The following is a 144,179-nucleotide window of genomic DNA, read 5'->3' on the forward strand; positions in this document are numbered from 1 at the left end:
GAATTTATACTTAAAAACTGTAATCCCTACTGCTAATGAAAACGAATGTGTGTCTGTACGTTGGCATTCTACAGTACAAATTTTAGAGCTTAGAGCTATCAAATTTTCCAGTTTTAGAAGGAAAAAAAATAGGCTCCTAGGTACAGTATTTTTTTTAAATTTTAGGTAACAAAAAACCATGCAATATTTTGGTTTTATCCATTATACTCCAGAAATTTCCACAATATGATTTTAACACAAACTTAAAATTGAAACAAGCACCTTTTTGGTGATGTCAAACAAGTTAGTTTGCACTCTTCCTAAAATTTGAAAAGCATTTAAAGATAAAGATTTTCTATTACAACCACTCGAGCATTTTTCATTGTTATAGTGAAATTTATACTCATTGCTTCCGCAAATATTTGAAATTATATAAACTAAGGGGGAAACTAAGGAATGTAAATTCTGCTCATTTATTTTCATATTCTTTGGCAACCTATTAACTCAGTTTTAATGCAATTATAATATATTTCTTATAATGTACTAAAAAATTCCTTTATTAAGTAATATATTTTATATGCTGAAAAATTGTATTGTTTATTTTTAAATTTTCTAATAAGATTGTTGTGCCTATTATGTTTCTAGGTGTACTCATATAATACAAGTAAATGTGTCGCTTATTTTAACATTGGGATTACTTGTGCATTTCAATAGAGGAATATAAAAATGAAATCGTTATGTTAAATTTTCTGAGACATCTACATGTTAGAAGTCACAGACAGTCACATTTGTATGCAAACGGTCTCGTCTGATCTAATAAGGAAGTTCATATACACAATAAACAAAACAGTTATAAGGTTGCTAAAAAAGGCAGCTTAAATGCCTATTACAATTTGATATTAAACGACATTTTATTAAAGGAATTGTAACTATAAGCTTAAGCCTAAGGAATTGATAAATATACAGCTTATATTACTGATTAAGCTAGTCGTCAAAGAGGGTTTCTAGATATTTGCATATTCATTTTTTCAGCTTGAGAAATGAATATAATATTTAAAGTGATGATAAGTCAACCATCTGACTCTCCGACCGGGAACGAAGACACACGGATTTAAACCATAAAATTGAATGGCCGGACCGCCGCAACAGTAACACTGGCGGGAACTGTGGTTGCGTTCTAAGGCCATCACCGGCCGCGGTACAACCCTCCCCGAAGGAAGTATGTCCCGCCATCGATGGGAGGAGTCAGATCCCTCACCTATCTGTGTACCCTCCAGGGTGACGAGATCCAACCACCATGCCGGAAGTATCGCATCCTCATTTCGAGGTGCCCCCTAGGGGGTTTGAAGTGATGATAAATAATTTCTGGTCGTAGAAGACAATACATAGAGCATTTCAAGGTAAAAAAAATAAAGATTTTATTTAATCTTAATCCAAAATTGCAATAAATTCACAATAATACAACATTTATTATTTATCTTTGTGTGTTTGTAAAGATTGTTTCACTGAACACTTCAACAAACAAACTTCCAGCTAATTTTGAAAATGCTTGGTAACCGTATCCTCGGAATAATATAACACTCCTTCAACGCAGTGAAAAACATCACTCATTTTTCTCATTTTGTTTGATGAATTTAACAACCGTTTCCACGAACAGATCCGGATAGGCCTTGTGAACGAAGTGCTTGGATCCTTCGAATGGTATGAAAATAGCTTTCGGGAAATGTTTCAGTATGTGATGCTTCTCCTTGCCCCTGAAAAAAGAAAGAAATCATTCAAAATTATGAATTTTATAATGTATGCATTTATCTAAAGATTTATTCTTGGATTTTTATTGAAAATGCAAACAAAGCAAATGTCATATTTTTGAAGCCTGAGTTCATTTAACTAATTTGCATTTACCTAAAGTTTTATTCGTGAATTTTATTGAAAATGCAAACAAAGCAAATGCCATATTTTTGAAGCTTTATTTCATATAACTCCGTATTTAATGAATTATTTATTGTGTGCTGTGGTCGTTGTTACTACCGAAGTACTACTTGTGGGCTACTTTCTGTTGTAGTGTGCTGCTGTGTGTTCGTCTAGGCAGTACATATTTGTCGTCTTCGCATCAGTGTCTTCGTGTTAAATAAACGTCGTTGTTGTTTTCTACTGAGGCCTGCTGATTGTGTTTTCACACCATACACCTACTAAAAGCGAACCCGATGACTTTACGGACTTAGTAGTTAGAAGTGGAATCCGTAACAGAATCGTCAAGGAAACTGCGCAGTAATAAATAGATTTTTTTTTCTTCTTTTTATTTCAACAGTAGATGAAAATCACATGATAAATATTTGACGAAACAATAAAAACTGTATAAATTTCATTGCAGCAATGATCTGCATTGTTAAAAATTATGCAAAAAAAAAAAAAATATTTTCAATGATTGTTTAAAAATTTTTTGAATTTTAAAAATTGTTTCAGAAGCTGTTGTGAAAGCAGCTGCTAAAATCTAGTTTAATTTTTTTATAAATTAAAATTTTTAAAAAATCGACCGAAATGCAGGTTTTTATCCTTTATAGTATCTTCAAGCCCAATTTTATCAAACACGTTGGTCTAGAAAACGCCAACAGACAAACACATTGTGTTACATTTTGTTAGTTTGAATAGTTTTTGTTACATTTGAATAGTTTTCTTTGCATATCATTAATTGGATCTTCCTTCTTGACGATTAATTGTGACTAATTGTGTTTATTTGAGTATATGACAAGGATTCGTTTTGCTTCGCATTCAACCCGTGTCTGCCAAGGAAGAATGGAACTTCAAGCTCAGACAAGATAGAGGATCTTTTCAATACTGCCTCGACGTGGGTGGTCTGTCTTGATGGAATTCTGATGAACAAATGATTAGGAGGAGGTGAAAGACAAGGAATGCAGTGTTCATACCGTAAGGACAAATGTAATAAATGAGATGAAAGCATCCGAAGAAGGATGATGCTTCCAAGTATCTAATGGCATGCTTCCATTTAATAGTCCGGAGTGAAAACTCAAATTTTGTTGAATAGAATTAAAAGAATAGATGTGTTTTTTTAAAATTTGTGGAATTTTTAATAAAAAGCTTTTTTGTGTAAAAAATCGTTTTTTAGATTCAGAAAAAAATGTAATTTTATTTCTTCACCTAAATACAGTAATTTAAATAAAACGAATAAGGTATTTCAGAGTCTCCTAATATTTAATGTTAGGATTAAATTTGGAGCTCATCGATCAAAATATTCAATCGCGTGCTTTTGCCAGTGTTAAAACTCTGATTTTAAAAATTGCTTTCTTTGGTATTAACTTCGAAATAGAAATTTCCCTTCTGATTTTATTTCGTAGGATATACATTTTTAATTTGATCTTATACTAATATATAACATATAGATTCAATTAAATTCATGTTTTACTGTCGTACCAAATAACAAGATGACATGTTTTTTTAAAAAAAATCCCTCCATATTAATCATAAAACAGCAAAAAAGGTAAATCATCTGGGCGAACAAGCTGGTCGCCAAAAGCGGCTAGAATCTAGAAAACTTTAACGTTTAATTTAAATTTAAAGAGTTTTGTATTATTTTTTTTTCTGATCCTTTTCTATATTTAAATCTGAAAAAATTTCTAGATATGATAAGCTTTTATTACTTGTCAAATTTGAGAAATGCAAATTACAGGAAGCAGCATTTAATCAAATATTTTCAGTTTCCTGGGCCAAAATATTTATTTCACTTAAAATTGGCTCCTTTAATGAAGTGTTAAAAGAAAAATATTTTTTCATCCTACTCTTTTGTAGAAACATTTGGTGAGAACGAGAAAAGGTTCACAAATATAAGCTGTGGCTTCTCAAATTCACCAAATTTGCATAAAAGCAAATTTACATTTACAGAGTGGTATAACTTACAAACAAAATCTCACAATTTCATCATTATTTGCTTTGATTAACAAAAATTATAGCAGGATACATTATTATTTGAGAAATTGTTGCTTGACAGTTTTTACAGTTCCATCGATTGGTTTTGTTATCAATAGCAATAACCCGTCAATAGCAATCGATAATCCTGTATAATAAAAGGCGTGGATGCAAATCATTCTATGACAGATGCTGTCATCTTTACCAACGGCAAATAAACATTGACATTATAATGAAAAGTCAGCCATCTGACTCTCCGACCGTCCACGAAGGCACACGGATTTAAACCATAAAACTGAATGACCGGACCGCCGCAACAGCAATCAATACTGGCGGGAACTGTGTTTGAGTCCTAAGGGCCATCACTGGCCACGGTACAACCCTCCCCGAAGGGAGTACGTCCCGTCATCGATGGGAGGAGTCATATCCCCTATCTATTTGTGTACCCTCCAGGGTGGCGAGATCCAACCACCATGCCGGAAGAATCTCATCCTCATTTCGAGGGGCCCCCCCCGGAGGTTTACATTATAATGAAAAACAAAATTTTGTCTTTATGCAATCCAATAGTTTTAAGCGAGAAAAATAACCTGTTTAATTAAATATTAGTGAGTATGTGCAGTAGGCAATATATATGCATGAAAGCAATGTAACTGCAAGAATGGAAAAGTAAATTTTTGTAGAGAATAATTACGAATGTTTCTTTTCTCAGTAACAAACATAAATATATTATAAACACGAAAAACTTTATTCCAAAAAGGAAATATTTCTCATTTACCGAAAATGAATATAAACAGTTATTCCTGGATAAAGAGAGATAAAGTTATTACGATTTTCAAAGACAATGTAACTTGAATTTTAAACGTGAAAGAAACTAGATAGCATCTTGTATATCGACAGTTCTGTTATCTTATATAGCTTTTTCATAATTCGTTGTTCTGTATTTTAAATAATTTGAGTTACAATTAGTTATTTTCATCGGGTTTTTTTTTTTTGTCTTCATTATAGAACCAAATCATTATCAAACATCGAATTTCTTCATTCAAGCCTCAAAATGACATCTCAATGAACTATGGACTATGCACACTTAATGATAAGAAAGGTGTTTGAATTGCATCAGTTATCGGAAACTGTTTCAAGTTTTGTATTACTTTCCGAGAATTTGATACTTCTCTTTTCGGTATTATTCGCAATACTCTTATCTTGTGCTAGATAATATTCAATATTCTTATCACACGCTTTTTAAACAAAGAAATATTTAAATCAATAATTTCCCTTTCATAAAAAAATGAGGCAAATATTCTTGGCATTGGTATATTAAACAAATATTTCTATCATATTATTTATCTTTCTTGTTAAATAATTGAGATATATCCCTTATAATACAAAAATGCCTACATACTTTCTCTTGTACCAAACTTTGACTGCTTCACTATTGGCACATAGTTTGGTGGCGTTGGAATTATTAGACCCTTATCACCCTTCCAAATTCAAACCACATTCATTCCATGCATTCAATGAACTCTCAGGCTATGTCAAACTTTCTATAATAAGCGTACTTACTGATACTTTTTCATCCAGCAGAAGTGCACTGAGACGGCGTGCACATTTTATATAAAGCTATCCACCTTTGGTGACGTTCTAAATCGTGGAGATTCGTAAAAAACTTCGAATCGAGTTCGAATTTTTTTACGATTACAATACTTTCTCAATATTACGTACACGAGAAAGTAAAAAGTCTCCAAAGGACCTTTGGGATAAAATTGAATTTATTTAGGCTCGTATTTTATTAAGCTGCAATACTTACATTCTTTGAAACTGCTACACATTTTTATATAAAAATATATGGAATATGCAAATAAAATGAATAATTAGATTAATTAATGTAAACCATGGGGCTGAAAAGAGATGAAGCCATTGTAAAACTGGCTAAATGAAAGTTGTTTTTAAATCAATTAATAGACAGATGATTTCAGATAGTATATTCATCTAAACAAGAAAACAGACAGATGAAGACATTACATGCTATCAGTAAAATTTGTGATCAATCGTTACTTCTTTATATTTCGATCATGACATCCATGATTGGGAAAACTGGATAACATATTGCGATCTTAAAATTACTGTTGAGCTTGAGTTACGTAATTTATTGTTCATTTATGTAATAATTATTTAAACATGCATGCATTTTTGAAAAACCATATATATATGTGTGTAAGCAATTTTTATATGAAGCAGAATGCAGTTTGAAGACAATGAAGATACTTTTAATTTCGTGACGTCGTTTTATTTCATTTTGAAGAAGCAAGCATATGTACAAGCGATGAGCATACAGAGCGACACAGAAAAGGAATGAGGAAAAAGCTCTTGGACATTTTATCCCTGGTCTTATATAACCTATGATTTTCATAGGGAAAATATTTCTTTACAGTGCTACTATATTATGAGATTTCGATAGGGATTTTCGTTACACGTGCGGAGAAGGTAGGGGAAACACAGGGAGATTTTAAAAAAGAATTTGCCTGATCAGCGGTATTTTATCTAGTCACGCGCAGTGTGGGAAAGTTAGATTTTTAGCTGATTCATCAATTTAACAAAGCTTCTCTTGAATTAATTAAGTAGAGACAGTGGAATTGAATCACGAAATAAGAGAATATTTTAGAATGGAGTTACTATGGGCTAAATTAAGATAAAATCTTGAAAATTAATTAAATTGAAATTAGAGTTAAAATATCATTACACACATATATATATCACCAACTTAGTAAAAATAAAAAGGAATAAAAAGTCCAAAGTACAAAAAAATAAAAATAAAAAAGAACCCGGCCTGAAGACGTTCTCAAGGGTCACCCTCAGGCAGGGATTCAAAGCAAGGGATTTTTTCTGTGAGGAAATACAGACATTGTCTAATAATGATTCCTCGTGACCCGAAAATCCCCTGAAGTTGAGGCCTAAGAGATACACCATTTTTTAAAGAAATAAAACCGTAAAGAATGACAAATGACAAAGGAGGATAAATGACAGATGAATTAGACATACTACTTGAGCACAACCTTCAAATGAACATAAACTCATAACAAGTGCTATTTTTATTTAGAAATAATAAGTATTCTGCATATTTAAAAAAAATTAAGCAGCATAAGTCTGAATTGAAGCGAAGAACAGCAAGAGATCAATGTGTTCCAAATAACCACTTTTCATACGGTAATGTAATGGCACATAGAGAGCACGCATTCTCCAATCTAGAATAGCATGAATGAATAAATTTTTTTCAATGAATAAATACGATACTCAATGAGTAACACAAATTAACATTAAGTTCCAAGTTAGGAGCTATCATTTCACTGATAAATGAAGTAATTCATATTTCTATATGCCTTGAGTTTATAAGCAAATCTCCATAATCTTCCTTTTTTAATATACAGATATTTTTTAACATAAAATGATAACTATAAATGTCTATTTCTATTGAAATTCATCATTTAATTGTAAATATTTTATAATCATTTTAATATATTATCATCCCATTTATTCATGATTTCAGCTTAAGGGTTCTTTCAATTTAATTTGTTACTGACATACAATTTTACATCTCCTTTCCTCTTACTTCTTAAATTTGATTTTTTTTTTAATTCGATAAAATCTATTCATCTTAAGACCAATCGATACTGAAAATCTTAATTTTCTTATTTAGAAACTTATTTAAAATAAAATTTTAAAACTGAAAATATATTTGGCATAATTAAAATTAAAGCTCCAGTCCATATTCTCAGAGGCATTGGAGTGAAAATTTCCTAAATTGGCTTGAACTATTTCGGAAATATAAACATGTCACACTTTCATATAAATTCAATTATTGCATGAATTTCACCTACTTATTTCCTGTTTATACACCAAAACAAGTCATGCACGATTGATTTATAGAAAATGTTTGTCCGAACAGCCGATCGTCCTTGAAAGGTTATCGCGTCCGTTTTGACTTACACATATGTACCTGTTTTTATATCATTCGTGCAAAAGAAAAAAAGTGAAACGTTTGTTTACTTTCAAAAACCAGCAGGAGTGGTCCTCTCAATATTTCCTTGCATACTCTCTAGTAAAGATGTTATTCCAGAAAACACTTTGCATGGAAATGGCATAAAAAAATTACGAAATATTAATATTTGGCATAAATTTAATATTTTTATTGAACGTTGCGTGGCATCCTTGCCAAATTTTTTGCCGATTAATTACCGACATTCGAAATATGTTTTAAACGCATTTTTCACAATCGATTGAAACAAAAAATTTGACACAAAACTGCACTTCTATTCACAAAATCGCATGCCAAATTTCATCAATTTAAACCATCGCGTTTACATGTTTCTGATGTTACAAGCCTACAGATATTTTTAGTGCAGACATCTTGGATTTGGTTCAAGATTTGATAAGTGCCTACACAATTGATGCTAAACCTGTGTACCAAATTTTATCCATCTAGCTCTTTTAGTTTTTCTTTCTTTTTCCTTCGTATTAACAGTTGGGCAGATTTTCTCTGAATGGAATTTCTCAAAATTTGATAGAAATCTAAAATTTGGTGTAATGACCGTGCACCAAATTTTATTCGTCTTGCTCAAAGCGTTTTTGAGTTATTTTTGTCACAGACAGACAGACGGATATTTTCCAAATATGTTTTTTTTTTTTTTTTTGAACTCAGGGAGATCTAAAACGTAAAGATCGTCAAAATCTCGAGTTCGAATTTTTTGATCATCACATTACTTTCTCTATAATTTGTATAATAATATATCTTGGTACGTGATTAACCAAGGTAAAATCATACACTATTCGAAAATCAAATCAAAAATAAAGAATAGTCGAACTTCTAATTAGAAATATGGTAGCATGGTAAGTCAACCATCTTACTCTCCGACCCGCCACGAAGGCACACGGATTTAAACCATAAAACTGAATGACCGGACCGCCGCAACAGCAACATTGGCGGGAACTGTGGTTGAGTCCTAAGGGCCGTCACCGGCCACGGTACAACCCTCCCCGAAGGAAGTACGTCCCGTCATCGATGGGAGGAGTCATATCCCCTATCTATTTGTGTACTCCCAGGGTGGCGAGATCCAATCACCATGCCGGAAGTATCTCATCCTCATTTCGAGGTGCCCCCCCGGGGGTCATGGTAGCATGGTAATGTTTTTCGGCTTGATTCATACATCTTCTCTTCATGTCCTCATTGTATCAAGCGTTGTATTCTGTACATAAATATTTTTAATCCCGCAATTTACAGAAACAATGCCAGCCAAGAAACACATCCAATGTTTGGATATATGCTAACAAATTATTTAGTTTCAAATATGTTAAAGAATTTTTTTTTTTTTTTTACCAAAATCACAGAATTAGTAATTATAGAAAGGAAAAATATTGTTTTAAATTGTATTTAAAATTTTTCGAAGACTGGCAAAGAAAGTGCAGTAAATGCTATTAAAACACCCCGCACCTCCCTCAAAACGCTGTCATTAACAAGTTTTTTGATCAGGGAAACGATGTAGGTATCAACTCTCTGTCGAGCCTGGCTTCGACAGATTTAGTTAGTGGCGTAAGTACAGTGTTGCAAAAAAGTAGTAGGAATATGATTACATTCAGGGTCATTAGTTCGTGGTTTAGCTTGATATTATGCATTCAATGCCCAATAAAGTGAATCTTGAAATAGTTATATTGCACAACAAGACATGAAAGGATGGATCACATGAATTGAAAAAATTGAAAATATGTATAAAATGATAAAGTCAGCCATCTAACTCTCCGACCAGCCACGAAAGCACACGGATTTAAACCATAAAAACTGAATGACCGGACCGCTGCAACAGCAACATTGGCGGGAACTGTGGTTGAGTCCTAAGGGCCGTCACCGGCCACGGTACAACCCTCCCCGAAGGAAGTACGTCCCGTCATCGATGGGAGGAGTCAGATCCCCCACCTATTAGTGTACCCTTCAGGGTGGCGAGATCCAACCACCATGCCGGAAGCATCTCATCCTCATTTCGAGGTGCCCCCTGGGGTATATAAAATGATAAAAAGGGAACACGGAGTATCACTTCTTGTTAAATGCGGTAAATACAAAAACTGGCTTTAAACTTTTTTTTTCTCTCTTGCAAAATTCGCAATTTGATATTTACGAGGTTTTTGACTACCAGGTTTTCATTTTCAAACAAAATAACTGATGTTAAATTTGTGCACCTAATATTACCCATCTGTCTCTCTTGAAATTGTAGTTATGGTGTTAACTTATATTCGAACAATAGGACAGACTGACTTCCTCTGAATAGATTTTGCTTCAAATTTGATAGACATTTACAAATTTGATGTGAAGACAGAATATTTGTTTCCATTCGTCTAACTCAAAGAGTTTTTGAGTTACCTTTGTCACAGACAGACATTTTTAAAAATGTTTTGTTTTTTTTTTCCGATCTTAGGGAGATCTGAAATGTAGAGACTCTTCAAAATAATGAGATCGAATTTTTCGATGATTATAATATTTTTTCTATACTTCATATACGAAAAAGTAAATAAAAAGTATAAGCCAGGAGTAGAAGAATGACGCAAAATTCGTCACCTATCAAATATCTCTTAATAGGAAATAAAATTTACTTTTGTAATAGAACAAACTTTAACCCTTCTTTTTTCGTTTAAAAAAAAAGCTACCAGTGTTTACATTCCTCTTCTATCTTATCGTTACTTATGACACGTGAAGGCTCTTTAAAGAAGTCGATGCCCACGGGAGTTTTCAAACCGCTGACGTGCGGTAAAGGAAATTTCTTAAAAGACTTCTGGGAGATGCTATGTGCCCTCGACCGAGCAGATTCCAGAGTAATGCCTTTCTTTAAAACTTTTAAAAGCGTCTTTTGATGTTTCTAAAAGAATTTTTTTCCTCGGCTTTTTGAACTTTCTATTTTCTGAATAGAATGATTTTTTAAAATCTCATTGATTCTGTAACAAGATGTGTTCAAAAGTCTTACCAATTCTTTTTTGAAATAGAAAGAACAGGTAAAAATTGAAATCTTATTTTCTACAAGTTGTTGTTTAATTCTATTATTTTGATTATAGTAAAACTTTAAACGATCACTTCTACAACAAATTTTTGTTTTGTACAGAATTGTTTAGTCCGTACATATAACGTTAAAATAAACCAAGAAAATGGCCACTCGAATTCCACCGACCGGCATGGGTGGTCTTAGTTAATCAATAGTTCAAGAAAATCGTAGTTCAGTAAAATCTATTGCCTTTGATGATTTTATAGCTTTTTATTCAAACGAGAAGGAAAAAAGAGGAACAAAAAATATACACATACATTCATGAACAACAGAGAAAAATCGAAATGAAATAGTTCTTTTCCAGTGAAAGATTGAAATTGAATTTCACATTCTTCCGAAAAAAAGGATTCCAAAGAAAATTATAACCATTTCCGCTATGAACCTATTTCTGAATGGTGTTTCAGATGTTTATATCTAAATTTAGGCCAGCGTATAAGAGCATAGCATCAGTACTAAATGAAATATCCATAAGAAAATTAATCAAATATTTCAATTTCGCAATGCTTATATAAAAGTCATTAAATCTTTAATTACTACTTATCATATTTCTCGTAAAAAGGATGAAATTTTTGCCGATTTCTTTCAACTGCCGATAATTCAGGGATCAAAGATTTCAAATTATAAAATCAAACTGAGAAAATAAAGTTTTTATTGGTAGAACTGAAAATTCAATTAAGTACCAATTATATCTTTTTTTAAAAAAAATATTCATGCATTTTTTTCAAAAGTTCTCTGTTAATAATGAAATAGACCTTGATTCAATAAGTATTTTTTGTTTCGAAAATGAAAACTCTTTAAAGTGGCCAACCTTTCTAAGTGGTTGATTTTGTCTAGAACAGAGAATCGCTTCTGTAGTGAGTTTCATAGTGTAAGTGAAAGAGTGCCACTGATATATAAGCCATGGAATTAAAATAATAAAATTCAACTGTTTTATTTCCATTGATAAAACAGGATCTATGGCATATACTAGATATATTTGGTGAGTTATAGTGATGAGTAATCAATAAAATTTTAAGCATTTTGCTGGGTCACGCTCATGGAGGTATTTTTCTTTCCTCTCCACAACTTGACTAACCTCTTCGAGAATTTGATTTTTGGATAATTTGTTAAAAAGTTATGCCGATAAAACTCAATAATTACATAACTCAACACTTTTTTTTAAACCTTGTATAATATCTGACGCATTTTAAACAATTTCCATTTGACACCCCCCCCCCCCCTTCTGGCCTTTCTCATACTTGCAAGTATTCTAAATGAAAAAAGTACAAATATTTGTTTCGAAGATCTCTGTTATTCAAATAAGAAAATTCTTCAGAGCGAATAAGATCTTATAGGAGAAAAATTAAATCAAACAAAGTGAACAGATTATTCAAATAACGTTTTATACGTTTTATTTGCAGTTCAAGTACTTATTTTTTTATAATATGGAAATGCTTGTAGATTGTATATAATCTGTAAATTGCTTCGTGAGAAATGTCATATGTACAAATAGCTCAAAATTGCATAGGGTAGATTGTTGAAACTAAGGTTTTAAAATTTATTTTGTACCTAGTTAATTTATAAATAATAAATAGATGCTGTCTAAAACATGTTTTTAAAATATTTATTATTATTATTATTATTTTGCTAAAAATGAATCTAAAGGCTTAATGGTTTTCCAAAATAATATTTGAGCATATCGGTGTACAAAAAAAAAAAAATGATTTTACACTGCTTTAAGAATGAAAGTGATTAAATTAGCTTTTAGTATAATACCAGATTTATTTCAATGTAACTTTCCCCAATTTTAATAATATTACTACATAATAGAAAATGCATCAAGGAATTGGGCGTATAACATAATTTCAAGGCGAATATATCAATTCGCAAAGAGAAAAATAGTCAAATACTTCAGGTGGTAATCATTTGACTATTAAGATTCCGATTAACGTTTCCCCATAACGTTAATATATAACCATTCATTTTTATTTCTTACCAAGAATTGTTTAGGTTTAAGCACATTTTGCATATATTTTCTGTAATTGTGAGGTAGGCTCAAACATTTTTAGTCCATATTTTTTTTTTCATGGAAAAATCACTCTATCAAAATAATAAAAAAATATTTATTTAGTGGAGAATAATTGCATATTTGTTCACAGAAGTGCAAAATCCAAAGAATAACGTTGATTAGAAGCATTAAGAGAAAAACTCAAGAAATTGAATAGAAAAAAATGATGGAATAGTTCAGATGTTATATCTTTCTCATAAGTCACATTTTCAAGTATCCTCTAAAAATAATAAATAAAAAGCCATACAAAACATTTAAAAAGCATAAACTTTTTTAAAGCTCTAAAGTTTTTCTTCAAAAACGTTTAATTTTTATTTCTAATAATTCAATATTTACTCGCAACCTGTTATTATAAACACAGAAAATAAGCAGGGCCTGTATTTTTTAGAAGTAAATAGCCTTATGCTATGATTATATATGTAATTCGCCGGAGAGATAATGTTTGAAGATTATCGTGTTATTTAGGAACTTAAAATTGTACAGGAAGTAATTTTATATAATGTACAATCGAAAGATACAGACCGATTCTAATAAAATTAATTTTATTACTATGAAAGAGGTAAATACTTAACAGCTAATGCTATTTAATAAATAGAAATATCAAAAATTTAAAAACATTAGAAAGCAGCCGATTTTCGCCATTTTTTACAACTTTAAATACATGTGAAAGTGGAAGAGTTAAATACATTTTATAAATTTTTTATTATCTTTTTCACCATTTCTGAACTTTTCCACGATGTAGGAACATAAAAAAAATATTTTTCAGTTCACTCTAATATAATCTTATTTTCTGAATCAGAAACCATATAAGGCAATAATTTTTTTCTTCTAATCAAAATGACCTGCTTTTGGTGCATTTGGTTAGGTTACACATTTTTAATGTAAATCAAATTAATAATGAAAAAATATTTATGTATACTTAATATAAAAAGTCATAAGATAAAGTGCTGTAAAACGATAATATTAATGCGAATCTTTTAATATCTTTAACCAGCCATTTTGACAAATCATACTGCATTTAATGACAAAACTGATAGTAAAAAGTAATTAATAAAATCTTTAATGCTCTTACACTTGATACTGAGATTTCGTTGCATATATAAAATAGGCAGGGCCTTCATAGATTCCTTCATTCTCAACCATCATTGCATCTGCATTTTTCATCTTCTCGAGGACGACTTCCAAATTAGCTTTGAAGAAGTAATGACCAGAATAATCCTTTTCCAAAGGATAAGAAAGGTCTTGTCGACTTTGACGGCTATCTTGAGGTTTCTGTAAATCGAAAATTGAATACAAATAGTTTTAAAGAATTTGATGAGATCTATAAAATAAATATATTGCAAATTTAAAGAAAAGACAAAAGATTTCAGTGAATATGGTGAGATTTAAGCATATTGTCGGGATTAGTTTCCTTTTCTAACCCCATATGGCAGCGCATTCCCATTGGAAGTTATGCAGAAAAGATTTCTTGTTTGCTTGGCAGTCAAGAAATGTAGATGTTCACGTAGAGTGTGAGCGATCAGTAGCTCGCCAGGAAAAGCAGAGCAAATTTATTTAAACGATCACGAGGAAACCCAGTGGATGCCTTGTGAAATTTCAATAGTAGTGTGAGTTTCATTTAATGAAGAAAATATTTATTGTCTTGAAGAAATATGCGTAATCGTGATATGGGATTGCTTATTGGAAATTGCATAAAAATGAGGAGTGGTTCGATGTGAAAAATGGATGTCTAATCAAGAAAACTGTTTCCTGGTTTTTCTTGCGTAGAATCTTCTCTCTCTGTTTTTTTTGTTTTGTTTTGTTTTACAAACAGAACCACAAGGTATGTGATTACGAATAGTGCAAAAATACTTCGTTAGGGAAATGTCCCCTATATTCGACAAATATATATACTGTATATTGACAGAGAAGACAAAAGGTTTTAGAAAATATGATGAAATTTAAAAATAAATATATTGCAAATTTACAGAGAAGACATAAGATTTAAACGAATATAATGAGATTAAAAAATATATATATACTGTATACTGATAGGGAAGACAAAAGGTTTAAGCGAATATGATGAGATCTAAAAATAAATATAAGGTTTTATACAAAACAAAATAAATAAAAAAAAATAAGGTTAAGAATAGCAAGGTGTTATTTTAACTTTAAAATAAAACATTGAATCCATATAATGAACGTTTATTTACTCTCTGTTTGCCCAAACTGCCTAATTTCGATATATTCACGATATTAGCCGGGATTCAGAATATAAAACAATATCGTGGAGATATCGTACAATATCTTGTATTAATAAGACTAGCTTGTCTAGACTATGCAGCACTCATTCCCTATACTCGTTTCATTTCCGCTTGCTTTTACGTAACTTTTTTTTTTGCTTTTAATGTTGAAATTTTTAAATCTGGATGATAATGTGTTATATTAATATTCCCAGAAAGCAATCATTTAATTAATATTTTAACTAAGTTAAGCATTTGATTATTTATTTTGCCTAATTTCTAATAGTAGATAACATTATTGCCATAGAATTTTTCTCATTGTTGCCCTAGAACTTTTCTCATTATTTCTTGAAATATTTAATAGCTTTATTTCCTTCCATTACTTAAAGATAAAAAGAGAAAAAGATTCTGTTTAATATTTGAGTACTTTAATGATGATTAATACTTCCCAAGGGATGGGTTGTACAGCAGCCGGTGATGGCCCTTAGGACTCAACCATAGTTCCCTCCAGTGTTGCTGTTGTGGCGGTCCAGTCATTCAGATTTTTCCGTGAGCCTTCCAGCGGGGCGGTGTAGTCAATTTAAGGTTAAGGTCACATGACGATTAAAGACGTGAAGTTAGAATACCACGAAATTTAGAAAACAGATTAACCCCATATTTCTGTTTTTCATATAGCTATGATCTCGACAGACTGGCTTACGCTAGAAAAATTCATGTACACGATGAATCGAACATATATAAGACAATTAAAATAACATGACTTTAACATCTGAGACAGGTTGTTATTTAAAAATAATTTGTCGATTCAATCATTTATGTGAAGATATATTTAAGATATTTGATTGAAATTGCTTAAACTCATTTTGCCCATCGAACCAGATGGTAGCCAAAGACAGCTATCAAAAAATATCAACTCACATTTTGCGGGTGTAATTTCCGCATCACGTACTCTGTGATGAAAGCGTCAGCTTCCTCTTTATTCAAACCTGGAGGAATGAACTTTTCTGCTTCTTTCCATATGTTCATGTATCTGAGAGCATCGTCCATGAAGGCTTGGGGAACTTTCTTGGTGAATTTTTCCTCAACAAACAACATTTCGATCCTCTCTGGCTATAAAAAGCAATTTTATACACTTTTAATTAAATTGTTTCATAATTTTAAAAATGAGACTTGTTAATTTTTTCATTCTAAACTTGATGTCCTAGAGTTTTCAAATTTTGTACACTCACGTATTCGATGATAATAAATTATTTTAATATTTTCAGTATTTACTATTGTTTTATTGTTGTGAGTTTGAGAAAAAAGTTTATTACAGGATTACACATCATAAAGTTATTCCGTTAATATAACAATAAACTCAGAAAGATGTAGTTAAAATTATCTTATGGCCACCCTGCATGTTAATTTCCTTTAAGGCTATTTAGAGTTATTTAATTGAGTGTAATGATATACTAAACAGCTACTGTCGAGTTTAGTTGTAAATGACTGCATAACTCATTCGGCAGAAATAATCGAAAATTGTGTGCAGCATGAATAAATAATAATATACGTTTTTCAGGCACACTGTGTTACCTCTTTCAGTGCCGCTTTAATGCCAGTGAGTCCACCCATACTGTGGCCGATAATCACTACCTTTCGAAAATTCTTCTTATCGATGAAATGCAAAAGATCTTCGGCATTTAAATCAAAATCAAACTCATCGCTCCATTCACTGTCCCCATGATTCCTTGCATCCAAGTTGTAAGCCTACAGAACAACAATACATAATTTTTTAGTCAAAGAAATGCTTACAGTAATAAAAATTAACAAATTGTATACGCAAATTACTACTGGATTATAACATATGTGAATTTCCTAAATCTTAAATTATATAAATCGGCACTATGAGTAACAATATGTTAGCAATAAATCGAGGAGACATAAATTCGAAAAGCAAAAGTGAAAATTATGTAAAACGATATGTAATGATATTTCTAGACATTCCCATATTATAAAAAGATATGAACACAAGATCTTGTGTAAAAATATTTGAGTGTCTATGAGTAAAGTCGGCACTTATAAGTTTCTCGTTTTTTTATGATCATGTAATGACTATTAAGACAATTATGACAATTTTATGTTTATCATTTAAAGGCGAGAAACATATTCGCAGTTAAAAGTTTTAATGAGTCGCGTCGATAGTATGTGACTTCAGAACCTGAAACTTTAATTTCGTCAATATATTCAATTTTTGAGGTAAAAAGAAGAAAAAATTAATTAAGATGTGGCCTCAGGTTCGTCTTCATTATGTGATCACTATTCGAACACAACGAAATCCCTCTAAGCTAATTCTTGTGTTACTTGAAATCAGAGCATTATCGTAATTAAGCTAAGTTAAACTAATCTTGGTCTTTTATAAAACTGGAATTAGTATCTTAACAAGAGGAGCAGTGGATCCTGTAAATTCGTCAAAAATTAGAAATATAGGAATGTGATGCATGAATACACCCTCAAGGAAAATCTTTTTAATGAGTTCTTATCAAAAAAATAATCTTATTTAATTAATATTTGAAAGTGAGTAAGTTCGAATTCTTGAAATGGCATTTATGTTAACAAATTCAGAAAGTAGCAGAAATCGAATTTCAATGAAAATTTTATAAAACAGTATAGGATTCTTAATATCTATCTATTCAACCTTAAAGACGTGAAATGAAAAAAATTTTGAGATTCTTTTAATAATTACTTGATGTGAGAATTCACAAAATTGCCTTTTAATCTTAAGGGGAGGAAATCGGTTCTTCTCCTTTTTCTATTATTGCAAAATAAGATTTGTTTTTTTGATTTTCAAGTAGAATAATACAGTATAACAAGGAAATAAAAATATTAATTAGGTCATAAATATATAGATTGAATAACTTGATTTGGGAAACGAAATTCTAATGGTTATAATGCTTCATCTTGTGCGTCAACTCTACCATTGAGAAATACTATTCTATTCGTACAGTCTTCTATTAGAGATAAAAGGTAAATATGCACATTTTGAATCTTTATTTTTATTACTATACCATTTATTTTGATTTATTATTTGCCGCTAAAGCATCAAATTGTATTATTTCATTGCATTTATTGTTATTTCAAACATTGGATTTCCAATATAAAATAACCAATAACAAAAGCAGACGTGAAGTCTTCGCTGCTATTTAAGTTTTTCATTTGTGTTTATGAAAAGGAGAATTAAAAATGGATGAAAATATCCTACAACAAACAGCACGTATACTCTTTAATGTTGCGATATGCGATTATCAATTTTAATGCAGGTATGCACAGCGGCTGACAATCTTTTAAAAATGTATAAAAGGCTGAAATATCCATTTCAAACGAGTAGACTCGGTACACATTAGATATTATATAATTAATATTTATGGAAAATGGTATATTACAATATTCTATCTCATTCATGACTTATCATTTCAGTTCTTTTATCATTATTTAGAAAGTCTTTGTATCCCATTACAAAGTCGTTTTAAATAAGGCGTCAGTTATATAAAAATACACTTTTGTTTCTGTGAAGATTGATAATATAAAGTTAAAAAAATAAATTTCATATGTCCTCTCATAATGAAAAAGTATTAATCTGTTAAATATTTTTGTTGCATTATCTACAACAGAAAATCTTACGATTATGTCTACAAAATTTGAAAAAAGAATTAAAAGGCAAACGTATTGAACCTAGATCGCTTTTTCTTACTTCAGGCTGATGTTTGAACGAGACTTTCTTTGCACATTTCAAGTAAAATAGATATTATCCTTGAATTAAATGAGATAATACACATTTTCTTTGTCGAAATTGCAACTAATAACAAATCAAAGCGTAAGCATGATTAGCAAATTTTTTTTTTCAAGTCGAGATATCTAAATGATATTTTTTCTGAATTTATTAAATTTGCATTCTTATAATAAATATTTTTGTTTTCAATTCATCATTCTTAATTTAAAATTAAACATATATATGCAACATTTTAGATATAAGTGAGAAAATCTGTATACGCATAGATAAATGTAAAAGAAACTTTTTATTAATTGGCATTTTTACATATAGAGACCGTATAAAAATTTAATAATTTTTAACTTTTTACTATCAAATATTACAAAAATCAAAGTATTTTCATACAATTGCGCACTTTATTTAATGAAATTTTGTAACTGGAAGTGTACGTCCAAATGCAATTTTAGCGAAATAAACCCCTTGGACACCCTGTATACACCGAAAACAATTATCAACCAACTACTATAATGGTTTGGTTCAAATTTTAAATCATTTACAACTTAAGCATTTCCAGATCCTAAATATTATTCATTTGTCCCTATGAATTTGCTGAAATTCATGTTTAACTATCTTTGACACATAAAATCCCAAAATTTGCGTTCTCTGTTATCAGATTGAAATTTAAACTAATCAATTTTTTTTTATTTAAATATGTCATTTAAATTTTTGGTAGATAAATGTGTTATAAATCCTTAAAAAGTTTTCAGAAATATTCAGTAATAAGTTTTAATAAGTTATACTCACTTTTCTTTTTGTTTGATCTGCTATCACTTGTGGAAGGTCACCCCACGTTTCTTCCTTAGAAGAAGTAATTCCGTGTAGGAAAATTAAAGGTGATAGACGATCATTTGAACCACCTTTTGGCTCGAAAATCTCATAAGCTAACCTCACAGGCCTGTACCTATAAAAAAAGGGGAATATTACGCAAATATGATCAATTTGAGTACAGTTGTTTCTACAAAATGTAGAGCTTAGGAATAGTTTCAAAGACTTTTACTGGAAGTAGAGGATATCACAAGGCTTTCTAAGCTGGTTGAAAACCCATCTATCTCTTTTTAGGTAAAGGTGTATCTAATATTTTCTCTATATATCTATGAGTGAAAAATCCATGCTAAAGGAGAGGTATGACATTTTCTGAGAATCAAAGTGATATGAAAGTATTTCGGCAATACCTGAGGTAGCAGTCTTACTTTGTTCGATATGGAATAAGTTGTCTCTCAAGAGGAAATGAGCGGCTCTAAGAGAAACCTCCAATGCCTCCATTTATATATTGTTTGGAAAAAAAAGGGAAAACCATCGGGAACTACAACAAGCGTTTCATCACTACTATATACATCGGCGTACCAGTTTTTAAATAATGTTAGTTTCGAGTGTAGGCGTCACTATCAATATGCAAGTAAAGGGACTGTATTCCTTACAAACTGCTATGAAGAGATAAAAAAGATTAGTAATTTTGCTAGAATCACGAGTTCATTCATACTATAAAAGACATTTTTTTGTATTAAGTCCTCTATAAATTATAACACACTAATGCATTCAAGAAAACCAATTGATCAAATCACAGGACTTGACGTGATTGGATCAACTGGTTTTACTGAATGCATTAGGTGAACAGGTTTTTCTACACATAATAGTGGAGTTAAACTGATAAAGCGACAATACAAAATGTTTTAAAGAAATATTCATTTACATTATTATTTAATTTTGTGATGCAGAAAAAGAAGTAATTAATATGAATTTCTCTTATTATATATAGTTCTTTGGATGTATGCAAATATTTGAGAAGTAAAATTTGAAATGGAAATAGAACTTGCATAATTTTATTTATACAATCTTTTAAAAGATATTATTTCCCTGATCAGGATTTCGTTTGTTGTTTAGACGAAGAACTAAGGCCGATTTCTTCGATTTCGATAAATTTTAGTATTATCTTTAAAATGAAAAATAATCTTGAATCAGAAATAGCTCTGATTTACCGAATTGTCTGACATTGTCAATAAAATAAAATCATCTTTTTATCCTCACATTTAAGCGATTATCTGATTTCAGAGAGATTTTCTCAAATATATATTTACAATTCAGATTACTAGTGTCAACTTTGAATCATGACATGGACTGAATAAAACAAACTTAAGGATATGAAGAAATGTTCTCAAACAGGAAAATCATTATTCAGATTGATTAAAAATTTAATGACAGCAATTTTCTGGGCAGTTTTCTTATCTTAACGAAGAAAATTGTATTATAATCCTTTCCTCAAATTTACACTATTTTTTTTATTTGTTTCAACATTATTATCACTTATTTAATACATAAATATATTTTTCATTTCACATGTTCTCAAACTGCATAGCCTTTCATTGAATACTTTCTCTTTACAATTAAAATAAATTTTATAAAGTAATTACATTTTAAAACCGTTTGTATTCTTTTTTAATTCAAATATTTGTTAATTATCAGCTCATAATTTAATCAGAAATCGGCTGAAATTCAAAATATATAAATGAAGATTTTATTTAATAGTCATAAAAGAAAAATTAATGATTACATGGATTGACGACTAAACCTACTTGCTTTTTCTTGAGGAATGTCGAAGGTATACTTTCGAAAAAAATTCAACATTGCAACTGCTACATTTGGAAAGTTTAAAGGCTTTTTGCTGTAAATCCCAACTAAATTTCTGCATAAATCTGCAAAAAATAACAATCAATCATAAAAAAAAGGGCTAGCTCCAGGAAATTGGTTTCCACTAATATGTCACCAGTTAATATAAGAAACCATATAAAACATATCATGATAAGATTATAGTATCCAGACAGTAATTAATGCTAATTACTTATTGGTATTAATTTGTTAGCAAATTATAGTAAAATGCTCTATACTAGGTACACAACATGAAAAATACCAAGTGAATTCAAAAATAACTTTTAACTCAAACAAAATTATTTTGTAACATCTATTAAACATAATTTAGGTTAAAATGAATTTGGAAAATCAAGCAAATGTTTACTTTATCCGTTTATTTCTCCCCCTTCAAATTCATCAGTTACTCTGTTTCGATTTCAAATCCATATAATATGATTCTAGATAGTTTAAAAAATCTTTTTGAAAAAATATCATCATTCGGAGGTTATAAAAATCTATTTTGTGCATTACGTATCACAAACTAAAACTCATGTCACTAATTAAAGTTAATAAATTATATTAATTATTTTAGCGCAATATTAGGATATCGAAATTAAAATATTCAAAATAACTCTCATGGAAACGAAAATAGTGTAAAACACTTACAAAATATTATAAAAATGAAAATAGTGCAAAATACCTACAAATATTGACTTCTAATTTGAAAGTTTTTCTTCCTAAACCCTTTTATATTATTCACAATTAGAAAATTATTTTGAACAGCGCACTACCAGTTCAAATGTAATATTCGTTATGTAACCAAAATTTAAAATTATAAAGCCGTCCCAAAATAGCTTTCATGATGCTTCTAATTAGGATCTAAATTTTTAAATTAATAAAAATCGATTGTTTCATTTTTAATAATATGAATGTCAGTATCAAACATGTTTATGTCCTCTTGTCTCTAAATACGCATTATAAAATCAGAGAAATAATTAAAAAAAGGGATTATTTACAAGATACATTTACAATAGAAAGTAAACAATATCGAATTTCTTCTATCCGAATCATAGAGCTGAGATACTGAGATACTTTATATATCAGCTCTATGATCCGAATGTTCTTTCTGAGCGGGAAATAACGTTGCCTTAAACAATATTGTTCGAAGGCGTTGCCATTAGGGATTGCAATACCGGTATACAGGGATACCGAATACCGGTATTCACAAGTTTAAATACCGGTTTTTCGGTATTTACTAGAAATTTTAAAATGGTCTCCACTATATGTTAGGTATCGCGAACATAGTAATATAGTATACGTTTTTGTTTTTATGTCTCCCTAACGGGCGAAATTAATTAGCTAATTAATGGCTTAATTAACTGCATAAATCTAAATTAGCGATGCATGGATTATCCCTGAAAGAAAATATTGTATCCATAACGATTGATGGAGCAACAATTATGAAAAAGTTGGAAAGTTGATTGGGGCAAATCAGCAATTGTACTATGCACATGGAATTCAATTCGGAGTAATAGATGTATTATACCAAAAATATAAAGAACAGAAGAATCCAAATACTGTGGATATAGAAACTTCGGATTCCATCTTTGAAAAGAGTAAGAGTGAGAGTGATATTGACAATGAAGATAATGACAATGTAATTGTGGAAGAAGATATTAATAATGAGGATGAAATATTATCCTATCAAGAATTGCGTCCTATAATTTATACAGTTCGAAAAATTGTTAAAATATTTAAACGTTCCCCTATAAAAAGGATATATTACTAAAATATATACTAACTGAAAATAAAACAAAATATATGTTAATATTAGATTCTAAAACACGTTCGAACAGTTTACTCCTAATGATGGAACGATTTTTGAAACTGAGAAATCCAATCCAAAAAGCAATAATCGATTTAAACCTGTAAATTAATTCTTCAGATAGTGAATTTGACTGTTTGAAATGTCTTATGGTATTTACATAATTCTAATGATTTTAAAAATGAAAATGAAAAGAAGAAAAGAAAATAACCAATTCAAATCGATAGTGAAAAGGAATTGTCTCTTGAACAAAAATTAGAATTAGTGATAAATCAAAAAATTTCAACGAACCAAAATACATTGCAGAAATCAGCTATATCCAAAAGCAACCGACAAGAAATCGATTTATTTGAAAATGAGGGATTTAGAGGTAAGTACTTGGAAAAAGTATATCGCGCATTGCTAACAGTACCACCAACTAACGTAGATGCCGAAAGAGCGTTTTCGACAGCTGGTCATTTTTACACAAAATTACTTTTCAGGCTTAATGACAGTACAATTGATGCATTATGTTTTTTTAGATCACATTTCAAAAATTTGTAATTGTACTACAAACTGAATAGTGATATTTACACTTTTTTTGTGATTTAAATAAATAAGACGTTTCTTTACTTTTTTGTGATTATATACTGTTATAATTTATAAGTTACAAATTATTTTTTGTGATATTTACACTCTCTAACAAAACTGGCAAATAAAAAAAACATCTGTGTTTTCTTTCTTTTTCCAAAATTTCTAATACCGGTATCCCGGTATTAAGATTTAAAAAAAAATACCGAATACCGGTATTGAAATTTTGGTCCGGTATTGCAATCCCTAGTTGCCATTTCATTCTATGAAAATTTGGCGTATCTTGTTTTTCCACATTAGGCATCTGAATACTTCTGTGATCATAAAAGCTCTCTTTCAGAGAGTATTTATTTTGCTTCCATAAATATAAAATTCTTCGTCTATTTTCAAGTTTATTTTATCAAAAAATCCTTATAAAGAAAATAATATATGAATGGTTCTATTCAACTGATCGAAAATTTATCAAGAATAATTTGAAATATCGTCCATAAATCGTTGACATTGATAATTTCTACAATTTCAAGAAAGTATTCGTGAAATTGTAGGGCAGACTTTAAAGCAACTTGTATTATCACTTTTTCTGTTATACAATTAAAAACTAACAACTTACGATTTTATTTTAATTATGGATATCAGATTCTATGTGATACCTATCCAACATTAGTTTCACTATTTATAAAGAGTAATAAAGAAGGTTAATCAAAAAATTATAATTGCATGCAAAATGATCCATGGTACAAAACGATATGATATCCTGGATCATACGGTTGTCTATACTGTTCTTAGTCATATATCGTCTTGATAACCAAATGCATTGAGGAGGAAATAGATCTTATCTCAGTTTTCTAGGATTTTGATCTAATATTAGTAGGGCTGTTGCTCTGATATTAATAGGGAAAGCTCTAATATCAGCAGGGAAAACTGTTGCCCTTGGCAAAAGGCTTTTTCTGGCTTTCTATAAGAAAATTTTGCAGCTTGCTTTCTCATAAATGATTTCGTTAACTATTGAAAAAAGGATTAGTCACAGAATACAAAATAATAAAAATAATAATTTTTATAGTTATAGATAATTAATATATATATATATATTTTTTTTTGAAAAATGTCTGCTTACTTTCTAAAATTTTTTCCACATTTTTGATTAAAAGGTATAATTGCACTTCTTAAAAAAAAACTCATCTCAAATATGATCCTTCTTTTCTTACCTTCTTAGTAACCGTATGATTTCATTGAAGTAAACATACTCAAATGTGACTAAAAATATAATAAATCTGTACTGAACTGCTAAAAGGCGAAGAAAATGTTCAGTTTTTATTCATTTCTGCAAACTTAGATTCATGCAATGGAATGTTTTCAAAACTTGTTTACGTAAAGCAAAATTTTCAAAAATTATTTATTTTTAATGATTTTATGGAAATATGAAAATTGCCATAATTGTAGGAAGTTTTAAACGTTTGTATGTATATTCATGAGAAGCAATAAATATGACGTTTAACATTACGTTTCACTTCTTTTCTGTGAAAATTTGGTCATGAAAGTGGGTGACAATAAAGATTTTTTTCTCATTCTTTGATACATCTTTCCCTAAAGATTATTGCATAAAAAAGATTTTTTTTAGTCCTTAGGTGACTAAGAAAAGAAAGGTATGAGAATTCTTCTAAAAATCTTTATAACACTTAATTTTCTTAATTTCTTTTCTGTTCTTTTAATGTTCTTAATTTTCGAAGTTAATTCTTATAGCTACGATTATAAATAATTGGAATTATGGCCAATGTGGATAAAATAATTGTTCTGTCATAAATAAGTAGAAAGAAGTGAAATGCAATAGAAAGCTTTGGTGCATGACTTTAAACATTTCTCTTTCAACCAGAGCTACCAGTATCAAAAAAGCAAAGTAAAGAAACGTTTGATATAAAATCAATATTTAACAATAACAGATGTTTTATTATTTTCTCAGAATTATTTAGTTTCGTTTGTGAATAATGGCACTTACTGCAAATAGAAAAACAATGAAAAATTTACTCCTATTCTTTAATAATTACTAATTTACTCCTGTCTCCATATAAAAGAGTTCGTTAAGTACACATGTTTTTTGTAATAAGCCATGTGTTTATTTTCATTAGTCAATTTTAAAAAAATTGGGCTTGTTCAAAATTTTGGTCTTATTTGTTTAAATTAAAACTAGCGATTCAAATGCTCTCTACTGTTTTTTTCCACTTGCATTTTCTTCATTCCACTTGAAAAAATTTTTATTAACAAACAAACCATAACAAAATATACAAGCCTTTTTCCAGTTTTCTTTGACAATACATAGTTCTTTTTTGAAACTTCACAATCATACTCTTATTTGCACTTTCTTAAAAAGAAAATACTTTTTAAATTTTGTACCGAACATTATATTTCAATTTCTCTTTCCTAAACTTCTTAAAACCCATTAAATGCCGAATTTATGTTATAAATACTACATTAAACATTTTAGATGACTGTATGGTTTTTTGTGATTTCAGTTACATGTAATTCCGGATCACAATTTACCGTTCAAAATGTAGTAATGCTTATAGGTTATGTTTGAAATTACAAACAGCATAAAGACTAATTTACAAAATTGAGAAAATAAACTAGAATGTATTGGAAATTCTACATTTTCTAAATAAAGAAATATAATTCGTCAAAACTTTTAATTTTTAAGTAGAAAAAAAAACTGATTTTATAGCTTCATTTATAAGCAAGATATGAAGATAAACTAGTCTGTAGTAAAAACTAGTCAGTATTAAATGAAATTGTTAGACTGATTTTTACAAGATGACAGACCATGCCAAGTAAAAGAAAGTAATCCAAATTTAAACAATGTCCAAGGTGTAACAATCTTTTCCATATATTGTAGAAATTTTTTTTAAAAAAATTGGATTGAGTTTACACATATAATATTCTACATAATTATACCGATTAGGATTGTTTTAAATTATTATTTTTTTATTTTCAGATTTTTTAAAAAAAATTTTACTTTTATATTTCATTATGAAAAATGTATATTATAATTTCATGAAGTTAAATTTAATAATGCAGTTTTAGAAATTTTTCCTCTTAAAATCTTAGATAGGCTAATCAAAAAAGTTTAAAAACTCAAAAATAGAAATTTGTGTTTCTATTCAAGAAAATGTTTAATAATTGTAAGAATTTCTTTGTCTTTTATAAGGAAAAAAAACTCTAAAACATTTTTTTTATCTTCTTTATAGATTTAAAACGTAAATTCATTTACAATTTTTTTCGTAAATTTTGAGAAACTATTGACTAACAATCCTTGAAACGTCAGAAAATTAAACATTTGAATTTTCTATGTTTTATTTATTCGGGTACTTTTCGCGCCAAAAAAACATAAAAACTATTTGGAGTTTTTCAATCTTTAATATCAAAAACAAGCATGAATAAAATATTTATGTGAGATTTTGAAGTGCAAAATTTAGTTTTTATTTTGCTAATATACGAATCATAATAGGCACTTGCCGTTTTGCGTGTCGAAGATGGTTTATAGTAAAGACTCTGCTTTGAGATAGGAGGAATACGGGTTGGGGACCAAATTTCACCACATATATGACGTGCGTCTAGAATTTGTGATATAATCTGTTAACCTGAGTCAAATATTTTCGCGTTGTTGATGATGATCAGTTTCACAATAGTCGTCTTCTGCATCTGATCAGTATTATATCCATTTTTGATGTAATTCATGATTCGCTTGCTTAATGGCATGACATAACAAATACAAATCAAATCACTATAAATATCACAAACAGGATATAAATTTCTGTTGAAACACGTAGCAGTAGATTTTACACCAAATAGAAAAAAAATTTCCATTCCTCCTGGTTTTATGCGTTATGCTAAACTATATATACTTAGGTTATATTAAAATTATATTTGTATTTCAGAATTAAAATTATGATGATTCTAAAGCTATTACACTTTTGAGTCAAGTCTTCATAACAGTGTATGTCTGATAAAAGATTACAGCATTTATAATTTGCTAGAGTTATACGAGCTTAAATTCTAACAGGCAATGAGTTCTTTATTTCTTATTTTTATGCTCTTCTGAAAGGTTGACAGAATGTAATTTACGTCCATCTGTCTTAGAAGTACAAATTTGGCTTCTGAAAACAAGGTCTTTAATCTTAGTTTTTTTTCAAGAAATTCAAGAACAACTTATTTCTACATATATTTATTAAATATTCTATTTTTAAAAATATACATACGAATTAATCAGTATCACAAACAGTTATTATAAATTTCAACATTATCATTATGCAGAAAAGTAACAATTAAAAAAGGATAATTTTTATACCTGTAATTGCTACTTTTTCAATAATTTTTCATAAAACTAAACGTAAGTGTTAGGTTATATACCTTTTTTTTTAAAAAAAAAATCAAAATAAGGTCTTCCACTTACCTTGCCATTGCTATTTTTTCTTTAAATCTGTAAAATTGTAATAACAGGATAGATCAAACCTATTAAGATATAACAGGTCTAGACTTTTTCCAAATCAAAAACGTCAGCAAATTTCACAGAACTATGAAATCTTATGAACTTGTTAAAAAGCAATGTCAATGAACAGAAAATTTTGTAATCGTATAATGAAGCAAAACATCAACGTAATTAAACCATACTATCATTTAAATCCAATTAAACAAGGCAAACGATTTTTACCACATTTTTTTGTCATGAAAAACCACGCGGCAGAATATTTATCGAGAATCGTTTTCAGCTTCTACAATGAGTCATAAATATTTTATGGTAGTTGGAAGAAATGAAAACACATTAAACTTTATTTCATTCTGCTCATAATCCCTTTTCATATAATATCAATTGCTATTTTAATAAGTTTTTATTGACTGACATTTTTTTTCTATCTGTTTTTCTGTTCGGTACGAATTTTACAATTGATTTTAAACTGACCTCCCGGTGAGCTAAAGAATGTGAAAATTTAAACGCATTTCAGAATTGAATGATAATGCAATATTAACTCGCTTTCTTATCTGTTTGGTACAAATTTTACCACATTTAGAACAAATTTTGTCCATTGGGAAGTTAGTTTAAAATAGATTGCAAAATTTTGCATTAACAAGAGTTATAAAAAGAAAATAATTATTTAAACAACATTTACCATGTTTTTAAAACTGATTAAAAGTATAAAGTAATTTCTTTTAGTTATATGCAGATTGTAATCACAAGTTTTCAGGAAATCTGTTTAGGTTCATGAATTTGTACGGGAATAGGAGAAATTATTTTGTATATTTTAGTTCGTTTAAAAATATTAATTTTTTTTTAAATAACTTTTTGAATAATGCTGTAAAATCATGCCAAAAGAAGTAATGTATTTAAAAATACAATCCAAAGAAGATAATTCATTTATTTGCATCTTATTAAAAATTTTATCCAAATCATCAAGAACAAATAATATTTATAATTAAAAAAAACTCTCTTGCTTTAGTTGTTTTGAACTAAGAAGTAAGCTTTGACGAACCTGTAAATTTGAAATGGAATAGTTTTTCAGAACTTCACTAGATGTCGCTACGAATGCTTATAATGAGAAAGAATGTAAAAAGTAACTATTTAATATTACTCTTTTTTTTTTAAATTTTTTCCTGCATTAATTGTATTAAAGTCTCCTTTGGATGCAAACAGGGATGAACTCGGTCAAAAATGATTAAACCATAGTATTTTCTCAAAATTCTGTTAAAAATTGATACTTAAGTAATGCAACTCTGTTTCTATGGTATTAGTTTTCTCACTTTCAAAAATCAACCTGCGATATTAAAAATGAGCTTAATTATCTCTTGTCAATACCCGGATGTATTATATTGACCATCTCATTGACGAGATAACAATCCCAAGGATTTGTCTTTCGGAATAGATATAAAGCACTTGATTTACAAGAAGAAGCCGAAAGAACTTTATTAGCCTTCGAAAGTGTCATAAATGAATCATCACCAGGCATTAAAAAAAAGGAGCTTGAATTTTTATGTTTTCTTACGGATTTGCGACCTAAGCGGACTTTGAATATTCGTACAAAAATTTTTTTATTAAATCTACGATCGCAAATTTCAAGTTATCATGTGAGAACACTATTATTTTTAAGTCATTATTTGTCTTAATTAATTTAAGTCATTAACCAGTTTAAACCGGTTTGAAGCAATGACGAGACTTCTCTATCGGTTTCTTTCTCCCTCTCTCTCTCTCTGTGTATAATATATATATATAACTTTTTTAAACTTTTATTTTCAATTTTTCTAGCTGGCAAACAAAGTTTTGGAGCTCGACCGATTTTGAGATGAAATAATAGCTATGATGTCATAGTTCTATGTCAACCTTTTAGAAACGCATCTGCTGTCAAAGAAGCATACATAATAATAATGTAATACTGGTAAAAGCAAGTAAAAAAAAAATGTATGCGATAAAAGATGATGATGAAAATTGCCATTTATGCTTTATTCATTGCCTACGTGATTTCGAGCTTCAATATTGATTGTCTACGCGATTTCGAGCTTCAAAACCTCCTAACCAAAACAGCATAAACATAATTTTAAATTATATTTTCTTATAATAATACGTACGCTAAGCACATGCTTTTCATTTTTCACGTCATTTACAATAATTTCATGCATATCAATTTATTTTTTTGTACTTTATGGCCAATTTTTATAGCCCGTTTGAAGGAAAATAAATTTGAAAAATCTAAATTCTGCCTATGACCAATTAATCAAATTTTCCTGTCGATACGCTTTACGAAAAGAAATAATTTATTAGTTTGGGCAGGCGAATACGATGACATTGAAAATAGAAAATCATATTATGCAGGGGCAAGAGCAATCATGAATTTAAAAAAAACTAAATAGCATATTCATTTGTCCATAATGATCACTTTTTGAAACTTCGTATGCAGCGAGTATAATGTGCGTAGTATTTTCAGAAATACATATTTTAAAAAATGAATAAATTGTTCCGGTAAATATAACTAATTAGATTTAGAAATAGCTGTCGCGATAAAGAATCTTGTACCTGAATATTTCTTTTTTTTATTTTTATAAAGTTTTTCACCACTGATTGCAATAAATTAAAGAGATAAAGGTGAGATTAATGTTTCATTTTTCTGTGATTTGCATTTTGGTGTAATAAAAATACAAATGGTTTTATCCAATTCTCTTATTGTTATCAAAATTCTTAAGTCCCGAAATGAAGCTGATTGAGCAGCCACTAATATACACACACTCAGAAGAAATTTTTAATTAGTGTTCTCAAAATCTATAACTGTTTAATATGGATATAACACCACAAAGCATTTTGTCTTCCTCGAACTTACAGTTGTTTTGTTTTACTCTCTTAACAAAATGTAGTGACAAATCGACAACTCAGAAGTAATCAGGGCTGTAATATTTCTCATAATATAATTTAGATATAATTTTAGAAACAAATTTTACCTCTAAATAGGTTTAAATTTTTTTAATTCAACTATTATATTTTAGATCATTATTGGCATAATATTTTTCAATGACTGATTTCTGACATAAAAAAAAAAGAATTTATATTAAATCAAATATATTTCCGTAGAAGTAGGAAAAAGCAAATTTGAAAAAACAAAGAATAAAGAATAAGAGAGAAAAAAAAATACAAATAAACAGATTCTTAAGTGATAGCGGGAAAAAATTTTTATTTGGTCGAGGGCCAAACTCGTTTGTTTCTCCCGCTTGTTTTTCTTACTTTCTTTCTCTCACTTTCTTTATTATTTCTTTTTTGTTGTTGTTGTTAGTCACCAAAGTCTCAGAGAGGAAAAATAACCAAGTAAGATTAAAAGGGAAAATATATACGAAATTATTAAAATAATTTCAGATATTGCTACAACTTTACTAAAACATGTCTTTAGAAACATTATTACAGAATTAAAAAAAAAAAATTTTATCTTGTTTTGGAAACCCGTTAGGCACAACTAAAAATGCATTAAAAAGATCAATATCGATCCGTATGCTTTATTTCATAACAGAATATACCTCACAATACCACGAAATCTCTCACAAAGAATGCCTTACAATACCACGAGTTTCAATACCCCTTTTATACAATGAGGTTCATAAATTTTGCATAAGTTTTTTTTTGTTTGTGTGTGTGATTGAAAAGCTATCGAATAAAATGTTTAGATGACATTTATGAAGTAGATAATATTGATTTCAGATACATTAGATGTTTGAATGCAGCTAGCTGCAAGCATGTGAAACTTTCGCGTTGTTATGCAACAACACGTAAGAGAGAAAAGGAAACATTTTAAACATAGTATTTTAATAATGCACTATTTTATTCTAGAAATCGATGACCACAAATAAATAGATGTGGAGGGAAATAATGGAATAAAAGATAATTTTTTCCATTTTTTTATATTTTCATATTTATTTTTCTTCGTGATTTCAGGAATGGAAAAAAAAAGAAAAGAAAATGGAGGGAAATAATGGAATAAAAAATAAATTTTTTCATTTCCATATTTTTTTTGTGATTTCAGGAATTATTTAGTTCATAATATATTAAATGAGAGTGATCCATATATTTATTTTCAATACATAGTTGCGAATCGATTTCTGAGAGTAAGTAGCTGTTTTGTAGAGCATTTGTATGCTTTTCAGATTGAATATATTTAGTTTTTTAATCTCTTCTACATGTTTAATATCTTTAAGGTTTTGGCTTCACAATTTTTTAAATTTTAGTGTAAATTTTAAGATTGACTGCATACACTTAATATGTTTATAATGGTTTTTATCATGACTTATAGTTTTTGGGTGCGAGTGTTTGTTGTTCACTTCTTGATAACTCTGTAATCAATAGTATTTTTCTATAGTGTCCATTTTCTTTTAATAAATAAATAAAGAGTTGAATCTTGTGCTTCTGTTATTTTTATAAAATGTCAACGAGCAACTTGCTGAAAATAAGTAACATTTCAAAAAATATTATCATATGTTATTTTCTGAGGTGTTTTTTAAACTATAATACGGTCCCGGTGGCCCATTGATAAGGTTCCAGGTTCGAGACTCAATTCCACGGAAGAATCACTTTTTTCTGATGCACGTCAAATATTCTTCCGCTAGTATGTGGAAGAAATTTGGAAAGGAGGCGCCGATGCAGATGTTGTCTTCGTCATCTGACCGAGGTTCAAAATTACGACTTCCATCGCGAAGTAGTCTAGTGACATTGGCATTAAGTGACACATTGTGACACTGACACATTGACTAAGTGACATTGGCATTAATGTAACTAAACTAATTTTAAAAACATTTTTTTAATCAGTAGTTGTAACTTTCTATGGCCATATTTACCGTGATTTGTTACGTCTTTATATTATTTAATTTACATTATTTTCCTTTGCTTATTTTCGTAAAGACGGGTAGTTTACTGTTATTTACTACGATAGGTTATTTTGGTCGTAAGAAAAATTTTGGTTGCGGATCAGAAAATGTGCTGTATAGATACATTACACATATATAACTGCCCATCTGTCTGTGAGAAAGTTAATTCGGATTCAAAGCTATAGTTTCAAGCACGATAAACTTTTTAACTTGATTCGACATTCTTTTTTTCGCCTATATCGACGAAAGTAAGAGAAGGCATCAATACTCTTTATATTTTATCATTAAAAATAAAATTTTTAGCTCGCCATCGGTTAACATTTGACTTCAATATTTATAAAGAAATAATCCGATATATTTTAAAACACGTAATTTACACAGTTCTGTTACTGTTTCTTTTTATTGAGTCCAAAAAATACAGAATGGTGTTTTTCTTTTTAATTATGCTGGCACTTCTTGAATCTTGATCTTGGCATTTCTCTGTCACTCTTTCTCATATGCCCTTTATTATTGTTCCAGAAGATTCTACTCATTCATTCACAACCTGTTTTTGGGAGTCATGTTGCTAGTGAGAAAGTTCAAAATAGCATCCACAAACTGCTGGGGGTTGTCGCTGTGCACAGTATGTTTTGCACCCTCCACTCCAATTAATATGGCATTAGGAAAGCATTTTCTGATATTTTCTTCGTCCAATGATCTAAAACAATAAAATTTGCTTCATAATGATGACAGATTTAATTTAAAAAAAATTCCAAGCTGATAATTATAATTATTTGCGGATGTAAACATTATATTCAAGTACTTTCTAAAAATTATAAATTTGTTCTAAAAGCATACATGTTTTCAAAAGTTAAAATTATATCACTTTAAAAATTATTGTTTCGAAGAAGACATAAATAATAATAAAATCATAACAACTTAATTTCTTTACGGTTACGGTTTAATGTTACCTGATATGTCCGTCATCGTTCGAAATAAAAATGTTTCTTAGTCTAAATACTTAAAATAATATATTTTTAAAAATAATTTCTAGCTGCTGCATATTTCGTTGATATTTCTTCGTAGTTTCCCTAAGCATCTGTCTTTTTGAGAAACAAACGATATTTTTAATTGGCATTTCCCTTCTAATTGTTGCTATGGCGTCAACAGAAGCTTCTTTGTTTCCTGATGTTTATGTGTAATGATTCTATCATTCTCTTCTTTTTGGTGTTTATGTGCCTTTTTGGAAAAGCAGCAATAGGGTCCTTGTTTTTCCCGCCTGGATATACAATTTTGATATGAATAGAATTCTATAAATTTGAATAGTCTTACACACTGATAAAAATATCTAAACATTTGTAAAAAAATTTAAAGGATCACAACGCAGCAATTAAACTAATGTCGTTGGAAAATAATTATTTCCAGTTTAAAAAGGTATATAAATTAATTTTTTTTACTATAATTATTGCAGGAATTATCGGCTAAAAATGAAGTATGCTTCCCACCAAATTTATCAATCTTTGTATGAAATTATGTAGGTTGGCATAAGTTCTGACAATTTTTTTTACAAAGACAGAAACTTAGATGCTTTAGTTCTTTATCTCAGACAAAGTGATGTGTCTTGGTTTGTTACTTAATTATTAATTAACCAAATAAATTAATGAATCAAATTAAATTTATCTAATAAATTAAATGAATCCCTTTTCTTATTCTAATTTCAAGCCTAAAAATATTTTAACATAATATGACTAGAAAAAAAGGGCCCTTTAAAGGGTTAATTAAATATTTAATATAAATACTTATACACATAGTCGAAAAATCGTCACTAAGTAAAATATAGAAGTCAATATTTCCTTCTTCACATAGAAGTTTTAAAATTGGTATACAAGTTTATTCTAAAGTCTGGAGACAAATTTTAAAAGTATGTCATACATTATTTTTTTCATTGATACGAAAAAATTCAAAATTCCGTTCGGTGGTAGTGGTTGTACGGTCAAAGGCCCAACAGACTCAGACATACTGAATAACGAATAAAGAGTCTTTATTCTAAACGAATATGCAGAGGTAAAATATAGCCGGAAGTACATAAAAGAACACCTGCAATAACAGCAGCACTCAAGCAGTAAATCGGCGTAGTAGAAATGTAAATGAGCGTCAAACAATGTGAAAATAGGCTTAACCATCGTTAAATCGACAATTACTATGATTTACTTGTGTAAACTGATGTTCATATCGTTCCAAATTATTATTTCTCAAAAATGGTTTTTACATCATCTTAAAATTTACTTTTTAATGGTATCAATTTCATTTCTGTACAATTGTTTTTTTTTAATACATACATACATACATATATGTATATATTATTATTAATTTCCTTTAGATTCAATATGAAACAATATTATGATGCAATTCAAACTCATCCATAAAAAAAAATTTAAAAATTCAACCGCGTGAATTAATATTAAATAATTATCTTCTTTCGAAAGAGTAGGGAAGTAGAAATTTCACTTCAGTTTTTATTTCATAGTATATAGATTTTTTTAGTTTGCATCCCAGTAATTTATAATGGTTTGATTCAATTAAATTCATATCTTTCAATCTCATAAAAAAAACATGTTGAAATATTTTTTTTAAGTGCATTCCATATTAAGTATACAAAGTCAATAATCTGGCGAACAAGATGGTCGCCAAAAAAGTCTGATTGATAAAATGCTTTTAAATGCTCATTTAAACACGAAAAAAGAGACATTAAATTGTTTAGAATTCAGAAATGAAACGGAAAAATTCCAGAATTAAATATATTACACTTATGTAAAATAAGTAATAGTTATAGAATTAATAAAAAAATAGAGAAATCAAATATCAAAACAATACATTAATAATTTTAAGAGTATATAAATAAATATATATAAAAAATTGTGACTTTATGACTGTGACTTTTTTGTTGGATTGTGACTTTTGTTTGATTATGGAAATAGGCTTCAGCAATTAAGTGTCTTTAATGATACATAAATGAATATAATAATGATTTGTGCCAATCCATCAAGAGAAAATAAGCAATCCACACATTCAATACTTATCAACAAGTATGTCTGCTAGAGTATTAAGTATAATTCATTTATAATTTGATTGCTGCAGTTGGAAGAATATCGCTGCTCATATCATTTACTTCTTTATATCTTATTTCGATATGATACTCTTTATTTATAAAATATAGCGAATAGTATATTCTCAATTCGAAAAACAAAATATATTTGTGATAAAAATAGTAGCGGCATGGCTTGAAATCAATTCGTGTCTCTGTCACGTGCCTTGACAATAAGTGATCACAAAACAGGTTTATTATATTTTAAGGATTAAACTATTTACATATATACAGTTAAATTCCAATTTAAATCCAAGCCCATTTCTCTGCGTTCCTACCGGAGTTCCTATATCATATTCTTCCCGGTATCAGCCACACACTCCCGAACAGCTGTTCCTCTCTCTTCACTTCATTTCCTTCATTTCCTGGAACAGCTGCATGGCGGTTAGGAGCACGATACTTCGCTATCTGTGCCAGTTTAATTTTGACATTTATTGTTTACTTTATATTTAATACTTGTGATATCAAATTAAGGCACAACTTAACATGATGTTAGATATTAAACGACATTTGCTATGACAGCATAACGTGGATTATTCCCTTTATATCTAATGTAAAGTGAAAAAATATTATTTTTACTATTAAGAGTGGCTCAAAATACGATCTTACACGTTAAAGACAGATTGTTTTCCATAAATGAAGCAGGCAGGCCCATCAAATGAACCATTCTGCACTTTTATCGTGTCCTTCGCATTTATCAAACTCTTCTCCAGCACGGCCATGTTGGCTTTTAGAGCAAGATGACCTTCTGCAGTTCTCCTCAAGGCCCACGTCGATTTGTCGACCTTGCTGGGATTGTGGATATCACTCTGAAAAATTTAATTAAAAACAATTTTAAAAATATATTTATATAAATGCAATAAAAAGCAAAAACTTTCTCATTTAAATTATTATTCAATTTTATTTTTACTTTCTCATATCGAAGTATAGTGGAAGTATATGAATCGGCAAAAAATTCGAACTCGAAATTTTGACGAATCTCCATATTTCAGACCTCCATGAGTTCGAGGAACACATTTTTGGAAAGTATCAGTTTGTCTATCTGTGACAAAGATAACTCAAAAACGCTTTGAGCTAGATGGATGAAATGTGGTATATGGTCTTTACCCCAAATCTTCAGATTTCTATCAAATTTCGAGTTCAAAGGAAGTCTATCTGTCCGGCTGATAGAATATAAATTCACACGATAATTACAAAACGAAGAGAGTTAAATAGATAAAATTCGGTACGCAGATTTAGCATTTATAGTGTAAACACCTGTCAAATTTTGAGCCATATCTAATCAAGGATTGACTTTCTGTCTATCCGTACTTTCAGAATCATGTAAACACGATAATTTTAAAACGCACAGCTCTAAATATATCAAATTTGGTATGGAATTTGTCATTAGAGGTGCAGTTTTGTGTCATATTTTTGTTTCAATTGGGTGAGAAAAATGTGTCTAAAACACAAATTTTATTTTTGACTAGTCGCCTTTGGCGACTAGCTGGTTCGCCAATCTTAATGCCCGTTAAAATTTTAATAATTAAATATTTTATGTAATTTTTACTTTAATAACTTCTTTATCAAAATATTTTAAACTTCAAATTTTGTTAGTCATATAATTCACTCTTAATATTATAAAGTCCTTGAGTCATAACGTAATATGTATCTCTCTAATTTTCTGTTAGCTCCCTATAATTTATGCTTTAAATTAAAATGCAAATGATTAATCTGCAATTAATATAATAATATTTTTTACTGAAACAAAGCATTTTTTTATAATATGATTACTGAAAACAGAGTCACTGAGCATTTAAACCTTATGGGCACTAAAGAATATCTTTCTTAATTTATGTAATACCTCAAGAATCTTTCAACAAAATTTCCTCAGATTCATCATGAGTAGATCGATTCATTAACAATGTTTAATTTTAAATGCATCAGACACTAAGAAAATAAACAGAATCGTTTAAAATAATCGGTCGAAAACAGGTTAAAATAAACTACTTAAAAAACGATGTACTTAAAACTATAAGCATATGCAAAAAATATATAAGTAACATAAATACAATTTAATTACAAAAGCTTACAACTAACTTAAAAATAATTTAAATCAAGTCCGCATCCGTTGAAAATAGTTGTCAACAATCAGAATACAATGCGAATGCGTGAATTTTCAATGTCAGTTATAGTAACGCAAATGCGTGAATTTTTCTACGCTAGTTGGGGTAACGTTATGCAGATTAGAAGTTTTTAATTTCCTTTATTCTGTTTTATTTTAATTCAAAAATACTTCACAATGAATCTGAAACATGGATTAATTAACAATGTTTAATTTTAAATGCATCAAACATTAAGAAAATAAACAGAATCGTTTGAAATAACCGGTCGAAAAATGTTAAGCCTAACTTCCTTAGCCTAAATTCATATTGTCTGATTATTAAATCGTTATTCAATTTTTAATTTTAAGAAATAATTCTTTTCTTATAATGGAATTATTATACAATCATAAAATTTTCTCTGTCTGAAGTAAATCGAATATAACCTACTAATCCAGGTGGAAGGCCTTTGTTCACGTAATCCATGATGAATCGAACGGCCTGCATGTCGTCAGCATCCCTGGGGATCAACTTGACGGCCATAGGCGCCCGTCTGACGTACAGAAGAGGGACCTGCAGCAGGATCTCGGGAGGCTGAGACACAAACATCTCCTCGACGACGATCATCTCCACTCTTTCGGGCTACAGTAAAACAGAATGGATAAAAAAACATGCATAAGTCAACATTAAAATTGAAAAGAGGAAATTAAGTTTTACTTTGTGGCGATTGATTCTCGTAAAGCAAGTAAACAATAGAACGGGTTATTGGAATATGAGTTCAAACTTACAAATCGAAATAAAATGTTAACTTTAAATTTAAATTTCCTAATTTTTTTTTAAATCTACCCTTTAGATGCCATTTGAAAAAAAAGTTTTAGTATAAAAATTTAAACTGCCAATAAATACTTATAGACATTTTTCGAAGATGCTATTTTTCCAGCAATGATGAATTTTTCAAAAATTATTCAAAAAAGTGATGAGAAAAAAAAACTGAATAGCTGAAAAATGTTTATTAGTGCTTTTCTATGTCAGAATTTAATCCTAAAAGTGCTATTCAGATAGTATCATAATGGTCGATTTAAGAAAAAAGTGTAAAATTAATTTTGAAGTTAGCATATTATCTCAATGCTGAAGCCTGAAAGCATTTTTTAATGATCTTTACGATCTACATTTTCGTATTTTTCGAAATTCAATCGCCGCAAAGTTGTTGTTTTTTCCTCTTATCAAATTTAATTTCCACTATTTTTTTCTTTTTGAAAATCGACGGGACAGTTATTCCATTTCAAATTATAGAAAAACAGATGTGGAATATGATTTTCTTTTTAGTCTGCGGATTCCGAATGACAGAAAAGAATTTATAATTATTTTTCACACACACACACACACTTCTTTTTTTTACAGTGTCAAATTTTTCAAAACATAATGCAGATATTGACTTGAAAATGTTACTAGTTATTTTTTTCTATATAACATGAATCCAAATAATAATATGTTTGTTCAATTTCAAAAATATATACATATTTTTCCAAATACAAATTTGTTCATTTTGAAATTTATTTCTAATCTAATTTAGCTATTATTAAACTCTGTAGATCATTTTATGAATTTTTAATACCCATAACTTCTAAGTTAACGCTTTTTTCTCTAATTTTTAATAGTGTTTTATTTAAAAGTGAAAAACCGGTATTAAAACTTTCACCACCACCACCACCACCCTCCCAGCGCTTATTCGGTAATATATCCGGATACAAATTTAGATACTTATTTTCGATAGTCAGCTCAACATCTAAACCGATGAAATTGCTGTTGTGCATTTTTGTAACATTTTCCTATTTTTCATGTGCTGTTAGACTGGATTAGAAATTCTATATTTTCTTAGTGCATTAAAAGCTAAAGTGCTTGAATAATTATTTTTTTTTTTTTTTTGTCTTTTATAGCAATGGATTTCTCTTTCTTATTCCCTGCGTGAACTACTCAGATAATAAATAGAATATTTCTTCCTTAGTTTTCAACGGAAGAAAAGCACGTGATTCTTAAATAATTTGATAAATCAAGGATAACTATTTTAATTACATTGCAACAATGAAAAGTTTGCTGAAAATGATGCAAAACAAATATTTATTAAAAATTTCGAAATTCATTAAAACTTGGACGACATAAAATTAATATCATTAAAAAGATAATTTGAATAATTAATATCATTAAAAAGATAAAAGAATTAATATCATTAAAAAGATAAAAGAATTAATATCTTCAGAATTTATCACAGAAAAATGCCAAAGTCTTGCACAATTTTAGATCAAAACTGTAATGAAAATTTCAAAGTCTTCGACCAAAATGCACATTATCCTCCTCCAAAGTACATTTGTGCCATATTTGTTAATTCTGGGTTTAACAGCCTGATTTGTAGACACCAACAGATAAGCAACACAGGAGCATATTTTCTTTTATTATTCGACGAGATAGAAATGAAACAATTTAAGCATAGGTAAGCTCAGAACCTGTCGAACAAGACCTAAGTCTCAGTGAGTTAAAAATGGGAAAAATGGGATCGTAAAAATGGGGAGATTGACACTGATAAAAACCACTCCCTCTTAATCAATATTAAGAAATACCTTAAAAGTTTAAGTTGGGCCTTTTCGAACTCACACTCACACAGTAATACTCACAGCTTCTATGGCCATCTGAATAGCTACGGTTCCTCCCATGCTGTGGCCAATCAAAATAGCTCTATCCGCATTGACAGCATCCATGAAGAACAGAAGATCATTCACCAGATCGTCAGTTGTAAATATATCGCTCCAACCACTGTCTCCATGATTCCTTGCATCCAAAGTGTAGGCCTAAAAGAAATATAGATAACCAATAAACTTTAGTAGCTACGTATCATTGTTCATTTATAGTAGGTTTTTAATAACCTTTAATTTGATTAATAAAATTATAGTCCTGCAATCTGAACCCAAGTACAGTGGACATTGTACCCCCCCCCCGACACATGCCTGATTAGAAAAGTAATATAATAAAAAGCTAAATCAAATTAATAACTACAATTTCAATGCGATTCATATATGGACCAAAATTTGTTATTTGATTAAGTAAAAAATGAATCCAAAAACTAAATGCATCAATAAATCAAGTGGAAACTAAGCGATAGTTGAAGGAATCATTTATCTAAACTAGTTATAGTTAATTAACAATCTGCTATTTTTTTCTTATTCTCATCGTAGTTGGGACACGTTAGATTACAATTTGATAATGTTATTATATGGAAATTTTGTTTTATGGTTTTAATACCCATTATAACTAATCGTATATTCTAACCCTATTACTTTAAAGTTTGATGGATTCTGAAAAGAACATATCAGGTCAAATACATGTAGGAATTAAGAGGTAATATAATATTTTTCATAAAGATATAACAGATTTCAGATTAACTTTTTATGCTCTATTCGCAACTCATAATTAATTTCTAAACCGTTAATGGTAAACATACGTTGCTTTCATCATTTTATTGCTTTTCATCATTTTTTTTCATTCTAAATCTTTATTCGATTGATTCTAAAATGCGATGCTCGTAGATTAAACTTTTTTGTCAGGTAATCGGTGTGAGGTAATTAGAATTTTCTGTGAAATATCACTTTCATTTCAAACACAATTTTGAGCAGTCAGTCATTTATCAGCCTCTATAAAGATATTCCTGGAATCTCTATACATAAAACTCTAATGTACGTTGTGCAGAAATCGCTTTTATTACTTATTGTCGAATGGCAATAATTAAATGTCAACAAACTATCATATGGATGTCAGATTGCTTCACTGAAGAGTTTTTACAATTGCATCAAATTCATTGCTTCGCGTAACCAATTAATGGAGCTGCAAAACTTGCTTTGTTAGAAATGCTCTGAAGAAGGCTTGCTGAGTCATCAAAAATTCCATTCAGTTAGAGGAAAGACACAAGAGAAATTATAAAACGAGTTTCAAACATAAAGTTTAATTGAGCGCAAAAGTAGGCTTAACCAGATGCAAATGGATAATCGCTATTATTTGTCTATGAAAATTGATGTTCATATCTTCCGATAAGATAAATAATATCTCCAAATAAGATAATATAATTTTATGTTACAAAAATTGTATTATCTTAAGACTCAAAAAAATTACCATTTTAATGATATTAATTTAATTTTTTCCGTATACTTTTTCCTCTTAATTTTAATAATAATTTTTGATTTAATTTGATAATAATGCGTTTTGTAATTTTATGATGAAATTTAAACTCACCCATCAAAACATTCAGCCGCATGCTTTTGCGACTTTATTAACTCTTAGGAGGATTTCACTTTTTAATTTGTAGTCAACTGAGTCAATTGAATTCGTGTTTTCCAGTCATATCAAATAAAATGGAGAAATTTTTTTAAAAAAAAATGCATTTCATATTAATCATTTAAAAATCTGAAAAGTCAATGATCTAGAAGAACAAGCTGTTCGCCAAAGAAGGCAAGTTTTAAATAATTACATAATTTGGTGAAATTTCCATCAGAAACAAATTACCGTATGAATTCAATTTACTTACTTTTCTCTTTAATTCATTAGCTAATATCTGAGGAATACTGGCCCAAGTTTCCTTGCAAGAAGTCAAACCATGCAGAAAAATAATGGGCGAGTTTCTTCTATAAGGAGACAAACTCCAGTCTTCGCATTCAGGCTCGAAAGAATTGTATGCAAGTCTGACGGGAACATGACTGAAAAAGAAAAAGAGTGTATGAATTTTACACGAAATTAATCAATAAATGAAGAAAGTAATAGAAATAGAATTAGCAATATACTAGATTATATCCAGTACATATATTTACGTAAATTAGAACAATAGATAAAACTCAACAAAATGAGAAATCAGATTAATCTAAGAAAGTCAATATACAGTCTCCAAACCTTTTATGAATGATATTCATGCTGAATACAGAACCATGTGCATTTTAAATAAAATTTAGTTATAAATATTTTAGTTTCCCTATTTTTATTATTTATGTCGTAAAAATAAAAGCCGTTAGTTAATTTAAGAATTTTATTTCCAAAAGATATTTAGCATCAAAAATTTTACATTTAAAAATGAATTTTTAAGCATAAAATTCAAATAAAAATTTAGAAAATTGTATGCTTCGATATAAAATAAATTAGTGATAACTTCCGTAAATGAAATCGAATCATTGTTTTTGCTTCTGCATTTCCTGAATGTTCTAAATATAAATTTTGTCATTATCTTTCTTTCCGTTATCGATAAAAACTCCTTTCTTCCTTTCTTGAATGAAAAAAAGACCTTTTCGTTGAACGAATTTACTAGTTATATTATTTCAAATTTAATTAAATTTTACTTTATAGTTTAAACAAATCGAGAGGACGAAACTAAATTTAAAAAAAAAAAAGAAGTGAAAAAATAAATATCCACTTCTAGAGAAAATTGGAATGTTTTTTCCCCTAAATTTAGCAAAAAGAAATTTGGCTATTTTGAAAGACAGAAAATATTCAATACTTCCTAAAGAAATTTTTCATTCTGGTAAACGCACCAATGCAACTCACACAGCTGAATGGACAAAGGAAACAACAGAATTTTAATACTATATATTACACAAAAGCTTGAGTTGACGTGTACGCTTGACTTCACATATAAAATTTGTATTCAATAGAATGACAATGGAATTCATTTAATATTCTGTTCTTATCTATTGTCTCATTGAATTCTGCAGGCCCGCTTCTTCTTGTTCTAACAAATAATTATACTAGAAAAAGAATAAGGCATTCGGAACTAAATTTATTTCAATAAATTCAACATTAAATTTCGCGCTAAATAATGTAGAATTCGTAAACACAAGAATTTATAATAAAACTTTTCCAATCAATTTTTTTGGATATTTTAAATTATGAATCGCACGTTTGGCTTAAAAAATAATATGATTCTAATTTAGAGAAAATAATTTGATTTTGACATGAAAGATTTTTTAATTGATATAATCTTCATCGGAACGTATCAGACATCCTTCTTAATGAAATTAAGTTGCTTTACTTTTGAGCAATACTTACTTTTAATGCTAATAATGAAAATTAAAATACCATTATTAAATTATTCAGATATTATAAGATAGTATCATTGCTTTTATTTTAAACAACTAAAAGAATATCAAGATAATGTCATGTCATGAAGTCAATTTATGCTCACATGTGAAGAAAGTGACAATTTATTTTTGGAATCCATTATAATTCTTACAGGAAGATCTGGCTGGAATGTTCTCCCTTCGACTTTCTCATATACTCTCCCCTCGACTTTCTCGATTTTGCATATTTTTGTGTTTTATTATAAAGTGCAGAGAATTTATTTTTTGGAATCCATTACAAATCTTACTGGAAGATCTAGCGGCAGTGTTGTAGTCTCGATTTTCGCATAATCTTACACAATTTTGAATATTTTGTATTTCATTATGAAGTGCAGATAATTTATTTTTGGAATCTATTACAGATCTTACAGCAAGATCTAGTTGGAGTGTTCTCACTTCGACTTTATCATATACTTACACGATTTTGTGCATTTTGAGTTTCATCATAAAAAGCAGCGAATTGAACGCTCAATTTAAACCACTTTTCCTCACCCATATGGATTAAAAATTAAATGCAGATCTACAAATTTGTTGTAAAGACACCATATCAAATTTCAGCTCCCTAGTTTGTTTCATTTTTAAGTTATTCAGATTAATAGACGAACAGTCAATCAACCACTAGATGGATTAATATGAAATTTCACACAAATCTACAATTCTGGTAATAAAATATATACCAAATTCCATACATTTATATCTACATTTTTCGGCTATCATTTAAATAAGTATTTCGAACCTACAGACTTTTCCCTGAAGAGTGGCAGATTTCCAACTAAGTAGGTTTTTAGGCCTGTTAGAATAGGCAGCAAGCAGGTTAATTTAGAAAAAACTTAATTTTCTTAGATGCGAAATAAATAAGTTTGTGAAAAATACAAATTCTTTGAATGATAACATATTAAGAATATATCAATACTTTACCAAGCACAATTTCTATACATTTAATCACGCTCATTTAGCTATTAAATATTTATAAAACCGAACACCTGTTTCACTAATATTGTGCGCAAACATAGATGTCGCGCATTCTGGAGTAATAATAGATATATATATATATAAAGCCTATTCATAAAGTTAATAAAATTTCAACCTAAAGTAAAACACTACCATATTAAAAAAATTAGCTGAAATGTGAAATTAATTAACTACCTCATTAAGAGAGGAGTTTCATAATGTGCAATGTCTACGACCTCAAAATATTTAATGTCAAAGTCAATAAACAAAAAATCTCTCCAATATTGACTCCCATACAAAATTCCATTCCAATTTGTACAGCTTATATCATTTTTACACTATCGTACTGACGACCGACACATAGGTATATTTCGAAAAATATGTTGTTGTTTTTATAAATAAGGGATAGCTTGGTTGTAAACTCATCAAAACCTCGAATTCGAATTTTTGGGGTTATTATTACTTTTTCTTTGTATGTTACGTATATGAGAAATGCATGATGGACATGATGCTACAGAAAAAAGTAAGCAATAATAAGTTAAATGGTAAATTACGGACTTCTTTACATATATGACTGTAACATCATGCGAGTTGATTGAATTTTTATAATAATGTTATATAATCTAAGAATCATCACTCGCTCTGGTGCCAGTTTCAGAAAAATTCCAAAGCCATATTCATATAAAGCAATATCATGCATTATTTATAAATTTGAATAGAAATTTTCAAACCTATACATAATTTATTATAATATTCACGATAAATATAAATAATAATATTAATTTAATGGCATCACTCATTACCTTTTCAAACAAACATTATCATCAGTTTGTACTTCTTTATCCATATTTTTTTTCTTTTTTATATGACGCTACTTCTTTAAAAAACTTTTTTGCGAGATTTAAAAAATTTAGATCCGATTTTTAATTTTCCAAATAATTTTAAATTGTAAGGAATTTATTAGTTTCGTTTCGGCCGGAAAAATATTTCTGAATTTTGTTGTTGAAATTTCTCAGTAAGAAATAAATTCAATTGTTAAAGTATTTGTTACCTAACAATATAGGTAATAATTTTCGATAAAGACAACAATGTTATATTGAATAACTGTTAATAAAACAACAATGATGATTCTCCTGGTTAATCGGAAAAGAAGCTCTCTTTCAAAGCTTTCTCAAATTTTTAATATATTATTAATACAATAACTGATGTCAAACTTTTTGTTATTTACTAGATGTTTTTGACGTCCAGTTCGCCGGCAATATTGGTTATATTTCATTTCAATTAAATCATTTAGATATAACTTTATATCCACGATAGAGTGAAATGATCAGGCATTAAATATTGTGTTATCTTAATTATCTTATGTATGCTCTGTTCATTGAATGAATGTTCATAAACCTTTTTAACGGAGACCAATCCCATGACATCACAGTGCTAATAAAAATGTTTACCTGCTAAATTTTGAGTTATTATAAGTTCATTTTTTTATCTGTCTAGCAAACTACACATATATTAAAAAAAGAAACCTTCATCCTTAGCTTTAAACAAAGGAAGTAAACCCCACGAGCAAATATTTGATGAAACAATGAAATGGATTTGAATTTCAGTGCAACAGTACAATATAATGTTGAAAACTAGGCAAAAAATACCAACTTTTAAGGAAAATTTGCGTGATTTTTAAATTGGTACAATTAAAATACCAATTTTTTAAAATTTTTGGAAAGATGTATAATTTATTAATGTACAGCAAAATTTTCGAAATTTATCGCAAAAAAAAAAAAAAAAAAAAATCCCGAATTGAGCTTAATTTTTAATTAATTAAAATCTTGATTAAAATTCTAAAAAAAATAATAAACCTTCCAAAAGTATATATACAATCAATATGTTAGCTCTAGATCAAATGGTCTGGCCTGGACTGGCCAATACACACACATTCACCTTTATTATTATTAACAGAGAATAGACACCTTTTGCGACCAGCTGGTTCGTTGGAGATATTATTTATATTTAACTTTGGTTAAATCATTTAGCCGTACCTTCAAATCCTTGGGTTTTCTAAATTATCAGACATTAAAACTTTGCTATCTTATCCGTCCTACATAAGTTCTATTTTTTGTGCACATGTACCTTTCTAATGGAGATCTGCTCCATGACGTCATAGGGTCATAGCTCTATTTAAAATGTCACTGTCCGATTCATCTACCTTTTAAACTTTGGAGTCGTGTGATTTTTACTTTTTTTTATTCATCATGCAAATTTCACAGCAGATATTAAAAAGAATCCTTTTTAATACTTACGAATAAGCTTTTAAGATTAAAAGAAAATTACTCAATTAAATATTTCATGAAACAGAAAAATTTGACAATGAAATGCGGTTTAAATGTCAAGACAACAATGTAATTTGATGCTGGAAATTAGATAAAAAAATTGAAATTATCAAAATGCAAAATGTTTGCATGGCTATTAAATTCCTGTTACTAAAAAGACTTTTTAAATTTTGATTGGGATGGATTAATATATTTTTGGGCAATAATACTCTCAAAAGTTAATCGAAAGAAACCAAAAGTTCGCTTAATTTTTAATTAAAATTCTAAATAAAATTTCAAAAAAATAATATCTCCAAGATGCGCAGTTTACCTTCCAAGGTAGTATATATGTACTAAATTTGATAGCTGTAGGTCAAACTGTGAGCCTTTGTAAAATGTCAACACATATATGCATAGAAATGTAGTAGAGGTGATATAAATGAAGAATATTATATTTCGAAATAGAAAAAAATAGAAATATGGAAGGAACTTATATATTGCAGAATATAAAATAAACGAAGAAATAGAAAGCATTGAGAAATAAACTGTTTATGAAATTTGATGATTTCATGACATAATATTTAAAATGATCCTTCTTACACTTAAATTGATTCGCTGTATTAATTGAAATGCGTATACTTACTATTTACAAACTCTTTTGTGGTCGAATAATATCATAACCGAATTATAATATATATGCAACGTGTAGTCACTTACAAATGCTCCATACTACAAAAAAAAAAATAGTCAAATATTAATATTGACCAACTTTTACGACATCTACTGATGTCGTAAAAATGTACTAAAATACTGACTATAAAATCTTCCAAAATGAGCCGAAGCTTTGTCGTATGAAAACATATTTCATAGCTCAATTGTTGAAAACATGGATTACCTACTTCCGAAGAACTTTTTCTAGCGAGATTAAATTCGTGAAGTTGCTATTCGCATCAGTTCCTTAATAGCACAAATGTCTAAATGCTAACTTCACGATATTGAATTGTATTCAAAACCTCAAATAAAATTATGGAAATATTATTCATCTTACTAATAGGGTTTCAAAGATGAAATTCTATCTTATATTTAAAAAATGCACACTTTTTTTTTACTTTGATTCAATTAATTTCTATATTATTATTTCAGTTATTTCATTCTTTATTTTTGTTTAAGGATGTCAAGAGTGAGGTAAGATACATGCTCTAGATACTGTTACGAGAGGTGAGTGAAATTAAGTTGAAAAAGAGAAATTGTCTTCTTAATATTTTTGCCCACATAAATATACAAAAAAAAAAGCATCATAGTCGTCAAACTATTCTAAATTTTGAAAAATCTTCTATATTTTCCAGAATCAATCTAATATAAAAATAATAATTTTTTTAAAAATTGTATCGGTTAGTCCATTTATGAACTTAATTAAAGAAATGCAACGAGCAAAAACAGGAGAAATTTGTTTTGAGATCATTACACTAAGTTGTAAATATGAATTAAATTTTAGATAATAGCACAATTAAATTTAACATACGGTTTTATTATCAGAATTATGGATCCGTATGTGTTTGAAACAATTTGATCAAAGGTTGATTGTCTATTGGTCAAATTTATTCGTGAATATGTAAAAACTATGAAAAAAATGAAATGGTTTAATTAAATGAAATTTAAATTATTGTCTCGACTTCAAAATTTTAGATATGTGTTCAAAGTTTGGCTCCAATTAAAAAAAAAAAAAACACGTCCGAATTGCATACTTGGCCTAATAATTACACAGTGTTCCATATTCTTTTAGTATACCAGAGAATCAAAAAGATGAAAAGCTCACAATATTTCCTTCTATTATGAATAAACCTTGGAATTAAAATAAATAAAATAAATTACTGAGAAATGACGACAAAAATGTTGATAAAGAATTCTCATTTTGATTCAAGTTCCGCACCGAAATTACATTGTTCCTGTTTACAATTTCATGTTTTCAAAGTTTAAGCAATGTCTATTAAAAAAAAGTATTTATCGCCCGAATTATATGGTTATTTTTAAAATTAAATTATAAAGAAAACAATATGGAGCTGCAAAAATTACAAATATTATAGTAAGTAGCCTATTTTTAGAGTAAATATTTATATAAAAGTATCGTAAACTACTGCAACTTAAATTATTTTAGTGCTATTATTAAGTTACAAATACTTAATATATAGATATAAACTATCAAAAACTACTTAAAAATAATTATTAAAAGATAAAAAAATTAAGTTGAAAAGATGAAAGTCGATGAACAGTCCAGCGAAGAAAATTTATAAATCCAAATATTTTTTAGATCATTTTTTTAATTATCATTTTGCCAAGAATCAATTTAAAAAAATGATTTTAATAACATTAATTTATTGTATGCTTTCGCAAAAACCGTTAGAGAATCAATAAGAACAACCCGGAAGTTCTCAGTAGTACAATACTTTCTAATATTACAAGTACATTATTCCCTCGTTTCTCGCAAAACAAATGGATTTCTTTTCATTTCTCGTTCCAAGAGATAGCTTACTATTAGCAATAATTAATTTACTGTAATCAATTCATAAGCTGAAACAATTAAAAATACATATAATGAATCATTTACCTTCTCATACTTTTGTAGCAGAGAAAAGTTCGAATTCCGATCACAAATGTAATGCCAAAACAAGCATTCTTTTTCTAAACAAAATTTCCTAATCACACTATTTCTTTCTATAACCTACATGATAGAACATCGTTAATAAAAATGACTTGCTTCTTTGTATGCATATTCACAACGTCACTGTTCTAAAGATAACTTCTAATACAAGAAATCCATTTTTGATTCACTCAAGTGTTTTTACAAACACTGAGCTAGATAAAACAGTAGAGAAAATACAGGTTTCCTTGCAATTTAAAATTCCTCGAAGCTTCAAAGATAAGGAGTACTTGTAATATTTTTTGCATATTTCCTTGTATAATCCAGGCCATAATTCATATTCCTTAATCTTTTTATTTTCTTTCAGATATACACACTAAATACTTCGCAAGTAGTTTTTGTAAATTTAATTATTCTGATTTTGCGAATAAAGAAAAAAGAGATTTATAGATTTAATAAATAGCTTCTGAATCTAGTTTTATAAATGTAAAGCCACTGAATTAGCAGTTTCAAGCATTCGTTCCTAGAACCTGATAGAACGAAAGAGCGAAAACGAATTGATTTTTTGTAAGTATTTGCTTCTACTTTGCGAGGAAAATCTGTCACGAAAGATAAAACTAATCAATGATCTCTACTCAAGGAAATATTTTAAAGCTCAATCTTCTGTAAATAGGGTAGAAAGACAGTAATATTAAAATGTTTTTTTTTCAATGCAGATTGCTTTTTCATCGTATTTGCCACATTGTAAAGAGTAAAATTCCGACAAGTTTTTATTCATTTAAAATATAATCATCGGGACTGGTTTTCCCACAACTTTCTACTAAAGGTGTTAACCCCATCCCTCCGCATAACATTATGGACCCTAAGGGAGTTCCTAAGATGAGTATTTAGATCTTCATTTTCAGTTTCACACGAGAGTTACGTGCTTTCTAATATAGTAAATAAAACCAGGACATGTGTTTTAATTGTAGGGTATTGGCGAGCAATTGTTTCGAAATATCGATCTTTGGCGTGAATCGAATGTTTTACTGAATTGAGCGTCCGATCTATGATGTTTTTTTTTCTGGCAATTAATCGCTGGCATGGAGTTAATTCCTAGGTACCATTAAAGTCTTATATTATTTTTGATATCTTTTTTCCAATGATTGAAATAAAAGTTTAATATAGAACTACAATTATAGTCACAATATCATATGTGGTACATGACTACCTACGGAGTACAATTTTTTTTTTTTTTTTTGAAATTTTAATAAAACAAACATATTTTTAATTACAAAAAGGTATAAATGCCAGCGACTTTTCAGTGAAAATTTTATTATTAATTTTGAAATTATAAGCAACTTTTAGATGATTTTAACGAAAGTTTTCAGTTCCAAAAATATTTTACAGCAAATTCTAATAAATATAATTTTAATTATTTTTAAACTGCACATAATTAATAAATGTAATTGTGTTATGAACTAAAAAAATTCAAATAACTCTAGAAGTCTTGGATATATTCCCAGTTTGGAAAAAAAAACTCTTTTCTTAAAAATGAACTTCTCTTAATATAAAATGATTATATAAATATATAATCACTTTATATTAATAGACACTTGATTTCAAACTAGGATTGTTTTTTTTTTAGCTTTATACATTATTTTTAAATAATACTGTAGCAAGCAGTGATTATTTATAAATTTGCACTTTCTGAATTCCTATGCAGTTTTCAAACATCATTGAATCAATTTATATTTCTAAATATTTGAGAATGGGTTGCAGTTCTAAAAAATAAATAAAATCACAACACTGCAATAGGTTTTCCTTAGTTTTTTTAAAATTCTAAACTTCAGCTTCTCTAGAAAAAATAATTCATAAGAGATTGTTAAAATTATAACTTTTGTTCTGTAGGATCATGTAGCAAGATAATTACTGAGCAAATTCTTATGGCAAAGTGCTGAGTAAGTTGGTTTTATTTGCTTTTATAGCAAAATTCGAGAGGCTTTTTAAAGTTTTTGAAAAAAAAATTCTATCATCCTATTTATACCAGCTGTTTTACTCTAGTATACAAAGCTTGAATGCAACAGCAGAAATAAATAAAGCGCTGCTATTATAATGAATTGCAAGTTTTTTTTAGATTTCCAGCACACTATTACGGATAACAATCTCATATAATTTTGCAACTTGTCTGTAAGTTTATTGCTGCCTTTAATTTTTCCTTTAAATATTCTCATATAATTTCTACATCAATGACTCATTTATTATGGCCTTTTTTACAAATAATTTTCACTATTATAAAAGCTTTAGGATCATAGCCTCCATAATATGCTCAGCATTGCAATTATCTCTTTATAAGTGAAATTTTAAATACTCCTAAGAATTTTCATGTTTTATAACGATTCTTTGCAGTTTGAAGTCAAAAGTTTACTCATTGTATGCATTTTATATATTTTACAGTGTTTCCTTTTTGTTGCTTAATCTAAATTCTTCAAAGTATCATTGAAAATAACTGCCGATTATTTAGTAATATATGGATTCTCTATAATGAACTCAATTAAAAATTTCCAAAATAAATCAATAGAAAATAAGTAAAAGAAACAGAAATGGATATTTTTAAATAATATATAATGTGAGAATAAGAAAATGGCTGTTGAAATAATTGTATTCCATTTTACAATTCTTTAAATGTCTACTTCCGATATCAGAAATTTAATTTCAGCTGATAATTTATATTATGTCGTCTCACGTAATAGTAAAAGCAAAAATAAAGCATTTTCCAATACCTACATCAATAAAAGAAACAAAATAAACTTCGGATATCTTGAGCAAAACGGAGATTTTAGGGTGATAAGATAGCTTAAGTCTTACTCACAAATTTAAATAAATTTCAGAAATTTTAACAAAAACATACTTTAAACAGAAATCTAGTCAGCATGGTAAAGCAAAATCGTATTTTCATAATTTCCTCACCAATAATGGAATTAAAATGCAGCATAAGATACTTATAGCAACAATAAAAACGATTTGAGTTTCATGCCATCAGTTCTCGCTTAACGAAGGATTTAGCATGATGAGCAAAGTGACTTGGTTAACGAGTGATGTTTCGCAGTAACATGTGAGTCGCTGTGATGTCACATGCTGGACTGGGCCTGAATCAGTTGGTTAAGTGCTTATTTAAAAAAATCCTTTACATGGAAGTTTCGGTTCGAAAAGAGTTGTCGAACACTATTCCGAGGGGTTTGAGCAAGTGGCTGTGACGCCTTAATCGACGAGATTGTTTCTATGAAGCAAGAAATGGCAGAAACAACGTAATCAAAACCATCGAAGAACTTATGAAGCTACATTCTGTGTCACAGCCACTTGCTGTGACCTAGAACCTAGTGTTTGGACAACCTGGCAGAATGTCTTAAAAAGGATTTCGTTCAAATTTTGAAAGAAATCTGCAAATTTGGTGTAGAGACCATACATCAAATTTCATTTGTCTAACTCAAAGCGTTTTAAATTCATTGTGTTCATACATAGATGGACAGATCAACAGATAATTCCAAAAATGTGATGTGCTTTTCAGACTTGAGATCTCAAACATGGAGATTTAACAACATTTTGAATACAATTTTTTTTTTGATAATTACAAAGTGTTCTCTTTGTTAACAAGTAAATAAAAAAAATGACCAGTTTGCTTATTCACAAATAATTTGTTATGGATTGCCAAAGATGGTTTTGTATTAGTATTTTAATTTTACCATTATACACATAAATCTAACTTTGTGAAATCAATCTTATTTTTATAGAATTTCTTTATTGTAATACAATATTTAATAGTCAATAGCTTTTAATTAGTTAATAGCTTTCAATTTCCACAATAAAATTTTTATAGAATAAAATGGAATATTACCATTCTTCAAAATCGTTTGTAGAACTCTATATAAAATAAAAATATTCCTTTTTTTTTTTTTTTTGCTTTGAAAAATTACAATCTGATGTCTTTAATTTAACAAAAGATGGAATATGTTTTTAAATTAATACAGTGCAATGGTTACACTTAATTTTTAAAAAAATCTAAATAATAATAATTATATATTTAAAAAAAACACCTCTAAAATAATATACAAAACAATACATAAAAAGATTTTTAAATGTTCATTTCAACTGGTGATAAAAAAATACAAAAACACATCAGAGTAAATTGGAAACATATTTTACTATAAAATTTAAACACAATGGAAATTTTCAATAAAACAGAAAAATGTTGACATTCATTGTGTTAAAAAATCATAGAAAATCCTCTAGCAAAGATGTTTTGAAATTTCCAGTCAAAACTTTTAGTATTCATTTTAATTATAAATCACTCCTTTTGAGCAACAGAAGCATTATTTGAAGAATCATATTCCGAATACTTTTTCTTAGAGCCATAAACTTTGGATGCAGGATACTTTTGTTCATTTAAGACTATTTTCTTTAGCACAGCTTTTGGTAAGTCAATATGACATTTTTCACTTAAACGAAGTAGATAAATTAAGACGTCACTAAGTTCTTGACTTAGATGTTCTTTATCTTCATCAGTCCAATCTAAAATAGTGTATTTTTTAATTAATTTTAAAAAGATTAGTTAGAATTATAATTGCTTTAGAGAATTGTAAGTATCATATTCAAATATCACTTTTAAAAATCAAAATGTGCATAATAATAACTAATATACCTACAAGTTTATAATTTTGTAATTATCTATTTATATTTATATAAATAAAAAAAAGTAAATGCTTTTTTATTTCACTTTTGTATAAATTCAACTTTGTTCACATACATGTGCTGTTCAAAACAAGATTAACAATTAACTTTTGGACTTTGAAAAGCTGAAAATCACTTTTATGCCCAATCAAAAAAGATCTGGGCATTTCCCCTCTATGTCCTCTTCTTCTATGTTTATCTTTCACTAAAAATAATTTTTTTTAATGAATGTTTAAATTACAGGAACTATATTTAAACGGTCACAATTTCCTTAATTTAAACAAACATTTCATAAAATTATTATTTGGAAAAATATTTTTCATTGTTTATTGAATTACAAATGAATTTCATAATTTTGCATTTACGCTTTGGAAAAATTTTGCTCTCCATATTATTTACGCCTTACAAAATGAAAATTTACTTTTTACAATTATCATTATAGCACAAGGCAACAAACAAAACACACACACACATATATATATATAGTCTTTTCCTGCATTTTGCAAGTTTCATTAAATATTTTAATCAGATTATTTTTAAAAAGTTTTTTAACTTTAAAAACATTAGTTCACTTTAATTAGTAAAATTTGCTTTTTTTTTTAATAAGTAAAATCAAAAGCAAATTTTCATTTACCCATAGTTTGATGTTGCATATTTTTCGTAATTTTAACTCAAGTACATAGAATAATGTGATTTTAATTTCCTTATATTCTGGATTAGATAGAATATTACATAACAACCACCAGACTTGGAATTTTTCAAGTAATACCTTAACAAATATAGGAATCCAGAAAATTTCAGTGAGAGAATATGGTTAGTATTTTAATGAACGGGGAAGGTTTTGGTTATTTAATCTTAATCAGTCAAGTTTTGTATAATAAACATTTTTTTTTTCCATCAATTATAAATTGATACTTTTTACAAATATTTTTCTTGATAATTTTTTTTTTTTTTTTTTTTTTTGGCCGGAGTGGGGGTGATTTTCTTCCTTTTCTAATTTATTTCAACCAACTAATTCCCAAAACATCATATAATACTTACATCTGTTTTGTATGATGGTATATACATTATAAAACTTTTCTCATCTGTGAAACTTTGATATTCAATCAGGTCATGTATAGGCCTTTAGCTCAAAATTTATTAGCTTATTTTAAAAATAGGAACATAAAAAATTATTCAATTTGCATAAATTTCAATTTTTATTAAATTAGTATTTTTTTAGTTTTATCAAACATTTATTTGATAAAACTAAAATTCTAGAATTTTTTTTAGATTTTTATTAATTCTATAACATTTATGAAAAGCAACTATCAAGAATAACAAATTAGTTGTTTAGAGAAGCTAATGTATTGATTCGATAACTAAAAAATTGCCAGCTTAATGATCTGATATTTTTTTTATAACTCCAACTTTGTATTTATTAAAAAATATTCAATTATTTAATGCATTTTTTTTAATTTTATACATTGTATATTTTTATTATATTATTAAAATCTACATAGCACCACAATACTTGCATTGGCATATAAATGGCACGTCATCTTTCAAGTAATTGCAAATTGATTTTGTCACCACAACATAAAAGTATGTGAGCATTAAAAACAGTGATCCTTTAGTTTTCTTTAGTAAACTATGGGTTTTGCATACCTAATAAAACAAGTAAAAAAAATATCAATGCAAAGAAATGGTTTTATTACTAATTGCAGAAGAAACAATTATCATGATTTTGAAGTATAATTCATATACAATATCCAATGATATATTCTTTTTATTCAATAACATTTAGAAGTATATTTATTTATGACATAATAAATGACAAGTTAATATTTAATTTGTACAGATTAAAATGAAAAACTGATCCAAATTGTTGATATGATTTCTACTTAAACTAATAATGCTTTCTTGCATTCAGCAAATTATAGACCGCTAATAATGTATAAAATGAATCTTTGATAATTAATAACATTCAATACAAAATAACTTTTCAGGGGGAAAAATAAATCAATATTTAGATACAGTAAAGCACAATATCTTTCTCACAAACGTAAGAAAAATACCTTTGGTGATAGAAAAAAGAAAAGCCACGCAGTCACAAATGCATATGCCTTTTTCAGGTCATGGGTTCAAATAATTATATTTTGAAATACAGAACATCAGATTTATATAAAATATAATATTTCTTAGATTTTCTAGTAGACAAGAGGAGGGATGATTAATTAAATTATAGATAAATTACATATATTGGATATGAAATTAGTCCTTTAATCTATAATACAAGCCAATGTGAGAGGTATATATAATTCTTTATAAATACTCACCAGGCAAACCTTCTTTTACTTCACCTCGCCACTGGCTGCAAAACCAAATAAGTTAAAAAAAATAAATAAATAAGCGAAAACATAAAAGTAAAGATATATTAGCAATATATTAAAGAATATTAAAAAGTACCAAATTGCGATTTTGTTTGAGCGAAGGGGGGGGGGGGCTTTAAGGCTTTTTTTTAAATTAGTTTCAACTAAACTATTTTTAAGCTTGATAGTTTTGATTACATTTAGTGCAGAAAAATTCATAAATGATTACACAAAAAAAACAAAAAAGTAAGAAAATATTTATTAAAACAGTCAATTATAGCTCATATTTTCAAATGCAACTTTTCTTTAAATGAAAATAAAGAAATTTGTCTGAAACAAAAGTTGGAAAAAGTCACCTTCATATATTTACATATTTTTTTTAATATGTATATTAAAAAAAAATATATGCAATCCTTTTTTTTCCTGTTTGTAATTTTTATGGAAATACAAATTCATATACAAAATCTACAAGATTTCACTTTATGTGATGTTGTCATAAACCATTAAGAAAACTGAGAATATGAATTATAAATATAATTAACTGCCAAAAGTATAAATAATATTTTTAATGGGGATCAATTTTTACATTATTTTAAGAAATGAAAATGTTAACTAAGAATTATTTGCAATTTTAAACACTTATTTATTTAATACCTCCACTTCCTTCATGTGTTTATTTTTATAAAATCATAGTCTATTCCTTTGAACAGCAACATTTGTTATTAAAAGGTGATTTCTATTTAAGGTCACTGAATAAATGTAAAAAACATAAAAAAGATTGAATTCAAATTTGCTTACAAGAGTTCTGCTAGCTCACCAACTTCACCAACTAATGCTAATAATATATTCCTAGGCTGATGATATTGGTCCCAATTTCTTTCTTCAACAAATTTAGATTGAATCTGTCGACTGAAAAGGTGATAAAATATATTCTTAACTTTTAACCATAAAAATATCTAATATCTAAGAAATATAAAGATCTTCAAAAATATTTTTATAAAGAACATTTTTACTTAGAAAAAAAGAGAGAGATAGAAGACTAAAATGCAAGCCATAAAATTTCCTTTTAGCAAATATAACAAAATTATTTGAAGATTTTTAAATGAAAGTGTTGCAGATTGCAGCTAAAAAAAATGCTATTTACTTAAAAATAATATTTCCATAAAATATAATATTTATTTCTTACATTAATTTCATGTCATATTAGTAAGCATTTAATTTAATCAATATCTTAATGCATAAGCATACTGTTAGAAAACAAAATTAGTTTAGAAAGTTATTAAGGAACAATCCATAGTTTCACATTCATAATTATGATGATAACTAAAAAAAAAAAGAAAAAAAAAGTTTATAAAACTTTTTTTTTACATTCATATTTTTTTTCAGCTTAATTTCTTTGGATATATAATATTTTTCAAAATCAGTGTAAGTCTTCTACAGGTCCTAGGTAATAGAAGTGTTAGCCCCCCCCCCACCTCTTTTCAACTTCCAAAATCAGATATATATTTACTACCCAATACTATTTTTTAATTTAATCTCTAAATAAAAGTTTGAAATAACAAATTATAATTAACAGATGCAGAAAAACATAAAGTTGCAGATCGCATTCAAGAGACTGGATTTCAGTATATTGCATGCACCAAAAAGCAAATTTATGGTTACATTTTTTTTTTTTTTTTACACACTTGTAAAAGGAAAAATGGAAAACTTATTCGCAAAATTTTAATTCTATTTAATTATAGAATAAACATTTTTCAAACATTTTCTATAGAGTAACTTTTTTTTTCTTCAGAATTTCAAAGCAATGTAATATAAAATTTATAAAAGATAATTAATTAAGAATGCTATTTGAATAATATACCAAAATTTAAATGATCCATGATTTTAATTTGAATAAGCTCTATTGCATTTTATATATTCAATAAGAGTACAAAATTAAATTACTTTGTCTCAAAACTTTGAGCCCTTTAAAAATTCTAGGGCCCTAGGCAGTTGCTTACTTGGGCTATTAAATAATATGGTACAGACATTTGCATAAGTAATAAATACAACTAATTACTAAAGTAGCATGAAGAAATATTCTATGACAATTTTTTCAGAACAGATTGATTTGATTTGGTTTTTGGCACAAATGCCATTTTTGCAAATGGCGTTTGTGCAAAGCGCAAAAGCCATTGTAGAACAGATTGAAGAGAACCACAACGTTGTAAAAAAGAATTTTCTGAATTTCCCATTATGATGAAAAAATTTAATATATAAGAGCAGATATAAATACAAAAAATTTGAAAAAAGAAAACATTAAAACTACTTACATCTCTTCAAAATTAGGATGTGAACTAAAAGTACCATCTGTATCTATTACTTTTACTTCTATTTGAGTATCATCACCAACTTCAGCCTTCAAAAACTTTTGATTATTCATTGATTCAAATTCTTCCATTTTTATTTTCAGTTGGCAAGAAAAAACTAAAAAAATAATATAAACATTAAAAAGAAAAAAATTAGCAAATTATCAATCATGAAAATACAAATGTAATTCAAAAATTATATTTTACAGTTGAATCACAGCTATAACTTATCAGAAGAAATCTAATCCTTTTGAAAATATATCATATGAAACATTTTATCAATTATTTTTATGATAAAGAAGCCTTCTGGTCAAATAACAGAACAAAACATTACATTTTATTATTCATCAAAAGACCCTGTATAACTTATTAACAATTAGAATTAAATAAATAATAAAAATTATTAGAAAAAATGGACAATATTTTAAAAACATCTCTCGAACAATACTAAAACTTAAATATTTTTTGCATATTATGCCTCAATACTAACTCTTTTTTTATTTTAAAATATTTCAGCAAGATGGAGTGGGGGGATGTCAAAATAAATACAATTAGTATTTTTATTTACAAGGGAAAATATAACACAATCACTCTCAGATAAATAAAAATCGTAGTAGTAAATATCATATATATTTATTCAATGGCAAATACACGATAAATGTAATTTTAAGAAAATCATATTTTTAAAAATATTTCTTCAATATAAACTTTAATTTAGTTAATTATTTAATGTATAAATAAAAGAGAAAATCAAAGCAAAAATATTGCCAGGGGAAGGGGGGGGGAAGCGAAGGGGAAAATCGAAAGTAAACCAATTCCAATTACCAAGTTTCAATTACTTATCAAGTTGCAGAAAAATGCAATAATTTCTTTTGCAATCTACATTGATTTCATCCCTGTTGTGCAATTAATCTGTTAATAGTCATGCTTAATCTTTTGTTACAAATTTTATTTCCACTTTTATTTTATATAAATTGATTTGCGCTCTCAATATTATCCTACTTCTTAAAAAATTTAAATTTACCTCGAATTCAATGAACAGAACATAGGATATATATCAATAAAATAAGTTACAACTTGTTTGACAAAAGTTTCGCAATTATACCTTTTCTTTCTCAAAATACTTCAATCCGTAACAAATTTAAATGAAAATACGCGCATTTTTAACATCAGTTCAGTTCAGTAACTGAGATGTAAATAGACAGAACATCTGCACAAGTTAAAAATGTAGTATTTAATCATATGAGTAATTGATATTAGAGAATTTAAATATTTAATGAAATTAATTTTCGTTTAGAAATACTAAATAAAAATTTAAAAGAAGTTTTTAACTTTTCTTCGCTTACAATTTATATCAACCAGTCACAAAATAATTTATGTTCTAATCGTAATCGTTATAGATTGTTTATTTTGATCTGGGAAAGATCGTGCATTCGCTTTTAGCAATGGACTTATTCGAAATTTTCAAAAGTAGAATTCATACAGATCATTTAAATAATTCTTCTCTTATGCATTTCAGCTCATACAATTCAGAACATTATTACTTTGAAAAATTTATCTGCAGAAATGTAATATAGGATAAAATGACAGATTATTCAGAATATTTTGAACAGTTTAATAATGTGAGGGAAAGTTTGAATGATACAGTGTGTGTAATTGCTACTCGAACTGTAGATAAAAAAATAGGTTTAAAGAATGATGATAATAGTGGCTGGTGGTTTCCATTCAAACAAGCACACCCTGAAAAAACTTGGCTAACTGTCGCTGAAGAAATTTTGAAGGTAACGAAACAAAATTACGTTAGTAATTCTTCCCAGAAATTAGATAGCATGCAAATTAAATTTGAACATAATTATAAAATTATTAACAATAACATGCAATTAAACATAAACATAATTATAAAATAATTATAAATTTATTATTAGGAAAATCTGAAAAAATGTTGCAATTAGTGAACCAAGTTGATTAATGAAAATCTTATAGCAAGCAAATAAATGTTTGCGTATAAAATTTAAAATAAATAACACTTTCCTCTGGTATCTTTATGGAAATTAATATATTTGCTTGAAATTTGTATGTACAGGAAATGCCAATCTTTTTGTTTATTTAACTAAAAATGCTTTTTTTTTTCTCCTTTTATTAGTCTATTATTTCTGAACTATGTAAAATATGAACTTAAGTGTCGTCTTGGAAATAATATGATTTTTTCTCCCTAATCATGATCATTAACAAAAATAAGTAGACTCTGCCCTGGCAATGATAGTAATTTTTTTTTTTTTTTTGTCCCTTCATATTTGATTTTAATAAGGTGAATAAATGTTCTTCTGTCTAGACATTAATATTTCCTTCGTCCCTAACTGGCTGAACTATTAGATTATCTTCTTAATTGTGATGCTTTTCACTTTCACAAATCTCTTGTGACAGTAGGCATGTTAGAAAGTGTCATATAGGTAGGTTCTCACAGGTTGGCAAGTATGACGTAAGAACTGCATTAAAACAAACATTTATTTTGATAAGTTAATAAATAGACATGAATTAAAGTTTGCCAGAGTTTCATTTCTTCATACACATAAGATTAAACTTATATTATTAATGAGAAGTAGGAAAAATAGATAATGAATTCCACACAATTTGATTTGTTTCAATAGTATAATTCTTCTACAATCTACTCTCTATTTCATACTTTTCTCATACATTCTTTTGAAGATTCAGGCCACTTGCCAGTATGTCTATAACATTACTTTGTTTTAAACTTCATCTCATGTATTTATCAAAAAATAGCCCAGTGAAAAAATAATTTCTTATTTACATTTATTTTGTTTTGTTTTAGATTAAAAATGATAATCTTATAAAATAGTAAATAAAATTACTTACAGGAAATTGGTCATTCGGGTAAAATTCGTGGAATAGCTCATATGTGTAATGTCCAATATCATCAAAAGCTGCCTACTGTTAACAGAATAATCTACCTTGCAGAAGTTGAACATCTGGCTGAGGTAAAGCATTTATTCTAAAATCTTCTCTTATTTCTTGTTCCAAATCCCACTTTTTTTATCGCATTATTTTCATTGTGCAATATAAAAAATAGCTGACTTTATTTCCCAGGCCATGAGCAAAGGGATAAAAATTCCTAACACTTATATATTACTTTCTAGATATCTAAGATTTCCTTTCCTAAGTTCACATGTATCAAGAAAATCCCTATCAAAATCTCATAGTAAAGTCACTAACGGGAAAAATTTCTCTCATTTCCCTCTTTCTTTCCAGTGCAAAAGAAAAATGTTCCAATTTCGTACTCATGTACAGGTTGAAATAAATTCAATTTTGTTACAAAAATTACTTACTTTTGGTTGTGCATCTGCCAAAATTATACTATATGTATCTACTATATAAAAATCTTGCGTCACGGACGGTGTTTGTGTTTGTACTCCTCCGAGAAGGCCGGAACGATTTTTATGTGTATTTGGTAGGTATGAGAATAGGTGGTGAAGTATATTTTATAACGCTATGTAATTAGGGGGTGTCCCTATCCACATTCAACGCTTGCAGATGAGATCAACGCTTGCTTGAAATCTTTGCCAGTATGGTGTAATGTTGAAAAAGTCCAGCTAAAAATAAACATGCACGTCCAAACGCTACAAGATCCATCTGCTGACATATTCTCATACCAAATGTTTAATATCGGCGATGGAAAAGTTGCTGTCTATTAAAATATTGGATGCATAAAATTGTCCTCTAATTTCTGCACTGTCATTGATTCGCAAAAGGCTCTCATTGTCCGCATATTTCCCATTGTATGCACACAATATATAAATCATGCATGGCTTGCAGAAAAAGCCATATTTACAGCAAAAAATGTGGACGTCGATGATTTAAACTTCAAGATACAGCAGTCGTTCCCAGTCGACTTGGTATTATACAAATTGATCAATATAGTTTGCGATGCTAACAAAGCTGTAAATTATCCAACAGAGTTTTTGAACTCACTGGATTTGCCAGGCATGTCACCACACCTTCTACAACTGAAAGCTGGATCTCTGGTTATTTTACTTCGGAATTTGAACCCATCATGGCTCTGCAATGGCATGCGATTGGTCATTAAAAAATTGATGAAAAATGTTATCGAAGCCACCATTTTGAATGGCAAATTCCGAGTCGAAAATGTTTTGCTGCCACAAATTCCAATGGTTCCAACAGATGTGCCAATTGAATTCAAACGCATTCAATTTTCTATCAGATTAGCATTTGCAATGACAATCAATAAGTTGCAAGTCCAAACAATGTCTGTTTGCGACTTAGATTTCGGCACACCATGTTTTTCACACGGACAATTATACGTGGCATGTTCTCGCATGGGCAAACCATCAAGCTTATTTGTGTTGGCTAAAGACGGACTGACAAAAAAAAATAACGTGCACTCAATTGCTCTTCGAAGTGAATATTGATTTTATTTATTTCATTTTTATAGTTTAGAATAAAAAATATATTAATTTTTTTCACTTTACATTTAACTTTTAAGAGATCAAACAGTGTACATGTTTGTTACATTAATGAAATACATTGTATTGAGAAAATAAATGGTTGGTGTTTTGGTGTTGGTGTCAGCGATTATAGTCTACAGCGCTCCATTCCTCTTTCTGTCATCGATCCCATCCCCACACACTTACAATACATTCGTTATTTTTTAATTAACAACCAAAATATTCACTAGTAATAATTTATATTTCAGAACAATGTTTTCCAGGTCAGCTAGTATATATATATATACAAAAGTATTAGAATCAAATTAATAGGAAAAACAAAAAATCAAAAAAAATTAAACCAAAAAAATTATAAAAAATATAAAAAAAGAATCCGGCCTGAAGACTTTTTCAAGGGTCACCCTCAGGCAGGGATTCAAAGAAAGGGATTTTTTCTGTGAGGAAAAAACAGACATTGTCTAAAAATGATTCCTCGTGACCCGAAAATCCCCTGAAATTATGCTCAAGAGATATACCATTTTAACAGAAAGGAAATATAAAACAACAAATAAGAAGAAATTAACCACAACAAAGTAAAAATACAAAAACAAAAATAACAAACAAAGCACTAAAATTAAAAATTAAAAACGAAAAGGCCAGTACATACCATTAACAGTCAAGAAAACTTTAAACTATTGATTGTGATTCACTGTTTTTAAAAACCTAGCGGTAAATTATGTAAACAGATGTAGGCACCCAGCACCATCTATTGAGTAATCCAATATGCAAGGAAAGTTCTATTTTATTTAAGCCAAAGGATTAATCCCAAACCATACCTTGTTTAATTAAAAAATTGACATTACAGTAATTTCTAGGAAATTCATTTTTAATTAAATTTTTAAGGAGGTTGTTTGATGCTTCAATATAAGAATTTTTATTATTGCAAACCCTTTTGATCCTGTTAACTTGTGAGAAAATTAGATTTTTGAAAATTTTAGAGTTTAGATTAGAATGGTAATTACATAGTTTTGTTATTTTAAAGTTGAAATCATCCCTTTTATCGTATATACCAAGTATTGTTTTACCATTAGCAATTTCGATTTTTAAATCCAGAAAGGTAGCCTCAAGTTGATTTTTATTTGTATCTTTTAGAATTAAATCTTTTGGATAGCAATTAGTAATAATATTAGTATTGTCGAAGTTAATCAAAAGTAGGTCATCAATATATCTCCACCCGTTTATTAAATTATATTTAATTATTTTTTTCTCATAGTAATGCAGGAAAATATTAGCTAAAGCACTTGAGAAAGCTGTTCCCATTGGAATGCCCTTGACTTGTTTATAAAAATTAATACCATTAAATACGTAATTTTCAGTAATATTAAAATTACATAACTGAAGCCAGTTATTTTTAGGAATGATATTTTCATTTAAATATTCGTCATATATAAAAGTGCAGACCTTTATTAATTTTTCATGAGGTAGATTAGTGTATAAATTTTCGAAATCAAAAGTATTAAGTTTATTAATGTTGTTATCTTTAAGAAAATCCAATACTTCTTTGTTACTAGAAATAATAAAGTTGTCTTCATTTTTTATTTTGTCCAGGATAATTTTTAAGTATTTAAAGAAATGTTTACCCGTATAGTAATTATAACTGCCAGTGCTACAGGTTACGAATCTGAATTTTAATGGATTTTTATGAAATTTAACTGTTGGGAATAAATAAGGATAGTTAAGAGAGCAAGTCTTAGTTTTGGTTTTTTTTTGCGAAAGCTAGCATTCTTTTATCTAATTCCTTTTTCCCGGTGTTCTTTAACATATAAGTTGCATTAGAGTTATATTCATTAATTAAAAGTTCTTTATAATAATATTTACAAATTAAACAGAAATTATTTGCTGATTTATCTATTACTGTAATAACAAATTTTTCTTTTAAATTTTTTATTTCGTTTTTTAATGTTTTACTAAAATAAATTCCACGTTCTTTAGATCTGTCAAAATCAGTATTCATTTTTAGTTTAATTTCCTTTAAAATTCTCACTTTCCATTCCCCGAAACCTTCCGCAGGCCAATGGTATTTTCTAGATAATTTGGCAATAAAAACATCCAAATCATTACCAATAGAAATCAAAATTTTGTTATGTTTTATTTTTTCTCTTAATCTAAATTTTGTTCCTCTTCCCATCAAATCTCTTAAAGAGTTGGATTCAATAATTTTTAAATTACCTGTAATAATATGACCTTTATCAATATCTATAAAATCTTTATATTTTTCTTTGTTACAGTAACAATCTGTTTTATTTATTTTATCTAAATTTTTGCTATAGTAATTATAATTACAAATTTTTTTCTTTAAAGTTGAAGTGTAACTAAACGCTATTGATACAGTTGTTTTATCTGCAAGAGGAAAAAATATATTATTATTATGTATAATGTTGGGTAATTTTAGATATTCGAAGTAAATATTCAAGAATTTAATCACACAGTATTCTTTGAAAACATTATTTTTATTATTAAAAAGTAAATCGTTTTTTCCAATGTTAAGTTTACATTTAATAAGATCTAGAATAATACATTTAGTGTACGAATTTTTAAACTCTAATTCCCCGAATTTATTATTTAAAAACCATTTCATTTTATTATTTCTAAGACCAAAAATGTATTTCCTAATTTTGTGAATGTTTTCACTATTGTGTTCCAGATTACAGTAATTTTGAAATTCCTCAAATATAATTTGAAAATTGCCACCTTTCCCTTTACCTCTTTTAAATCTTTTAGAAAAGTTATCTTTATTTAGAAAATTTTTAAATATGTTAAATTTGTTATAAATGCAATTATTGTTTAAATCTGCATAACCTTCCCCATTTAATTTACTATTGAGACCATAAGGAAATAAAGTTTTCAGGTTGCAAATATAAATGTTTTCCAGATCTAATCTTTTGTTTAATTCGTTAATATTGTCTTCTAGAATGTAGATATTAATATTGTTAAAGTTATGGTTTTGAAAATGCTCCAGTTCGAAGTCAGTGTTCCTATTTTTTATGAAGTTTTTTATATCGGATCTGTGATTGTTAATTCTCAAATTAAGCTCGGTGCTAGTTTGGCCGATATATTTTAAATTACATTCTGAACAATTAAGGAGATAAATCAAATTTTTGTTTTTACAGAAAATTTGTAATTTTGAGTTTTCATTTTTGATCTGTTCCTTATCTGCTAATGGACATGTCTTACACTTTCCGTTTCCACAAATTTTATATTTTTTTGTATTTTTAAGATTTTTTAAACAAAACAATTGTGTCAGTAATTTTTTCTCCGTGAATGCTCCTGACACAAAGCTATCCACAGTGCCCCTTGGTAGAGCGCGCGACGGGCCATGCGCTATGATAAATTTGTTATTAACTTTTTGCATAGTTTAATTTATTTATTAAAATGGAAATATATCTCCCAAACGCCAAAAACAAGGAATTCTCGAAAAAGTAAATATGATCTGAAAATTCTTAAATTTTTTAGGCAATACACAAAAAAACCTATTGAACCCTCCCCCCCAAAAAACTATTAAAAATATTTTATTTAAAAATTTTTTGCAGTTCGTGGAACAGCGCACCTGCAGCTAAATTCCAACCAATGCAAGAACGAGTAACCAATCTTAAGTAAGAAAAAGTTTGAAAACGAAACTAAAATGAAAACGAAACAAAAACAGTTTCGAAATCGCAACTAAAATTTATAACCTATTTAAACTAAAACCAAAAAAAGAACTTCATAGTATTTTTGGGGGGGATATACTATCCTTTGAATCCCTGCCTGAGGGTGACCCTTGAAAAAGTCTTCAGGCCGGATTCTTTTTTTATATTTTTTATAATTTTTTTGGTTTAATTTTTTTTGATTTTTTTTGTTTTTCCTATTAACTTGATTCTAATACTTTTGTATCCATTCATCTGTGTTTTAGAAGTAGCTGCAATTGCGCTCTCTAAATACTATGAAGTTCTTTTTTTGGTTTTAGTTTAAATAGGTTATAAATTTTAGTTGCGATTTCGAAACTGTTTTTGTTTTGCTTTCATTTTAGTTTCGTTTTCAAACTTTTTCTTACTTAAGATTGGTTACTTATATATATATATATATATATATATATATATATATATATATATATGTGCTTATTTTAATAAAATTTATCTTTTGAATTACTTAAAATTATTTGCGATTGTAACTTTCTCTTACAATGATATAGTTTTGCTTGCTTTCTTTTTTTTTATGAGTGTGTATCTATTATAGCTTATAGAAAGTGGGAAAGATAAGTGGCAAATGTTTCAAAATTTCACCCTCTTTTCGTCCATTTCTTTTTAATCAGAACATGAAACTTATTTCTTATGCATGTGCAATGTCTGTCTGTGTTCCATTTAATCTAATATAATAAGAAAGATGTATAAATGCATTATTTTACAAATATTCTTTTAAAAATGCACTAAATTTCTGTAATTAATTGGGTTTTTTTTAAAAAATATAACAATTCTAACTTCCTGATTTAATTTCAGAATGTTAGAAAATCAGACTGGAAAGAGAAACGAAAGTATAAAAATGCTAAATTGATTAAAAAAAGTGGGGGGGGGGATGTCTGATTATTGAAAAATAATTTTTATAAAATTGTAATATAACTTTTCTTTTGCTTCTCAACATAAATCAGCATTAAATAAAGCATTGAAGTGCTCCTTTTGGAGTTTTAACAACCATACAAAATATTATTTATCTGTAAAACTAAAAATAAGTTTATGAATTAAATAAAAATAAATAAAACCATAGAATGCTGTATTCAGTAAGCTAATTGAGCTGTAATGTAAGGAGCAGTTGAACCAAGGATGTCTAAAAATTTACTTTAACTTATTTCTGAACCAAAAATTTCATTACCATTATGACAGTCTAAATGATAATTAAAGGGGGAACATTTGTCATTTAAACAATCTAATGAATAGAATATGACAAATTAGAAAATATATAAACCAAAGTTATTAGTAAATTTACCACAAAAAATATCCTTAAACATTTATTAAAATGAATACCAGTCAATAAATTATTGTGAAATTTGCTAAATATGTGCAAATTGTTTATATGCATATAAGTATTGTTATATTAATATGTATGCTAAACTATCTTAAACATATAAAACTCTTACTAACTGAATAATACTTTTCTTATTCTATAAATTTAAATCCATATTTCTTTTTATATCAATAAAAAAAGTATAATGTTTAAAATGGTAAATAAAATATAAAGTGGTTATATATGTCTTATTATATTAATTTAAATTTTGAACATATATTGTATTTTTATAATGAATAAATGTGAATAGAAAGAAAAAAATATTTCTTGTATAATGTAACCATTAAAATAAATTATGTATGCAATGGGGAAGTGGCCATACCAAATTATATTTTGAAAAACTATTGATTTGTAAAATTATAAATCATTAACTGAAGACAATATAACTTTTTTGTTACATTGAATAATAGGTTTTTGTGAAATTCTGGGTTATATTTTGGTTTCCAATAAGGTGCTAAATTATTCCAATCCGGGATACTCCTTTTGAAACATATTTTATTTATTCACAATTTCTAGAGCTCTAGTAATTCACTTTATAAAATGATGACAATTATTGCATTTATTAATGATAGATAACTTTAATGATAGATAACTTTAATGATAGATAACTTTAATGTGCATAATTATGTTCTCAAAATAAGATAATGGCTTCAATCAGCAATTTTTTTTTTTGATATTTCAATTTTGTTATTAATGGAATTACTTTTATTTCTTGAAGTTATATATATACTTATAGTTTTCTAGTGTTGTTCTGAATAAACTTCTTTTTAAATACTATTATTAAATTTATCTGTCATTTCTCTTAACTAATAGTTTTTATTTGTTTATTTTTTTTAAAATAGCTATTGCAACCAAATTGATTTTTTTTCCTTTTTTTTTTTCTTCTGTTTTCAAAGTCAACTCAAAAGTAGTTGATTTATATTTACATGTTTTTTTTTTGTTTTTTTTCAAATGTACAAATAAATGTAATTAATTCTGTTATTGATATATTCATTCTATAAAACTTTCTAATTTTCAAAAAAGTAGTATAATATGTATTTTCTACATATCAAAATGTATGGTTTATTTATTTATTTACTTTAAATGATCTCACATTTTAAAATTATTCCATCAAAATAATCAGCTTGGTGGTAAATTGCATTTGCAAAACTAAAGCATTTTTGATTCTGTTACTGTTTTTTGATTTTTGTATATAGTTCAATATGCAATTTTCTGTTTTTATTCTAGAATGCTTATGATTTAGCCTGGTTTTCTGTGTCAGAAATTCAGAAGGTTGCAAAAAATGATCTTAGAAGCTTAGAACCTCTGTTGTTAACAAAATCTTTGAAACAAACTTATTTACCAGTAGCTGAATGTTCTGAACACAAAATAATTACCTCGATTGTCAGCTCTACTCAAGAAACAGATAATAGTCCAAAGTCAGGGTATGAGAGCCTTTTAGAATCAGCTGCTTTCACCGCAGAAGGTAAAATCTTGCTTCTTTCAAGCTTTGCTCGAAAAAGCATCAATTATTATTTATATTCATTTCTAAAATTATATATATATAAACATAATTGGGTGTTTTTTTAAATAGTTATATATAATGAATACAAATGAATCATGCAGTGACTTTTTTTTGGAAACATTTAAAAATCTAAAATAACAGTTCCTTGTGAATGTGATTGTCAAAAATAATAAGGGGAAGGGAGATGAAGGTTTTAAAATTATTTGTACTTTGTTAAAATTAAGTTAAAATTTTATCATAATTGAAATTTTTATCATATAAAAATGGTGGCTTAACTTTCCATCAAACAGAATTTATTTATATTTAATCTGTAACAAAACAAAGTTCAGTTATTAAGTAGCAATCATCTATATAATTTGAAATGCCTTTTCATAGTTGTTAATAATAATATCTCACTAATGTTATTAATATCGTGCTATTATTATACTATGCTAAAACTATCGTTATGAAGAAGAATGATTATTTTCATGATTAATGGATACTTTAATATTGAAAGGATATTAGTTTGAAAAAGAAAAAGGAATCATGCTTTTGTAATTAAAGAAACATGAATTGGAATAATAATATGAAATCTATTCCTTTTATGAAAATGAGTAACATTACTTTTTTTTATTATATTGAAAATCTTAGATTTCTATGAATTTTTTTTCTTTTGATGGTTGATAAATATATATCCCCTCTCACCTTTGAATATCGTTAATAAATCTTCTGTAGCGTTTAGTTTCTTCATATTTTAAAATAAATCATATGGTTTTATCTGATTAAAATGTTGTTCTTTATTTTATAACTGCCTTTATTTTGGAATGTAATTTTATTAGTCGTAAATAATTTTGAGTTTGTAAATTATTGATATTTTTAACTTAATTTCTGATTTGTTAGAAATTGTGTATATGATTGTGTTTTCACATACACACACACGCCTCATATAAGTAGATGGATAGAATTTTACATGTAATTTTATCATCCAAATTATAGATCTGTTATAAATTTTGAATCATATTTATTAAAAATTTCATCATCTGCTGTTTGGTATGTTTTCATGTGTGTGAACATAATTCAAAAAGGAAAATATATACAGTTGAAATTTTTTTATGTGGACTTATCATAAACATTGTAGATCTATATCAGTATCTCCAACCCATCATTTAAAAGCAAGAAATTTAAAATTCATACTTAATTTAACACAAATGCACAAGAAAACCAAGGGGAGAGCAGTCCTAAAGGTTTAGTTTCAAATTAAAAATTAGTTTATTTATATTGATATTTTCCATACATTAATTATCCTTTATGTGTATGATATATTGTTAATTTTTATAATACCACTCTAAATGAAAGAAATGTTTTCCTTTGATTGCTGCAGCTCAAAAGATGGCCTATTATGATTTTATGTGCCATGTTTATCCATGTGAGACTATGAACATCTTCATGTTTAAAAAATATTTACAGTCTTTTAACTGGTGGAATGAAGAAATTGTCTCTAAAAATATTAAAGCATTATTTAGGTAAGTATTAATTTTATTTTTAACATGATTTTTTTTTAAGTTGACATACTATCTGTAAACTGTAATGTCCGTTGCAAAAGTCATTTAAAATGCATTCATTAGTGCTTAGTGAGCAGCAATTAATTATAATTCTAAAAAAATTTTCAATTTCAGACCATATTACAGCATAGGAACATCTTGCCCATTTTATATTTCTATTTTATTTAATAAATTTAATTTAAAAAATTTACTATGCACTGGCTGATGAAGTAGATGTTATGTTTCATTTGCTATTGAAATTTTCAGTATATTGAATTTTCATGTTGGCCTTTAAATAATATAATTTAAAAAAGACTATAACTGAAAAAAATTAATTAGCTTACTGCTCAAATATATATATTTTTTTTAGCCTTACTTGCATGCTTTTCAGATTTGATTGAAGTATTTTACACTTTGGATTAATTTGATATAATTTTTATAATTTTTTTCAACTTGATTTAGAAATTATTTTTCATGTAATGATTATAATTTCATTTTCATGCAATGACTAGAACTTAATTTTCATGCTATAACTATTGTGTCATTTTCATACAGTTGACTGTAACATCATTTACTTATAACCTTAATGACTATGAGTAAAATCAAAATTCTAAAATGTTAAATTAAAAAGTATTACAGGATTGTCAGTTTTACTTCATTTAATAGATTTTTTCAGTTTTTAGAATGCTTAAAAGTATTTCATCTGATTATAGGCTCTAATATGATACCCAAGAAACTTCAAAAATATTAAATTAAAAACTATAGAGTCAAACTATGAATAAAAAAAAACAATTTTGATAACTTTTTTACGTATTTTTATTGAAGTCAAGTATTTGATTGCATAATATATGAACACAATTGGTTTTGATTGTAAATGGCATTTTCTGCAAGTAGACAAATTTTGAGTGAGAACACTCTTGTTTTTTCCTATCGTAATTAAATTATTTATGTTTGAAAACTTCAGTGTACTTAACATATTTATTATTTATTAATATTTCTCTTTAAATGGTTTTTCTTTAGAGCCTTTGATTTGAATTCTATTGGGCATTTATCATTTAAAGATGTCTTAATTGGGCTAGCTGCAATGAATCAGAGTACACCTCATGGAGGCTCACCAGCTGAGATGAGATGCCGATACATATTCCGCTATTATGATAGCAATAATGATGGGGCTTTAGAAAACTCTGAATTCAGGTATAATTAATTAAACTTTTCATTTTATATGTTTGCATTTGGGGATACATTATAGAATATTTAGTTGATTTATATTTGAAAAATACCAAACAATCATTTGCTGATAAATAAAAAATATACTTACTTGCAATTTAAAAAAAGCTATACATTGTATAATAATATTGTTTTAAGAAAATTAGGATTCACTTTTCAATTTGAACATATAAAAATGTGTTTAAATTTAAATATTGAAAAAATATTTTAATTTTAACTTATTTTAATTTAAAAAATATGTCATGTTGCTGAAAATGTAAAATAAAAGTAATTTAATGAGTTATTTAATTTTTTTTTATTTCCTAAATTTTTTAATGTTTTTTTTTTTTTTTTGTTTCAGATCTATGATTTCTGATATAAATAATCTGAAAGATATTGTAATGGATGATGCCCAATTGGATAAAGCAGTTGAAGAACATGCAAAGTAAAAAAATGTATTTTCTAATTATCTATGAATTTATTTTATGCAATGTGAAATTTGATAAAATGAAAATAAATATTTTAATAATTGTATTCAGTGAAAGGTGCTTAATTTAAATTTTTACTTGATGTCTTCCTTGTATGATGATTAAATCTGAATATCTGCATTTAATTAAATTTGAAGTCAAGACATTTGTCTTATTTTAAGTGAACTGATAACTTCCCATGAAAACTATAACATCTTTAAACATTGCTTTGTTCTTTTAATTTATTGTTTATTGATGAATTTATTAAATGCCTCTTTATTATTGAACAAATTTAAAATGATCTTGTACCATCAATTTTAATAATTGCCAAATAATCTCTTAATGTAAATTTTCCTTTTATATTTCATATAGTTTTAAGTGTAAATTTTTGAACATTAAATATTTATTTATAAAATTCCACATTAAATAAAAATATTTCAACGTGTGCTTTTGTCAGCATGTAATAAATTTAGCAATCTTGAACTAAATTACTAACCTTATTTATCTCTCTTATCACTATAATCAATAAGTACATAAAAACTTACTGAATACCACACTATTTAAAGTTCACTATTGCTAGCTTTTATTGCATCTACAAATTTCAATTAGCTCCTAGTTCAAGGTATTATTTTAAAATTGACTCTAACTGATCTGTAATTTATGTTAACTTATTATGATTTACATGAAAATTTTAACCATTAGTTCTATTAGTATCTGTATAATTTTCATAAGTGTCTTGATCTTTTTCAAATTATGTTAAAATGGTAAATATTTATTTTTTAAAAATTAAGTTTTGAAATACTAAGTAGGAGTGATTTCTTTTGAAAAAGACTTTTGGATTCTATACCAGTTTTACTAATTTATAACCATGATCCCAAATTCCTTTTAAGCTTATTTGATTTGCTTTCATGTTTTAGAACTTTTCAGCTTCAAGGGAAAATAAAATTGACTCTTCCAAATTTTCTTCAGACAGTTGGCCAGTTGAAATTCAGAGGCACATCAAGTTTATTCAGAACTCCAGAATCAGTATTAATGGGGATTTTTAATAAAAAGTAATTGCTCTTCTTTTTGTCTTTGCTAAATTATCAGACAAAAAATATTAAAAAGTACAAGATATAAAATTTATAATAAAGATTTATTATTGGTGTCAAACTATCTTTTATTAAAAAGTCTTTTAAATACATTCAAAAATTCTTTCAGTGGTTTTACCATTCAAGCTAAAAGTGAAACTTCTCAGCCAAAGAAAAGACCTAGAGAAACTTCTCCAGGTATGTTACTGTATTAATATTCTTTTATTTACCATATTTGTAAAGCTAGAATTTAATTATAGATTTTAAATGCATTTTCTGAAGTGCTAGAGGTCTGAAATTCTATACACATATGTATTCTCAATAACAGTAAGGTGTTTTAATATTTTTAGAATTCAATTCTAAATAAGTAATAAATTAATTAATTTCATTGAAAATTTGGTTCCATGCAAATAACATCACCTTCTAATGAATCTAAAGAAATTGACTTCAAAATTTCATAATACTATAATAATTATATATAATATATAAAATACCATAATAATATAATTATATTAATGTATTATAAATTAAAGACTAAAAAATAATTGTTTAAGCATTCTTATTTTTTGTATACTAATAAAAGTATTTTTAAAAACAATTTTGCTGAAATTGATTACTTTATTTATCATTCTACTTTCAATGGCTTTTGGAAAACATTATTTTTGTTAAATATTGGAAACTTTTTTAATTTAGAATTTTTTTAAAAATATTATATACAGAATTTAATATATTTTAATCTAGATAATATCCTGGAAAGACTGAATGGAGCTATGTTTGAAAAAAAGTATGATTTAGCTACTCACTCTGTTAAAGTCAGGCGATCTGGTACCTTAGTTGGAGTAAATTCACTTTGGGATATGGAAGGTAAGATTTATAACTTCTTCTATTATATGAAAACTTTTCATTGTTGATTTTGAATACTTATGTTAAAAAAAATTGTTTGTTTAAAAACACTTGTTTAAGAATATTATTTATGGCTTCACAGGAATATTTTCTTGTTAAGCATATTTTCAGCTGTCTGATGAGACCTTACATAAACTTAAATTAAGGATCTGAAGTTTTATCTAAATAATTTAACCAAATTTATGTATAATCAATATCTGCAGGAAACCAAGTAGTTGCCAAATGTGCCTAATCTCTACTTGTAATAAAGAATATGTGTGTTGGCACTCTGCAGGTCAGATCATTTGCATTAAAGCTACTAAATATATACCTCAGAAGGCTTTTTGTGTAAAATTTTAATTAAATATCTAATTTATTAAAAAATAAGGTGAACATTGTTGCCCTGAATTTCAAACTGTTCTATTATTTCATTAAATATTTGATCACATGGTTTTTCTTCTATTGTTTAAAGTTAATAATGAAGAATTTTGTTTAATATTTTTATAATTTATGAGAGGAATAAAAAAGTTAAGTTACAGCATTACAAAATTTAGAAAATAAATGAATTGGATATTTACATTTTTGACCGCACTATGATATCAGAGAATTGATCTTCATTAAAAAGATTCATGTAACAATGAACAAAACATATGTAAGAATATTAAAGTAACAAAATTTGAATGTCTGGCAATTTTATCCTATATTATATATGAAGTTATATTGAAATGATTTAATTGAAATAAAATGTAACAAATATTCCTGGCAAAGCAGCTGCTTGCCAAAAGTAACTAGTTCTGTAATAAATGTTATAAATTTTTAACAAAATATATTTTACTTATATTAATTTTTGAATATTGTGTTGTAGATGTTATAAAAATAATATTTATCAGGACCTTACTTTTTCATTTTGTGACAAAATTATTGCAAACAAGTATAGAAATTAAAGTTGAGGTCATATTTTTTCAAATATTTTATTTGCATTTCCTATCTCTATGTTTTGGTTACTGTTTTTTAAAGAAATTGAGCCACACAAAGCATTATTATTGGACAAATTTTCCTTTGAATTTTAATAGCGTTAGTTGGATATATAATTTTTTCCCCTCTCATTTGCATTTTTTTAGATTGATTATATGTTATTCAAACTTTAGCATACATTTTACTAAAAGATGAAATATTGCCATAAAAACTAATTACCGATTTTTCAAAGTTTTTGGAAACATTGTCCCAGTTAATTAATGACATAAATATTGATAGGAGCATGCAGTGGTCTAGTAGTAAAATGGCTTGTTAATGCATGGCTCCATAAGAGATATGCTTTAAGTGGACATGATGCTTGATCTATCCATGTTGATGTGATACTGAAATTTTGATTTTGTGGCCAGTTCACGTGTGGTTCTCATCATCTGGCCATAGTTCAAAATTTCAAGATCTGTCCAAAATATCACTTTTATAGCTTCAGGAGGCTTTTGTATTATTATATGGGTAGTACTATTATTGTCTAATTCAAATTAAAATGAAATAATGCATGATAAATTACTTATTACGGATTAATAATATATTATTTGATTGATAGTAAAATGTTAAATCTTTTTTTTTTTTTTTTTTTTTCTTTTTCTTTTCAGGCACAGCTGCATTGAGTAAAACTGTTAAATTCTCTTCAAAACTAAGAATTGAAAGAGTTTCATCAGTGGATTCCTTTAATTTGGTAAGCACTTTGTAAAAATTATTCTGATTTTTTTTTTTTTTTTTTTTTTGTAACAGGAAAAAGCATTTTGTAAGTAATTTTTCATTTACCAATTTAATTTTTTTTAAATAAATTTATTTTTTTTGTTTATTAAAACTTTTTTATTAAAAATTTTTTATCCTCTGCCCCTTATATTTCTACTATGAAATGGAGAGCTTGTTTTAAATATCTTATTCTAAAAATGATAATAGTTTGCATTTAAACTCTTCAGTATATAATGAAGAAATATATAATGTTTCTGTGCTTATAAATACCCCCAATAAAGTCTATAAAATTGATACAATATTATGCTGAAAAATGAAAAGTAATTGTAAAAAAATAATTTTTAATGTTACATAGATTAAAAATATATTAATCTGGTTTTTTTAAAAAAGTATGCTATTACCTAAAAGTATGCTAAACTTGAATTTTTTCAAGTGATAACTGATCAAATTTGATATTAGATTTTGTGCTATCAAGATTTTTGATCAACATCAATATTCAAGATTAACAAACTTGGTGAAAAGACAATACCATATCTTAAGTCTAATCCAGTTTGTAGGCTTTACTTTTAAAATAATTACTATGAAGAAATGATTTAAGAAATAAAAAATGCAATCATAACCTGCTGTAACTATTTTTAAAAAACTTTGATGTTTTCAACTATAAATTATCATTATATAGTTGGATGCATTGTAGTTAATTGATTTTTTATCATATTTATAAAATAATCTTCTTTAGAATATTAACTCTATTACAAAATATATCTGACACAAATATTGTTTTATTATTCTTATATTCCACTAATTCTTTCTTCTCTGTTCATTTGTTTAGTCTTGCACAATTTTTCCACTTTTGCCTGGAAATTCAAATTTTAGGTCAAATCATAGATGTGTAATTAAGTAGAATGCATGTTTACAAAGTCAAGAGAAATCAAAAATATAGTATGAGTTTAATACTTACCACAAAAACTGAAGTTTTGTTTCCTTTCTCAAGACCCTATAAGGAAAGCCCCTAATAGTTAAGGTTCAGAGAGAATTAAATCAAAGCCTTGCGATTGATATTTCTTTTATTCTGAAGTCCAATAACAATGCTAGCTGTTTTTATTCTCATCAGTTATTGCATTTATAAAACTAAATACATTTCACTGAAATTACTTGTTATGAAATCTGCCAATCATGGTACTTAAAAATTTGACATTTATAAAGTAATCACTAAAAAATGATTTTTGGAAATTCCTTATGTAATAACAAAAATCTTTATTGTTAAGCTTCATATTGAAATACTGAGATTAACTTTTATTGCCTCAAAAAATATTTGTAATTTCTCAGATAAAATACTGTTTTATTATATAACAAGAGACTTAAATTGCACATTTGAATTATAATAAGGGAATTGTTGGAATTGACTACATTCCCTTATTATAATTCCATTAGATAAGGGGACAGAAGATTAGATTCCATGAAGATAAGGTGGCTTATCTTCATTCTAAAATTCTGAGTAAAGATCACTACAATCCAAGTGACTGCATTTTCAAGTGAAGATCTTTTTAAAAGCAAAAGTACATTAAAAAGTAGAATTAATAAGTGGTTGTTGGATGGAATGCTATCATGGTTAGTATATTGGCTGCCTCATAGTCATTTTCTCTCTGTGTATTGTTATTCTCAAACCTGAAAGAGGAGCTGCAAATGTGCTTTTCCAAGAAGTTCTTTATTATTATTTGCATTCTATTTCAAAAAAAATCTGATTTACTATATGTAAATATAATAATTAAAATACATTTACATTAAAATACATACAATATACATTTTGTTCTTTATTTTGGCTGCTTAGCATGTACAATGACAATGCTAATTCTTTATACATATAAAAAACCATGTTACTACATATATTTTTCACATGTATAATTATGCAAAAAAAAAAAAAAAAAAAAAAAAATGCACTGCTTTGATTTTTTTTATGTAAAAATTCTCAAAACATTTTAAGAACATATTCTTTGTGATTTCATTCAGCTATGGAAATTTAAAAATGACATGGGAAAAAAATGAAATAAAATTTGTTTTAGTTTAACCCAAAGTCATTTTTTGTTATTTCTATTAGTTACTGTAAGAAGTTTCATTTTATATATCGTTAACATTTCTGTTATTTACTATTATAATAATTGTATGCAATATACTTATTGTTTTAAACACTGATTGCAGCATGTGAATGTAATTTTTTGTAACTTCTCTATTTCAATGGTCTTAAACATCCAATTTTCAAAATTATTGTTCTCCTAAAGATTAGATTGAAAGAGTTGACTTTTTTACAATCACAGAGCTGAAATTTCTTTTTAACTATCTCAGTTTTGGGCCAGAAAATTATGAAAACCGACTCTATCAAAAGCCCATCATGAACATTGGTCTGGTCCTTCACTAGCATCATGCAATGGTTTAATAAAAGGTGGTTCAAACTGAGATAGTATCCCCTGCTTAGCCATAGCTCTAATTTACAAGATCTATTTGCACTCAATTTATGTTATCTAGTGCTTTTTTTTATTTATTTTGTAAGGCTTATTTTTTGCTGGCAAAATTCTAATTTTGATTTAAAGTAAATATTAATGAGCTCTTTATTGTTGTAACATTTTTGTTGGCTTACACCCTATATTCATGTCTTACAAAAATTTTCCTAAAGCAGTTCTAATGTAATTTGAAAGTGGAAGAATAATTTAATTTTTAACTTGATAAAAAAAACTTAGTGTTTTATGCTTTGTAGATATATGTATGCTTGTTTTATTCGAAATGCCATGTTAAATGATCTTTAAAATCCTTTATTTTGTTTTATCCAGCAATCTCAGGCCAATGAAATGTTGCAAGGACTTTCTTACTTTGAGCACTGCATAAAAAGAGACCCCACTTCCAATCGGACACCAAAAGAAGCTTTCAATTGGGGAAATACAGACCGTGAAGCATTGGGGAGATGTCTTATAAACCTATGTCGTACAGTTTATGATATAATCAGCAAAGAAGACAGGTTACTTCATGTGAGCTCTCCTGCTTATGTGTTGGGTGAGTGAACAAACTGTTGATTAACTTTTATTAATTAAACTTGATTAAATTGACTTATTAATGTATTAATTATTTGATTTCGTTCTTTGAGACCTAAATAGTTTTTGAATACATGTAATTATTCATGTAAAGAAATTTGTATTAATTATTATGGTAAATAGGATATGTAATGAACACTAATATACTACTGCTAGTTATCTAAAGGCGTTATTAAAATAATGGAAATTACTATTCATATTCAGGGTCTTTGTTTTTACTCTGTCCTGCCTTAGTGCCTAGTGTACTTATTAACAGAACCACCACAATAACAATGTAGAAATTGTAACTTTATTACATAATGATCATTTATGGCCTTACCTTAAACCTTTTATATTGGAGGTGTGCTTTATCATTGAAAATAGAGTGGATACAGCCCCGTCACTCCTGGAGGAGCAAGAATCCACTTAATAATCTGGCAGCTTCTCATCTACGTATTCATGATGTCCCTTTCATTTTGAGTTAATAATAATATATATTTATAAAGTACTAACATCTTTTGCATACAATTAGGCTATCCGCATTAAAAAAAAAAAAAAACTTGATCTTTCTACACCATGCGGGTAATTTAATTATCAGTGCAGGGAAAATCAGATCTGACAAGATAAATAGGCAGACATGGAAGAGTCCATTATTCTTTCAACAATGTCAAGAAAATAGAAACTACAATTTAAATATACAATGAATTAAAATTTAGAAAATATGAAAACTAAAAATATTATAGAATTTAGAAGATGTAACAAGTCTGAGAACAAGTATATGAAACTCATGAGTAATATTGAGATTTTTAAAGAATCAAAAAAATATAGCAGTGATAATATAAACTATAAGATGGAGAATATTTTAAACGAAAATAGTAAGTTAATAGTAATTTAAATAAAAGATAATTAAATGTAATATTAATAAAAACAATAAATAACATACTTGAGATTATTATATAACATTTTTAGCAATGCATAATATGTTTCATATTATTAAACTAGAAAAGTGTTATATGTAATAGAATTTCCAACATATTTTATCAATATTCTTTATTTCTCTGATATTATGTTGTGCCAGTCAGAAAATTCTCATTGATCTCTAGCTGTGTGGGAAGAATTTTTCCTATATTAGTTTATTTGGAGCATTTATATTTAAACTAATGATATTTCCTTCATCTATTTCATAATCACAGATTTTCCAAAGAAATGACTTTCATATGTCAAGAAACAACCATTAGTTTATAAATATACATGCAAATATGATCGATTGTGGATTTTAAGAAAAGGCAACTTGTAGATATTTGGTGAACTCTCTGTCATTGTAATCATTAACAGAGAGAGTATTTGCTCTTTGAATTATAGTGTTAAAGACAATGACCTGCATACCACATAAAAAGGAAAATATCTGCCAAATACAATAGTTGATGGAAACCAAAGCTAAATGAAAGGGATCATCCAATGTTGAGACAGTTTATGACATCTAAATAAGAGATTTGCAGCCAAAGAACTGCAGAAAATAAGAAGTTATTGTATTGTGATTTGGGCAGGAATCTTGTGGCTGCATACAGGCCCTGTTAGCATTCTTAAAAAAATGTGTAACCATAAATGATTATAGAAACATTTTAATAGTTTATTTGAGCTAATTCAAATTTATAAAAAAAAATTGGCCTGCAATTAAAATTTCCTTTATTTTACGATGAATATAGATTAAATGTCTAATTTTTTCTCTGCTTCTATAGAAATGAACGTTCCATTTATAATATCATAGCTTACTTTCATTATAAAAGTAGAACTTGCTAAGTGTAAATGAAGTTTTACATGATTACAGGTGATATTCATGGTAATTTCTCTGACCTTGTGTGCTTTGAAAAGACTCTTTGGCGCATGGGACCTCTCTTAACTCCTGCAAGTTTTCTCTTTCTTGGAGATTATGTTGATCGAGGTCAACATGGAGTAGAAGTAAGTTTTGTGTTTACATCATGACTACTCATAAAATATTGCTGTTTTTAAATATTCATCATTTTGAAGAAAATCAAGATCTGTTTAGATTTCAAGAACGCTATTCCCAAAAGTAGCACGATACATGTATATATTTATTTCCTATTATTTTTGTGTTTGTACATAGCATTTTTTTGTATTTGTATTTTTTTCGTTTTTTGTCCTATTCCTTTTTATTATTTTTATTATTTCTATGTTTTTGTTAATAATTTTATTATTTTTCTGAATTTTGTAATAATAAACAAACTGTAAGTCCTTTATGTAGATTAGCATAAGTTTTCAGTTTCTCTCTGATAGTTTGCTTAATAAGCCAAAGCCATTTCCGATTTGGATTTCAAACAACTCATTCCTCTCGCTTTCTTTTATGAAATATAAGACCAACCAACCAGACCCCTAATCAAATTTTAATCAATAAATGTCAGATGTCGAACATAAGTCACAGAGATGGATAGCATCTTTCGACGTCTCTCCCACTTTATGCACATTATACCATTTAAATAACCAGTGGGTTATAGTTGCAGAGTCTTGAAGCAGTGTTGTGTATTTAAATACAAATAGACTAAAGGTAATTGAAAAGCTTGTATATTTTATTAAAGAAAGCAATTAAATAGGATCACTTTTGAATCATTCAATGAGTAAAATGAATTTTTTGGGGCATGGAATCAGAATTTTTTTTTCTTTGTAGAAAAAATTTCAAGCATTACATTTGCTAGCTATACAATAAAGACTTTTTTACATAAAATATTCTATTACATAAATTACTATATTAAATGATATATTGCTTTAACTAGTGTTTAACTTTGTTTTTTAATTCAGATTTGCAATATGATGAACTTTTTCTTATTATAAAAAGACACTTTACATGAGTAAAAACTGCATGTTGCATATAAGTTTATATTCAGAAACTGTTTTGTGAAAATAGCAGTTTAAAACTTTTAATTATATTTGTTTAGCAATTTTTTAATTTTTACTTCATGAAAATTTCTTATTTAAATATTCACTGAAAATTATTTTATATTCCATGTAAAATTTATGCATTTTTTTTTTTCCCACACAGGTCATTGCCTACCTTTTCTCACAAAAAATTTTAGCTTCAGAGAAATTCTTTCTGTTGCGTGGAAATCATGAAGTTCGCCAAGTTCAACAGATGTTTACATTTTATAGGTAACTTAAGTTCAAATTTGCCAATTTTAAAAACTCAATAAACAAGATTGATATCACTTTTTCATCCATATTTTCGTAAAATATTTATTCGAGATATTAGTTCATGTTTAAATATTGATATTAAACAACAATTTTAGAGAATGTTTGTCAAAGTTTGGTGAAAGACTTGGAACTGAAGTATGGAATGCCATAAATGATTGTTTTGATGTTATGCCTCTGGCTGCAGTAGTAGATGGAATGGTATGTTTGTTTTCTTCTCCTTTTTTGATAAATTGAATTTATTTGTTCATTTTTATAAAAATAATAGCTCTTTTCATCATTAGGTGTTTTGTGCCCATGGAGGAATCCCACCTCCCTGGTTTGGTGGTGGGTTGATCAGTGTCATCAATGAAATACCAAAACCTTTACCAGATCCTGAAAAAGAAAGCCCTTTAGCTTGGGAATTGATGTGGAATGATCCAATCAAGTACTGTGTCCAAAACTTTCAATTTTCTTTCTTAGATTCCTTTTTTTATAAATGCTTTTAGTAGACTGAAGGTTCTACTATCTGTAAAAAAAGTAATGTTATTTTAAATAGCAAACTGGGAATTTATTGTCTGGCATTGGATTAAAGTATTTTTTAAAGCTTTATTACAATGGTTAGTAAGGCCTCTGAGATTTATCTGTTCTTTGAAATTGAACCATTTGAATTTGGTTTTCATAATAGCATCATTGTCTTGTTAATCTATTAACTACATATGATGAATTATTCCATGACCAAATGAGGTTAACAAGTTAAATACTTTTCACTCGTGAGTTGTTGATTTATTCGCCTTTAAAATTTGTTGTACATGGCTTGTGGTTGATTGTGAATTAATAACTTAAAAATATATTTAAGCTAAATTGCAAATATTTTATATTTTTTTCGTATTTTAATATAATGTATAATTTAAGAATATTTTTAAAAAAATGTTTTTATTAGTAGTTTTAACTGACAAAAAGGGCAATTAATACATAGAATTTTTCAGTCTTAATTAATTATTAATTTTATTTATTCAATATGTTATGAAATAATTGTCTATATTTAATATTTAAAGTTTTATAACAATTTTTTTTCTAAAGTAATTATAAATTGAACATGAATTTCCATGGTTCTTCAGAAATTTCCTTATATAGATTATTTACTTATTATTATTATTATTACAAAATAGTGTGTAAAAAGAAAAAAAATGATATCGTTGAAGATTAGAATGCTGTCATTTATTTAATTACTATGGATTTTATTTTTATTTCTATTTTGCTATAAAACCTGGGGATATAGCTAGAAAATTTCAGTAATAGGCAAATTCTTATATTTATTTAATTATTTTATAATTATTTCTTTTTATTTATTTTTGAAACTCATTTTAAAAATGAAACAAAGCTATAAATAAAAAAGCTTAATTTATTGACTCTGGTATCATTGAGATTTCTCTATTTTTTTCACTGAATAGCATGGACAGTGTCACTACACCAATCGATGATAAACCAGATTCTATGGGTTTCTTGCCAAATATTAAAAGAGGAACTGCTCATGTATTCACAAGTGAAGCTTTGGAAAATTTTCTTAAAACGAATGTTTTATCTCATGTCATTCGAGCTCATGAAGTGCAGCAAGCAGGTTTTAAAGTGAGTTTTTTTCTTTTTTTCTTTTTGTATAGCTTTTGTAAATGTATATAGTTTTTATAATTAACACTTGTTTTATATCAGCAGTCTAAGGCACCAGACTCAAGGATCAATGCTAATTAATAAGTTAACAAATTGTTTTCCTGATGCAAATTGATAGTTAAATATATTCCTATTATATATTTTATACTTACATATGAATAAATTATAGCTTAATAGTTAGTAATTTAAATGTTTTTCTATAAATTGTCAGTTGTAATCATTCTTATTGTACACATAATGCAAATTTTTCAAAGCAAACATTGAATTTAGAGCTATCAAATTTAACATGTAATTACTTTTTGGCCTATAAGTGCTCATTAAGTGATAGTTTTTCAAATTTTTTGCATATTATCACCCAAAAACTATTTTTACTCCATTATAAAATTAAAAGAACATTAGCTTTTCAGTGATATTAGTTTTATTTTCATGCAATGTTTTTTTTTTTTTTTTTTCCTTTATCTTTACTAAATTTTGCAATATTAATTTTTAAAACATTTCATTTTTATATATATCATTGTTGTAAAGAAATTAAAATGATTTTCATTTTTTTTCCCATCAAAACCTTCTTTAATATGCTTTTGCTTTTGTACTATGAAAAAGTGTAGACATTAATTCTAAAGCTAATTTTTTTTTTTTTTTTTTTTTTTTTTTTACCATTTTTAAGCTCTATTATCATATTGTAATGTTTTGATGCTGCTAGAGAGGTGTGAAGTTTGGGGAGAGATTTATTAAATATTTTTGTTATGTCTAATTACTTTTCTCTTCAAGAAATAGATATTCTTCTGTTAACTGCTTTACTATAAGACTCCTGTATTTTTTTTAAATATCATCCTAACTTTTAAGGCATGCATAATTATTTCAAGAATTATTATTATTTTTTTTAAATCTTGTATGATAAGTTAATTTTTTTTAATAAATTGGTGCTGAGTTAATCAAAAACTATTAAGTTAAATTATTTATTTCAAACTCGGGAAATTTGCTATTATGAAGTATCCAAAGTGTTTATTGAACTTACAGTAGTTTTTGCTGAAGTTTTATAATAAATTGATGAGTACTTTTTTAAATGTTAATGCATTTAAAATTGCCATTTGTAAGTGATATGATGCAACACTTTGCTAAAAGTTCATCATATATTCCTAATTTCTTTGTACTTTTTATCAAATTTTTTGGAAAGTGATATTCTGAATATAGGAATAATAATTTTCTATTCTAATTTGTAGAAAAGAAATAAACATATCTTTAGTAGCGCAAAATTTTGTGAAATGTGTAAGCTCATATATATTTCACTTTTTTTGATAATAAGTACCTGGAAATAAATTAAAACTACCATGGTGTAAATATAATTAAAAATATTGACTACTGCTAACTATTAAAAATTATTGCTATTTGCAGAGGGGAGGAAAATCCAGTTTCACTGTTATACTGCTGTGCAAAATTTTAATATAGTTATGAAAATATATAAAAAAAAGCTATCCTTAGATTTTGAAAAGCATATTTATAGCCAAAATAATATTTAGTTAATATTTTCTCTAAAAAAAGATGTTCAAGTAGATATTAAAATGTGCTGCATGTTTGACAATCTGATAAAAGTAGTAAACACAAATTGAAATATTTTTTTCATGATTGATTTTCTATTACGAGTCATTTTGAATTTATGGTTTAACTTTTATTTAGGATATCATTGTAAATTGTTATATTTCATTGAAGATATATGTATATACTTACGTATATCATGTTTCTAAAATTTAAGTTCCCAAATATCCTGTTTCAGGTTCAATTAAATGGAAAACTTCTGACAGTTTTTTCATCTTCAAAATACTGTGGAGGCTCAAATGAAGCAGCCTGTATACTTGCAGACCGTTTAAAACTACGAACAATTCGACTTGATACCTCATGAACAGTTCTTCACTTTGTACATGTAAGATTTTTAATGCCAATGAATATTTTAACCAAGTGTTAATCCGACAAATTTTTGAAATTCATGAGCTTATTTATGTAAGTACAGATACTGTTTTTATCTCATCCTTTGTACAGTATTAAATAAAAAAAGAACCATGTTAGATTGAAAGAATCTATGATGTATGCTGGTTTTTAAAAATATACTATATCTATATTGCACATATAAATAGAAATTATATGTTTTTATCTTTGGAATAAACTTTTCAAATTCCTTTGCTTCATTTGAAAAATTATCTAAATAATGTACCAATGTAGCCAAGACTTTTCTTTTCTGTTTCTAAAAGATTTTGATTATTAGCCTTAAATTTTATGGGTTCTCTATCTACATGAAGAATAACATTTTCACCGTATGCAACAGTGAGGGCAAATTATGAAATATTTCAAGTCCAAATAGGATTTCAAGAAGAGAAAAAGCATTTTTTTATTAAATAAAACTAGATGAAGTTATTTTAATATACATGGGCACAAAGAAATATTTTCCAATGTGAAATATGTTATTTGTTTTTGTTACAAATTTTTGTAACAAAAATAAATATCCTACCTACATATATATGTAGATACTATTCTATAAGTAGAACCCCAATCTAATTGTTACATAGAATTGATGGGAATTTATTTCAAACATCACTAATGGCTTTCTACTTATACATAATTCCATAATCACTCAAATGATGTATGATGAATATCACTAATCATATAAGCCCAAGTTTACAGGCCCTATTCTATTTTCATAAAGCTGCATCCCTTTTATTTAGGTAAACCATAGTGATGATAATTCCTGGTAAGCATGCCAACTGATGATTGATTGTCAAATGCTAGGAAAATACCACAGTCTTGTAATGTCTTAATTTCAAGAACTTAATTTTAATTGGAAGAGGGCCAAAATCCAGTATTTTTTCATTCATAGAATATGTATAAATATGTCTTGATGTTTACACAAAGGGCAATGTTATGTTATCTTGAATATCAATTCAACTGAGGTTCAATATATTTATTTTATTGTTTTATAACTCAAGCCAGTTGGTTCTTCTTTAGGGCTGTGACACCCTCTGAAATTTCTTTTAATTTTGTTTTGCTTATTTTACCAAATTTTTTTTTAAAAAATCCTCTTAACAACAATATATATATATATATATAAGAAAATCAAAAATATATGCATTATGAAATTTCAATTAAAATTAAAATTTATTTATGAAAGCAAACTAAAAAAATTAAAGATTATTTCCGAATAAAACTAAAAATGATATAATTGTATTTAGAGAGCACTAATGCTGCTACTATTAAAACACAGATGAACTTAACCTAATAAGTAAAATTACCAAGTCAATATTAGTGAAAAGAATAAATATAGAATTAAAAAGGAAGAAATTAAGAATCCGGCCTGAAGACTTTCTCAAGGGTCACCCTCAGGCACGGATTCAAACAAGGGATTTTTTCTGTTAGGGGTCTGACTTTGTCCGACAGTATTAACCCCTTGTGACCCAAAAAGCCCCTGAAATTGAGGCCTTAGAGATAAATCATTTTTTACAGAAATAGAACAACAAATTATAATCTCCAATTGAAGCAAAAATTATAATAATATAAACTATAAAAGAACACTCATAGAAACAAAAAGGAAAGAACATACCAGCAACAGGTAAAATCTCTACAAAAAAGGCTTTTATCATGTTTCCTGCATCCTTACTGCATAAAAACGCCACATCATTTAAAGCAATAAACAATTGGAGGGTCTCAGCGCCATCTATTGAGTTAGTTGACATGTAACCGAAAATCTATTTTTAACCCTGCCAAAAGTCCTGTATGAAGTCATTTTTTCTCTTGTTAGAACTTCCATATTGCAGTTGTTTCTGAGAAATTCATTAGTAGTGAAGTTTTTAATGACATTATTTGGTGCTTCAATATAAGAAATTTTGGCATTACAAACTCTTTTAATCTTATTAAATTGTGAGAAAATTAAATTTTTGGAAATTTTAGTGTTTAGATTAGAATGGTAATTATTAAGCTTAATTATTTTAAAGTTGAATTCATCCCTTTTATCGTAGATTCTTAATTTCTTCCTCTTTAATTCTATATTTATTCTTTTCACTAATATTGACTTGGTATTTGGGTTTTCACCTAGCTCTGATGGAATGTACCTGCTTTAATATTGTTTTCTTTTGTATTGTTTTAATACTGTTTTCTTTTATTTGAAGTCATTCATAAAAAAAATATAGTGATATTTCTTAAAATACAATTTAAAAACTTGCACTATTCAGATGTAAAGATGTTTTTTTTTATGAATTGCATTCTCTTATGAAACATGTTTATGCCATTATTTGTTTCTGAATTTTGCTGGAATGAAGCCAATTTTGTTGTTATATAGAGATTTCTAAAATGGAAATATCTTGGCAAATACTATATAGGTTTATTTAAGCATTAGTATTATGCAGAGTGCTGAATCATGCATTATACTTACAGAAAGAATGTAGAAAAGCATGCTGAATCTAACATATATTAAATGTTATAGTATTAAATAACATACTAGTAATTTGTTAGGAAAATTTTTTAAATGCTTCAACAGTAAAGTTAAAGTGCGAGTTATTGTTTCATAATTATATTTATTGATATCATTTATTTAATAAATTTATTATTTTAGATATACAATGAAAATAGCATTTTTATGTGTATTGTTATTAAAGCAGATTTATAATTGTTAAATATTATTTTTCACACAATTTATTTTAAATGTGTCATTTAATATTTTTATTAAATCATTTCTTGTTTTAAATCTTTTTGTGTAATTGTAAATTTTATTTTTCTCTAAACACACGAATTACCTCATATCCCTTTACTGATTATAATTGTGTTTAATAATGTGATGTGACAATTATAATGTTTTGGTTTGTGTATGTGCCACTTACTTCTGAATGTGTGATTAACTGTGTTAAAATTGAAATCTTTTATAGAAATTAAAATAGTGAAAATTTGTAGATTTACTCTTAAATTAATCAGTAAGGCAAGGAAGGCACTGTGCAAGTTAAAATATGCTTAAGTATAGGAAAGATGATCAAAATGATTGTGTACTTGAAAGGGGGGGGGGAATTAGATTGTGTTGTCTTATAATGTTCCATTCTTCTGTGATTCCACTTTTGCAGTATATTTGTTTTGTATATGTTTATTTCCATCTGTTAGTTCCATTATATGTCTCATTAAACCATCTTACACTGCCACATGTTATCATTTCATACAACATAGGAATTTCATTTTGATAATTGTTTTTAAAGTGCTTAATAACAGTTCTATTGGCTGTACTTTGATGATCATTGATATTTCCAGGAAATTAATATTTGATCTAGTAGGTAAATATTCATGAATATTTATCAATTTTATCTATCTCCCATCCTAAAAAAATTTTGAAAGAAATGTGTAAATATGTTTATATATAAAATAAAAAAGTGCAAATGCTTAATGAAATTAAATCCTTTGAAGAAAGTGATATATTGGGAGTTAGAATTAAAATAACTATTCCGAGCACTGTAAACAAAATAAGAAAAATAATTGCTCCTAAAAATGCTAAATTATCACTGCATGCATTTCAGAACCTTGAGAAATGAATGATAAAAAAAAAAAATTCCAAAAATGAGTGTTAGTAAAGAAATATCTACCTCCCATCCTAAAAAAATTTAATTGAATAATTCAGTTATTGCCATGATGGTTATTTATTAATTACACACTATTAAGAGAATCCAATAAATCATAAAAATGATAATGGTCTCGGCCCTTCCTCCCAAGTAGTAATAATTTATCATTACATATAAAATAAAGATTTCTAAGATTAAAAAAAATCGATTTTATTGAATGTTTCATTTTCTATTATCTATGCTGTAGTTTTATCTAATGTTAGTTCTAACATCTTTGTATTATTATTTTCTATTTTTGATACTCACAAACAGGGACTAGACAATATTCATTTCAAATAGTAAACATTAAAATTTTTATTAATTTGTATTTTATTCATTTATAGTTAATCTAGTTCTGAAATAAGATATTACAAAAATCCACGCACATCACAGCTACAAAGAAAACAAAACTATGATCTGTAATAGCTATCAAAACTATTTTTTATTGAGAAATCAACCATTAACTGTCTTTGAATTCTGTAAAATTTTATCTTTTGAGTCAATTGAAGATGAGGAAGTACTATTTTTCTATTATATTATAAATATTTTCATGTGATAAATGTACATTAAAAATTAATAATATACTCATTGCCTAATATTCTGTTCTTCAAGACAATATTTTAATATCAGGTGTTAGGAATTATTTTCATAAATTTTATTGACTTTTTGGCAAAAAGTAGCTTTTAAAAATAAAATATTACATTGAAAATTTATTATCTAACTTTCTAGTTGTTTTATACAATAAAAATATATTAGATTCCAGTTAATAAACAAAGTGTGTTATAAAGTTTAGTTTTGGAATTGGTTTCAGTTGGTCCAGAAAAACACTTGTGTATTAAACTGCATCCCAGCGATTAAACACTATAATATATATCACTAAAGATTAAACATTTATAATCTCTTTTATAACCATTGTCTACTACCAATTTCAGGCAGGAGAAAAATACTGCCTACAAAGATGATTGTCTTGCCCTTGGATACTGACTTGAAAAATATCAGTTAGATGCAACAACATTTTTATAGTCAGTATTGCAAATCTTGAATAGGTCAAACTCTAGTCATACATTATTATTTAAATGTAACAGAATTTGTAATCCATACAAAATAAATTACTATCACAATTATTTATCTTGTATTGGTTTTATTTTCTGTTTATTTCATGTAAATAAATTGACTTTTCAGGCAGACAATAAAACAAAGGAATGGTATTAATAGAATGAGAGAGCAGAATGTTCTTTCCTTTAAAATAAGATTATGCAATTTCAGAGCATCACTGAACCATGAATAGTACAATTTTTATTCGCTTTTATTTTCGATATGTTTCCGGTTTGTAGAGACAAAATTTTGCAATACATTTTATATTCATTTCTTGATGTAATAAACTTCTGAAATGCTATATAGTTACATGTTCCTAATTACAATGCAATATTTTAATATTTTCTGAGCATCATGTGATTACTCATTATTAAGTTTTGATTCTATATAAAGAGTGCCATTTGTTAATGAAATTATGAAAAATTGATTATAAGATTCCATAATTATAATAATCAATTATGATATATATTTCAGAAATACATTTTTATTAATGTATTAAAAAGAAGACAGTCATTTTTCTTATCAAACATTTGTATGTCATAATGAAAGACAAAAAAATTGTATTATGCTGAAATCAAGCTTCAATGAATGGTCATGAAGAAAAGTCCTAAATATTCATTAAGAATTAAAATTTAGTATGAATGTGATTAAAATTTCAATTTCCTTAAGAGTATTTCTATCAGTGCTTCACAAATTAGCATTTTTCTTTTGAAATACTGATTTTTATTTAAAAATAATAATTTTCTCAATTTTGTATACTAATAAAAATGTGATTTAACATTTTTTTTTAACTTTTGCTGTCCATTTTATAGTAACAATGTTGTATAAAAAGGAAGATTTTACATCAGATTGTGTTTAAAGCACTGTTTCATGAATTATCTAAACTATGAAACTATTGGATGAATAGTTTCGAACTATCTGCTAGATACTGATGAAAAAAAGACATTTGATGAATTTTATATACCACTGACATGTCTTTGGAAGATTAATGTCGATCAAAAAATGTTATGTGCTGTATATATTTCCCCATTGTTGATGTAAGTGACTCTTATCTTGCATTATACATTGCCATAATAACTTTTATTTAAATGTACTTTAAACTTTTATTTTGTCTTTTCCAGATTTTAATATGAAATGTTGAATGAAAATGTATATTTCTGTTATTATATTAAAACCTGTATTTATATATAATTGATTTCTCAAAAAATAAATCTTTATCTGAAGTGTTCTGAAATCTTAATTGCTCTAAGGCTTTTGCTGGTATCTCTATGATTTTAAAATTTAAAACTAAAAACACAAACGTTTTGTTGATACATTGAAACTTCATTCTAAAAATGGTCATGCTACCAGCCATAATACATTTAGTGTTAATCAAATGCTCCAGTGAAAAGGGAAAATATTAAATTTTTTCAAATTCAGAACAATAGAGTCTTTTATTTCATGATCGAATTCTTTTATTAATAGAATAGTAACAAGTTGCAATAAAGTAATAGAATTCAAAAATCATGACAAAAAAATGTAAATATAATTACTGGTGGAGATTTAAAAATGGAAGTTTAGTGCTGAATCGTCGATCATAGTCACATATTTCCATCCTCTTTTAATGTAGCTCTCATTACATAATAGATTAATCGATTGCAGTTAATCGATTAAACTGCTATCTATATAGCCACAGACTGAAAGCAAAAGTTATATCAAATGAGAAAATATGTATATATTTTAGGTCGACTTTTTCCTTTAATAAATACATCTTATCTGAGAAAATTTTACAAGGTAAATGTATTTGTATTTACTACTGAATGGTTATAAAATGATATTGCTTATAGGTAGCATTCTACTTATACTGTACAAAATGCAAAGTATTTCAAGTGGTTGGACCTAGAGCTTCTAAACGACATGTTGTATTTTTTGAGTAATAGGTTCACACTATGAAAGGGTATTTTGAAGTTCTAACTAATGTTTTAATATTAAAAAATGAAAATGGCTTTTTCGAATAATAATGTTGAAACCTATATTTGCCCATAAATCACTTTTGCAACAGCTTAAAATTCAGAAAACCAGCTTTTATGCCACATCAATTTTATTTCCATATAATGCTTTTTTTATAATATTTTATTTTACAATGACACTTTTCATTTGTTTTACCAGCTGTATCTTTACTTTTTTGTGTGTGTGTGTGTGTTCATTATGATTATGAGTGCTCATTATCATATATGATTAAAGCTAATTTTTAAAGAATTACATGAAAATTTTCAGTTCTAAAACATTATCATGTTACAATGTTTTAATGTTTGCATCTTTTTTTTTTTTTTCTTTTCTTTTGCACAGCAACCTGAAATGACACAATGTCAAGCTGCTTTTTAGGACAAGACATATCTTACCCAATCTTTTTAAATTTTTAATAAACAGTCTCTAATTCTTGCTTTGAATAGAGGAATTCGACTACAAATGATGAATTTATATCTTATTTATTAGTTATCAGTCACCTTTACGTTGGTTCATTAGGATTCGAAATATTTCAATTAAATATTTACTGTATTGTTTGGTTTTAATGGTTCCCATGCAAAGTTATTTTAGGTTTCAAAATTTTGGCAGGCATTCATAATTTATATAATACATTTAAAAGATTTTATTTATTTTAGAAGATAAAAGACTGAATATATTCATATGTCAAATTATCTTACAATAAAGAGTAGCAAAATTTAAAAATGTCCGAACTGTAGACATTTTTAAAAAAATCGTGATTTACTTCTGAAGTTAATCTTTAATGATCTCCGATCCAAAAAGAATTTCCATGAACAAATGCGATACAAAGAAATCTCAAATCTAAAAACTAAACAGTATGCTTTACACTTTAATTTTCAACAATTAGTCGGTTTAAATTTCATTGCCACAATGAAAAACATTGTAGTAAAATTAAGTTTAATAACATATTTGAAAATTTATTAAAATTAAGAGGAAATTTGTATGGTAACTAAATTTGTATTGATTTACAGATAATACTTTCAAGTAAAAGATGCTGAATAAAAAAAATTTAAAAAATGTGCTAAAATTTTTTTGGGAAACCATCGGCAGATATGTCAAAATTTTGATTATTTTTAATTCGTATCCTAAATGAAATTTTTAAAAATCATCTTGAGGTGTATATTTCCATCTTCCAAAATATCCCAGGATCAGATTTGGTAACTGTAAATCCAGTAGTTTGCCCTTTTAAGCTCCAAGAAAAAATATACGATGGCTTTTATTATTAGTAAAGTCAATCCATGCAAAAGTTCTTTTTCAAATAGAATTGTCACAAGTTGCAATAGGTTTTAAAAATATATTCAGATTGCAAATTTCATAATTCTCTACAATCAAATTCTAATATGCAATTATTCATATAACAATTCATGGCATATTATTAAATTTCTTCCAACTCCGTCTACTTAAAAGATAGCTCTAGCTCTATATTTCAGTCTGGGTCATATAATACATTCTCACTCATCTTCTCATACATCTTTGCAATAGCGGTGATCCTCGAGTTTCGCCATGGTTATACTCATTAACTCTAGTTAAATTATCGATCGAATCATTATTTTATTTTTTTAAAAAATCAAAATGTAAGCATAATTTGATTTTTGTTAATAATAAAAACTAATTAAAAGATTGGAAATTATGAAAAATTTAAAAGAAAAAGGGGTAAATATCTGTAAGTTAAAATATATATTCAAATGAAAATGTTTTGAAAATTCTTCAGAGTTAATTGCCTTTTCGTATAAAGCGAAAACCATTAAAATTTTGATGAATCTTTTATCTTTAAAATTTTCCTGAGTTCGAAAAAATAAATCTTTATTATGTCTGTCTATAAGTGACCATATAACTGAAAAATTCGCAAGATTGTATGCGACCATTACACCATAATTAGATTTTTTTTTCTTTCAAATTTTGAACGAAATCCTTCAGCAAGAAGTCCAATCGTCTGCAGGAAATGAATATGATAATTCTAAAATGCAAGTTCTAAATATAAAAATTGACAAATGGTTTCATTATTAGAATTGGTATTAAATATCAACTGAAATGCTTTTATAGTTTCACCATTTCTCAGTTGCTATTTCATGTGCATGGGAACCTTAGAACTCAAAACACAACAAGCTAGTTTAGTTTAGTTATATTAACGTTCCGTTGTAAAATAACACTAGGGCAATTTTGGGACGGACCTCGTCATTTTGAACCGCGGTCAGATGACGAGGACGACACCTGAGTTGGCACCCCCCCTCTCCACGCCACACCACACCAGCGCGAGGACGTTTGGCATGACGAATTTAGCGTGCAACAGACCCCACACGATGGTTCTTCGGTAGAATCGGGTCTCGAACCTGAAACCCTACGGCTCACAAGCCGGGACCTTACCACCAGGCCACCGCGGCACCCACAACAAGCTAGAGAAATAAGAGTTAATATTTGAGCTTGAAATCAAAACTACAGATTAGTTTTTCGAATTTTTTAATCAACTTATGAATAGCAAAGAAGTTCAAAATGCATACTCGATACCAAACGTATAACCCATCACATAAAATGTGAGAATGTCACAGAAAGGACATTCTCTCTCGTTTAACTAAAAAAACAGGCTTGAATGAAATACTTTACTTTTTCTTTATTTTCTTTTTTTTTCTGGTTGCACATTAGGCTATAATTTCCTTCTCTTATTAGTTTGGTCATTAGTTGCCAGAAAAGGGTGTTTCTATTTGACTTTTGCTGCTGATTACGAATAAAAAAAATTTTATTGCCAAAAAAAAAAAAAAAAGATTTTTTTCCCCTTCAGAAAAGTCATTTTTCTTCCCTTCTTTTTCTTTTCTTTGTTTATTACTAAAAATTATCAACATTTAGTAAAATATCAGTTTATGATAAAGTAATATACTCAATTCTTTTAATCTTTTAAAAAAGAACTCGACTTTTGCAAAAAGGCAGCAGTAAAATAAGCTCACAATGTATCCAGTGGATCCATTTCCGTTAAGTTTTTGCTTGTTTTAATTATATTTAGGCCACATTTTGAAATAATACAATTGTTATTTTTTGGAATTTGAAAGGTGAAAACAACAAAATCGTATTTAGTACAATCTCATTATTTCTTTCTGGTCTCCTTTAGCACAAGATGCTGTATAATATTATTTTGATATCTTCTGGATATTGTGCGGCATTCAGAATATCGAATGACGTCGTAGAAATTTTATATAAAATCTTATATTAAAATTAAGTTTTTTCTTATTTCTTTCCATTTCTGCTAATGCAATCTTCCATTAAGATTCATCTCTTCATGTCCTATCTCGGAATTACATTATGTTAGGCAGTGGCTTAAAAGAAGTATTCAACACGGTACATGCCATAAATTGGCATGATAAACGAATTAGCTTGAAAGACATTATTCTTGTGAATGAAGAAGAATCTATCAGAGAACTACTCATGGAGATATTCTTATAAAAACATTGAAATATCATGGCTCAGAATGTATTTTAAAATGGTTGTCATTTAAAAGATAATTGTTGAATCGAAAAGAATAAAAAATCGAAAGTTTCCCCTCCAAATAATAGACAATTCTCAGAGGTAATATTTATTACCTTATTTCCATGCAAATGGCCACTTTTCATTTTGCTACTGAATGTGGACATTTACATTTACAAGATGTGCATTAATTTGGAACTACAAAAAAAAAGTAGAAGACTTTGGGCAACTTACAACACAAGATAATTTCACCATTCGGTGGATATGCAAATTTTCGTCTGGTACTTGAGTGTTATAGCCATGGAACAGCCATTAATAATTATATATATATATATATATATATATATATATATGTAATGACATTTTAATTCTAATTTCAATTTAATTAATTTCCAAGATTTTATCTTAATTTAGCCCATCGTAACTTCATTCTAAAGTATTCTCTTATTTCTTGATTCAATTCCACTTTCGGTTTAATTAATTCCTTTTTAAAAATAATGCGCCATCAGTACTACGTCTCAAATGAAAGTGACCCCTTTCGTTGCCCTTGAAAAGGTGTCAAAGGTCACCACGTGTATTGAATTGGCGCTTGGCCAGAAATCCTATCTTATATAAGACTAGTGATCATTTGTTCGTCCCTTTTTGCGTTCTTTCTTACTTCTGCTTTTGTGGCGGGCTGCGTCTTCTTGTTAATAATTAAGCTTTCCTGGATGGATATTAAAGAGAGAATATAACGAAATTAAAAATACCAAGTCTCTTCACTGCTTCGAACCTGCATTCTACTTGAACCAAAATATCTTACATATTATTTAGCCGACAGGATTCGAAAAGCATTACATATATAAATATATATGTGTGTGTGTAATTATATTATAAAAATTTAATTTAAAACTTAATTAATTTCCTAATTTTAACTCAATCTAGCCCATTTTAACTTCATTCTAGAACATTCTCTTATTTCCTGATCCCATTCCACTTTTTCTAATTAATTCAACAGAAGCTTTGTAAAATTGCTGCATCGGCTAAAAGCCTAAATGTTCCAAACACTCCGAGTGAAGGGACAGAATACCGCTGACATGACAAATTCTTCTAAAAGATCCCTGTGTTTCCCTTGCTTTTTGATTGACATGCGATGGAAATCCATATTAAAACATCACAGTACATAAGATCAGGGATAAAAGGTTTATCAGCTTTCATTTCTTTCTGTGTCGTTCTGTATTGTGTGTGTGCTCAACGCTCCTGCTTGTACATAATGCGTGCTTCTCCGAGATGAAATAAAACGGCGTCAAGAAATCGAAAGTCTCTTCACTGTCTTCGAAACTACCTTCTGATTAAAAAATTATATGCTTGTTTACACACACACACACACACACACATATATATATATATGTAATCATTTCGAATCCTGTCGACTTTTTAATATGTAAGCATTATTTTATGTGAAGCATGATGCAGTTTGAAGACAGTGAAGATACTTTTAATTTTGTGAAGTCGTTTTATTTCATTTTGAAGAAGCAAGCATATGTACAAGCGATGCGCACACAGAGCGACACAGAAAGGAATGAGGAAAAAGCTCTCGGACATTTTATCCCTGGTCTTATATAACCAGAGAAATTGATAGGGAAAATATTTCTTCATAGTATTACTATATTACGAGATTTCGATAGGGATTTTCGTTACATGCTCGGAGAAGGCAGGGGAAACACAGGGAGATTTTAAAAAAGAATTTGCCTGATCAGCGGTATGTTATCTCTTCACGCGTAGTGTGGGAAAGTTAGATTTTAGTTGATTCAACAATTCAACAAAGCTTCTCTTGAATTAATTAAGTAGCGACAGTGGAATTGGATCACGAAATAAGAGAATATTTTAGAATGAAGTTACTATGGGCTAAATTAAGATAGAATCTTGGAAATTAATTAAAATTGAAATTAAAATTAAAATATCATTACATATATATATATATATATATATATATATATATATATATATATATATATATATATATATATATATATATATATATATATATATGAAAACTTCTGGTTTTCAGATCACTCAGAGAGATGATAAAGATTGTAAGAAAATGGTTCAAATAGAATTTGCTGTTTGTTCGAAATTCCCAATTTGATTCCAATAAATAATGGCGTTATTAGAGAATCAAGTATCAATTGTCACATGTTCATAGAGGAAGGCATTCTTGGTACCAAAAGTATAGAAGGACAAAATTGCATATTGTTGAATTCAAAAGAATGACTAATTGCAGTCACTGGTTCTACTGAATGATGCGATCAAGAATATGCAATATGTGAAAATTGAGCGAGTTATTTAAATTCTAAATCACTATTTTATAAGAATCGCGCAATTTTAGGCTACTCCATTGGCTGTCCCGCAAAAGAAACGACAAACAACGCCCGGAGTTTCGCGAAAGCTGATTGTTTTAAAATAATTATATTCTTCATAACTCGGTCAGATTTAGTCGCGAAAATTGAAACATTTATTTATTTATTTAAAAGCTAAAACGTTAAGAATATTTTACTGAATATGATTCATAGGACCAAAAGACTGTATAAAATAAATACTTCGGAATTTTTCAGAATTTTATTTATTTTATGAAAAATAAATTATTTATGTCATTCAAATACTTTTGAAAAATTAAACAGCAGACAAAATTTTAAGATGAATCAGAAATTTTTATTAAATAACCCTGTCAGATAGTTTTTTACTTATAAAAATTATTCTACCATTCATATAAGGCTTCAATGCTGAACGATTCTATCCCCTGCATTCATATTTTTAAAAAATAAGTTTGGTTTCAAGAAAAGAAAAATTTCTATCAGTTAAAAGTTTAATCAGTTCCGTTTCAAATTAAAACTCCCATTTTAGGTGAGATGATAGAAAATTAGGAGAATACATAGCACAATGAACAGAACAGTGTAAATGATTATTAAAATCTGAAGCTTAAAAATATCTTGCTGAAGAAGAGAGTAGTTACATAAAATATTTAATTGAAAATTTTACTGATTTTTAATACCGGCGAATTAACTAACGGCGGCTATTATTATAATGTTGTTAATAGTGCCAGTGAATTGGTTTTACTGATTACATTCGTAAGTTCTATTTATGTATCCATAGAAACCAAATATGCGGATATGTTAAGAACACAGTCTATGAAAGTTTTTTTAATGTTGTTGTTGGCATATTGTAGCTTCCGCAGTGACTACTTGAATGGAAAGTTAAATTGAGATCCAAAGATAAAAATTTTACTTTTATTTAAATGTATTGTAATGAATGATAACATAGAAGGTTATTGACTCGAGTAGAACTCGACACCAAATCGAAAAAATAATTTTGTTGTCTTTATTCTTTCTTCGTGAAAAGAGCGATAAACGTTCTAATCATTCAGAGGCCAGTTCGGAAATGAATGTTATCATTTTCGCTCAATTAGTAAAAAGGAGTTATTGATAATTACTTTTTTTAGTTTTCTTGAACCCCCAATTGTGTTCATCGAATGAAAGCAATTTTAATCAGGGAAATAAATTATCTCATGGATAGCGATTTGAAAATTGACTTGACACGACTATACAAAAGATTCGTTAGAATTTCCGGTGCGAAGAACTAAAAGATAACATCTCTGTCAATCAATTGATATAATAAATGTAAGCAGCGCTTTTATAAAATTCTCTTATCGTACTTTGAATTTTATTTGATGTTAACTCAATACTCACTTTGTGAAACCAGAGAAGAACTTGTACTTTAACGGCTACTCCGACCGTCTGGAGGCACACGGAAAATCTGAATAACCGCGCCTCCGTGACAGCAATACTGGCGGGAATTATGATGGAGTCCTAAGGGTCTTCACCAGCCACGATACAACCCTTCCAGTGGAAGTACGTCCCACCATCGATAGTAGGTAACCGACCCCCTACCCTTTCTGCACCCAATGACAATATTATAATTACATTTCTCATGGAACAGAGCAGCTATAAATAATTGTCACTGATACTGGAATACTCATTGTACAGCCTAGAAAGGAAGTAAATGGTTTCAGTATAGAAACTCTTTGTTTGCTGGCGATTCCAGATGCTTGGTACTCAGTGTGTACAAACCTTTTCATAACCAAGTTTTTTATGGATTATGTGATACACAATTCCCTTTACTTATCGATAGTTTAATGGCAATTGCACGTGTGGTGATCCTATGATTCTACGTTATCAACTCCTCCACAGCTGAAATCGCGGCATTATTGATCACAAAATGCGCCTTCTCAGGGCATGTAAAGTCCTTAATTTTACATGTCCCCCATCATAAAGCTGACATCACCGGAATATGATGCATGATGCGAGACATTGCTTTCCATGCACCTTTTTCATTCTGCGAAAATTTTGTAAGTCAGCCATCTGACTCTCCGACCCACCACGAAGGCACACGGATTTAAACCATAAAAACTGAATGACCGGGCCGCCGCAACAGCAACATTGGCGGGAACTGTGTTTGAGTCCTAAGGGCCATCACCGGCCACGGTACAACCCTCCCTGAAGGAAGTACGTCCCATCATCCATGGGAGGAGTCAGATCCCCCACCTATTAGTGTACCCCCCAGGATGGCGAGATCCAACCACCATGCCGGAAGCATTTCATCCTCATTTCGAGGTGCCCCCCGAGGGTTTGTAAAGCATGCCTCCCTTCCGCATTAAGAAATAGGATAATTATTCTTTGTGCTGATTTGGAGGAATCTGTCATAGAACGAATTGAGCACACAGTTCTCCAGAAATGTGGATATTGGTGAGAATCTGTTAACTATGCATACATAATTGGGAATATCGCCAAGCTTTCTATCAGCTAGCATATTAATTCACTGCGATTTGATACAAAATCGCTACAGCTAAGGTCTTCTATTCATTTGGACTTATCTTGTAATGAGGCTTCAACGAATAAGTCGGAGGATTGCTGGTTCGATGCTTGTCTCTACTGCAGAACAATCATACATGTAGGATTGGACAACGATAAATCTAAAGCCTTTGTTATCTGATCACTGTTCAAAATGATGAGATCTGACCCAAAACCGCCGAATAGTTTCAAAACTGGAACAATGCTCTTGTCACCTGCTTTGTGAATGCTAATTTCTGAATGCATAATTATCTAAAGTGCATGATGTACAAATCATTCAAAGTGCTTTTAATTATTGTCTGGTACAAATTTGGATTATGAAATTTTATTTTGAATTGCAGATTAAAAATGGATACGTTGAATGAATTCTCAAATTTTCTTAAATGATAAATTCACATCTGAAATGCAGAAGGTGTTAGCTTTTTTTAAAATTAACTGTCATACTGGAAGACACAAATTTGATGAAGAAAATTTTATACATTATAATATTCTTTATCTCAGAAGAGAAATGCATTAAAATCAAGTTATAAATATCAAGAAAAGAAACTATTTTTCAGTCCTGATTTACACGAAAATGAATTAAAAGATTAGAATCATAAATAAACATTTCAAAACAACATCCAGAATAATTTCAAACGACATACATATAAAATATACAAAATATAAGTTGAAACTGAAAAATTGTCCACTTCTTCGAAATCTCCAACCTAACACACTCTCCTGCACAGCTCCGAAATCGGCTTGGATACCACAAATATCTACATAAGCTGGAGAATCTTCAGATCAGTCAAATTCAAAAGAGATTCCGTATTAAGAAGTGCTAAAAAACGCAAGCAAAAGGCAAAGAATGAAAATGCTCTCTTCTTTGTTCTGGTTTTTTTTTCCTTTTTATCTTGAAGGATCAGATGGATTTCATTAATACTGGCAGGATGTTTGGCAAGAACAAAAGTACACACTTTGAAGTGCCATTATATGGTAAGATCAATAAAGATTGACGGGGAATTAAGCTTGCTTCGCTTTTTAGAAGCTTAAGCATTGCATCAAGTGCTGTATAATCAGTACTGAATTAAAACTTGTGGAAAATTCATTAAAAAAAGCGCTTGGGGTGTTTACTATATAAATGCATTTTTCAATAGAATTCCTGAAGTACTTTTGAAGGTACTGACTTTTTCAGTACTGTTTCCGTGCATGTGTTCGCACCCCTCTAAATTTGGATCACCAAAGAAAAATACTAGTATTTTAAACTTGCAGGAAATAAGTTAATATTTGAATACGATTTATACACTTGTGATTCTTGCGTGAAACAATGTGACGGTAAGTTTCATACTGGAGTGTTGTAACACGACCAACTACTAAATACCATTTCTAATGGTTGTTTTAATTCGGACAAAACTACTTAAAAAATCTGTATAGTTGTTTCATCGATGAAAAGGTATTTAAAGTAAAGGTATTTGTCGGTTGTAATGGCGACCAAAAAGGGCCAAGAAAAAATTTCGCTAATTTAGCAATTTTAATCGTCAAATTATATAGCACGATTCGCACGTTCAAAATGTTTCATAATAAATAATAATGAACTTCAGTATTATAATTTGGCGAAATTTTTCCTTGGCGCTTTTTGGTCGCTGTTACAACCAAATTGTACCAAAGTAAGCTTTTATTTATAAATTACTAGCCGCCTTTGGCGACCAGCTGGTTCGCCAATCTTAATGTCCGTTTAAATTTTAATAATTAAATAGGTTGAATCGGAGTTTTACCACCTTCTTCGTCAAGTTGCGGTACCGCGCCAAAACTGGCAATCTTTATTATGCACTATAATTGAACATCTGCTCCTTTGCTTTTGAAAATTTCGCAAGACCATTGTTGGTGATTTTTAAACATGGCGCAAGCAGGGGTTTAAACTCCGGTCGCACCATTAAATATTTTACGCAATTAAAACTTTAATAGATTCTTCAGCAAAATATTTTAAAACTTCAAATTTTGATAGTCATATAATTCACTCATAATATTATAAAGGCCTTCAGTCATAGCGTTATATGTATCTCTCTAATTTTCTGTTATCCCTCGTAGAATTTATGCTTTAAATTAAAGTGTAAATGATTAATCTGCAATTAATATAATAATATTTTTTACTGAAACAAAGCATTTTTTTTAATAATATGATTACTGATAATAGAGTCAATGAGCGTTTAAACTTTATGGGCACTAAAGAATAGCTTTCTTAATTTATGTAATATCTCAAGAATTTGTCAACAAAAATTTCTCAGATTCATCATGAACAGATCGATTCATTAACAATGTTTAATTTTAAATGCATCAAACACTAAGAAAATAAAATGAATCGTTTAAAATAATCGGTCGAAAACAAGTTTAAAAAAACTACTTAAAAAACGATGTACTTAAAACTATAAGCACATACAAAAAATATATATAACCAACATGAATACAATTTAATTACAAAAGCATGCAATTAACCTAAAAATAATTTAAATCATTGAAAATAGGTTAAAAAAAACTACTTAAAAAACGATGTACTTAAAACTATAAGCATATACGAAAAATATATAACTAACATAAATACAATTTACTTACAAAAGCATGCAACTAACCTAAAAATAATTTAAATCATCCGTTGAAAATGGTTGCCACGTCAACAATCAGAACACAATGCGCATGCGTGAATTTTCTTCGCCAGTTACGTTAACGCAAATACGTGAATTTTTCTACGCCAGTTGGGGTAACGCTATGCAGATTAGATATTTTTAATTTCCTTTATTCTGTGTTATTTTAATTCAAAAGTACTTCAGAATGAATCTGAAACATGAATTAATTAACAATGTTTAATTTAAATGCATAAAACATTAAGAAAATAAACAGAATCGTTTGAAATAATCCGCCGAAAAATTTTAACCCTAGCCTCATTACTGTTGGGAGAAAAAAAAAACTGAAGCTTTACTCATTTGGCAGTGGGGAAAATGGAAGATTTTTTTGGCGGGAAAGTTAGTTTTTAATTAATAATTAAAATTCTAATTAAAGTTTCAAAAAAAGGGACCCCAGGTGCACATTTCCGACCTCTAATGTATACATGTACCAAATTTGATAGCTGTATGTCAAATGACCTGGCCTGTAGAGCGCCAACACACACACACACACATACACACACACACATTGAGCTTTATTATAAGTATAGAGATTACATGATATTCAAAGTAATATTTGCAGAATGATATATATTTTTTTTTTGTCTCGGAGGAACTTGGCACAAAACTAAATAACAATGTTTAATAACACTGGCTTTAATTACAATTTTCTTATTATTTCTTCGATAAAATCAGATTTTAATTTTTGTAGATTTAGTCGCTTTAATTCTCAGATTTATTTAAGAAAAATATGTCCATGATAATTTTTTTCTGATTTTAAAGCATGTAATCTTTTCTAAACCGATTGATCATAAACATATTGAATCAAATCTAAGTATGGCGATTTGTTGTTTGGAAAAATTCGAATTTCGTTACCATACCGTTTTCTTGGGTCCAAACACATAAATTTTTTTATATCTAATATATTAAGGATATATTAGTTGCTTATAAAAACAGTTAAGAGACATATACCAAAATGTTGAAGAAAAATTAGTATTGTTCTTATCCGAGGATGAATTTAAATTTCATTGTAAGTTTTGAAAAATGCAGAATATGTGCAATTTGTACAGTTCAAAAGAATATATATCTATACTTATAATAAAGCTGAATGTGTGTGTGTGTGTGTGTGTTGGCGCTCTACAGGCCAGGTCATTTGACATACAGCAATCAAATTTGGTACATGTATACCTTAGAGGTCGGGAATGTGCACCTGGGGTCCCTTAATTTGAAATTTTAATTATTAATTAAAAACTAACTTTAACGCCAAAAAAAATCTTCCATTTTCCCCACCGCCAACTTTTTCGCCAAAAAAATCTTCCATTTCCCCAACCGCCAAATGAGTAAGGCTTCAGTTTTTTTTTCTCCCAACAGTAATGAGGCTAGGGTTAACGCGTTTCGGCGGATTATTTCAAACGATTCTGTTTATTTTCTTAATGTTTTATGCATTTAAAATTAAACAATGTTAATCAATCCATATTTCAGATTCATTCTGAAGTACTTTTGAATTAAAATAACACAGAATAAAGAAGATTAAAAATGTATAATCTGCATAGCATTACCCCAACTGGCGTAGAAAAATTCACGCATTTGCGTTACCGTAACTGGCGAAGAAAATTCACGCATCCGCATTGTTATTGTTCTGATTGTTGTCATGACAACCACTATCAACGGATGATTTAAATTATTTTTAGGTTAGTTGCATGCTTTTGTAAGTAAATTGTATTTATGTTATATATTTTTTGTATATGCTTATAGTTTTAAGTACATCGTTTTTTAAGTAGTTTTTTTTAACCTGTTTTCAATGATTGAAATTATTTTTAGGTTAGTTGCATGCTTTTGTAATTAAATTGTATTTATATTAGTTATATATTTTTTTGTATATGCTTATAGTTTTAAGTACATCGTTTTTTAAGTAGTTTTTTTTAAACCTGTTTTAGACCGATTATTTTAAACGATTCATTTTATTTTCTTAGTGTTTGATGCATTTAAAATGAAACATTATTAATGAATCGATCTGTTCATGATGAATCTGAGAAAATTTTGTTGACAAATTCTTGAGATATTACATAAATTAAGAAAAATATTCTTTAGTGCCCATAAAGTTTAAACGCTCAGTGACTCTATTATCAGTAATCATATTATTAAAAAAAATGCTTTGTTTCAGTAAAAAATATTATTATATTAATTGCAGATTAATCATTTACACTTTAATTTAAAGCATAAATTCTACGAGGGGTAACAGAAAATTAGAGAGATATATATCACGTTATGACTGAAGGCCTTTATAATATTATGAGTGAATTATATGACTATCAAAATTTGAAGTTTTAAAATATTTTGCTGAAGAATCTATTAAATTGGAATTGCATAAAATATTTAATTATTAAAATTTTAACGAACATTAAGATTGGCGAACCCGCTGGTCGCCAAAGGCGGCTAGTATATATATAAAAGAATTACCTTTTGAATGTTCTTAAATGCAAATTAAAAACATTTTTTTGTTATTTCATAATTTATCATCTTATATATGTCTTAACTCTTTCTAGGGCCGTGGGAAATATGCTTCCCACTAAATTTATCAATCTTAGTATGAAATTATGTAGGTTGGCATAAGTTCTGACAAATTTTTTTAGTTCAGTCAGAAACTTAGATGCTTCAGTTCTTTATCTCAGACAAAATGATGTGTCTTGATTTGTTACTTAATTATTAATGAACCAAATTAATTAATTAATCATATTAAATTTATCTAATAAGCTAAATGAATCCCTTATCTTACTCTAATTTCAAGCCTAAAAATATTTTAACATAATATGACTAGAAAAAAATGGCCCTTTAAAGGGTTAAATCAGGAAATTGCTATACTTGACAATATAATGCTATCCTATCATAAATATCACGCAGCAGACGATATTTAGCAGTTTTACTAAATATCGTCAAATTATTGCTTGTAAAATACATAAATTTGGTTTAATCTAATCATATTCAACCTCATTTATAAAGTTATTATTGCTATTGATTTTTTAATTTCGTAATAAAATGTTTTGGATCAAAAACAGATTTTTTTCTAAAAGCACGTGTCGATAATTTTGCGAATCAATTTTAAAACTTTTCTTTCTCTTCTGTTCAGTATCCTCATAGCCAATACATTTATCAAAGGAATTACATCGTTTCTCATAGAGATGGAGAACTCCCCCCCCCACCTCCATCAGCTCTTCCAACAATGCTGTATCATCAACTTTCCAGTAGACTTCGAGTATAATAATAAACATATAAAAACACATGATGAATACAGCCTTCAATGTAGCCCCTGATATCTTTTGAAAATCATTAAAGAGTTTACCACTGGGATAACCACCACTGTAGGGGCAAACAACTTGACTGGTAAGTCCAATCTTTGGCAGACCTTGAAAGCCATTATTGATTCTACAGTGTGAATCACTGTCTTGCACTTTGGTGATGGCAAGAGAGTCTTACGGTAAATTTAAAAAAAAAAGAAAAAAGAGAGGCAAAACGGTCGATTTAACATCACCAATGTCAGGTAGAATACAGAATATGTAAGACATATGTAGCAACAGTTGCAACGGTAAAAACAGCCACAACTTAGTTTCAATAAGCAAAAAAAAAAAAAAAAAGTAGATTGAGCTAGTACTAGTTTTCGAGTACTAGCTCCTATAGTCATTCAAGTACTAGAGTTTCGAAATCATAAAGGATTTTCAAAAGAAAGCATCAATTATTATCTCTTCTTGATTATTTTGTTGTAATATTTTCGCCATTGTTTCACATTGTTGGGACTCAAGTATTGTAAGTAATTTTGTAATTAATAATAACTACTACAATGCCTTTTTATGATTATTTCAACAAGTTTGTTAAGTTTTAACAATAATCGCTCTGTTTTGAAGAAGATAAAATGTCTGAAATCGAAAGAAGATAAATATTATGAACTTGATGAACAATTTACGCACACTTTCATTAGAAACTAAGCGGCTTTTCTTCCACACAAAACAGTTTTGGAAGAAGTTGATTAATTTGTATCTTAAAATAGAATATTATATATTTTCAAAAGTTAAAAGAAGGGGGGAGGGAGGAATAAAGAAATAAAAATTGGCATTTAATTAAAAAGGCATTATATACTTTATAGTTTTTCCTGTTAATATAATCTTTTCTTTATTGACAATGGAGAAATTGCATAGTACAATATTTTCTCTCTTGTATGAAGCATGCAATAATAAATTATTATAATAAAAAACTGTGATTTTAGTATTTTGATAGATTTTGCATTTTTTAAAAATCCCTTTATCCAAGTTTTAAAAATTGAAATACCAAGAAGGATAAATATTATTTTATGTTTTTATCATAAGTATTTTAAAACTATGTCATATTTATGTCGAAATAATAAAAAAATGACGCATCTTTTATTCTGTCTAGATGTGAGTTTCAGTAAATTTTAAATCATAAGCGTATCAAGTTCGAAATATGATATTTGTCCCTCGCACAAAAATTGTATAATTTTGCTATTTCAAGATATTGTTGAGGATAGAAAATGCAGCGACTTGTTTGCTCTTACGAGTAAACTGATTGGGCTGATTGAGGCTATGACAATAAAAAAATTCATTATCTTCTTGAAATTAATCTGTGATTAGCTTTTGTTTTCCTCGTCAGTAAAATCTATAAAAAAAACTTTGAAAGTCGAAATACTTGTGAAAATGTAATAATGTTTATAAATGTGTTCGATACATGTTCGCTTCACTGGAATTGGAATTTAACTACGAGACAGAACCATTTTATTCTAATCATGTTTCATTCTATTCATACACAATATTGAATTAATACTGCCGTTGATTTCCAGATAAAAAAATATTATGCATGAAAAGCTTGCCAATCAATTTCAAAGCTTTTCTTTCTCTGCTGTTCAGTAGCTTTTAAGCCTATATTTGCATCGCTGCCCGGTACGTGGAAGTAGGCGACTCCCACTACCCCTCCCATCACTGCTGCACCATCGACTTTCCTATAGTCATTCAATCACATGATAAGCATTCGGTATCATATGATGGATACAGCCATTGAGACCTGATATTATGGCCTACTAACATTTGACGATACTTCAATCCAGATGGCATGTGGTTATAAAAGGTCAAATTCAGTATATCAATCTCAGGTTTGGTTTGGTTTGGTTATATTAACGTCCCGTTTGAAGCAACACTAGGGCTATTTTGGGACGAACCTCGTAATTTTGAACCACGGTCAGATGACGAGGACGACACCTGAGCAGGCACCCCCTCTCCACACCGCACCACACCACACCAGCGGGAGGACGTTTGGTCATGACGGATTTAACGTGCAACAGACCCCCTTACACGACGGTTCTTCGGTGGAATCGGGTCACGAACCTGAAACCCTCCGGTTCCAAAGCCGAGACCTTACCACCAAGCCACCGCGGCCATATCAATCTCAGAATCGGGTAAAAAAGTATTTTGACGTCACTTTATTAGTAGATAACGGTACAGAGGAGCTCCAGGTATAGAAGGAATGAAGGCATTCAAGTATAGAGATGAAAATACTAATTAGTGCTTTTGTTTGTGTTTAATAAAATGGAAAATATTGCTGTTTGCTGTTTGAAAATTTTGTAATTGGTCCCAAAAGAACTCCGCTTGATGTAACAATATAAGCAATTTAAGGCCACCGAAAACAATGCGGAGCGAAAGAATGTTGATTTACTTTAATTCTTCATAGTCAGTGAGTTATGAATTTAAGAAACATAGCATTTTGCAGGCTTGTATTGTGCCTTAGTGTCCAAAGCGATACAAATCTTTAACACCATAAAGGAATTCACCTCAGGATTTATTTCCGCTTTGGAAGCAGACAACTTGACGGGCCGGCCCAGACTTTGGCACATCTTAAAGATCATGACAGATTCCATCGTCGGTATCGCCTTGCGCAGTGGCAGTGTTAAAAGAGTCATATTCAGAGCAGTGAATCCAATATCGTCGAGTTCTGGCAAAATGCAGAATGTGTTAGGCATCAAATACATAGAAAGGAGCAGAAAAGTGGCAAAAACAGTCGCTGCAATAGCTAGAATCATTGATACAACCATATCAAAGTTTACAAAGAGCAGTAGAAAACGCAGTTTCAACAAACTACTTGAATTGCAAATTCGTAAATGAATTTCAATAGAAAACTCTAACAGATATTTTCATTGTTTCTTCTGTTGATTTATTTTTGACATTGCTACGGATTGTTGTTTATTGAAATATCATATATATTATTATAAACAATAAGTCCAAACAAAGAATTATTTATTATTTCAAGGACGTTTGTTACTTAACAATGTTAGCTCTGTTCGCTGAGTGTTTATGTTTCTGTAAGTTGAAAAAATATTCATACTTTGGATTCTATGAAATATTATATACTCTCCCTTTAGAATTCAAGCAACTTTTCTTTCAAAAATATTTTTGAATAAATTGGTTAATCAGTTTCTTATACATAAAATTATATATTTTCAACAAAAATAAATGAGGAAAGCGAATGCAGATATGAAATTTGGAGTTTAGTTTTAAAAGTTATTTTAGGCTTTTCCAGCTAGTTTCCTTTTTACCTATTAAAAATAAGATATTGCACATTATCTAATATTTTATAATGAGCTATATATTTAAATTTTAATATTTTGATATCCATTCACATTTTGCTTTCTTTTTTTTCCCTATAACTTTCCTGAAGTCTCAAAACTCGAAGACCCAGGAGGATAAATGTGATTTTATGCTTATATCATTTGTATCGTATGTAATTATGTATCGTATTTATATCCAATAACGGAATTATCATCTTTTGATCCATCTAGTTGCGAGTTTATGAAAATTTTAAATCGCAAAAGCAAGAAATGTTATAAATGACATTTTGTATTTGTTCCTCACACTGAAATTGTAAAATTTTGTTAATGCAAGATAATGTCGAAGGATAGAAGACATATTGGCTTGGTCCCTCTTAGGATTGATTGAGACTATGAAAACCTAAAAAATCTCATTATCGTCTAGAAGTTAAACTTCGATTAGTCTTTATTGCCTGATCAGTGAAACCTCTGAGTAAAACGGTAAGATATGGAAATTCGGGCGAAAAATATAGCATGTCCTTTTTTTTTTTTTTTTTGCACTAATAAGTGAACTTGAAAACGAAAAGCATTTATTTTAATTTCTTTGATTTCCTTTATTCAGGTTTTCGATAATTCATTCTTAATGCCTAACTTTGATCAAAACCATCAATTAATTTGAAAAGCGTTAGAATTACATTTAAAATTATTTGGATAAGTAAAAATACATCCCATAATATTTACACGGCGAATTCAGGCAGACACTCGCCATTTAAGGATTCATCCTTTTTCCTTTTGTTCCTCTGCATAGAAAGAGGCCAGTTTTCGTACTAATGTGGCTTCCCGGATCATTGGAGGAACTTTCGATATTTTTTCCTGATGTAATTTAAAGGTCATATTGGTCTCATAAACGTTCGGATTCCTGGAAGGAATTGGAAGTGAATCGCTAATTGGAGACTAAATTCTAGTAAAGATCCACCGAGGCCTGTGCATGTTTAATCTATGAAGAGTCAAGAGACTTCCCGCTGGTGTTAAGTAAGAATTTCGGAGAAATGAATGACCATTTTCTAGTCGTCCCCATTATCTGATCAAGGTTTAAAATTATAAATTCTACTTCAAATTAATCCTTGCGCAAATAAGATATTAATATAAATGTAGCTAAACTAATTTAATGAGACGTGAAAAGAAATTCGCATTCGGAGGGGTAATGTTTACTTTCTAGTATTCGAATTAGAAAAAAAAAAAAAATTAATATAAAGAAAATCGAAGCTGAGAGTCTGAAGTACCACTACGTTTCAAGCCTCTATGAATCTGAAAAACAATGTATCAATTTATTGAATTATTGTTGCTTATTTGTGAACACGATAATTGAAGCTAGAAGAATGAATTTTGGTATTCTTTACAGGAAATGAAACGATAGAAATACACTCACGCTAAGACGCATCTTTCTATCTAAATACAAATGAACATGAAAATTACAAAATTTTAAAAGCTAGATGGATAGAATTTAGTACTCAGATTTAACATCACGCGTGTAGATCTATTCCCGATTTTTAACTAAATCCGTCAAAGAGTTGACCGTCTGTCGGTCTGTGCGTGCATCAGTATGAATGTAAATGTGACAGTTAACAAAATGCGTCTTAGATTCGTGAAATGTGTTGAGATTTTTTAACTCATTGTAATTTTGTGGCGAATGTTAAAATCAGTCAGCTGAAAAATTTGATCAAAATACATACACTCTTTTCTTTGGTGTCTCTCATGTGCGGGAGTTTGAAAATAAAAATCGGAGCATTCATGGAGTTCATAATCTTGTTTAAAGTTCACAATTTTTATGCGGAGCGACGGGGATAACACCTTTATTAGAGAATATGTGAGAAATTTTTTTGGAGAAGGAGGGGTAATGTTTGTCAGCTGGCATACTATTTATAAATTGCGTGTTACATGAATTGTTTAAAATATTTAAAAGGCAAGCCGGCGAACACTTAGCTACCAGATTTACTTCCTATAGTTAGTCATTAACAAAAGTCTTCAAAATTTTAATTAGATTTTTAATTAATTAAAAACTGGTGAATATAAAACATTTTTACTCAATAACTTTGGAGCGAATAACGGCACATATTTATTTTTAAACATCTTTAAAATTAAAAAAAAAATTATCTTCACGTAATTTTAGAAAATCTGCTACGCAGTGGCTGATATAAAACATTTTTACAATTCATTAAGAACTGAAATTCTCAGGAATTTTTGTAATGTGTTTGACTTTTAGTAGTCGAAGTAGTAGTAGTACTTTATAGTCTTTAATTTAAAATATCAGTAAATTTATATTTCAAAAATAATTAATTAACCAAAATGCGCTTTCTATTTTTCTTTCACATTTAATGAAAATATCTCGCTTGATAAAAATTATTGAATTTATAAATTTAGTTTTGAAATTGCGGCTAATTGTATTATCAAAATGCAAAAGATAAAACAAATTTAACATGACAGATACTATAAGTATATTGCAATGTTTCTGACCAAAGTTTCTAATTTCTTTTGTTTTTCGAATTCCCTTCCACTTTATCAATAAACAGATAGCACTTACAACCAAAATTTAGAAAATTTCCATAAAAGCACATTTGAAACCTCCAACTGAAATTGCGCATCTTTCTGTAACCCAACAATTCCAAGAATGATGCCCAAAATTTCAAACATCTGCTCTGCCATATTTAGTACCCTTATGTTCAATATATCTGATAAGGATCTCCCAGGTTTTAGGAAATGATTTCATCTGTCATTAATATCACACTTCGATGCTTAATTTGATGGAAGTAAGTTTTTTATACGGGTTGTTTTGCAATAAAATCATTGCAATGTACTTTTGATAAAAGTTTACTGTTATTTTGTTTTGGAAAAATCGACCATGTGCAGAACTATAAACACATTTTCTCAGAATTTGAAGTTTATTGTTAGTTAACTTAATTTTGAATATATTTTTTTAATGAAATTCCGTATTTTACAACTTGTGAATCGTGTTTTATTTTTAAGTTATTACTTTCATATACAAAAGTTTGGAATTAGGCATTCAATTCGTAGATGGATTAGGGCCAATGTTTGGAATTACGCATTCAATTCGTAGATGGATTAGGGCCAAAGTTTGATATTGATCTATAATTCAAATCAAAAAATATTTGTCTTCATATATAAAATTTAGTGCTTTTAAAGTATGTGACTATGTTTGAGATGAATCTTTTGAAAAACGTCCGAAAATAGTTATATTTTTGAGTATTTGCATAAAAAAAGATTTAAAAAAACATCTATGTAACCAAAATATACCAGTTAAAAGGCAAAAGTTTTTTAAAAAAATTGGAAAATATGGCATGTTTTTGGTGAAAAAGAGATATAAAGCAAAAATCCTAGTTAAGAGATTTATTCAAATATTTGTTTAAAGTTTTGCACATATCTTAAGAAATATATTACCTAGTTTCTGAACTAAAACAATTAGCTGTATTTATATCCATTCTTTAAATATTGGGGTGGGTTAATTATTGATAATTAACACGAAATTTAATTTTTTTCCAATTTGTGAAGCGCTGCAACAACTATAAAATATACCTAAATGATTAGATTACTTATGCTCTAGAATTCATGGACTTCCGAACACACTGAGAAATTATTACAATAAATTTGAAGAAAAAATGTGCATTAGAGTTTAATTTATGGAATTTTTCTTAAGAAAACTGTTAGAATTTTCTTACAAATTTGAGAAAACAGTATATAAAGATTTAAATAGCATTAAAACGTATGTACATCTAAAAATAAAAATCAATGTAAATTCCAAAATAACAAACTTTTAACAGTTTTATAAAGAAACCTGTTAAAAAAATTAAGAATATTAAATAAAAAAATTCATAATTTTGCAAAAAGAAATAACTTTTTAACGTAGTCACCTACCTTAAATTATTATTTTATATTTACACAGATAAACATTTACTTTAATCCGATTTCATCTAAAAATTGAAAGAACTCTACAATTTTTAATACAGAGATTTCACGTTGCGTTTTTCATTTATGATGTTTGCAGTGAGAGGCAACAACCCCAAACCGTTTTTTTGGAATCAGAGAGGTATAAAATGTCGAGTTCATCAAAAGTTTGAGAATGATTCTTTGAGAATTGCATCATTTTTACTACGAATACAAGAAATCAATAAATATCTTACTCTTCGCTGTGAAATAATCAATAACTAATTATTTAAGGTCTATCTATATACAAATCATAGGCAATTAAAGATATTTTTGATTTTTATATTATAACATTTCATCAAAATATTCGACCTGAACAGAAATATCGCAAATTTATAAGATATTTTTTAAATATTCAAATAATTTTGGAATTGGCTATTTATAAGCGTCAGATGTCAGTAGCACCAGTCTAGTGTTACAGGGTTCCCCTCCCCAGACAGAAATTTCACGGCAGACGAAATCTTCACGTGTCAGTTGTTTCTGATATGAAATCGCTTCCTTTCCTTCAATGATCTTTCGTCATTCTTGCGTTTCGTCTCATTCCGAACGTCTTGCAAACTTCCGTCGGATTTCTCACAATTCGGCATTCGTGCGAGCAAAAAAATTTCTTTACAAAAATTGTAATTTGTTTTCAAACCACAAAATATTGGCAAATTCAAGAAAATATTGGCGAATATAAAAAAGATTATTTCTACTCTCGTTAAAACCTATTCACATCAGAGCTTCTTAAAGCTTTTTACAGGTGTGATTTCGTTTCGGCTATAAAAATGTGCCAGGGAATTCTGAACATTTTTCTAACCCTAACAATTTGAGAAAAAAGATGACAAATATAAATAACATTTTATAATTACTTTTATAACTTATCTATTAGAAGGTTGTCGGTGAAAACCAACCGCAGAAAGTTATAATTAAAATCATTATTAAGATTTCGTTATTATCTTGTGAATCTGTTATTTTGTTCGGTAGCAAAAATGCCTCATATTTTCTTTTTAGACATTTTCTCTGAAAGAGAATTAAAAATTTCTTTAATGAATTTTACATATTTTGTTAAGAAGAAGAAAAATAATATAATCAGTAATAACAAAACCTAGCCATTTAATAACAACAAACATTAATTTTAACTTAATAATCGAAGGAAATAAGGAATCGGGTAGATAGTTTCCTTTTATGTATTGCGAAATATTTGAATCAGTATTAACTATCATAAAAAGAAACAATAAAAAAATGTAACATAAAGATTATTATTTGGTGATAGAACCAATACGAACCGAGATATGCCTGATTGCTCCAGAACATTCTCTGCTCGGGTCCGGGAACTATAAAAAGCCTGTAGTCTTAAACTGAAAACAGTCGTGTACAGAATTGTGGAAAGAGTCAACGGCGAATAGTTGGATCAGTCCAGCAAAGAGGAAGCGTCTTTTAGAGCTCAAGCGATGGCTGAACTGAGCTGTGTGCCGAGTTCTGGTATTTATTGTAGAAGCAGCATCGAGTCGTGTGAGGAATACCCAGTCGTATAGTAGTGAGTCGACAGTTGAATACATCTAAAGCGAGGGGACAGTGGAGAATTGCAGACGTTTGAAGAGACCGTAGAGAGTAGCTACGAAGATTCCATCCTCCTGCTGAATTCTATCAGGCCGTTTCGTGTGCTGCTGTTGTTATTACTACTGATTATTACTAATGGGCTACTGTTTGTTGTAGTGTGCTGCTGTGTGTTGCCTGTGTTCGTCCCGGCTGTATATTTGTCGTCGGTGTACTCGTGTTAATAAAAGCCGTCGTTTGTTACTGTGGCCTGTTGATTGTGTTTCTTCATCGACTAATAAATCGAAAGAACCCGAATTCATAACAATACTGTGTTAACTTGTAATCGAAAAGACAGACGCATTTTATACAGATAGATTTCGTTCAGAATTTGTTAAAAATCTACAAATTTGCTATTAAGACCACATATGATCCATTTGGATCAAAGCTTTTTTGAGTTACCGTGTTCACATACATGATTCCACAAATGTGTTTTTCCGAGTTCGAAATATCCGAGACGTGGGGATTCATCAAGAAATCACACAGCTGAATTTTTTGATCATTTCAATATTTTCTCTCTGCACAAGTTTATAAGAAAAATAAAAAAGATCGCATCAAGAGTTGATTAAAGACATTAAATGGAAAGACGAAACGTTCAAGCCATATCAAATGGCTTTAACTTTTAAAATATATTTAAAATTTATATAGGTTTAAATACTTATCAAAAATATCTGAAAAAAATATGCAGAAAAAACAACTGAAGAGCTAGTCGAAACCCATATGCAAATGGCCAAATATTTTGATATAGAGAAAGGTATCTTAACATGTGTTTCATGAAAGACGAGTAGTAGCTTTAATTTTGTCTTATTCTGACTAAAATTTTGCATGCACTCGTAATAAAACTTCCAATCAAGACACTTGATGTCTTATTCATAGTAGAAATTGTATAGAAAAATATTACTTTTAGTATTTGGATTCTAGGTAAGAAATTACGCAATAAATAGAGCTATTACCAACAATCCCGATGCACCTTATTAGCAGAAAATGCACAACAACATTGCTACGATATCTTCTTGATATCGCAGCATTCAAAATATCCAGCAACATCATGGAAATATCGTACAAAGTCTTGTATTAAAATAGGAAAGCCACATCATCCGTTGTCCAAATTAAATTAATGTGGCGGGGAGCAAACTTCTCCCTTTTTACAAGAAAATAGAGCGTCTAATGCATGCTATTTGTCTACGTCGGTCTATCGCCAACAGACACACATTCTTCTCAGTTATTAATAGAAATGATTGAAAAACTGAGGTACCTGATATTATCACCTGAATTTCATTGCTCAGCCATTCAGACTCGGAACTAACGATGCTTCCTTCATAACTGAAAACTGCAAGGAGAGACATTTTCGAACCGAAGTATTAGTTTCTGCTGCTTTAAGAATGCGTTACAGACGGACGAAAATCCCACCGACCAATCAATTCAAAGAAGGCTATGGTGGGAATTTTCCTCCGGATGCGACACAACTTCACCAAGATGAAAACTGAAGTGTTGATTTGGCTTCAAAATGGAGATTTGCCCAATGGGACCTGAAATAAAAACATCCTACATTTAATATCTTTTCAGAATAAGCAAAAATATTATAAAAGGTAACACTTTAAAAGTATGGAATGCATCTTGGAAATAAAATCAAATGCAAGATACAGAAAACACGTAATCGAAAGAAAAAAAAATTGTGTTTTTCAGAGAAACCCTTTAGCAATTAATTTTTTTTATCAAAAAGGCTTTTGATAATAAAGTATTTTAAACTGCTAGAAACTTTGTTCTATGCATTTTGAATAAAAACTTTGTCGATCATCTTGGTTTCATCATTGAACTGGTGCTTCAATTTATTTTAGGTTCAAATCAAATGCTAATATTCCAACATCTGTCAACTTAAATAAAAAAAAAACTTTAATAGCAATATATTATATAAAAATTCTTCATCGTCTTGTTCAAAGAACATAAGGATGCGGTTTAAAAGTTCACTCTAAAGAAAAATGGAATTTTTGGCAGCTTTTAAATACCCAGCCTACCAGACAACACTAAGAAAAATTACACTAAAAGCTTGTCATTGTGGAACAAACTCACACAGATGCAATGAACTTCTCAACAACAACATTACGGTCGGGCTTTACTGCCCAGTGAAGTTCGATTCATAATCTAATCACTAAAGTATACATATAATGATTCTAGTGTTAAAGAAGCCGATTAAATAGTCGTATAACATGCATTTCCCACATCATTATACCACAGAAATTTTACTGTAAACAGAATATAATATCACAAATATTAAGACATGTTTAAAGAATTGTAATGATTTTGAAAACTAAGGTATCTCAAGAAATTGAAGAAGCATATGGAAAGCATTTATTACCTTTCGTTAATTGAATGTTAATCAGCTTATCAAAAAAGAATAACGTGTATAATGAAGATTTCAGTCAGGAAAAAGTCAAATTTTCTTAATGTACAGTAGCACAAAAACACTAAATGATTTTTACTGAATTCAATTATATTATCAGTCGATATGCTCTATCATTGCTAACCAGAGTGCTAATTAATATGCTAACTCCGATAATCTTCGCAATGATTCTTATTTACATGAAGTAAACTATTACCATGGTAATACTTCGACAATTTTTAGTGAAGGTTTATGCGTTTCATCTGTCAACCCTTTTAACCTGAAGTAAATAATAAGAGTGGCTTGAAAAAAATCTGACTCAATGTAAAATAAGTAATACAAGAACATCCAATAAATCATTTCATAAAATCTAAAATTAACAGAATATGAAAGTCTTCAATTGAAAATTAAAATCGAAATTTAAAATGCTAAGAACACCAGAACACGAACATCACTTTCAGCACAGCCTATTGGTTAGATGAGAATACTCAAAAATAATGAAAGTCTTCCATTAAAAATTGAAGTCGAATTTAAAATGCTAAGAACACCAGAACACGAACATCACTAGAATACTCAAAAATAATGAAAGTCTTCCATTAAAAATTGAAGCCGAAATTTAAAATGCTAAGAACACCAGAACAGAACATCACTTTCAGCACAGCCTATTGGTTAGATGAGAATAGCCAAGAGTAATGAAAGTCTTCGATTAAAAATTGAAGCCGAAATATAAATATGAAAAGCAAGTCAAGCATGATGTCATACATATGGTTTTCTAAATGGAAAGTAATTCATTCTACGAATATTTTTTATTTCAATCTATTATTTGTCTGCTGTTTGTCTTGAGAATATTATGGAAAAATGAAAGTCATGAAAAGGAAATTAACTTGCTTGAAACTTGCATAAGTAAATTTCAGATTTTCATGTGCCAAATTAATTTTTGGTGGCTACTTTAATTTGAACAAGAAAAAAAATCAGATCAAACTATATAATTTTAACCATCAAATAATTTTAAAAAGATAATAATAAAGAGTTATCCAAGCTCATGGGAGTCATTTAAAATATTTCACAAATTTTTATCAATAAAAAGAATGCTAAAATATAATTTTATTCACTCTTTATTTGAGAAGTAAATTTGATCGTATATGAACATGATTACATAGCGAGAACTCAAAAAGTATTAATAGGATGTCTTTTAAGATACTACATATACTTGATGCTTGTTATAGGAAATTAAAATATTTCAGGGAATAGTTGTAAATATTTTGATAAATTATCATATTAATTTATAAGGTCAACGGTATATATATTTCATTTTCGCCATAAGAAATTTCCATTTATTTCTTAAATATGAATAGGAATATAAGTATATCTTCCAAAAATGAATAGGAATATAAATATTCCTATTTATTCAATGCAACATTCCCTGCATAAACATTTATGGATGTTGTGCGTAGTATTCAATTTAATAACTGGTGTAAAAAATAACATTTTTATTTAAAGGAAACATTATGAAGACGTTGTTGTGATCCTGCTTTCATCAAGAAGACGTCGCAGTTTAAGCAGCGTGCTCGTGCAAGCGGATTAATCATGCGATGCACGAGCCAACTATATTTTCTTTCTTTTTTCTAGATTTTTATATGTATTCCATTAAGTAACAAAAACTTTTTCTTAATGTTTCCTTTAAATAAAAATGTTATTTTTTTACACTAGTTATTAAATTGTATATTATGGAAAATATCCGTATTGGTGACCCAAGAAGCGAAAGGGCATTGATTCCTGCTTTGATGTATAGTTAAATGGAGTCATCAGAAATTTCTTTAAAATGGTAAACTTTACTGTTTAACGTTAAAAATGTTTTCAATCGTTCTTATCTAAGGCTTTCAAAATCCTGCAAAACTTTATTTCATCTTAAAAAATTATATGTTGTTATAAAAGATGAATTTTTCTGCGTATCATGGTGAAAAAGATTTTGAAAATCCGTCAACTATTTCAAAAGTTATTAGCAAGTAAAAATCTATATAAATCTCCATGGACTGTAATAAGAACACTCTCCATTGCAGCAGTTCCAAGTAAAAAGCTGTAAAATACAATAGCAAGACTTTTTCATCACTCAAAACCTTTCTGCATCAAATGAAAACAATATGTAAGCTGCCTTTAAAAAATTAGAAAGAATTATAACCATTTTTAGTGTTTTTCTGATCCTATTTAATCTTTAACATTAGCCCTATGGGACTTTCAAAAGTCGTCCTATAGCGCCAATGTTAACTTTTGACTCAAGCTAAAACTGAAATTCCTCATTAGATTCAATACTAAAAATCTGGCATTGTATTATTTGGCGTTTTTCTGGCATATTCACCAAATTTGGCGAGAATTTTCATTTTTTAAATTCCAAAAATCTAAGAGATTTAGCCAATAGTTAAAAAGTTACAGTGACTTTGATTTATGTCCCATGCTTGAAGATAATCAAGATTCCGTGATAAAAGACGCCAAATTTCTCGTGTTGGCATTAAGTTACCGTCTTTTTTGGAAGGCTATCCTGAATTGTGTTTTGTACAGTTTAAGGCAGAATTTGCTATTGATGATACCAAATTTAATTATATTGTTTCTACAGTTGATTCCGATATTTTGAATTTTGTTAGTGACATAATCATGAGACCGTCCGATAATGATAAATATACTATTTAAAAAAAACGTTTGATTGAATTACATCCCGAGAGCAAGGCTTCAAATATTCATACACTTTTATAAGGATTGAAGCTCGGGGACCAGAAGCCATCTTAATTCTTAACAAGGCATGAAGGCTTTCACTGATGATACTATACTGTTGGCGAACCACTATTCAATCTCGGACTAGGCAGATTTCATAATGGCACTCAAACAATCTTAGCTGCTTTGAGAAAAGATTTGTAGGTTTGGCAGCCATCGTAGATAAAATTAGTGGTATGCAAAACCATTCAAGATTAATACAGTTCAGGGTACACCTACAGCATCTCATACCCGAGTTACTCAACTTGAATAGCAAATCGCTCAGCTGACTACATTGGTTGGCGAATTTACTTCAATACGCCAGACACGTCCGCCATGCAGAAATAGGCAGTTTAACACGAACACATAAAATTAGTAAATTGAAACTTTTGGTGGATACTAGGAAAGACGTATCAGTTTTGCCGAAACGTTATGCTCCGAAAGCCGATCCCTCAAATGAATTACTCCTTATAACCGCTAATGGAACAAAAATACAGACATTTGGTCAAAAGCATCCGACTCTAGACTTGAAATTTGCGTCAAACCTTTACTTGGTCTTTTATAATTGCGAATGTTAACCAACCAGTTATAAGCGTTGCATTTTTGAAACACTATAATCTTTTGATGGATATCAAAAGTGGCTGTTTGATTGATGGCATAACTAAATTAACTACGCAAGGCAAATACACAAACACTAAATCGCTAATTCCTGGTATAGCAATATTGTTTGGTGATTCAGAATTCTATGGAACTTGATCGCAGTTCCCGGAACTTACCATTCCATCTCAACCAACAAAAAACAATAATTCCAATAAAATCCACCACTTTAATGAAACAACTGGCAACAAACAATATTTTCGAGACTTCGTCGCTTATCTCCCGAGTTGCTTAAAATAGCGCGTCAGGAATTTTAATTTTTAATGTCTGAAGGGATTGTGCGTCTTTCTAGTAAGCCCTTGGGCAAGTCCTCTGCACATGGTAAAAAAAGTCTAATGGCAAACTGAGATCGTATGGTGATTACCGTCGTTTGAATTTAAGTACTTATCTAAGATCCCCCTAGATTTAAGTACTTATCTTTTTCCACCCTAGATTTGATGAGGGCTTATCATCAAATTCCGGTTAATCCGGCTGACATACCAAAAACAGATATTACAACTCCATTTGGTCTTTTCGAATACGTTATTCCATTAACTAGCAAAAACTTCTTATTATTGTTTCCTTTAAATAAAAATGTTATTTTTTACACCAGTTATTTAACTGAATATTATGGACAACATCCATATTTTATGATCTTAGTTCCTTCTGAAAGCTGCATACCGTAGTCTTTTGAAATCTTCTCATCTCCTTTAGTGCTAGCATTCAGTGCTGATATAACAGGAATGGGTCGTATGTGTCGTATGAAGATGGAACTAATACTATAATTATTTCTACAAATTCTTTTCATCAGTTTTTAATCTTGAATTGACTATTTACTGTTATCTTTTTTCTTCGGAAATATAATTAGTTTTTTTATTTACAACATAATTTATGAAAATACTGCAGACGATTTCAGTTTTTGAAGAAGTCACAGATGATTGATTCTATCTATTACGGATGAATTCACTGATTAGTTCAAATAGTTCTAGACAGTACAAGGGTTAAATAGTCACATCAGATGAATAAGAATATTTTAATAGTAGCCAAATGAAAAACGAAATAAGTATATTCAGTTATTAAAAGGAGGGAGGGGGAGGTGCGCACTTTATTTAAATGCATCAGTGCACACTTTAGCAATTAGAAGTCTCGGAGAGTTTCAAACTGTGGCAGATTTTACAATTCGAACTCGGCGTTCCGACAAAATATCAGAAAATCCTTACAATTTTTAAATGAGATTGTGGGGCCATTAAGAGGCCCCACAAACTGGACATCTCATCAATGGAGTTATGTCCTCTTTACGGAGGAGAGTCGTTTTAGTGCCACAAGTGATTTTCAGTGCCACAAGTGATTCAGTGCCACAGTGCCAGTTGATTTAGAAAAAGCCGGGACACGGTTTCATCCCAGTAACATCATAGAAAGGGACCGCTAGGATGGTCCTGGAGTTGTCGTCGGGGAGGCATTATGCTCAACGAGCGGACTGAGCTCCAAGGTTTCGACAAAAGACCGCGTGGCCTGGTGGTAAGGTCTCGGCTTGAGAGCCGTAGGGTTTCAGGTTCAAGAACCGATTCCACCGAAGAACCGTCGTGTAAGGGGGTCTGTTGCACGTTAAATCCATCATGCCAAACGTCCTTACGCTGGTGTGGTGTGGAGAGGGGGTGACACCTCAGGTGTCGTCCTCGTCATCTGACCGCAGTTCAAAATTACGAGGTCCGTCCCAATCGCTATTGTAAGGAGGTGATACTTCCCCATGTGCGCCTGTTCCGAGGTGCTATAGGAACAGAATACGTTTTTATGGATGACAATGCACGACCACACTGACTGTTGATGTTCAGCAGCTACTGGAAAGTGAAGATATCACGCGAATGGATTGACCAGCATTCTCTTCTGGTTTAAATCCCATAAAACTTGTGTAAGATGCTTTGCGGCACGATTACATCCTCTGGGAATACCCAACAACTGAAACAGATGCTGATTGAGTAATGGGAACTCTTACCTCAAGAACTGTTGGATAATCTCGTTCTGAGTATGGAGAGACGGTGCGAAGGAACCATTGCAGTAAGGAGAAGGCATATTCCATACTAAAGAACATCTGCTTATTGCTCTTCCTCTGTTATTATTCTTGCGGTACTATGAGTTCAATAAAGCATTTTTTGTTTTATTCTATACTATATGCATTGTGTATTCATTTTTGTGCAACTATGCTTTCGCCATTGTTGAAGTACAAAATGCTGTCTCTCATTTCTGAATGTCATATCTCAAAGATGATTTCTCGTGTAATTACGGCAAAAAAAAAAGCATCTGTTGCTTAAGTTTTGCACACCAGTGTAATTTCAGACACATCATTTAAATATAAATTCAAGTCCTTAATTCCAACAATTGTCTGACATTAAAATCATGTAATTCTAAATGCCTTACTTAGTATGTTTATTATGAACAAGAACCTTTATAATGGAGACCAGTCATGCACCACCATAGCGCTATTAAAAAACATAGAAGTCCGGTTCATCTTCAGGAGAAAGGACAAGTAACTTATGAGAGATATAAGAAGCAGTTGACAAAGGACAATATTTTATATTCCACTTGGTAAAATTTTAAATATGTGGATAAAACGGTCTTCAAATTTGTAAAGAATGCCATTTTTTTGCGCAAATATCAAATGCGATGAATTTTGTTTCAACAGAAAAAAAAATGTAGTAATTTAAATTCAGAGAAGAGCTCAATTTTTGAGAAAAGTGGAATTCCACCAAGAATGACTGGTTTCGGCACATCAAGACAAGGAAAGAAACTAATATTTCCAGTATAAATAATTCCTAATAAACGCAAAAATCATTTATATTGTTAAATCATTTATATATATTTAATTCAAAATCATTTATATTGTTATATTTAATTCAATCTATCATTTCATTATATGAAACAACTGTACAAATAACTATAAACCAGAGCTTTAATATCCTTTCATGGATGTGTTTTAAAGCTCTTGTTTATAGATATATAACAGAATCGTTCTTCCTTAGTTTTCAACTAAAGAAGACAGATCAGGCTATTAAATATGTGAAGAAACGATGGAAACGGTTTGAATTACAGAGAAATAATGTAATCTATTGTTGAAAATTAAACAAAAGATAAACATATATATTTTTTAAAAAAATTGTTAAAATTCATGACATTTAAATTGTTATCATTATAAAAAGACAATTTTTTTAACTTTTTGAAACATCTAGATTATTTTTGAGAAATAATATTTTGAAAATTATTACGGGAAAAGATCAAAATCTTCCTTAGCTTTTAATGAATTACAATTCTTACTAGAATGCAAAAAAAAAAGCATTCCGATGTGCACATTCCCACCCATCAAGGAATAATTTAAGTGCCGAATTTGGAAGCTATAATTTAAAAAGAAACGGCCTGACTTGCAGCTTTGACTTTAGGGATAAAAAATCCGAAAGTTAATTTTTTAACAAGCCGATATATCCCTCTCGATTATTCCGCTAAGCTTATGGGCTTATCCTTTAACCCTAGGCGACTAGATGTATCTGATTTCGACCTCTTGTCCCGCCTTCAAAAAATTCTCCAGCCTTTCTTTTCATTTGTTAATTAATAGTTCATGTGAAAAAAAAATGATTAAAATTGATTTTCAACATGACAATACTCCTGATGGATTATCTTTCTCAATTCATACTATAGAAAGAATACGCCAGTAGCACGTCATCTCCGTGATCTGGGCGTTCTGGGTTCGATTCCCGGTTCGGACATGGTTGTTCTTCATCTGTTCTATCTGTGAAATGTGTGATTGTGCCCGCCCCCCACCTATAAAAAGGGGTTATGCAAGCGAATGAGTGATGTATGAGTAGCAAAATCGTACTCTTGGCCCTAGTTGGCGCTATTAAAACAAGAGACACTCCCTATAGGCTTAAATCGCTGATTTCGAAACAGCGGGCTTGTCCATGGCAAGTGCCATCAGAAGCAACAACACAAGAACATAGTGATCCTATTTTAGTAAAAGACATCGATTTATTATCGCAATAGCTATGAATATCATACATTACCGCTTTGGAAGGCTAATTTATTATTGGCGCTAAAAGTAAAGTGATTTGATGTACCTGACAGACCTGCTTGTCAACGGTTTCAAGTTGAAGCAAGAATTTCACTTCAGATTCAAATTTTATTTTTACGCCCTTTATATTTATTATAGCCTATAGACGACTTTAACATCTTTAATGTTGGATTTAATGTATTTGATGACTTAATTCGATTTCAATGCTAAATACAGTGCACTCATTGTACTAAATACAGTACACTACAGTATCCGACCTCATTTGGCGAAAGGGCAGGCCGGATAACAAAAGAAGTCGGATAGGCTGCAGTTCAATGAACTTATTCCTTTGCCCAACAATACCAGTAGACATTTTATACCAAAACTCACAGTTATAATGCGTATTTTCTGGCTTCGTACTGAGTACTAAGTCCTCCGGTTATCTTAAACCATGTAAAATGTGAATTTACGAATACTGTACATACTGTTCAATTATAATCAGGAACGGCGGCAACAACGGAGGTCTGTTACACATTGACAGAACAATGAACAACGAGCAGAACTCTGCTCTTTTCCTGTCACACAACACGTAGGAAGATCGCAGAAACCGGCTTCCAATGCTTTAGCAATGTTGCTAATGCAACACCTTGCTTTCCTCATTTAATTACGATAAAAGAAATGTAGACCGGATAGTACGGAAACCGGACAGTCGCGAACCGGATACTCGGGAGTGTACTGTACAGTGAATTAATATCCCCCCCCCCTCAGATGCACCCTTTTTTCTTACTGACAAAGTGAACTTGTTCATGTAAAGCATTCTATATTACACATCTAAAAATAAAGACAACGAGTTTAATAAAATTCCTTTTATATATTTATATAAAGAGACAGGGAGTGGTTTTGAAGTAGCTGATTTAACTGCTATATTATTCTCGAAATTCTTTTAAATAGCTGTGAAAACAATGTTAAGTATCTAAATATAAAAAAGAAAAAAAAAATCAACGCAGAAATGGAAATGCCGATTTTAATAAATAATAAAATGGATGATAAACTGGATTACTTTTTGAGATATATATTAATATTAAAATTTTAAAAGCTAAAATATCTATTTTAGATCAACAAATGAGAATGTCCTTTAAATAGTGTTAGATGCAAATTTGAAATTAGAAATCTAGCATAAAAATAGACGGCTGTTTAAGAGAAGCTGGATTTAAAATTACAGTTATTTGTTTAAGAATTGAAAAAAACCATTATGTTTAGAAAATCAACTAAATTTAATCACATGAACTTTTTCCAGTTTGAAATAATATTTTATTAGTAGCAAATAACTGAAATTTCAGTTAGAGATACGGCTATACACATTTAACATGCTTTTCAATAACATTATAATTAGGTATTAATACTAATTGCCTAATTTTACAAGATAATTAATGAATGGCCTTATTGCAATACAATTTTAGTTTATTAATTTTTTTCAAAACTGAAATTATTTTTTAAACCACTCATGTTAATAACTTCACAAAAGATCTTGCAACTAAACTGAAAAAAAATGTGGCAGCATGCATTTATCTAAGTTGTTTTTATTTATTTAAACCATTATACTTTATTCATAATAAGAGAGTATTACTTTATAGCTTAATCAAAGATTGAATTTATTAATTTTCTTTAAATTAATTGCTTTATAAATTATTTTAAAAGCTACCAGTGTCGGAATATTTTGTGGCCCTAGGCACAACACTATGAAACCCTGTAATCAATTTAATTCTATATTTCAATTCATTTTTACGATAATAAGTGAATTTAAATTTTTTATATAAGAGATTTTGTGGAACTACATATGTGCTTGTCAATTTCAGTTTTAACCCTTCTTTGCATGATTTTTTTTTCTTTTTCTGTGAAATAAATCAGGGTGATGCTCTGGATTAAAGGAAAAATTTTTAAAAAATCCTAGTATAAATATATAATATAAAGTAATTATCACGCAATTTACCATTATTACGCACATTTACATGTTAAACTCAGTACTAGCGCTTCAGTATACCCCTCTTCTAAATTTCTCCATCCATTATCACTTTTATAAGCAAAAACATCTCAGATTAGTTATTAAAAAATAGTCAAGAAATCGTACGTTTCTTCCAACCACAACAAACAGCGAAATGACAAGTTGAAACCTGCTATAATGATTGTGACATTTGATTTTTGTTTGGACAGCTACGTTCCTTATTACGCAATAGTCGTGAAAAAAGTTACCAGCAACAACCAATTTACAGTACATCTGTGTTGAGTGCATTTTTTGTTGTTCTTGGCTTTTGTGCCAAAAAAAAAAACCCGTGAAATTTCAGCCATCCTGCAAAGAAGGGTTAATATATGAATCATGGAAAACTACTGCAATTTTAAACAAATTTAACAATAAAAATATTTTATTAATTCTCTAGAGTGGGATGGATAAAAAAAATAATTTAATTAATTACAACCCCCTTATATAATAAATAATTATTTAATTGGATTAGAGTTTAATTAATAATGAATTTAATAATTCAATATAAAAACTTATTTAGAAATTAAAGGATTAGTGGTTTTTTTCAAACCTATTTGTTTGATAATTAGTAAAATAACATACGTTACTTGACTGCTGTCACCCATAGTTCAGCGGTATTACGTTTCTATACCGCCCTATAAGCCACTGACATGTGGAACTATTCTTTCAAATGAGTATTGCCAAATTACCTATCCTTCTCAATTTGACGTGCAAGAATCAAGTTCCAAATTGAGAAGTCTATAGCGCAATGAGTAGCACCACAATGAGTAGCACTACTAATCATTTGATAAATCTGATCGGTCCAACATTCTGTACATAAAAACTAGAAATTTTAATCTTTGACTAGAAAATTTCCCAGATATGATTTCAGACTGCCATATAAGATTTAAAAAAATATTTATCTCTCATGCAATTCTGAAAACATAAAAATTTCAAAAATAAAATGCTTTGAGATTGTCATGAAAAAAATCTACTACCTGTTTACTAATAGTTGTAAAATATAAGATCAATATCAAAAGGGTAACAAATTATCTTCACTACTTGTTCCAAACAGATTTTTATGTCGTAAAAATTACAAAAAATTATTTGACATAAAATGAAAATAATAACAAGAATCAATACATTTTATGGAACTTAAAATGTAAGAAAAAGATAAATGCTTCTTTTAAAAAACTACAATTGATATTTCTTATTTAAGAGTACAGATATCGTTAGAGTAATTTGAATGACGAATCGTAAAATTTAAAGGAAGTTTATATCACATAATTTCGTTAACTTACTTCCAAGATTTTACATACAATATGACAAGGCAATATCGGCTTCTAAAGGCGAAGCCGATATTTTGCCAAATGATTTCAGCAGTTTCACGTCCCGTAAGACAAATGTTTTAAAACTTCCTAAATTTCTGCGACTGATGTCTGCTACCTTGTTAACTCATTTTGATATGCCATATTTTATCTTCATTTATTTCAAGCATTAGATTCTAGTCGCAACCGTGATCTATATTTATTTTCATTTAAAATCACGGCTAAAAGTACAGTTTTGCAAGTATGTGATGTTTAAAATGTATGAAAATTTTAATCGCCTTCTCGGAAACATAATTAACTTCATCAACCCTTTTTTTAACCCAGATTTGCGCAAAGTTATATTTTTTTCACTCATTCCTGAAATATCTATCTAAAAGCTGATCCCTTTCCTTGAATATAAATATTATCTAGCGTAGTTTCTGAAATAAAATGGATATCTTATTCAAGTTTAATTTGAAATTTTCAGGAAATTAGTTACCTATGAACTGTAATTAGGATATGGCAAAAGTGGCTTTTGCCTGATATATGTATTTGCATGTGAATAATGGAGATAAAAACAAAATGTAAGAAAAAGCGCCATTTTATAACGATTTCAAACATTTATACAATTCTTTCCTATAAACATTTTATCGACAGAAATAATGTAATGTACCATTAGCGGTACATGTACCATAGAGTAGGAAATTATAATGAAATACTTTCCTTTTTATAAACCAATATATCTTAAATCAAAAACGGTACCCAAATGAAGGAAAATTTCCTCCACGAATTCCTAATATAAATATCCTAATATAAATCTGAAAAAATTATTAAATTCACTAATAAAATTCACAGGAAATAATGAGCAGGTGAAAATCGTTTTCGCACTTTAAACAATGACAAAGGTTGTATAAACAAGCAATAAATATTACAAAATATTTTGATGGATGTGTTGGAAGCTTCAGCTGCCACAATACACATAATACTATTTTTTTTTACCTTCAAGACAAGTTACCAATATTGATGGGAAAAGACAAGCCCCGCCTTTAATAGAGGGCGACTTAGCGCGCTTTGTAGTAGCAGGTCTGTACGATAAAGTAAAGTATATTTTGATGAGAAAAGTCCCGTTAATCATGACATGTAATATCGCACAATATAAATTACTCTTAGAATTTAGACATAAATTTGAGCACTTGCATTTTCACAGATCAATTCATAATAAATTGTTTTTAAATTATTCTACAAAGATTTGTACGTAATATGCAAATATATTTTATGAATGAAATTATCTGCAAAAATATGATTTCGTGAATTAAATTCAACATTTTTTAACCAGAAATTGTCATTATCACTATATTTTGAATAGACCACACCTATTTAACTTAAAAACTTTTTGCACTCTGATCATGCATTAATTTGTAATAAATGCAATTGTTTTATAACTGTTAATCATATTCTACGTGATGTACGTATTTAGGTGATAACTCTCATTCATATATTTGTGTCTTTTACAAAGATATTTAAATATTACAACAGATTTAACTATATCTTTTTCTAAGAATGTTTTAAATTTTAACGAAAAACGAAAAACATGTCTAACAAATGTTTGAAGCAGAATGATAAAATCTGGTTCTTGTGCCATAAAACCAAACTAAACCAAGTCAATCAAAATTTTCTTCTTAGTAAGATGAAGAACGTCAATGAAGTTTCTAATAGGAGTAAACATCAAAAATTTGTAATTGATTCCCCTTACGCATGAAAGTAGTCGCATTTCCTCTTATAAAAATATTCTGTACTTTCCGCAAAGGATGCGCAGCCAATAACAGCAGAGAAATTATTTTATTTGTTATCTAAGTTTCAGAAATCTGCTTTTACATTACAGTTTTAATAATTTATGCTTGAAATATTTTACAACTGGTATTGAATTTAATCTGTGACACTACTTTTATTTCAGGACGGTATGAAATCGCTATGTGTCGATTGCTACAGCCTGGAGAATAAAAACTAAATTATTATAATAGGTTCAGCACCATTATTCTTAAAATATTTTTCCTGGAAATACATAAATAATCAGAATGCGCTTGTGCATTTTATCAAAAAGTATAAGAAATTGTAAAAATAAGAAAACGATTATAAGAAATGAAAATTCTTAATAATTATGGAATAAAAGGGTTCCTTTTTCAGTAAGATGTGTGAAGTGAAACGAAAAGTTTAATTAACAAAATTAATAATCTAATATTTATTAAAAGTAATTAGAATAGAATAACTAAATATATAAATGCTTTGAAGTTTTGAGTGAAACTTACTAATATTACACACTGATGAAATGCATTATATAGTACAATTATGTTTAAAAATTAGGTGCTTGCGTGCATTTTAATCAGTAACATCTATTGGTAAACATGAAAAATATCTATATAAAAGACAATGATTTTGGACTGTACCAATTTACTATTACTTTATTTTTATCATTTTGAAATTTTTCCATTTAGTATTATTGAGTTATTCAGTGTATAAAGACCCCAATCGTGGAATGCTCCAAATTGCATTTTCGACATTCATTGCTTTTTTTTGTTTGATTTGAAGAAATCTGTCGCCAAAGCCCATAAGGCACTTTCAAAAACTTATGGTGATGCTGCTCCATCATATCCTAATTGTCGGTTTTGGTTTCAACGATTTAAGAGTATTGATTTCAATGTTAATAACAAAGAACGGCCAGGAGGACTAAAAATATTCGAAGACAATCAGTTGCAAGACTAATTGGGCGAAAATGGGAAAAAGTTGTTGAAAATGATGGAGTATAGTTTGATTTATATATATTGTACCAATTTTTCTTAATAAATGCCTTTTTAAAGTGAAAAAATGATCAAAATGCATGCAAGTACCTAATACAACACGTATGAATCAATAATGTATTCAAATTAACACATTTCGTAAAGAAAATATTTTAATGATGTAATAATCGGCAGAACACTTAGTATATAAAATGATGTAATAAGCTTTGCTATGTATTAAATCGTATTAACAATGTAAGGTTAAATGATAAATACGTAATATTAAGTTGAAAATATCTGATTACTGATTCATTATGTTTTTTTCCCTTCTTCTTCTTGATAATAACATAATTAAAAGTTTACATCCAATTTTCAATAAATTCTAAGTATCACCTATCTCAAATAAGTTAAGTTTAAAAATCTAAAATACTTTAATTTGTAATTTCTACTCGAAACAGGACTACAGTATTATCAGTGCCTCACATTAATCTTCAAGGTCAATATGTTTTCCAACCCTAATACTTAATATGCGGCGTAAACATATTTACAGCGAATTCTTAAACCAAAATTTTTACTTGCGAGACTGAATTTTATATATTTTGGTAAGTATCAAAACTTGAGGAAAATAGTTAAGTAATCAAAAATGAACTTTGCCTCGAAAGATCTCAAAAAAGTAAAATTTTGGTTGTATTCAAAAATTATGCTCTCAGGATTATAATAATTTAACTGCTTTCTTTTTCTGACAAATAAACACAAAAGCAGAACGAAAAGGAACATGGGAAAAACATTGAATGAGTACAGATTTATAATTATTTAATAAAATTACTGGAATAAAAACCTCATTGATGTAAAATTTAACTCATCATAACATTTATTCCCACAGAAATAGCAATATTAAATAGATATTTTGCCTTATTAATTTAATTGCTATTTTGTTATTTTATTCTGTATTTACATTTAGTTTCTGTAGTTCTACATTTTGAATTCTTCAAATAGAATACGTTAGAAAATGCCAAGATTTTAGTACGCAACGACAAGTTCACTACTGAGCGACTGTTTTTAACTTAAATGACATTTTGGATGATAATCCTCATTCAAACATTTTTGTTTTTTTAAAGGATATTCAAATTTTACATCAGATTTAATTGTATCTTTTTCTAAGAATGTTTTAATTTTTTTACATGTAAATCATGTCTAACAAATGTTAGGCGCAGAATGACCAAATCTGATCCTTGTGCCATAAAACCGAACCAAACTTACAGAACTTACATTTGCATTCTCACAGGGCTATTACTAATGAATAGTACTAATGAAACAAAAAACTATCAAAATCGCGTGAAATATTGAATAGGTTTTAATGATATTTAATAGGTATTATGACATGAATAAGTTTTAATGACATATATTATGTGTCTCGGATGCATTGCGCCCATTTAAGTATAAAAATGTTTCTTACTAATGAAAGTTTAATGGAAACATGGAGCCAACTTTATTCTTTTGCATTTTAATAATTAGTGCATGTTACGAATGCAAAACTTAGCAAGAACTTTTAGTTAATACGTAAAAATTCTAATTTACTTCAACTATATTTTTACAAGATATTATGTTGGCAACTCCAATTATGTTTTATTTTTTTTTTTTTTTTTTTGTGGTTCAATATGATTCACACATTGAGTAAAACTGACTCATGGGGAAAACTGAGAGTTGCGCCTTACAAGATAGATATTTTACGCACGGCGCTTGTGTCCCTCCCCCAAGTGACTAAACGTTTTTATATATTGGGATTTTTCTCTTTTCTTAATGTCAAGATAAATGTCAGTTGAAGTAGTAATGGGTGAGCATAATTAAAGTTGGCCCATGATCCACAGAGTACGAGTTTCGATTCAAATATTCATAAAAAATTACTTATTACATTCTTCAAACCAACATTCACAAAAATCATATTCATATTTCTATGTAATTTATCGATTTAATACATGAAGTCAATCATTAATTAACATTCTTGTTTAATTATAATTTCAAATACTTTATATGCTAATTTTATAATTTAATACTTCAAATATATTAACAATTATACACCAGAAAATATAGTTTTTCATACAATTGATTATGTGTATACCCTCCTCTTTCCGGTTATGAGAATTATGGTTCATTAATGCTTCATTCATAAGAGTCAAAAGAGTCACATTTTTTAAAAAATTTTTTCATTCAGACAACATGCAGATAGGTAACATGCTTAGCGACATTTATCGAATGATTGGGCGATGGCGTCATATGACTTCAATCCTCTTTAATAAAATTCAAATATAAAAATTATATTTTCCAATTAAGAATATATATGTATAAAGAATTTAACCTTTTCTTAAATCTATGGAACATAAATAAAATTAGAAAAGTAATCAATAAATAAGAAAACTTCAAAAAACAAAGTCAATCCACGTCCGTAAATCTTTAAGCCACTTAACTATCTTATTATTAAAATAATTTGTAATAGAACAATGCCTCAAGATTTTATCTGTTCATTAAATCTCATCCAAAGAAATACCTGTGTACTCGAATACAAAAAGCAGTATATTAATACAGCTTGCAGTCTTAACATTTATAATAGAAAAAAAGTTAGGAAAACAGATATGAGTAATCTGAAAAAGAGTAAAACCTATTATTTACATCCTTATGGAAAAGAACAAGAAATGGAACACTCCACCATGTAGTATAAAGAATAACAAATATAAAGAATTAAAATAATGTTTTACATATAAAGTTGCTATTAAATAACAAAAATATATGCAAGTAGTTTTAATTAAAGGTAAATTTATTATTTTTTGATTGAAATATCCATAGAATATCAGCTAAATATAAAGACACAATATAACCAAAGATAATCAGAGGCAATTTTATACAAATCACTTTATAAGAAGGTTTTCTTAGTGCTTATCATGGGAAAAAGTACGCTCCTTTAACATTATCTATTAATTATTGTTTTCTATAACATTTATAATGGAAATCAAAATAATTTTAGATGCATCTGCATACAGTTAATATGAATGAAAAAGTTTTATAAAATTCACATCGAATTATTCAAAATTTTAAAATACTTCCCATTAAATTCTATAAATTAATAAGTCCATTATATACATAAATAATTCTTTTATATGGATAAATTATGAAAAATATTCCTGCTTTCATAATAAAATCTAACTAAATATTTCATTATTTTTTCTCTCACGAAAACTGATTTTTAAAATTAATGATGCTGTTTTTGTTTGCGCATTAAAAAAGAAAGATCAATTAAATTTTTTAATGTTTAAATTTTGTTCCGCAAAAAATAATAAAATGTACTTACCATCTTAAAATATTAAAAGATGAAATTAATCCATTAACAAGGAAATGCTAAGAGAAATAAAAATATTTCCGAACAATCGAAATCCACATTAAGCATTAAAAAGACAACAGACTTCCATAACTTCGTAATTTGCTAGCAACAGATTGGCAACCGTATATTTTATCGGCTGCTTCTTTCGGATTGGTTTAAAAATGAGTCTGATCCAAATATTAAAACCTCGTGGTATCATTATTTACTGATGTATATAGTTCGCGAAGAATGCGACGCACTCGACAAGGAAGAAAGCACGGTGTAAACATTAACAAAAAAACGAGTTACAGTTGCGTCATCTGGTGGAGTGGCCTCGAAACTCCAAGAGCGGGAAAATAAACAAAGTGACGAATCTTCAAAGTTTATATTTTGAATAATTAAAAAAAAAGAAAAAAGGACCGTAACATTGCGAACTAAGAAATATTCTCGTTTTCGATTGATGAGTTGAGTTGGATAGAAAGCAGAACTGTTTCCGTTAAAGTAATTTATTACCAAAGAAAAAAAAAAAGATTTATGAATAAGAAGTAATGAGAACTTTTTGTGAGGAAAATATACGAGAATCGAATTGGGGGAAAGTATTTATCAATGAATTATTTCTAAATATATAACGGGAAACAAAATGGAAAGAATAACTGCTATAAAACTGTTACATGGTAATTAAGTTGATTTACAATAATATTCAACTAGAACATTCTAGAAGTTTTAAGAAATATTTATGAGAAAGTATGATTTGTTAATAATAAATAATTGTTTTTTCTGGATAGAATCACTCAGTAAATAGTTAAATTAACATATTGATCGCTTAAATATGAATTACAAATTACATATTTCCTTACATTAGTGAATATTTATTCAGGAATAATTTTAAAACGATTAGTGATAACTTTCAATAATTTTAAGACAATTTGATTTCAATTAAGAAAAAATTTTATTACAAATTTTTATATTTTCCAATAAATTATTTTTGAAGTTAGGTAATAATAAGAAATAAATCTAAAAAAAAATGCAAAAGTGAAACCTGTCACTGCTCTTTTAAACTGAACTGTTCTTTCGAAGAATGAAATTAATTTAGTAACAGAAGATATTTTATTAATTTATAGTTCAATAATTTATTAGAAATTGATTAAAAAATTGTTTTATTTTATGGTTTCTCGAAATTTAAAAGGACATATTATCAGAAAATTGGCCAAATTATCGTTTTTTAAGGGCTTATTTTACTTTTTTTTCTCTGAACCAAAAATATTTAAAACCTTTGTACCTTCAATATACCAAGAATCATTTAGATTTTTATTTGCATCATTAAAAGTAATATATTATAGAATCACAGATTTAAATGTCTAAGATTTTTTTCGTATTTAAAATAAATCTTAGATTTTTTTTTGTAAATCATTATAATTACGCATATGAAGAATTGTTAAAGGTGGTTACAGCAGATTGCACCCAAAAGAAGAGAACAAAGGATCTTGACTTCCAAGACAGAATAGTATTTTAACTACATGTCTCCGATTCTTCCGAATTGCACTTATAAAATAGATTAAATAGATTAATGTTTCAAAAAAGTCAATTTTAAGCAAAAGTAAATTGAATTAATCTTTGTTATACGTGTAAAGCAAACTCACATATCCCATTTTTGACTTTTTCTCGACTAAAAGACTGCTTAAACTAAGACATTAACAAGAATTTCCAGACTTAATATGCCAACAAAAAATTTAATTTTTAACAAAATTCTACAAACTTTAATTTTAAAAAATTCACCTTTTGCAAAATTCTGCTTCCCAAATTTTATTAAACATATAAGAAAGTCACGCCATTATTACCATAGTAAATGAATCAGTCTGAACAAAAAGTAGAGAATGTAATACCAAAATATAGTGGGCTTTGTTATATAGGAAATTTAAATATTTAACTATTTCATTGTTTGCGAATTATTTATTTTATTTATTCATTAGTAGCCTTAGTAAATATTTGCTGAATTTCAGTTCAGTTAAATTTTGTATGCATAATTTGATATTCATAAGTTTTTCAGAAAATTTTTTCTAAACTGAGTAAGAAATTTAAGCAACATTATTTTGTACTCTTACACCTGTTGTACACTCTACGTACATGGATCTTCTCAATAGAGTCAATTCACATACCATAACCGAGTGCAAAATTTAAAAAATTTTTAAATGCTCTATCTAGCATCTAAAAAATCCCGGCTTAAAATTATTGCCGCGCAATTTAAATGTTTTGAGAGTCAGTAATTTAATAGCTGCATGCAACCCCCCCCCCCCGAAGAATAGAAACATCTCTTTGCAAACTTCATGAAATTCTTCAGATACATAAATCTGAGTACGCTTTGTAGATAGATTTCACAAAACTATTGAATAAAATAAAATCACAAGGTGAAAATTAATTACATGCATAGCCAAAATTACAAAAATAAAAATAATATCTACATTTGTAAGCATTAAACAATAAATTTAAAAAGACAAATAAGGATAAAGGAAAAAAATGACAGTAGTTTCAATTTTATCGCAAAAATGAAAAGTTCTCTTGCAAACAGAACAAAAGTATTTCTAAAATAATTTCGAAATTCAGAAAAAAATTTACATGATTAAAAAGATAAGTATTTGAATTTTAAAGTAGCATTAATAAGGTTGTATTTTTTTAATTTTCAAATAGTGCAAAAATTACTTTTGCGCAATAATTTCAGCAGAAATTATCAGCGAAAATATATCAACATTTTTTAATTTATTAAAATTCCTAATCCGGTATTTAAAAAATTGCATCGAATTCCAATCCAAAAAATATGAAATTTGGCAATTACAGGCACATATTTGCTTTTATTACTAATAGAAATTAGCTCCGTTTATCAATTTTATCCAATATCCTCTACTCCTAGTGATCTCGAAATAGATATTTTCTATGCATTTCATATTATCTCTACAAATTATCATCTTATTTATCAGAGGCTCGTATTAATTCTTCGTTTATTTATCTATGTATTCTGAATTAGGTTAACTCTTTAAAACGTAATTCCGGGTTTACATTTAATTACTTTCTCGGATACTTCACCACTTTACGCTTTAGATTAAAGACATTCGTAATTAAAATATGACTTGGAAAATTATTTAATACTGTGCGATACCCCGACGCAGCCGGAGGCCATGCGGGAAACTTGATGGGGCCGCCGAAGAACAACCCCACCTAGCACGAAGGAATAAACTACACCTGATGTCATTGGATATTTGAAAACAATAGAGAATCCTCTAGAGAAGACGCATATTGGCACAGAAAAAGAATAGAAAGAAAAAGCATTGCATTTTTCATTACATATTAAGTTGTAAAACATTAAGGATGCATAAAATACATTAAATGAGTGTTAACTTTTTGCATTAGGAGAGAGTTAAATACAAAAGATTTGAAAAAAATGTTCCTAATAGAAGATTTAATGACAAGAATTTTTATGAGTTCTCCGACTTGGAAATTATTATGCATAACATTCCCAAATTGGGAAAACTAAACTAAATCCACAACTAAAAATGGAAATAGTGATGACTAGATTGAATAAAAAGCTAAGCAACAAAAAAACTTATTGTATAGCTAAGCACAGATTCAATAAAATTCGAATAGAAATTAATCAATTCAAATGAATAAGAATATTTTTGCACAAAAATATAAGGAAGTTGAAATTCAGAATTGGAAGATACTTTGTACATTCAAAACGTCTTTTTATACTGTACTACAGGCTTGTTTTTCTATACATTATGCGCAGCAAGCTTGATTTGTTGTTTAAAAGACGTCATTCTTCCATGTAATACACAACCGTGAACTTTTAATCCTAGCCGATGTCCATTCTTTACTGTCTTCATTCGTAAAAGAGAATTGCAAATTCTTGAAAAAACTCCAGATGAATTAGCTAATTATATTTTCTGTGATTTGCTGCATATAATACCGATTCAGAGACAACAGGCCTATTTGAAATATTTACAAATATATTTCATTACCATGCTCTATTGCAAATAAAGAGGTAGGGAATAAACATTTCATCCAACTGTGCAACTCCAACACACACCAGAATTAATATATCAATGAATAAAATTTGATGACGTATAAGTACCTCTTTCCTTCAGTATACGTGAATTGAATTAACTGGTTTGGAAAAAATAAAAATAAGGAAACAATCTCTACAGAATGATCTACTCATCAGCATTTACTCCAGATTATTGATAAAAAATCAAATTTCCTCTTTTAAAGTTAAAAGGTTTCCTTTCCTACAATTCTTAGGGAAGGAAATTCATCCATTTTTTTTTAGGAATTAGGTGATGTTACGTAAGCATGTTGCCCCGCCTCTCACTTGTAACGCCCTCTAGCGGTATATGTAAAAAACTATCAGTCTTTGTAACATCATCGACGAAGCAGCAACGCCGAAAGGCAAGGTTCAATCCAACTCCCGAAAGCGGAAAAACAATAAAATCTTAAAAATACAAAAAAGGTCCGTCATCATTATCGAACCTCTCCAGGTGATTCTCAGTGTTTTTCGATTTTTAAAGAAAAATTAAAATAGATGAAATTTTTTCTACCACATTATGCTGAAAACTTACCAAATTTTCCACCTGGGAGCATGGCAGTTAAGCAAATTATATCAAAGGCATTCTTTATAAATATATATTATAAACTCTTAATTTCAATTTAATTAATTTCCAAGGTTTTATCTTAATTTACTCCATAGTAACTTTATTCTAAAATATTCTCTTATTTCTTGATCCAATTCCACTGTCTCTACTTAATTAATTCAAGAGAAGCTATGTAAAATTGCTGAATCGGCATAAAGCTAAACTTTCCCACACTCCGCGTGAAGGGACAAAATACCGCTGACAAGACAAATTCTTTTTTTAAAACCTCCCTGTGTTTCCCTTGCTTTGACAGCGCGTGTAGCGAAAATCCCTATCGAAATCTCATTATATTAGCACTATGAAGAAATATTTTTCCTGTCAATTTCTCTGGTTATATAAGACCAGGGATAAAATGTTCAAGAGCTTTTTCCTCATTCCTTTCTGTGTCGTTCTGTGTGCTCATCGCTTGTACATATGCCTGCTTCTCCAAAATGAAATAAATCGACGTCACGAAATTGAGAGTTTCTTCACTGTCTTCAAAACTGCATTCTGCTTTACATAAAATAATGCTTATATATATATATATATATATATATATATATATATATATATATATATATATATATATATATATATAATGAGCTATAAAATAGACTTTTTTAATTGCCTACGAATAGTTAGAAAGCTTGGATCATTTCTCAGTTTTATGTAAAAGTTTCTAATTTGTGAATACTTATCTAATACCTGAAAAAAGATCGTAAATTTTTGCTCAGCGCCTATTTTACTAAAATTTCAACTCACATCAAAAAATATAAGTAATCTTTAAATTATAAATAACCATTTTTTTAAATCAGTTTCTATGAAACTTTATTTTTAAATAACTTTCCCTTTGGGAATTCCATTTGGAAATATGTATCATTCGAAATGCATTACAATACGAATTTTTCTTACACAATACTCATTGCCATTCTATTTAAAACTAATTAGAATAGTTATAAAGAAAAAATTATCAAAATTGGACGAAAATAAGAAATAGACTTTGTATCAACGAGATACACTTAAGGATGGCTAATGAAAAATTAAAATGGATAGACGTTCAGTATTAGACCAAACTATAGCTTTTTTATTAGTTTTTCTGGATGTGTCTCAATTTTGAAAAAAAAATCACAATTTTTATACTTTAGCAAAATATTTCATATTATATTTGAAAAAGAGTTATTAATTTTTACTTATGCAAAGAAAATATATTGCAATCATCAAAGAATTCGAACTTGAGATTCCAACAAATCTCCGTCTTACCAAATCTGAAAAACACATTTTTGAAATTAAATCTCCATGTATATGAGCATAATAGTAATTTAAAAAAACTTTTAGCTAATTATGAAATTTGGTACCTGGTCTCTCGTACATTTCTATCAAATTTTCAACGAAATCTGTCCACAGGAAATTTGTATATATTGCTTATCTGAAAGCAAGCGAATATAATATTACAAATGTAAAGAGTTAAAGAATAAAAAGAATTAACATTTAGTGAACAGTTTTATGTATCTGAAATGTAAATATATATCAAATTTTGAACTAAATCTGTCAAAGGGTTGATTTTTTGTTGTTATCGATACTGTCATATATGTAAATGAAATAACTCGACGACATTACTAGTTAGATAAATGAAATCTTGTCACTAAAATTGTTATTCTGTGTCTAATTTTGGTTTTAATGGATCGAAAAAATGCATACATTTTTTTTTCTTTACTCTACGAAGCAAAAACACTCCAGTAAGCGACACTGAATATAAGGGACATTAAACACTTAGGTGTTCAGCGTCTTACCTTAATCCGCTCAGGACCCTGATCACGTATACGTGATCACTCGCTCCCTCCATCAAGGCCCACGGTATCATATATGTGACGAGCTTTTCCCATTTCAGGAGCCCGCGATAGCGTATTCGTGATTTCAATTTGGAACGTTTTATTTAAATTTTTGTAAACAAAATTATTGAATCAAGTGCTCGATTTTATAAATATTCTAATAAATAAATGAACGTTATGAAACACATAGATACCCAACGAATTACAATAGAATAATAACAATACTACAAAAAGTGTTAATATTATTTTGATATTTTATCATTAAAAATTTTGTATTTTATAAAACTTATTTATTTGACAGTTAGGAAAACAAAGTTTTAAAAGTGACCTGCTTAAAAGTGACCGGATCACTCTCATTCTAGCAGCCTAGATGGAAATCCGCCACAGTTGAACAAAAGATGTTTAGCTAACGAATCTATGACAGGGAATGCAAGCGCAAGTATCGTCATTCGCATATGACCACAGTTCAATATTATGATGCCTGTTTTCAAGCAGCCTACAGTAGATTTAAAAGCAAAACTAATAATTAATTAATCAACAATTATTATATTCATTCCAATATTCCGAATTCGAACTCGAAAAATAAATGCCCAAATGAAAGTACAGAAAATAAAATATCTGCTGTAAAGCGCCT

At 28.4% G+C, this 144,179-nt stretch overlaps 4 protein-coding genes across 7 annotated transcripts; 1 reads left to right on the top strand and 3 right to left on the bottom strand.

Annotated features, from left to right (window-relative positions):
• Window positions 1–1,379: 1,379 nt before the first annotated feature.
• LOC129966018 (protein ABHD11-like) lies at window positions 1,380–28,806 on the bottom strand. Its single transcript, XM_056080352.1, has 7 exons — window positions 28,512–28,806; window positions 21,621–21,740; window positions 19,795–19,951; window positions 16,818–16,991; window positions 16,164–16,355; window positions 14,096–14,295; window positions 1,380–1,733 (listed from the first exon to the last, which is right to left on the bottom strand). The coding sequence occupies exons 1-7, from the start codon at window positions 28,517–28,519 to the stop codon at window positions 1,583–1,585; spliced, it is 1,002 nt and encodes a 333-aa protein (XP_055936327.1). The 5' UTR covers window positions 28,520–28,806; the 3' UTR covers window positions 1,380–1,582.
• A 5,033-nt stretch (window positions 28,807–33,839) lies between these two features.
• On the bottom strand, window positions 33,840–50,817 carry LOC129966019 (protein ABHD11-like). Of its 4 annotated transcripts, XM_056080353.1 has the most exons (7): window positions 50,662–50,817; window positions 48,700–48,785; window positions 43,224–43,392; window positions 41,323–41,496; window positions 39,104–39,295; window positions 37,182–37,381; window positions 33,840–34,145 (listed from the first exon to the last, which is right to left on the bottom strand). In XM_056080353.1, exons 2-7 carry the CDS (start codon window positions 48,732–48,734, stop codon window positions 33,986–33,988), a joined length of 930 nt encoding a protein of 309 aa, XP_055936328.1. In that variant the 5' UTR covers window positions 48,735–48,785; window positions 50,662–50,817; the 3' UTR covers window positions 33,840–33,985. The 4 variants fall into 4 exon arrangements, with proteins under 4 accessions (XP_055936328.1, XP_055936332.1, XP_055936329.1 ...); XM_056080357.1 differs by lacking the exon at window positions 48,700–48,785 and having other exon boundaries at window positions 50,662–50,812; XM_056080354.1 differs by lacking the exons at window positions 48,700–48,785; window positions 50,662–50,817 and adding an exon at window positions 44,181–44,217.
• Window positions 50,818–54,926: 4,109 nt separating this feature from the next.
• Window positions 54,927–65,247, bottom strand: LOC129965871 (dCTP pyrophosphatase 1-like). The gene is made up of 5 exons (XM_056080122.1): window positions 65,228–65,247; window positions 60,065–60,218; window positions 58,551–58,661; window positions 57,720–57,754; window positions 54,927–55,242 (listed from the first exon to the last, which is right to left on the bottom strand). Exons 2-5 carry the CDS (start codon window positions 60,190–60,192, stop codon window positions 55,019–55,021), a joined length of 498 nt encoding a protein of 165 aa, XP_055936097.1. The 5' UTR covers window positions 60,193–60,218; window positions 65,228–65,247; the 3' UTR covers window positions 54,927–55,018.
• On the top strand, window positions 61,525–93,820 carry LOC129965870 (uncharacterized). Its single transcript, XM_056080121.1, has 17 exons — window positions 61,525–61,881; window positions 62,977–63,096; window positions 70,882–71,119; window positions 72,519–72,660; window positions 73,699–73,872; window positions 74,246–74,329; window positions 75,269–75,403; window positions 75,552–75,619; window positions 76,163–76,285; window positions 77,926–78,008; window positions 80,854–81,073; window positions 82,919–83,049; window positions 84,146–84,252; window positions 84,390–84,492; window positions 84,576–84,718; window positions 85,725–85,899; window positions 87,710–93,820. The coding sequence occupies exons 1-17, from the start codon at window positions 61,684–61,686 to the stop codon at window positions 87,833–87,835; spliced, it is 2,370 nt and encodes a 789-aa protein (XP_055936096.1). The 5' UTR covers window positions 61,525–61,683; the 3' UTR covers window positions 87,836–93,820.
• Window positions 93,821–144,179: the final 50,359 nt, after the last annotated feature.

The sequence above is a fragment of the Argiope bruennichi genome, chromosome 4, assembly GCF_947563725.1.
Source record: "Argiope bruennichi chromosome 4, qqArgBrue1.1, whole genome shotgun sequence".
Classification (NCBI taxonomy): domain Eukaryota; kingdom Metazoa; phylum Arthropoda; class Arachnida; order Araneae; family Araneidae; genus Argiope; species Argiope bruennichi.

Excerpts from the sequence above, each read along its gene's own strand:
- LOC129966018 (XM_056080352.1), bottom strand. Across the intron at positions 19,952-21,620 it reads CATTCCTCAAGAAAAAGCAA|GTACAGGCCTGTGAGGTTAG; the intron begins GTAGGTTTAGTC and ends CTTTTTTTATAG. Across the intron at positions 14,296-16,163 it reads GGAAATTACACCCGCAAAAT|AAACCTCAAGATAGCCGTCA; the intron begins GTGAGTTGATAT and ends TTCGATTTACAG.
- LOC129966019 (XM_056080353.1), bottom strand. The coding sequence starts at position 48,734 with ATGATATTATTCGACCACAAAAGAGTTTGTAAATA. Across the intron at positions 39,296-41,322 it reads TTCAGATGGCCATAGAAGCT|CCCGAAAGAGTGGAGATGAT; the intron begins GTGAGTATTACT and ends GTTTTACTGTAG. Across the intron at positions 34,146-37,181 it reads AAACAATCTGTCTTTAACGT|ATCATTGGACGAAGAAAATA; the intron begins GTAAGATCGTAT and ends TTATTGTTTTAG.
- LOC129965870 (XM_056080121.1), top strand. The coding sequence starts at position 61,684 with ATGACAGATTATTCAGAATATTTTGAACAGTTTAATAATGTGAGGGAA. Across the intron at positions 75,404-75,551 it reads ATGGGGATTTTTAATAAAAA|TGGTTTTACCATTCAAGCTA; the intron begins GTAATTGCTCTT and ends AAATTCTTTCAG. Across the intron at positions 78,009-80,853 it reads CAGTGGATTCCTTTAATTTG|CAATCTCAGGCCAATGAAAT; the intron begins GTAAGCACTTTG and ends TGTTTTATCCAG.
- LOC129965871 (XM_056080122.1), bottom strand. The coding sequence starts at position 60,192 with ATGGAAGAATTTGAATCAATGAATAATCAAAAGTTTTTGAAGGCTGAA. Across the intron at positions 58,662-60,064 it reads CATCCTAATTTTGAAGAGAT|TCGACAGATTCAATCTAAAT; the intron begins GTAAGTAGTTTT and ends TCACCTTTTCAG. Across the intron at positions 55,243-57,719 it reads AGTAAAAGAAGGTTTGCCTG|ATTGGACTGATGAAGATAAA; the intron begins GTGAGTATTTAT and ends ACACTATTTTAG.